This window comes from Phaethon aethereus, assembly GCF_964289735.1.
Source record: "Phaethon aethereus genome assembly, chromosome: Z".
NCBI classification, from domain to species: Eukaryota; Metazoa; Chordata; class Aves; order Phaethontiformes; family Phaethontidae; genus Phaethon; species Phaethon aethereus.
In genome coordinates, this window is record NC_138577.1 from 16,010,478 (window position 1) to 16,154,656 (window position 144,179).

At 42.7% G+C, this 144,179-nt stretch overlaps 2 protein-coding genes across 4 annotated transcripts; one reads left to right on the top strand and one right to left on the bottom strand.

Annotated features, from left to right (window-relative positions):
• Window positions 1–19,551: 19,551 nt before the first annotated feature.
• EGFLAM (EGF like, fibronectin type III and laminin G domains) lies at window positions 19,552–92,520 on the top strand (the record flags this gene model as incomplete). Of its 3 annotated transcripts, none has more annotated exons than XM_082012982.1 (24): window positions 19,552–19,666; window positions 38,205–38,317; window positions 40,269–40,352; window positions 41,978–42,004; window positions 46,419–46,536; window positions 46,790–46,937; window positions 53,155–53,321; window positions 61,601–61,716; window positions 61,961–62,297; window positions 64,829–64,929; window positions 66,167–66,267; window positions 67,366–67,510; window positions 69,244–69,433; window positions 71,548–71,673; window positions 72,413–72,656; window positions 77,044–77,155; window positions 78,673–78,789; window positions 83,142–83,322; window positions 85,617–85,640; window positions 87,756–87,834; window positions 88,711–88,854; window positions 90,436–90,519; window positions 91,605–91,708; window positions 92,366–92,520. In XM_082012982.1, the coding sequence occupies 24 exons, from the start codon at window positions 19,552–19,554 to the stop codon at window positions 92,518–92,520; spliced, it is 3,132 nt and encodes a 1,043-aa protein (XP_081869108.1). The 3 variants fall into 3 exon arrangements, with proteins under 3 accessions (XP_081869108.1, XP_081869109.1, XP_081869110.1); XM_082012983.1 differs by having other exon boundaries at window positions 38,208–38,317; XM_082012984.1 differs by lacking the exon at window positions 85,617–85,640 and having other exon boundaries at window positions 38,208–38,317.
• A 13,411-nt stretch (window positions 92,521–105,931) lies between these two features.
• Window positions 105,932–133,708, bottom strand: LIFR (LIF receptor subunit alpha; the record flags this gene model as incomplete). The annotated part of the gene is made up of 19 exons (XM_082013528.1): window positions 105,932–106,570; window positions 107,234–107,312; window positions 107,854–107,947; window positions 108,994–109,155; window positions 109,805–109,972; window positions 111,585–111,686; window positions 113,283–113,462; window positions 116,313–116,526; window positions 116,950–117,020; window positions 117,162–117,327; window positions 120,992–121,137; window positions 122,588–122,751; window positions 124,556–124,685; window positions 126,733–127,002; window positions 127,283–127,457; window positions 128,262–128,425; window positions 130,175–130,326; window positions 132,791–132,911; window positions 133,627–133,708. The coding sequence occupies 19 exons, from the start codon at window positions 133,706–133,708 to the stop codon at window positions 105,932–105,934; spliced, it is 3,279 nt and encodes a 1,092-aa protein (XP_081869654.1).
• Between the last annotated feature and the right edge of the window lie 10,471 nt (window positions 133,709–144,179).

The following is a 144,179-nucleotide window of genomic DNA, read 5'->3' on the forward strand; positions in this document are numbered from 1 at the left end:
CTTCACTGTCCGCTACAGCCAAGAAGCCAGTACTGGATCTCTGGTGCAAAGGAGAGCCCAGATTTCCCCTGGGATCAGGTGCCTCTTCCCTTCAGGTGCTAGCTTGTAAGCTTTGTGCTGTCACAGCACGAAATCACAAGTCTGGACCTTATTTTGATTTTTTATTAGCAGCTGGTTGATGCTGATAACCAAGTAGAAAATAAGACTGTTATCCTGGAATACCAGGGAAAGCAAATGGAATTGACAATTGCTGCAGATAACCCGAGTTAGCTTCTAATTTTTTCAGGGAATAGGAGAAGGTTCATTTTTCAGCACTTTGCTGTCATCTTGCCCTGTGAGCAAAAGCAGAGTGACTGCAGCCATGTCCAGCTGTACAGGTAGCAGACAGAGCACTCCAGCTTGCTGGGCTTCCTTGCACGAGCTCAGTACAGCACTTGGACACCCTCCTATTTCATTCTCTTTCTCTTTCAGTGATTTTGTGATAGTGCAGACATCTCCTTGTGAAGCTGCAAGGCCTCCTGACTTGCTGGTAAGCATTGAATTGTACTGGATAAGGGAGAACCCAATACTTGCACAACTCCTCACTTACACCCCGCAGGGTTTAAAGGTGTATGTATGTGTGGTTTCTATTATGGTACCCCCTCTCCTCACGCTGAAAACGTGGGGTAACCTCAGAAATACAAGTTCATACATGGATGTCATGTTCAAAGAGGGGATTTTTTTTAGTAGGCCCTGTTCCGACAGGACAAGAGGTAGTGGTTTTAAACTAAAATAGAGTATTTTTAGACTAGATGTAACGAAGAAATGTTTCACAGTGAGGGTGGTGAAGCACTGGCCCAGGTTGCCCAGTGAGGTGGTAGATGCTCCATCCCTGGAAACAATCCAGGTGAGGTTGGACGGGGCTCTGAGCAACCTGTTCTAGCTGGGGATGTCCCTGCTGATTACAGCGGGGGGTTGGACTAGATGGCCTTTAAAGGTCTCTTCCAACCCAAACTTTTCTATGATTCTGTGATTCTATGATTTTTACCAAGTTAATTCCTTTAAAATACATATTTTCTGCTTCCATTGTAAACACCATAACACTTATCTTTGTAACATCAGGCAAGACTGCAGCCATCACTAGGCTGTGAGAGGGTATAAATAGGACTGGAGAGGTTTCTACTGACTCTCCTGAATGTCTGTCCTAAAAGGGGGACTGGGGAGGCAAGGGGACTATAAATGTTCAGAAATAATATTGTTGGCTTGACAAATGTGTAAAAAGTACTGAGAAGAATCAGTTTGCCCCCCAGTGATTGCCTTTTGCTGTTGGATTCCTTAGGATTTGTGCAGAACACTTTTTTCTCTTGTTTAAACTACAGAAAATGTGCTTTTAAGATTAAATCCTTAATTCTTCACATGATTGTGTAACTCCAGGAGCTGAAGCTTTAGAATGCACATTAACAATATAGGTGAGCTGACAAACACACAAGGTGTACTTCATTAAAAAACAGGAAAATCCCTTCCTTCCTCCCCAGGCCAGGCAGCAGCAGAGCTGGGACTGAACTCTGGGTAATGAGTTGGTCTCCAATTTGTTCCTGGAGCAGCACAGCTGCCTCGTGCTTCCTACCGAGGAAAGAGGGGTAGTAAAGGAGTAGCTCAGAAAATGATGGATTAAGAATGCTGTTATTAGGTCAAGGCATGAGGAATGCTAGAAAAGGCTCCCACAAAGATTCTCTTGCCTCTCTACCTGAGTACCACAGTGTAGACTGGCACTGAGCCTTTCAGTGTACCAAAGTGGCTCTCCCTTGGGTAGTTAACGCCCACCTTCCTGTCCCAAACATGCTTCTCTCTCTTCCCATCCAGACTGATCTCAGGTCAACCACTGGATGCTGCTCTCAGCAAGCAGAAAATAATTACTTCAAACAAAATCTTTCACAGAAAGTGAGGGAAATATTCATTCACTGCACTGCATGTATCCTTTTTCTTTGCTGAAATATGTATTAAGTCCACACCTTAAATGACTTTGATACCCAGGATTTATGGTCATCCCAAATGTTTCCTTTAAAAATTGAGGGATCCAGAGCTCCTATTGCTTTTCAAGAGAACTGTAGTTCTGAGCTGGTTCCTTTGCCTTTGTCTTTGACTTCCTATCTTTAGCACTCTCCCTAGTCTTGTTACATGTCCTCTGACATTACAACCCTGCACGCATACAGACTTGGCTCTAGTTTTTCTCTGTGGAGTTTGCTCTTCGCTGGTTCTGCTCCATCTGGCACTCACTTCCTCTGTCTATCAAGATGCATCCTCTTTTTGAATGTTCTTCTCAAATCTTCCTGTTTGCAGTTATGCTAAACCCATCTGAGGACTGTGTCCATGTACTTTCATCTTTGCTTTGCAAACAAAGTGGATTTTATCTTTGTTAGTTCCTTTTCTCTTTTCTTTTATCCTCTGTATTTGTACAGTTTCTCTGTTTCTAGGCAAGGGTGCATTAAACTCTCTTGCGCTCGTCTCTGACCAAGCATTTTCTGACTCTCTGGGTGATAAAGCCATGATATTATCTTGTGAATGCTAGTACCATGTTCTTGCATGCAACCCTCACTAACTTTTTTTTTTGTTCTTTCCTCCTAGGGATTCATGTTGGGTATGCAATTACCTTGATTATGCATCGACCATGCACATGGTTAATTAAGCATATTGCATACACCATTTTGACAACTGCACAATATTAATCTCTGTTTGAAATTATGGCTTTCACTATTTAATAGATTAACTCATTCAGTCACTAGAAGTTACCCATTTCACGTTTCCGCCAACTGGAAATATGTCAGTTTTTACCAAACAGTAGTTACTGAGCTACACAGACTTCCAAGGGAAGAAATAGAGAGCTGGGTCATCTGGGTGAGGTCAAGGACATCTCATAGACGTAATACCCTACAAGCATGGCAAAATTTACACGAATCTGTGTCTAGTCTAGGTCATGACTCTCCCTTGTTCTGGGGAGAGAGGAGCAATACAGCCACTGCTGGTATAGAGGCCTTTCTCCTTAGCACTTCTTCAGTTCAAAGGGGAAAAGTTTAGCTGTGGTATCCCATTTCTGCCCATCCTTTCTCTGCCCAGTTGCAAGGCAGGAGCAACAACCATCACAGGGAGTAGTTTTGTATCTCGGGCTGGACTGCAGCACTCCAGGGTGGAGGTCAGGAAGGACAGTATCAGTTATACCTACCAGATAGTGCCAGGCCATGAGGGAGAGGGAGTCTTCCTTTGGTTTATTTACACAGATAGGAGTGAGTGGAAGGTTTCAGTCCCTTTGTTTAGGAGAACTTCTCTCTAAAAGGTGAATGTCCCAGTTGCCTGCAGCTGTCCTTCAATTTTGCAGATTATCCACATGCATTTTCCCTCTCTGTGCTAGTCATTTTCTGGGGGTTATTTCCTCTGAGTTTTCCAGACTTTTGTGGACTTGAAAACCTTCCAAGGTAGAGCCTAAGTGAACCATCAAATCTAAGAAAAGAGAGCAGTCCCTTAGGGCTGTATTGTGAATCTCCAATCTAAACTGAGCTGAACAGGAAGAGCAGCATCACCTCAGGTGGAGATGAAAGTGTAGACTTTAGCCTTATCTCCTACCCCCTCCCTTGTTCTGGGAAACCTCATACTCTAGCGTACATAAATCCCTCGCCCTGAGTTTGCCATCAGCCCCTGACAGTGGCTGCCTTCTGCAGGAATGGGAGGAACTTGTTTATCTCCACCCTACTGCTGCCCGTTTCCTTATGTAAGTAAAGCACTTTCCTTCTTGTGGTATGGGGAGAATAAAATTCTTTTTATTTCCTTCGCTCGCTGAGTTGGAGCAGTGTCAATTTAGTTCTCAGACAGTGTGTCACACCAGCAAATAAATAAATAAGCCCCAATGATCCCCTACAGCTTTCACAGGACTCCACTTTAGCATTGGTTTCTGAGGCTCCAGCTGTAGCTAATGGAAAAGGTCTGTTTACATTTTGGTTTTAAGTGCTTTGCATGACATACAAACTACATGGTGTACATACAGCATGGGTGGGGAATTTAAATGCTTATAACATGGCTAGGTATTCATAAGTGTTTAAAGAGAAATAGAGTCCCTGAGCCCAAGTCCCCAGTGCATGGTTGCATTTCTCAGTCCCATTTTGTGCTTGAAATCCTTCTCGTTCATAAGAAGACAATCAGACAATTTTTTTACCCCCTAAAACAATTTTGCTTTTTGTTTTTCTAGAGTTCATGAACAATGGGTTTGCAAATAGCAAGAGAAGTGGTTACAGCATGTGATTAAAACCAGCAGCTGAGGATGTCTGGAAGGATTGTCACAGCCATAGTGACACCAAGTCTTTCGCACTCGAAGGTGACAGATCTGCCAATAGGGTTCAGATGTCCATGTTGTAACACTGGCTTCAAAGTTAGGGGCCTGGCTGCAGTACAGTTTACTATCATGTGGGTGTGTTTGCATGCAAGCTGTGGATTTTCTGGTGTGGGTTCTGGGCCCTGGCAGCGAGCAGTGCTGCAGTGCGGCTGTGAGCCACAGCCTGAAAGCCAGAGCATCCCGGGGAGATCAGAGGAGGCAGGGCACTGCAGACACCCTCTTCCTGCTGTGGGTTTTTGGCTGTGCTGGACAGAGAAAATAGTAGTTATTTAAGAATTAAAGTCTGCTTCAAGTCAGTATCAGTTTAATAATGAGAGGAAAGGTTATAGTATTGCTTTTCAGCAGCAAATATTGATGTAACACCTCTCAAAAAAGATGAAATAATTTTAGGCTCTTAATTATGTGCCACATGGGCATCACACAATAGATTTGATTAATCAAGATCTTGATGGAGGAGGGAAACATATACAGTGGGCAGAGAGATTAAAACAGTGACCCTGGAATAACAGATTTTATTGCATGTGAAGAAGACAGCATTAGATGGATCCAAGTAGCTCTCAACAGAAAACAGCATGGCTTACATCTGGGATTGGTACAGGAATAGAAATAAATCCAAGAAAAATTATTCCCAGAAAGCTACAGAACAGTATTCTTGAGGAAAGTGACCTAAATATAACACCAGCAAAACAGGTTTCAATAGATTTTAAATTGGCTTAATCCAAGAAGCAGCATGATGTCTCACAGATACGATCCAACGGGTGTGAGCTTCTATTATTTCTGTCACCCAAGTGCATCTGGAGGCCTGTAAGGATCTGACGAGTTGTTATGGGCTTAAGTTTGTCCTGTACTACTTCTGAAAAAAATTTTTTTCTTCTGAAAGTAGTCAAAGGGAATGAACACACATACACACACACAGAGTGGTATTCCATGGGAAGCTTCCATGGAGGATAAAGGAGCTAGCGAGTGCTGGGAGTTTTTCAAGAACACTCTCCTGGAAGCACAAAACCAGTTCATCCGTTCTAAAGATAAGGAAAGTAGGTGGAGCAAGAGACCCCGCTGGCTTAACTGCTAGCTTCCGAGTCTGCTCAAAACCAAAAGAGAAGTGTACCAAAGAAGTAAAAGCAGACTAATACCCACTGAGAACTACAAGGGCATTGCCAGGGTGTGCAGCGATGCAGTTAAAAAAGCAAAAGCTCAGCTCAAATTGAAATTGGCCCGAGGTGTCAAAAACTACAAGACAGGGTTCTTCAGGTATGTAACAACAAGCAGAAACAGAAGTGAAAAAATATTGGCTCGCTGTTAAACAGGAGATATGAATTGGTCACCAACAACGCTGAAAAGGCAGAGATTTTCAACACTTTTTCATCCTCTGTCTTCACCAGCACTGTTGGGCCCCAGGCCCTGGGAACAAAAATGCAGGTTGATGTAAACACAGAGCTACCATCAGTGAAGGAGGGGTTGGTATGTGAACTACTACAGGAGCTTTACCCCTACAAATCAATGGGCCCTGCCATTATCCACCCAAGGGTGTTAAGAGAGCTGGCTAATGTTGTCGTGATATTGCTGTCCATAATCTTTGAGAAGCTGTGGGGATCGGGCATCCCAGAGGAGTAGAAGAAGGCTAATCTCACCCCCATCTACAAGAAGGTCTTAAAGGAGGACCCAGGAAATTACAGGCCCATCAGTCTTGCTTCAGTCCCTGAGAAAGTTACAGAATGAATCCTCCTGGGAGCTATCACAAGTCATTTGAAGCATGTGACTGGGAAAAGCCAGCAGAGATTGACTAAGGGCAAATTGTTCTTGACAAACCCGATCACCACCTATGACAAAGTAACCTGCTCAGCTGATGTGGGGCGAGCCATGGACACTGTCTACCTGGATTTCTCCAAGGCTTTTGATATGGTTTCCCACAGTCTCCTCCTAGAAAAACTGATAGGTTACAGCCCATACAAGTGGTCTGTGTGGTGGGTGGGGACCTAGCTGCCAGGCTGCACCCAGAGGGTGCTGGTAAATAGCTCCTTTTCAAACTGGCAACCTGTCACAAGTGGGGTCCCCCAGGGATCGATATTGGGCCCAATGCTGTTTAATATCTTCCTAAGTGATCTGGATGATGGGATCAAGGGTACCCTGGTGAAGTTTGCTGATGACACCAAACTGAGTAGGGAAGTGGACACATTGGAATGGAGAGCCACCCTGCAGGATGACCTGGATAGGCTGGAAGAGTGGGCTAACAAGAACCTTATGAAGTTCAACAAGGACAAGTGGAAGGTCTTGCACCTGGGAGAATATAATCCAGGAGTGCAGCACAGGCTGGGATCCACCCAGCTGGGGAGCAGTTCTGTGGAAAGGGACCTGGGCGTCTCAGTGGACAACAAGCTCAATATGAATGAACAGTGTGGTGCTGTGGCAAAGAAAGCCAACAGCATGCTGGGCTGCATCAACAAGGGCATCACCAGCACAGATAAAGAAGTCATTATCCCACTCTACTCAGTGCTTGTCAGGCCACACCTGGAATGATGTGTTCAGTTTTGGTCCCCACTATGTGAAAAAAGATGTGGACAGGCTGGAGAAGGTCCAGAGAAGGGCCACAGATGTGATCAAAGGACTGGGAAGCCTGCTGTATGAGGAAAGGCTGAGAACACTGCGTTTGCTCAGCCTTCAGAAAAGGCAGCTTACGGGAGACCTTATCACCATGTTCCAGTATTTAAAGGGTGGCTACAAAAAAGATGGACATTCCCTTTTTACAAGGAGTCATGTGGAAAATACAAGGGGCAATGTGTACAAGTTACTCCTGGGGAGGTTTTGATTGGACACAAGAGGATATTTTTTCACAATGAGAACAATCAGCCGTTAGAACAATCTCCCCAGGGAGGTGGTGGATTCCCCAACATTGGACACTTTTAAGATTCATCTGGCCATGGTTCTGGGCCATCTTGTCTAGACTGTGCTTTTGTCATGAAAGGCTGGACCAGATGGTCCTTGAGGTCCCTTCCAACCTGGTATGCTATGAATCTGTGAAACACAAGTGTATCTTCTCTGTGTAAAATAAAAAGTCAAAATAGTTTGCAACGTTAAATATCATGTTAGAATACTTTTAGTTAATAGGAAGACTCGATCATCATTGTCTTTCAGCTGGATGAGGTGAAGAAAAAAGCCTTGAAGATTCTGAGGAAGGGTTTGGAAAACACAAGCAACATCAGCGTTGGAATCTTATTTCATGAGTAGGCTGTCGTCCCTATTCCCCATGCTGCTATAGAGTAACGTGCTGGAGCCAGACCCTCAATCACTGTAGGAGGCTGTATTTTTCTGAAGCTGATGCAGTCTCCAGGGAGCTGGCCTGAGTTAAACCGACAGAGGATTTGACCTAGTATATAACAAAAGATAACCATAATATGGTTGATGTAAACAGGGCATACATTTATATCCTTATTGGCCATCTGTCTGTCCAGCAGCAGCGATGTTGACATCAGGAAAGGTGGCTGCAAAACAAAGACGTTGGTGGCATTTGTTTCTGTGGCAGGTTCAGGTGAAACCATGAATTTAGAGTTACATAGCAAAAAATGACTCAGTACCTCCTCTTAATTACATCCTTGGATTTCCTGTACCCAGTGGCTATAAGATTTTACTCTTTTATGTGGAGAATCCTTTCATGAAAAAAAAAAATTTAAAAAAATATAATACTGTCAGTAACTAGAATACTGAAAAATAGCCCAGTTCATTCCACTTATAGTTATTTCAAAGCCCTTTATCACTGCTCTGTCTTGAGCCTGATTCTGAACTGAAAAATGGTGGTATAAATCCAGAACAGCTCCACTGATATAGGTAGAGATGGATAGATTACGCTGAGTATAAGCTGTTGGATTTTAATTTTTCAAGTGTGTAAAGGTCAGTATTTACTTCTTTCTGCAAAGAAGGTAATTTATCTAATTTTTTACAGAACTCATCACTTACTAGAACATAAATGTGAAGTAGGCAGCTATTTGATACAGTTAGAGCAACCATTTGCCTGAGTTGTCTTGTTCTGTCTGGAAATTTGTCTGGACAGAATTTAAGAACTTTTGCACATTTTCTAGGATTTCTGGGTGTCAGCCCTAATGCCGCAACAGGACTGATGATGCTGATTAAGTATCCAGATCACATCTAGTACGCATGCTTTTTATACAAGCAGAGCAGGTGCTACACAATGCACACACAGATGTGTTTCTGAAAGGAAAATCTGGACAAAACACAGCAGTACTAATGAAATTACAATATTACAGAGAACTGTAATCCAAAACAGTTTTAAAAATATATGGCATATTTTAAGGAATTCCCTCAAAATTGTGAAATTCTCAATTCATATAATATAGAATATTTAAAAAAAGAAACTTACTTTTATTTTTCCCTTTAGCTTTTTATTTTCAATATGACAGCTGACTTAGTTCAGCCTTAACATTACCATCCTTGTTGCATCATATCTGTGCAGATATTAAGACTATATAGGAAATGCTACTAACCTGTAGCGTGTGCACCTGAAGAACTAAAGAGAGCAGTCTCTAGGGGGCTGGGTCAATAGCTTTCTCTCTCTCTTGTCTTGGTAAGCCAAAGCATAATTTGTTGCTGCTTAACTTTTTATTAGAAAGTAAATTTGATGGGTTCTTCTTCCAGTGTTCACGTGAGATTTTTGGACTCACTAAGACTACACAGAGTTTTGCTAGTTGCTGTGTTGAGAGCAGTGTAGCTCAGAGACCTTCATACTGTTCAGTAGCTGAATAAAAAGTCCTACATATGTGCCCAGATCAGAATATAGGAAGGGAAATTTCCCAACTGTAGCAGCTGTTTTTTCTGCCTTGATTTCAACTGCAATGGGAACAAAGTGGTTGCAGCTTCATGTAGCCTGAGGCAGAGAGGTGCTATAAATTATGCCTAAACACCTCAACATTCACCTGACAAATGCAAAGTCCACTAAAGTTGCTAAAAGTCTTTCTGTTGACTTTACCAGCTTTGGATTAAGCCCAGTAAGGCAATTGCATTAACAAGATTTGCAGAACTATTTGCCCCAGATTACAAACAATGTCTCTTATTAATTAATTAATAATAACACGTGCTAAGTCAGAAAAAGGAAAAACTCACATTCAAATTACAAGTTGAATATACCTTTCTTTTCACTTTCTCTGGCAGAAAATACAACAGTAGGTCCAATACAACATGGCAAGGGGACAGCTGGCTTATCGTGTCCCCCTTCATATCCTCACTAGGTTAAGAGGCTGCGCTCAGTGGCATCACAGTCTGCTGTGCAGGATGATGGTGGGCAGCAGGTTGATACTGAGAGGAGACTGCATGGTCTTCTCTAGGAATTTCATACATAACTTTGAGTCCAAACCCACTCCCTCACACTGACTTCTCCCCTGCCCTTGGGATGCCATGTTTCTCAGCAGTGGGTAGCAGAGAAGCAAAGGACAAGATGGTCAGCATTGAAACTGGGTGTTAATTTGGGGAAAATGAGGTCAGGATGGATAGGCGGGCAGTGGCACACTATCCTACCCACCACACACCCTACAGTATGATGGGAACATTGAGTAGAAATATAAAGTAAAAAATGATCCTTGGCATTACACAACTGTCCTGGAAAACATCTGGCCTTGAATTTCAAAGTCAAAGGAAATTGAGATGCATACACAGGCCAGAGGGCAGCACAGCCAACCAATACTTGAGGTAGCTTTAAATACACCAGCATGGATATCACACATGATGTGTGCGTACAGCTGTCCTGCACAGAAACCATCAGCCATCTTCACAGTTATGATTAAATTAACAGAATGGTACTCTCATCTTCTGAAACTTCACTACAGACCAGCACCATTTCCCTTGTTGTGTAGCAACCTGCCAGAACAGTTCAGACCTAAAATTTGAATCCACTACATAGTCATTATGAATAACAGTGAAGCTGGGTGATGACTTTTCCTAGTCCATATAATCTGCTACTCTATGACTACTCAAAAGTTGATTTGGTCTTGTGCTCTCTGGGAAACAAAGAGTCTCCCAGCTCACATATATAAAAAATCTAGGCAGTTCGTGTGTCAGGGATTGCCTCCAAACGATCGTGCTTAATAACCACAGATGAACTTGTCCCTCAAGAATTTGGTGGAACCTTGGTATTACATTATGAAGGTGAAGCAAAGGGAAATTGCTATATTGTGTAAAATATACACAATATAGACCAAAGACTAAGAATCACGATTTTATGATAAAATGAGTACCTTGCTAGCCCACTAGTTTCATATTTATGCAAACAGGGGTTTTTGCTGATGACAGGAAAGAAGTAAAATTATGTCAAGTTAGGCTTATGAAATAAATAACACAACTTTCTTGTGTTTTCTTGGCCAAAAATGAAAAAGTTAAAGGTTTCACAATTTCTTCATGTAATCTTTTGTGGTGCTGTCAGTATCTTAATGGTCTATTGATTGGATATTGCTACCTGCTATTTTTAAAGAAGCATTATTAGTCTATTAGGGCAAACATGAAAACTGCTTTTAAAGATCTTTTAAAAGTTTTGTGATTTTTCAAAAGCTTCTTAGAGGCTTATCAAGCTCCAAGACAGCTGAAAATAACTCTACAGTATTCTTTCTGTGTTTCTGATACAGTGAATTAATCTGTGGAAAACGAAGTTTTCAGTGATCTTTGGAAAGAGACAGAGGAGGAACATCTTAGATGAATCAGTGCGCAAAATTAGTTGGAGACCTCTTATCTTTTACATTCATCCAAACTGGGAGACCATGTGATGCCTACAAGTGGGTTTTTTAATGTCATGTACCAGAGGTGAACTGGTATGGGATGCAGTGTGTTGCATCCAGGGTGATCTGTTCAAAAACTGAGACTTCAAGAACATGACTGGGCTCCTACAGCACATGTGATGCTCATTCTGCAGTTTTCTCCTTGATCTTCTGATTTAGAAAGAAAAATTTGACTTCTTAAAACTTTTGCTCTATCCTCCAGTGCTTACATTCCCTATGGAAGGAGCAGAAGAGACTGACTGAGTGAACTAGCAGATCTTGCGGTCTTCCACTTCTCCTTCAATGACCTTCCCAGAAGTGTCATTCGTTCTGCAAATCCATCCTTTACAGCTCTTTCCTGCAAGTAAGAAGGCTGGTGATATTCATGGGGAATCAGGTAATTCGCAATGAATAGATATTAGGGAGTAAAGGAAATGAAGCTGCATACATTCATCCTTCTCCCCGTGACTTGCTTCAGAGGAGTGTCATCAGCATAAGGGGGAAGTCATAAAATTGAGGCAGTATTCTCCCCTTCAGACTGCACTTTTCCTGAGTAGACATGAATGAGAATCACATTTCTTCTGCACACAGAGCACTTCTCTCTAGTGTATGGGTACTCCTTCTAACAGAATGGGAATTAACAGCAAATTTGAAAAAGCCATGAACTGTGATACTTTTCTTGTGTTATTTCTACAGAATTCATGCTCTCTCCCCCTTATTCACTGTTAATAAACTATGCAAGTCCAAAGATACATGGACTTCACTAGAAAATCTGGAAATTTTTTTTGTGATCCATCTCTCCTTTCCTCATTCTGAAATCCTGATCAGGAAAGTGGAGGAAATACCCCAGGAGATTATACCATAAGCAGGAGCTATGTACCAGCCTGGGAGCTTAACAGATGAGAGGATGTGAAGAGCATACATATTACATTAAATAGAAAAACAATGAAAGTCTGTCTTTGAAGTCATATTTTTTTGATTGCAGCAGAAAGACTGAAATAGGAAAATGAATATAAAGATGGTGCCCTGAACTGCTTAAAGCACTGTGGATCATTCATTTTCTACATATCATCATTATAAACTGAAAAGAAAGAAGAAAAGAAGCCTATATTGAGCAGTACATCATTTCCCCAGCACCTCCCACGCTTGCAAATACGGAGTATGGAATATTTGGTGCAAGCAAGTTTTATGAGTGTCTAAAGCAACACTTAGGTTTGTAAAAGAGTTCATTTCTTCCTTCTGCTGCTTTTCATTACATTTGCCATAGGTCTGAAGTCTGGCAAGAATTGACTTATTAACAAGAACAGAAGAACTTCCTCCATTAAATCACCAGGAATAAAACTGGCAAATATTGACCTATCTGAGATGAGATGGTGAGAGGCGAGAGAGAAGTATAACAATATACTTAGATTCTTAGGTGAGAATTTTTTGTCATTTGGGTCTTCATGCTTCTGTTTTTCTTTGTGAACTCAATAAGGAACAATATAAAGAACTCTCTGAGCTCAAAACAATACTTTCTCCACCTTAACCAAAACCTAGCCAAAGAAGATAAAAGGAGAAGGAAAACAAAGTTATTAAAATTGGAACCTATAAATCCACAAACAGCTCTGATGATAGAAAGAATAACTCAACAACTTTCTTATAAACTACGCGTGTAAGGTTTGGCTTGTACAAGCTACTACTTCTGTTGCTTGCCTCATTTCCAAGTGGCTCCTTGTGCTTATGAATCTGCCCATCTTGAGATTAAATTTACTCAGATTGAGTGATCTTTGTACCTTACCTTTTATGCATTTGTAGCATACTGGCATCCTAAACCATGACAAAAGTGCTGTAAAATTATTTGCTATACAAGTAAGAAACAGTACTATTTACAAAAAGAAGCTTGCAGGATAAAACTTCAAGATTTGAACACATAGACTACAACATCTATTTTGGAGTGCTGGCACAAATGAATGATTGTGCTCACTGCTAATCACATTTATTTTATATTTTAAACAAAGTAGTAAAGCTGTCCCACAAGTGGAAGAAAGGAACATTACATGTTAATCCAGTATAATCCTATTGTTTTAACAGTGTAATGCATACTAATTCTTAACTTAAGTATACTGCTGATGCTTGGCAAAATGTCATCCTGTGACTAATAAAAATATATAGCATGTTAGGAAAGAGCACTTTATAACATGATAAATACTAATGTGGCATAAAAAAGTGAAAATGAGCGAGGGCAAAAGAGTGAGACAGCAATGTTTTTATAGTGGCCAGGTGACTACAGGGTTATGACTATTATTTATCTGGTTGCTCATCATCCTCCCATTCCTCCCTTTTGTTCTCAGCATTTATTTGTTGCATGCTTGAAAATTTTGGGCACAACAAGGATTTCTATGTTATCTATTTGTCTCTGTGTGTAGAATTACTAGTCTTGATGGGGGTTTGTAAGTCCTGATACAGTACAAGTAACCAGTGAAATGTAATTAATAAAAATAGCCCGAAATACAGTAGGAAGCAGGGATATTGAGGGACAGAGAAATAACCTGGAATACAGCAGGAAGCAGGGAGATTGGGGTCTGACAGCGTAAAGAAAGAAGACTGGAAAGACTCTCATCTGATGCAGAGCTGGTCAGTGGAGGCCCTCCTTTGTAGCACAGTTATTGCTTGCAGATGTACGGGCTGCTCACATGTATTGACTTTCTGGCTATACCACAGCCAGAGACTGTGGAGAGACAGTCCTTATGAGAGCAATGGAGGAGAGAAAGACTCTGAGTCCTTGGAAAGTGTAATGGTCTTAAACTGTCAGTTTGGTGAATAAGTATATGGCAAGTATTTATTGATGTGACAAGACAGGCAACTGATGCTGCTTTGTTTAGCTTTGTATTTTCAGCTTCTAATATGTGTAAATGTGTAGTGTGTCTCTGATGTCTAGTTGTTTTTTTATTGAAGTATGAGTAAAGGCAGGCAGAGTTTGTTTGGGGTTTTTTTCCCCAGATGAATTAAATTTAGGTTCCATAGACTGTCTGATGGAAAACCAGGAGAGGACAAGAACCTTGAAGGCTGAATTCAGACCCAGATCTAAAATAAGTAGATGGTGACAGAAATTGCGAACCTAGTAGGATAAACTCATCCCTTCCCCATTTCAAGGTCGTTTAAATTTACATCAACCTTTTTGCACTTCCTAATAGTATCCTAACAAAGAAACCCTACCAACTAACTCTGCAGGGAAACTAGAGTTTCCATGACCCTTCCTCCTCAAGTCTGTTGGGCAGCCTGAACTTACTTCCTGACCTGTTCAGGTGTACACTGGCTGTAGGGCCACTTTTTCATGTGGATAAAGCTGCTCCAAGTATGTGTTGTAGACTTCACTGGTGCCCTAGGCACCAAAATTCTCTGAAATACTCTCAATTGCCATCTTCTGTGCAATCAGAAACAGGTCTAGCCAAGACACTCCACTTAGTTAAGCCAGAGGGAAATGGTATGCAGAAGCGTTATGACTTTAGATGGCATATTGTAATATATGCTCCATGCACATCTATGACATTTTGTAAGTGATAAATGAAATAATAAATGTAAACAGCCATTATATTCCAAGGCAATTAATTATTTGTTTTTTTATCAGTTAGACAATTATTTATTATAATGATTAGCAGAAGCAACAAATATGTACATTCATGAAACATTACTGTTTTCTAATTAAATTATAATAAGATACAAATTCCTGTGATTTGTTTTGCTATAAAATGAAACATAAACTGCTAAAATAATGTTTGCTGGGTTTAAGTGACATTTACATTTATGAGGTTTGTATTTGAAAGCTGGTCCTTCTATTTTTCTGTAAATTTATGAAGTTACTAAAGTCAATAAAAAGATCCTTGCTTCTATATGATTCTATATATCACATATATAGATTGGTATAACTCAGAGTCAGTATCTCATGTTGGAATTAATATGAGGATGGTAGAATAGGTAGCATGACCTTGGCATACTAAGAGGACCTTAAAGGGCGAAGAGTTTATGCACTTCTTTCAAGAGGAAACTATGAAAAATTTCTGACAAAAACCTATAGTGGATTATGGATGAATGGGCACAATGCCGCATGTTCAGAATTTGTCTTTTGAAAAGTTTCAGATTATTAAGGAAAAAAAAAGGGAGAACAACTAAATTTTTGAGGCTTTAGGTAGAAAAATCCATTTTTCATAATTATGAAAATGTATAGATTTCTAATTTCCTAAACTGAGCCCTACATCATCATGAAAAGGTGTAAAATATCCCATTTCCTCATAGATGCCTCCATTTTTATACTATCTCAAAAGACTTCTTCACTGGTTTTCTTTTAATCCTATTCTGGACTAAATGTGTCCACCTATAGAGCTACTCTGGAAAATGCTATAAATTTACATGCTCCTTTTATCCCAAATATCTTTCAAGAGAAGACAAGCCCCAAGGCAAAGACATGGCTTTTTTTCCTCCATGAATCACAGTGGAAAAGCCTGATAACCCCACTGGCCAGACTCCTATGCTCTCCAGCCTCTCCATCTGCTCACTGCCCATAGAGAAAGGCTTCCTCACTTTTAGCAAACAGTTTTGGAGCAAACACCCTGCTTTAGCTCCTTCCACAGAAAACTGCTTCCTTGGTGATTTATTGTAAAATCAGGTGTTGAAAATAACTGTAGAAATCTATATTTACTATGAGTAAATGGTCTAGATATCTGCTAAAACCACTTTGCTTCATCATAAGACTTTATGTGCCAACTATGAAATTTACCCTCAAAATGAAGTCATGTTACACTGGACCTCCAAAACGTGAAAGGGAGGCTATGGCCATGTTTGAACATTTGGTGCTCTACATTCATATCTATTTTTATCTTTTAAAAGGAAAAGGGTGGCTCTTGATTTCAGCACTTGCAAATCACACGTGACATACCAGTGTAATGCAGTTGAAAGCTGAATCGAGGCAACCCTTATGGCTGTAGAGCTTTTAGATGGGTCTGGGTACACAGAAGTATGAGAGAGTGTTTCTCCTGCCTGCCCAGAACATCATTCTTTGCATTCCTGTTCCTCATGCACAGAGAGGGGCCATGTGTTCCCTCTTAGAGGATAGATACGAAGGAAAACCTCTGTGCGCTGTGTTGAAGCCCTCTGCTTCTCGGAGTAAGAAACTATGTGGACTAGAGCCTGGTTCCCTCCCACAGCTACAGTACAGGAGGAAGGATGGAATATTTGACCAAAACACAGGCCTAGTATATCCAAATTCATGTGCTGACTTAGTTAGCATGTCCCCCGGTGGAGTACGTTCAGCAGATAATGATGGAAAACTGCCTCCACCACCATTAGAATCCTGGGCTTACGGAAAGATTGTGTCTCAGTCCTTATCAACAACTATATACAACTGCTGGCTAACCAGGCACATGATGGATAGTTTACAGGTCTACATACTCTCAATGGCAAAAAAATCTCATCACTGGTATAGAGATGGCTCTGAGGCTGGATCCAATCACAGACCACTGATTAAAGCTGAATCCAGACAAAAAAAGTTTCAGGTGAGGACAAGGACAAGCAATTGGATGAATATGCAGCCATGGTGTGTCGTCAGTAATAACTGTGCTCCTCTGACACAGCAGAGTCCTCCACAATAAAGGCAATTTTTTCCTCTGTAAGAGGATGATGCTTCTCAGAAGCTGGTCAGAGACCGGCAAATGAATCCCTCCCAAAACTCAGCACTGTTAGAAGTACATGGTACACTTCACTCATCTTGCCTCCTCCCAGATCAATGAACATCAATGCATACATTTATCATTTAACCCTAATCTGAAGTTTTAATTCTAGATACTCCACTAAAATGCTTCTCTTTCTGGAGAGAGGTTGCAATAACAAATATATGCCAGGTGTTATTCATGTTAATCAGTATGCTACTGGAAGACAACCAGGGACTAAGTCAATGAGGAGAGTGTAAGAACCTTACCAGTGAGAAAGGCATCAGATTCTTTCTGTTATTTAAAGGGAATTCAATGGACTTGTGATGGATTACCTTTGTTGGTAGGATTTTGAAGAAGAATACCTGTCCATGCACCCAGAACTGAAAATCCCACTCCATCCTAGCAGAAGGCAAGTTTCCAGCTTGCAGGGCTGCAGAGATAATCTTCCAAAACTGTAATTAAAATTACAAAATCTGTCCGAATCTTACAACTGCCTTACAAACTCAGCAGTATGAACTTTTGTGATCCAATTAGTTTGGCCTCAATATGTCCAACTACTACTTGATCACAGATTACTTTTTGTAGATAGGCATATGTGAGAGAGAAAACGAACTACAGTAGCCAATAGAAGTGCTACCAGCAAAGAAAGTCAGAGGAAAGAAGACACAGAGATAGGGGAGTGAAAGAAGGAAGGAAGGAAGAAAAGCAGAAGTAGTAATGTATTTGAAGACAGCACACTGTACAAACCACAATTGCTTGGACCTATATAAAGGACAGGCATAGCTTTTCTCCATCCTGGCCATGATCTTTCTGCCATCTTTTACTGATAAATGAGCTCTCCCATGTGACTTGTGGGAAAACGTGGAGTCCAGAGTTCATTCTCTGCCTCGTGAACTGCAGTTTCACAACACAATGCAGCCCTTGACCCTGCTGGGAATTCCTGCCATGGGCCCTGCACTTCTCCCACACGTACTGCAATTCCTCCATCTCTGCAAAGGCAAGCTGATAAGGGGTGTGAGAGAGACATCACTGGGGTCTCAAACACGCTAACAAAACCACTCCTCGCCTCTCATTCCTGCCACCTTAAGCATGCTCTCCCGGCAGGGATCACTCTGAAACTCACGTGCTGTCCTTTCTAAGGGGACCAGGTTTCTGTCTCTTTGCCTTATCCCTGAGGGACACAAGGGCTGTCCTCTCTATCATCTCCTATGAGGACTTTGATTTCCCCCTCCAACTCTGAGCAACCTGATCTAGATGTCCCTGCTGATTGCAGGGGGGTTGGACTAGATGACCTTTAAATGTCCCTTTCAAGCCAAACTATTCTATGATTCTATGGTTCTGTGATTCTTCCTGAGGTACTCGCAGTGCTTTTACAGGATATGGGCTCCAACTCCCTTCCTCTGATCTTCTGTCCAAAAGGATTTCATCACCATTTCCTTGTCTCCTCTTGTACCCTGAAAGGTACAGCTTTCCTTATTTTCCTGTCTCAGTATTGTTCCTGCAGGGACAGGTTTTCTTCTGATCTCCTCCTGGTTTTTTCCCCACATGTCATAAAATTACAGCCTGGAACTCATTGAACAGAGTATCAGTGATACGAATTTAATAGAATTCAAAAAGGGAATGTATAAACATGTAATTTATATGGACATCAAACCCACGGAAAGTTATCAAAGTGAACAGGAAAAGAAGAAAATGGAGTTCATTTCCAAAACATAGCCCATGCAAACTGTCAGGACATAGCAACTCTGATGTTTCAGGGTTTAAACTGACCTCTAACTAACCGAGATTAGGATGAGACCTAAAGAAGGGAGCAGATAATCCCACATCTGCCTAATACGGAGCTTCTTGTGCCTTCCTCTGTCTGTTAAATTTCAAAGATGGGTTACTGGACTAAACTGATTTGGGCTTTTGTCCCAACACTATATTGCTCTGAAGGGATGCTCTGGGCTCCTTCTTGCTTGTCCCTTCCTGTTTTTTGGTGGGATCCTCAACCTCCGTGGCTACCCCTTGCTTTCCTCCCCCAGCCCTCCCCACCCCTTCTAATCTCCGCGGGGGTTTCTATATTCGTCTGAGTGGCTGGATAGCTCTCATCCTCTATCTAGGGGGAAGGGATTACACTTAATTTATCCTCTTAACAACAACTTCCTCACTGAATCCTCTCCCAAGCTTTGCCTTCGCCCCAGGTCTTGGCTACCACTTCAGCCCTGTCGCTCCCCGGGAGACCAGGGGACAAAAAGGAAGAAACCGGGAGCCCAAGTGTCCACGCCCGTGCCCCCTGGGGAGCGGCGGAGCCCAGCCGGGGTCCCGCAGGACGGGAAGGCGGCAGAGGACACCCCCTCGGGGCGGGGGTGGGGGGGAGGGGGCTGGGTTGGGCAGGGGGTCCCCGCTGGGGAAGGGGTGACAGACGAGTGTCCCGAGTGTCCGCCTCGCGGGCAGAGCCGGCCTGACGAGAGGGCACGGCCGGCACGGAGATCACCCGGCGGGGGACGTCCCGACCCCTCGGGGCGGGGGAGGTGCCGAACCGTGCCCCGCGCCGCCGGGCCGCCCCACGGGCGGCGGTAATCCCATCACGGGGCTGGACCAGCCTCCTCCCCCGCATCCCTCCCTTTCCCTCCCCGTCCCTGCCCGGCGCGGGTGCCAGCCCCGCCGCTCCGCTCCGCGCCGCCCCAGCCCCGCTCCCCGCCCGCAGGGCATCCGCTGCCCCCGGCCGCCTCCTCCCCCGCTCGGGCGGCGGCGGGGGAACGCAGCGCACATGGAGGGGCCGGGCCGCTGCCTCCGCCGCTGCCGCCGCCTGGCCTCGCTGCTGCTCCTGGCTTCGTGCATCGGGTGCGCGGCCGCGCCGCGGAGGAGCATCCCCCGCCGGCAAGGTAGGGCGGCCGGCGGCGGGGCGAGGGGACGCCCGTCCGGGGCCGCGCCTGCACCCGGCGAAGTTTCGCGTCCCCTGCGCGCTACGGGCGCTGCCGCGGGCCGGGGCATGGGAGGCCGTCGGGGTCGGGCCGGAGCTCCGCCGGGACAGTGCCGGCCGGTTCTCGGGCGGCCGCGGGGCGGGGGCAGGGTCGCGGCGCTGTGCTGCGGGGTGGACGCGTCCGTGAGCTGCGGACGGGCGCTGCCCGCCGCCCCCCGCCGTCCCCCGCCAGCATCGGCCCAGTCCTCCCACCCGCGGGTGGGAGAGGGTGCCCGGGCAGTGGCAGGGAGCGGCCGTGGGAAGCGTTGAAGTTGCGGAGTCGGCGGTAGGCGCCGTTTTACACCCCGTGCCCGTGGGCTCGCTCAAGTTGCAGACCAGGACCCGCCTGCTGCTACTGTGGAAGGAATTGGCAAAAATGTCATCCCTTTTTCCCTGGACCCCGCAAGCTGTGGTGCTGCGTGAGCGGAGTTTGGAGCCAGGCGAACCTCTGAGGCAGCCCGAGGTTCCCTGCCGGCAAGGCTGTGCTTTGGCTGGGACACTTAGCATCTGTGATAGCGAATAACCTAAGCCACCGAGTAGAAAATGGTAAAGAAAAATAGCTAGGGATGCAATAATTTTATATAAAAAAAATAGTTATTTTGTGCCAAGCACGATGCGGTGTGCTTCAAGGTCCTGCTTCTGGCTGAGCGGTACCTGTGACCTGCGGGAGGGTTCCCACAGCTGTCGCAGGGTTTTGCACGTTGGTCAAGGTGGTGGTATGAGGTCCTTAGTGGTTGGAAGCCAAAAACTTGGATCTCTGAGCAGCTTTTACAGCCCCTGCAGTCTGCAGCCTATGAAACAGTAAGGTAAAATGTAAGCAGTGAGATGGGATGCAGTGCATGGTGAAGTTTGACATTCTGCATACTTAAAAAGTTGTGGTGCTTGGAGAAAATATTGACACCCAGGACAGTTTCAAACACTGAAACTCTCACAGAATCATTGAGATCAACATCAATTTTTACCACAAACTTCATTGGTGTCAGATCAATGGAAAATAGAAGTAGTTTATTAAATTCTGCCTCATCTCACAGAGTGTTTGCAGGATCAGACCCTTTTTGTAGATATTCCACAGTGTTAAAAGATTTGTATTGCTGTTTTTTAGAATCGGTATTGTGCATTCTCTTGCTCTTGTGAGAAAAAAATAAAAGCCTGTACATTTGGAAACTTAATACTTAAATACAGCCTAGGCTTAAAGCCCTTACTGGACAGATGGCTAATTTTACTGGTCTGACCTTGTCTCTTAGGGATCTAGTCCCATGATCCTTCATTATCATAATAGCTACCACTAAGTACTTGAGGAAATTAGGTAAACAGTAGTTGTGAATGAGATGATTAGTAGCTTGTGTTAAAATACTAGACATGTGAAGTTGGGATGGAAATGTGTGAATGTTTTTAAAGATTCCTCTACTGTACTGGCGTGCTTGTTTTCCCTAATCATGGCAGAATGTCAGACCTAGTGGAATGTATTCCTATGGATGGAATTAAAACAGTTTAAATCTTGGAAACAAATTATTTGTAGTACTGTGGAGGAGATAATTAATTTGATAACATTGTGTGTACATTAGTTTTGTTAGTTTTTTTGTAACTTATGTTCTTTGAGGTTCACTGAATGATTCAATCATTCATTTTCTACTTTTTTGCTGTATAAGAAGTAGCCAATTTTATATGCGAACTGTTTTTTCAAAATCAGTGCAAACCTTTGAAAATCCACTTGTAGCAGGATTTGAAGAGAGAAATCCCCCAGACAGTTTGTGAGCAGTAGGAAATTTAAATCCCATCTGCATTCTGCCAAGGGCTATTGGAATTGCAGGCTTCCAAGAATCCCGCGGCTGGGTCCCTACCATGGAATGTGGCTGTCAAAACACTGAAAACAGGTATAGTTCCGGGTAGCTCACATCTTTGCCTTGTTCTGCAGTGTATCACGTGCTGGGTGGTTAAGAGTGAAAGGGAACTGTCATTTACTTGCACATCCAAAAGCAGTGGGTGAAGAAGAGATAAGATAGTAAAAACTTAAGTTTGTTTTTTCACTTTGTCCTTTTAATAGCAATAGAAGTGAGACTTCTTTTTATTGTACAAAGAATTGTAATTTAGGTGGAAGCAAAAGGTTGTATTGAGAGAGAAGTGATAAAATCAGTTCATCTTCAATAACAGGCTGACTGGGAGGTCATGTGGGTCAAAAGAAAAAAAGAGAGTCAAATGCATCTCCATTTTTCCAAGATTTTCTCACTTTGCTCACTTTACAAGGATCAATTATGTAATCCCCAGAAAGCAGCAGAGTGAGAAATCAGTCTGTGAAGTTAGAAATAAAGTACATCGTAAACTGGCCACAAATGCAGCTTCTTAAATTAAACTTTAAGGAAAAAAGCTGTCGTGCTCAAGTTTGAAACATCCTGATGACTGCTAAACTCGTTTGAATGTTTATTTACAGTTACATGATACATTTGCTGGAGACAGGGAAATGGGATGACAGACACTTTGGGAAGGGCTTAAAACAAATCCTTAGACACCATGTGGTAAATAGCGTAGTTGGGAACAGATTAGGCTGGGATTCTCTAAACCTTGTACCTCCAGAAGTTGCACTTGTGCTGCTGCTTTCAAACTGTTTTCTTGCTTTTGCCTTCTGAAAAAAACACAGATTTTTGCTGCTTCTGTTTCAAGTTTCAGTCAACTGGTTGAAGGCTGGAAAGCCTAAACCTAGCCTCCAATGTGTAATCTACTACTAATATAAACACATTAACATTGAATTTTAATGGTGCTATGATTTTAGAGTATTGTAGGGGAAAGAGACGACCACTTAGCTGATTTCCCATGGATGTTCATGGCATGAACTTGTTGCATTATATTGCATTGTTACTTTTTTAGTATGAGAGTGTAAAGTTCCAATGCCCTGTAAAATATTAAAACTGTTGAGCTGGTCTGCACGGAGAAAATAAAAAATTTGTATCTGATGCTTAGGAAGCCTTTTTTTTTTTTACTTTTTATATTATGCTTGCCAACTAATATAAACAAAAGATTGGGCTTGTGTTGTATCTATTTCCCAGATGTCCATAATGGTAGACGTCACTGGCTTTGTGTGTAAATGCTGGAGGAATCAGATCCGTTAAAGCCTCAAGACTTTACAAGAGTGTAACACTCAATACCAGGGCCAGATTTTCAAAAAAGCCCACAGCTCCCTGGTCGGCACTGCAGTAAATTACTTTTTTTTCCAAAGAACTTGGCACTGTGGTACTTGAATTCTTTAGAAAATCGGGCTATAATAAGAGCTGCTCAATATGGAACACTTTTGAAATTCTAGCCCGATTTATGTATCAAAATAGGTCAAACTACCTTGAAAATCAGGTTTACAGATAGGGAAAATGTAGCAGTGTCTGAGAAGGAAGGTGCTTATTTGACTTTTTAAATATTACAGGGTTTTTTTTTAACAATAATAGAATGAGTTGTAATTCACTGCCGTAATAAGTTCTGCTCGTAAAGCGTGCAAGACCGAGGTTGACCTGCTGCTGAATGGGAAGTGTCTGAGAAAAGGAGTAAGTCTGAATCTGAATGATTCCTAACACGAGGGCTACAGAGCTGGCAGCAATGGTGCGTATCTTTGAGCTAAAACTAATAAAGAAGATGTGAATAATTTATGTGGGGGAAGATTGAATAATTCTTTTATTGTTTCAGACATAGGCCAAAGCGCGTGCTATCAGATCGCACTGTTCAACGTCTTCAACAGCAAAAAAAAGAGCCAAGCACTGGTTATATATGCATGTTATTTATCACATTTGGATGTAAGTTGTGTCACAATGTTGTTTGACGTTTTCATTTCGATTGGACTTGCTCTCATACCTTTGGTGCCCATCTCCTGGTAAGTGCTGGTAGCACTGATCAATCCCATCACCACCTTGCACAGGTACAAGCATTTCCCTAATATCCTCTGGGGCAGCAATAGGAATGCACTTAATTATTTCACTTGAACATGTTACTTGGTAGACCAGTGCTAACAACTCTTTTGGAAGTACGTTTTCTCATTTTAGGTAGTCTTATCACAGCAAAACATGTTCTATCCTTTCCATGCTGAAATCACTATCTTCCTCTATTTTTCTTGGGCACCACTGTTGTGGTTTTTGCCAATGCTCCCTCTAAAACTACTATACAGGCTTCCACCAGCGTTCAGAAAGGTAAAATTAGCCAAGAAATTTTTAAAAATTGGTGGAATTATACCTAATACCAGATATTGGCATTCTCAGTGATGCTTTGGAGAAGAGGGGTTGTTTTGGAGTTACGGCACTAGAGTGGGCCTTGGGAAATCCTTCTGTCCTGAGGCTGTCACAGACTTGCGTTGAGGGTTTGCCAGTCCTTCCCAGGCCAGATTTTCAGTTTTCAAAATGGGGTTAGAGTAGTTTTGTGCTTTTATGCTTTTCCAACCATGCCACATTAGACACTAATAGGATGTCTGTAGGGTGCTCAGCACAGCTTTACCCCAATCTTAGGCAAGGCTGCTAGGCATTACCTTAGTAATAATCTGCAGGTGAAGGCCTCCATATCTTACAGTGTCCCTTGCAGAAAAAAACCACCTCTCTTTCTCTGGCAGATACACAGTGACACCGGATTAGATAGGGCACAGCATTGTGTACTGTGTATACCTTGTTAGCAGTGAGCACGTTTGACGATCAGATTCCCTTCTTAGACTTAATGGCAAGGATTCTAAGTGTCAGTCACCCAAAAGACATCCCAAGGAGCAGGAGAGTACTCTGTTGTCTTAAAAAGGAAAATTTCAGTGGATGAGTTCTCTTCAGGGCCCCACAAACTCAACAGTTTGCTGAGAGTATACTTGGAAGTTTCCTATTTCTCAGATCATGCTTATGTTGGAACTCAACCTTATGCCTGATTCCGCTTATATCCCTTTAATGTGGTCTTATTTAAAATAAAAATAAAACCCATGTGACTGACATTGTTGCTTCATGATGGAACATGACTGGAACAAAACAGGACTGGTAGGACCTGGGTCGAGGCAACCGGTATCAGTCCAGGCTGGGAGATAAAAGGATCAAGAGCAGCCTTGCCCAGAAGGACTTGGGGGTACTGGTGGATGAAAAGCTGGACATGAGCCGGCAATGTGCGCTTGCAGCCCAAAAGGCCAACCGCATCCTGGGCTGCATCCAAAGCAGCGTGGCCAGCAGGTCGAGGGAGGTGATTCTGCCCCTCTACTCCACTCTGGTGAGACCCCACCTGGATTCCTGCATCCAGCTCTGGAGCCCTCAGCACAGGAAAGACATGGACCTGTTAGAGGGAGTCCAGAGGAGGCCACAACAATGATCAGAAGGATGAAAGACCTCTGCTGTGAGGACAGGCTGAGAGAGTTGGGGTTCTTCAGCCTGAAGAAGAGAAAGCTCTGGGGAGACATTCTTGCAGCCTTCTGATCCTTAAAGGGGGCTTAGAAGAAAGATGGGGACAGACTTTTTAGCAGGGCCTATTGCGATAGGACAAGGAGTGTTTTAAAGTAAAAGAGGGCAGATTCAGACGAGATCTAAGGAAGAAATCTTTCACACTGAGGGTGGTGAAACACTGGCACAGGTTGCCCAGAGAGGTGGTAGATGCCCCATCCCTGGAAACGTTCCAGGTCAGGTTGGATGGGGCTCTGAGCAACCTGATCTAGTTGGGCATGTCTTTGCTGATTGCAGGGGGGTTGGACTAGATGACCTTTAAATGTCCCTCTGACCCAAAGATTCTACGATTCTATGACCTTTTCACAGCTTTTCCACCGCAGTGGAGTGAAAGACTAAAATAAATAGTTATTGACAGTTTTTATCATATTAAAAATTATTTAGGTTGTATCAAAGATGCCTGTAATTTGAGTAAATTACCATGAAGAGGTCTTTGCAGACCTTATTATTTCATATATTAAAGAGTGTACAATTTGGTGCCATATTTATCTGTGAAGGTGCAACAGTGGTCTGTGATCAGGTAATAAAAGACTTTCTAAACCACAGGCACACAGGAGACTATGTTAACTATATGACCTTGAATAAAATTTCCTAATGGTTTTCTGTGCAAACAAATGATGTATCTAAAAAAACCCCACAAATGAAAAAAAAAAAGCAAAACCTGTTCTTCATAATTAATTCCAACTGAAAGGAAATACTTTTGGGAAAGATTTGATATCCTTTTATTTTTTATTTTTAGTGAAGATGCTTACACATGAAATCCAAATTAGTTATTCATCTAAGGTGAACATCCAAGCCACAGCAAAATATGAACATTCTTTTTTCAGACTTTTCAGAGTTGCTGAGCTGAGAACAAGCACTGCCGAATTAATCTTTGAAAGTAACTACTTCAGGAGAGCATAAGCCACTGGAAATTGGAGGCTTAGGGGGAAAGCTCCATGACAACCGTGTAACTAACTGAAACCTAGGTGATGATACGGTGTGTGATAATCCATAAAACTCTCCACGTGAGAGCTGTATAGTGTGAAACACACCAGGTTCACACCAGTTCTTCTACCAAGAACGGTGTAACTACACCCAGGAGTAAGGACTCCTCATGAGGAAAGGACCTCAGGATATTGTCCATCAATGAAAGAGAAATCCACACAATATTGACCCAGGGGGCCTTTTATTTCAAAAGGAAGAGGACAGCTATGGGCCTGTGGAAGAAACCCTTTCTTCCGTTAGTGACATGCTGGCCCATGTAATCGGATGGTCAAAGTATACCAGCTTTGTTTTCTTAAAAAGATCTTTCATTCAAGCATTGCAAAATGTTATCCTGGATAATTTTTAGACCTAGAAGAGATAAACCATGTGCAGGTGCTAACATATTCTGCACCTGGCTTTCTCAGTGTATCACCAAGTGGTGATGCGGTGTCTTTCCACCTTATAGTTAATAAACACTTTTTAAATAACAGTGCAGAGAGCAGTCATGTTAAGAGTAGTCGTTCTGAAAAGGGGACACCAGGTGGGTCTGGGTTTCCCCATGTCCTCAGGGACAGTCAGACTCAGTCAGACTGGTGTAACTCACACAGAAGCATCTTCGAGGCTGGAAGAATCCTGAGCCAAATTATTTTTCACACTTCCCTCGATTTTTAAAGTAATTTAAAATTGCTGGCACCTGCGAAAATGATGGTACGGTCAAGTATCAACACCTGTGTACATTTGGAACTTCCAGTTTGAATCGTCTTTCTAAAATGAGGGGAAATGAGCATCTTGTGGATGTTGAGCGTACTGCTTTCAAATAGAGAAATCACTCCAATTCTTCTGATGTGTCAAAGCCATTATTGTACATATAAAGTTTTAAACCAAGAATCGCTTTGTGTTGCTGAGCTAAAAAATCTTCTGAAATAAATCCTAAGGGCAAAGATTATGGAGAATTTCACTCAAGTTACTTTCTTTGATGCATGAGAATTTTCAACTAGAAGACCATTTTAGGAAAAAAACATGAACAAAACCTGTAAAACTGCAAATGATGGAAAGTAAGTGTCTAGGACCAGAATTTTTGTGGTTTAATTAGACATAGCAGAAGCCAGAATTTGTTACTTGTACAGAAATGTTTCAGCTGTTTCATGTTCTGCTTTCTAGATAATCGCAGAAGACAACATGTTTCTAAAAATAAGCAGCTTTTTAACGAAGATGACTATTTACAGAGATGGCGGCATTTTAGCTGGTACTCCATCCACAAACACAGGGACCAACATCCTGCTGGCTCTTTTAGTTCCCGCTCCTGTTTCACAATGTTCCCATTCCCACATGAACCCGTTGCACGTGGGTTGCTACTGTTTTCACCTTAATTGAACAGTTATGACGGCAACACTATGATATGGTGAGCTATACAGTCAAGAACCACAGCTCTCTCAATGTATGTGCTAATGGCCTTAGTAGGCTGAGATGAGAGCGTCCAAGCCATTCATGTCCATAGAGACGTAAGATGTAGTGATCATGGGGAGGATGGAAGAAGAAACCTGCAGAATATAAGGGGAAGAAAGTCACTGCAGGACAAAGGACTAGACAGCATCTACAATGGGCAGAAATGGGAAAAGAAAGAGACGTTTAACCACCCCCAAGAGAAGGGCATGGCTTGCACGGTAAGGCAGCCCTGGTAAGGGTTTGGGCCAAAGGGTTAGACTCTGCAAGCTGCGGTGGAGCAAGGAATGCTTTGAGAGGATTAGGGAGTATTAGATGCTAGCTTTGTGGATATCTGTGCCTGGGTCATTTGCTGTTTGCTCCCCTATGTATTTGGTCTTTATTTATGCTGAGATATATCTCCATGTCTCATTGTCTCTTGCAGCGAAGAAGATTTAATCCCTCCCAGTCATTCTCCCAGCTTTCACATCCCACTGCTTGTTACTGGTTCTTTGAATACACAGCCGTGTCCCACGCTACATTAGTAAAGGGATTCAGGTTTAAAAAAACACATCTATTTCTGTCACTTATTAGAGACAAAGAATTTCCTTTGTGGTTTTTACTGATACTGCTGGTGAATGGAGAGACTTGCTGACTGCAGAAGGTAGTGAAATTATCCTGTTTCTTATGGAGGAACTGAATCAGAGAAGAATTTCCTGCTCCTTGAGAAGATGCCAGATTTCCTCCCTGACCTGGCCTTCAGCAGCCTTTAATAAAATGACAGTTGCAGCTGCTCTGGCTTCTCCAGTTAGGCTAGGATCACTGTGCAGTGGCAAACCCGGTGGATGTGTCCTTGCAGCAAAATGGCCAGCAGCATCCCAGGCTGCATTAGGAGGATTGTTACCACCAGGTCAAGGGAGGTGATCCTTCCTCTCTGCTGAGCACTGGTGAGACACATCTGGAGGATTTGGTTCAGTTCTGGACTGCTCGGTACAACAGAGACATGGACATACTGGAGCAAGTACAGCAAAGGGCCACAAAGGTTATTAAAGGACTGGAGCATCTCAGGGGCAAGGAGAGGCTGAGAGGAAGTTCTCTCCAGTTCAGCCTGGAGAGTAAAAGACTTGGGGGGATCTTAACAATGTATATAAATATCTGACAGGGAGGGTAATGAAGATGGAGCCAGGCTTTTCTCAGTGCTGCCCTGTGACAGGACTGGAGGTAATGGGCACAAACTGAAACACAGGAAATTTCATTTAAACATAAGAAAAAACTTTTTTACAGTGAGGGTGACTGAGCACTTGCCCAGAGAGATTCTGGAGTCTCCATCCTTAAAGATATTCAAAACCCAACTAAACAAACTCTTGAGCATCCTGCTGTAGTTGAGCCTACTCTGAGCAGGAGTTTGGACTAGGAAATCTCCAGAGGTGCCTTCCAACCTTATCCTCTCTGTGATTTTGCAAAGTGTCACAAGTATCTTTTGAAACTCTGTATTTCAGCTCTTGCATCTAGCTTCCTTTGAGCTGTCCTGCATCCTGTCATGACCTGAAAACACCAGCTGGACCAACTGCTCTACTTTCTACAGAGAAAATGTGTGTTTGCCTTAGTTGTGATCAGTACAAAGATGTTTAGTGGACGATCACTACCAATTCAGGTGGTGTAGCTGTATGAGGCCTGAGCTGAAACCTTGGGGATAACCAACCCGCACACTTATTTGTGTGGTACTCTCTGGGGCATGACCAGATCGTTTGTGTTCACCGATAATGAGCTTCAAAACAATGAAGCAGGACTTGTAGGGATTGTGGGAACCCAAGATGCTGCGTGTCCTGTCCTCGCCCTGCACATTTGTTGCTTGTCACATGGTCAGCGTTGTCCTCTTTATACTTCAGCCTTTTTGTATGTGTCTGTCCATAATACATTTATGATCATCAGGTTTTTCTACCCGACCACTTTTCCAGAAGGTCCCCTTGAATGCTGTTTCTTATACCAAGTAAGCTATTTCTTCAAGAGCACAGGTTTGTATTCCATATCAGTGAGACAGAAATCTGTAGTAGGTGAAGCAAAGAGATTAAGAGACATCAAGGAGAATATTTTTCGAGTAGTGTGAACAATTTTGCCATGGTTTCCATTGAAGGTAATAAGGTAATAAGATGTTGGATAGAGAACACCTGGAAGATATACCCTTAAATTATATTGATTGATGGGCAAAGAAATTTTCAAGTTATTTATCTGGGTTTTTTATAGCTTAACTACCCTTTATATACATATATACACATATATATAGTGTATATAATGAATCTGTATTTTTTTATAATAAATACAAAGTCTTTCATATGTCGTTCACTTATGTATTTTACTCATGTTATAGATTCTCAGATAACGCAGCAGGCTGACTTTTATCCTTATTTTTATCATTTCATTTCAGAACAGTACCACCCTTCTTAGTAGAGTTTATTTTCACCAACAATGCCTGAGACTCAGTGAGGAACTGGAAGCACTGTGTGATCAACTTTATTTATGTTTTCCTGTTTCTGCTTCCAGCAGTGTTTGGAGCGGCGTGTTTTCTGGAACTCCTCCAATGTTTGGGCTTCCCAACACATCAGATGCGTAACCCACAAGAGGAAGGAGAACAGTGTTGGGTTTTTTTCTGGTGGAAGTGGGTTGAATTCTCTTAAGATGACACTCGAGTCGGTGCAAAACGGGAGGGAGGAGCCCTGGGGTAGGAAGGTGGAGGTAAATGCCTGGAGGGAGAGGGGTGGAGGAGTGGGAAGGCGGCAGGGCAGGCGAAGGCGTGAGACCTTGCCCTTGCTGCAGGGCAGGCGAAGGCGTGAGACCTTGCCCTTGCTGCTGGCTTTTGCTCCGGGGCAGGGTGAGACTGCACCGCTGGGCGACGTGGTTTTCCCTGGGTGCAGGGTGTCCTCTCTGGCTCACCAGGTCTTTCTCAGCCGTGCAGCACGTGCGACCCCGCTGGGGTGCTGGCTGGAGCGCTGCCCCTCAGCCGAGCGGCTTTTTACCCCATCGCTGTTCCCAGTGTAGTCCCAGTACAGAAAACCGTGGAGGGGACGGGGTCAGAAGATATGCCGGGGATGTGCTCGGCGTGCTGGTTCTCACCCAGCCCGCCCTGCGGATTATTGAAGTCTGTTGCACGGACACGCTGACATGCTGTTGCTTGTTTTCAGCCACTTTCTCACAGTAACATTAAACCTCACAGAGACTTTTTTTTTTAAAGTGATTTGAAAACCGGTGCAGTAGCTGGTGAGAAGGCAGGCAGCAGCAGGCAGGGCCGTGGCAGCGGGCAGGGCGAGCTGCAGCCCGCCAGCCGATGGTCACGTCCACAGGGACAAGGCAGGTCTGAGCCCAGCCAGAAAATCCCAAACCAAGAAAAATGTTGACCTTTGCATTCAAGCAGGCTGGATGCTGGAGCAGGAGTAGGTGAGCCTCAGTGCTTCCCCTTCTGCAGGAATAGGGACCTGGCTACTCTTTTCCTCTGCCAGGCCAAGATGCTGCGGAGATGTCAGGAATTAGGGTGGCCATGCCCCAGCACTGGGGCTTCGACAGCTGCAGTGCAAGCCTCAGTTTAGGGGCATGAGCGCTAGATTTTGACTCGGTCTTCCAGGAACGCACCTGAGGTTAAGCAAGTGGAGTGTCTTGGTAGGGATTTTTACAGGTGTCTATACTACATTTATACTGGAAGTGGAAAGAGCTTCCATTAGGAGAAATATTTCACCAAGTTGTCTCAGATGCAGGTACAGTGTATGCACTTGTGTTAGTCAGACTGGCCTCCGGTCAGTAATTATCAAAACCAGAAGCCTGTAAGAGTTATCCAGAGATTGCCCTGTCTGTTCCTCTTGACAGGCAGGACAGGGATAAACGAGATCTTTGCTCAGAGATAATGGTGTCCGTGCTTACAATTAACCTTCATCACCAGGAATTCCCCAAAAGTGGTTCCAGTGTGTAACCATCCACAGCTAGAAGTTTTTTTGCTCTATCTAGCTCTTAAAAAAATTATTTAAAAAATCGGTTTCTGCTTTATCTTCTCACACCAGGAAGTCACTGTGCATTGTGCAGAGCAACATTCTCCCTTGCTTCTCTGCACAGTCGGAGCCTTCCCGGGAGCAAAGCCTGGCTCTGTGGATGAGTGCAGGGAACGGGGCTTCCCACCTCTGCCCTTCTCTTCTGCGATCTGCAGGGCCAAGGCAAAGCAGGAAAAGCTGCGACAAAGTCGCTGCTGACATTATGCCTGTTTGTTTTTAATAGGATTCTCTGTGTTCGGCTGTAGTTTACCTTCTGAGCTTTGCCTTCTTCATTCCTCTTCCTTGGGCTATAAATACACCGATGACCATCACCTCAGATGCACCTGGGGCAGATAACTGCATCGGGAAAACATCACGTGGGTCCAAGCCTGCTATTATTATAATGTTGAGGGTTTTTTTTTCATTGTGTATTTTACAGTATTTTTAAAGGACTAACCAAGATTGGGTTAGTCTCTCCAAAGGTTTGTTCACCACAGTCCGGGTCAAAAACCGTGATGCCTCTACAGGGCCATACTACTGGCAGCCTCTGCACTGGTACTCACTGTGGCAGCATGCAGGTGATCCAGTGGATCTCCTCTTGTTGGGTTCTAGTGCACTAGTAGTATGCGACTTGTTGAGAGCAACGACTAACAAGATTTCTCCATTGTTTGATGTTTTCCATATTGATGCTGCTACTCAGGGTGCAGGACCAGGAGAGACCGGCTGAGATTTTCCAGTTTCAAGTCATCGTCCTTTGTAGTTGTTGTGGCTGGGAGATTCTTGCTCTCTTACGTACCGCTGCTGGGCAGTGGGAGCTGGAAAACACTTCAAAGAGATTAAAAAATGGCACATTTTTTTTATTTAGGATTTCCTGACCTTTTTCAGTTCATCATGCTGTCTTCGTTCCACCATGGTGTTTGCATAACCTCATTCAGTCTGTGAAAAGAAAGGAAACAAGAAAAGACCCAATTGTTGATTATTGTTTTACAAATGAGAATTCCACTGATATTTCAGTGAGACTGTGAATGGGCCGTTCATTTGTTTCACTTCTAGGAGTGGACAGACTTTTCTCTTGAAAATGGCTTTTTCAATGATAAAATGCTACTTCAATAAAACTTTTTAATGAATTAGTGAACTGAATTAAATAATGTTTGAAAAAAATAGAAATCCAAAGGAATTTCTCTTTCTGAAAATGTTTTGTTCTGAAAACTTCTATTTATAATTAGTTTGAATTGTCTTTCATGAGGTTTTTTATTCCTTTTTTAATTTCCTTATATTGTGACATGTTAGTAGTGACAGCTGGAAATTCATCAACAAATATTTCTCTTGTTTCATGGGACACAAATAGGAGACACATCAACCTGGAAAATAAGGAGTACCTCTTAGCTGTTACCCACAGAGATTTAAAAGTAAAATAATGAAATGGTTATCTCTTTTTGTTGGCCTATGCCCTATCATTAATAGTAGTACTGAATATGTAGTGTAAAGATTTTAATTTTCCAAACCACAAACTAGCAAAGATGAAATGAACTATCTGTTTTACCTTAAATGAATTACCACATTATTTCATGTGGATTGTATCAGTAAATTATTTGTGTATTATTTCAGGACCTGTAAGTACCTGGGACTACCTGCATGCCTTGAAACAGCATAAACATCTAAAAAAGAAAGAGAAGATGAAATGCAAAATATAATTAAAAGTCTAAAAGAAAATTTTCCAATCCCAATCCTTTCAGATATTCCATTCATGAATATTTTAAAAACTATTGTTTCCAGTCAGTATTATTTTCATCTAATTTAACATTTAAATAAATTTTGAAATTTTCTCTAATTTTTTTTTCTCACAGTGCCAACTGTGAGAAGCTTTATCCAACTCATCCAAAGCCCTTCAGATGTGAATCTTGTGAACATAAGAAATGTATTTGTTTCAAAGTTGTTTTTTTTTCTCATAACTGTTCATCACTGTAGTAAGATTTTGGGGTCGCTTCATGACTAGAAGGAAGAAGGAACTTGCCTGTGTATGCACGAGCAGTTCTCTTGCAGTAGCTGGAGGAATGCATTAAGCTGAAGTGGTTGCTCCTGAGCTCCACATGAGGCCAGCGTGGTTAGGCTGGGAGCAGTGGGTAGATTAATTTGAAGTGTTCCCATTAGACACCCAAGCTAACTCTGCTTAACATCACAAGGGTAGGCATGGATGTGACATCTCTGCTGGTGGATTCAGTGATGGTCAGGAGCATCTCGAGACACTGGTGCACCATTGACTGGCCCAGGCTGGGGACCGTTCCCAGGCGGCACTTTGCCTGTGGCCATCCTGATGGTAGCCTATGGTGTTTAATTTATGGGCAAAGGCTGTTGTATGCAGCAGTGGGAACCTCAATGGAAGTGACGTTTGTATCGATGGGATAAGCTTTTTTACCATTTTTAATTTCAGTTGCTTTTATGAAACAAAAGTTTAAATAATGGTATTTATTTAAAAATGGTAAAATTAACTCCATCTTAGGAAGTGGGCTCATGTATTCTTCAGCTCACTTGGAGACCTTCTTTGGTGACTTCTTCACTGGTTTAGCAGTTTCTGCATATTTTTAGAAGCCCAAAATCAGAGATCTGTAAACAAGGAACAAAATAGCTCTAAGCAGAAAAATAAATACAACATTGTCAGCACAACACTGTTTATCTACAGCCGAATCCTCATTCACTTCTTGTATTTGGTATACTTGCACAGTGTATAGTCATAGTATGTGTAAGAGTGCTCTCCCTTGATTAATGGCTTCTTTGCATGGGACCAAAGTCATTGCTTCCATTACCAGTTTCATCAAAGCATTTTTGGACCATATTGAACTTTGTGTGCCTGGTGGGCCAGAAAGGAGAATGACTGTGTTTGTAGAAAATGTATTTAATTCTATTTTTGTATCAATTGCTTCCTTGTCCTTTATGATCAGAGCTAATCTCTGTGCCTTCTTAGGTATTCACTGCATCCAGCTGCAGAGGACGTTTGCAGGTGGAATCATCACTGAGGCAGATCTTCAGAGTATGTACAAGCAGCAGAGAGATTGCACCTCCCTTGTCTGCAGGTTCCCACCCAGCAGGCTGCAGAGGGGAGTAGGCTCCTTTGTGGTTTTGCACTGTGCATGGTGCTACCAGATTAACAGAGATCTTGTGCTGAATCTTGAGAAGAGAGGTATTTCTGACCTGAATTGTAGGACAAACTACAGATACCCAGAGAGTTTTACCCTTGAAAACTATTTTTACTTTGTATAGTCTAAACATGACCTTTGACATAAAGACAGAAATGTTGAGACCAGTTTTAGTGTCCATTTTTAGTGTGGTTAATACATGATGTTCTGTAAAATCTTGCAAAATCCCTCAAGTGCACATTTATCTCAAAATAATTTGTTAGTAAAACAGCAATATGTATTGCAACAGTTGTGATCAGCTGACAAACCGCTTTGATATAGTACTGCAGCATGACTGTTGCAAAGCCATGAGTTCTCCTGTGTCTCAGTGGCATAAACATTGCTTGTGTCAGATCGTGCAGTCACTTTGTCATGGTCGCGAAAGGAAAGCCCAGTCCAAAAATGGACATTTTTTACTTTCTGCTGGCTTGTGTGAAGTTTGGACTCCAGCAACCAGTAGTGACTCTGAACCCCAAGATGCACATCAATCAGCTGTGAGGCCAGGAGCGGTGACAGGAGGGTACTATGGGGACCGCCACACTGCGTGTGAGAGGTGCTCCTCTCTGCCTCGTCCTCTGTCCCCCCAAGAAATAGCTCTGTGCATGGCCAGGCTTGGCCCAGCTTCTCCTTTTCCCTGTGGCTCCCCATTTACCCAGAGGCAGCGTGGTCCCCGGCAGTGTGAGTGCTGCCAGCTACTCATCGCATGGTTTTGTCATGGGGAGGGCAGGGTCCTGCACACTCCCCAAACCAGCGTTTGGCTGCTGAGCATCATCTGAGGCTGCTCGCAAAGACAGCGCTAGGTGCCGGTGGTGCTCGCACGTGGTTCCCAGGCATGCTTCCTGCCGCCGTCGTTGTTGCGTTAGGGGAGTTCCCTGGCTTCTAGGGAGAATTAGACCGGAAGGATTGAAGTACAGACCTCTCTGGCTTCTTGCTCTCATTTTCCCTGGCTTAAGTTTGTATTTACTCCTCCAGTGACAATTTATAGGCCAGTGTAACTGAGGTCAGTGTTTGGCTCTCTGTGTCTCTTTCATCACCTGCAAACTGGAGATAGTAGTGTTTAGTAGGGCTGGGTGAATAATTCATGGCGTGGCTCCTTCTTAAACAGATGTTGCCTCTCTGTTTACAGATAGTCTGCAAACTATGAGCAGTGGGCTATTATCTTTTGCAGATAGTCTGCAAACAGATTGCATTTTTTAAAAATTTATTTGTTGTTCTGAATTATTCACCAAATACTTTCTGTAAATAATTCTATTGGCCTGTAGTGCATCTAGAATATGAATTTGAAGCCTACCTTATATGAGTATTTGTCATTGCTCGTTAAATTTTATTATTTCAGCAACGGTGCCTCCCAGAAAACTTGTCTCATAGAGCCTCCCCAGAAAATAATACAAGGATGGCACGAACATATTAATAGTGAATGTTTAGGGAGTATTCCTTTTCCTTTACTACTGATGCAGTGTTAATACTAATTTGCCTCACTGGGTGTGGTGAAGGTGTTTTTTGAATGTGAAATGCTGCTTAAGTAGACAGCGATACCCCAGCCCTGGCTGCTCTTCCCTGCCTCTCCTTTTGGTAGCAGGTGGTTGGTACGTGGTGGTGTACGGTCCAGCCACTGCGGAATGCAGGGCAGGAGGCAAGCGTGAGAGGTGATACCCTGCTGGGCTCGGAGCCCCTGAACCAAGCCGGGATCCGCGCGACTAAGTCTCTGCTAACAAAGAAAACATGTGACGGCCAAGAGAGCAAGTAGCATGGCATGGTTTGAGCAACCTGACTGAGTTGAAGATGACCCGCTCATTGCAGGGGGTTTGGTCTAGATGAGTTTTAAAGGTCCCTTCCAACCCAAACTATTCCATAGTTCTGTTATGTGGTTCTATTCTACGATTCTACTGAGACCTAATGGTGAAAGAAGGTAGGGTCTCTTAAACCTCATTTATGTATTTATCCTTTCATGATCGCACCTAGCACTTTCCAGGATTTCTTTTAATGTTGAAGAGAAATAAATAGATAAAAGGGCCAGGAAAACAAAGAGTCATTGGTGTTAAGCAAGAGGTGTGGACCCTGACTGGCCCTACTTGCTCACTCAACTTAAGAAACATAAATAAAAAAGCTTCCTAGTGGTGGGAAAATGATGGGTCAGTTTGCAAAGGACCAGAATATCAGTTCTGCTTTTGTTTTAGCTACTCAGGTGTTGATGCTGATCAATACTGTGCAGAGTTTATAAGCTGTTAAGTTTTGTATTTAACTTCAAATCAAATAGTCAGTGGAAGTGACAAGTGTAAATCTGATGTAGGCTTGCTTCACATCTAAAAATGACCTTTACACTAGCTTGTTTTCACTTGATATTTTGTCAGAGCTAGTGGAAAAAAGGGGAAAAAAAACGGTTTCCTTAGCCTTTCCTTAAAATTTTCGTAGGTAAGGGCATGCAAAAATCTAAGTACAGTACAACTGTCACCTTGAAATAAATGAAGTTGTTGTTAAAGTCCCTGAATCAGTTCTCTATTACAGTTGTTTTTCAGGTGGGTTTGGTTTCAAGAGCACAGACGATGGTGGTTTGGAGAAATTGTGTTAAAAATCTTGCTTGGGTTATAGAGCAGACATGCTCCTCTGCCTGCCTGTTCTCAGACAGAAAATGCAGTTGCTAGCATGTTGCTAGAGTTGTGGTGCTTAGGGTTTCCTTCGTCTCCAGCATTTTTTTTCCCAGTAGTTGAATTAGCAATTGTACTGAAACGCCAGCGTGTGCCATGGGAAGAGAAGGAGATGGATAGGTGCTGTGAGACTGGCACAGCCATATGAAAATGCCCTCCTCTGCAGCTGATGAGAGGTGGGGCTGATTGTGGCAGCACTGCAAGTGTGACGGCAAGAAATCCCATTGCCGTAACCTGTGCCTGGAGAGGGGCAGGTGGGAACTGAGGGGTCCTTTGTGCTGTTCTCTTCAGGGTGAACTTGCTTCTCACTTAAGTCATTGCCCTTCCCATCCATAGGTATCGTGAAGGAACTGAGGTTGCAAAGGCCAGTGGTGATGGGGAGACCTCTTGGTGGCCTGTGAAAGGGGCCTCTTGGCTTGTGCCAAAGCAGCAAAGGGCTGAAGAGGAGGCATGTTTTGGGATTGGTTTGGTTTTCCTCACACCAGGGTGGTGCTGTTGGACATGAAGCCTGGGGGGAGAGGGTGGTGAGGGGTGTCCATGAGGTGTTCTGAGCTGATCAATAGCTCCTTGCCACTGAGAGGGGATGTCCCCTTTCACTCTCTCCCTCTCCTGTTATCCTACCACTGCTTTGGAAGGCAGAGATGGGGAGGGAAAAGGTGCACCTAAGTTAAATCTGAGCAGTGGACTATCATCTTTGACAGTTTGCAATGAGGACAGCACAGGTCTATACTTCTTCACAGCCACACCTGCTGGGTGGCTAAAGGAGAGGTTTTATGTCCTATGGCTTCTTATACAACGTCGTTTTGTTTTGAGCAGATAGGCTGGGGCCTCCTCTTGATATACTGCTGGATTCACTAAACTGCACAGCGTTCAGTGTGCAATGGAGGATGCCAAAGCAGCATGCAAGCACCGTCACGGGGTATACGGTAAGTGGTCCTCTACTCTGCTAGCAGAGGATTGCAATATCCTACGCATGCAGCATTAACAAATAGTACCATTGCCCAGAAGGCGGTCGGGGACAGTGGGCTTGAACAGCCTGAGCTGTAACTTTAAGAAACAAGCAGTTCATGTTTTAGAAGCAAGCTATGATGGGAATTTGGGTTGGATGCCGTGGGCTTGCAGTGGATGTGGATTCTCTGTTGCCGTTTTCATGCAAGGATCCCGGCGCGCTCTGCAGCTGACAAAACAGTAAAGTAGAGCAGAGCAGGTTGTTATTACACTGTGCAAGTGAAGGGAGATGCATGGTGATTTCAGGGCCATTCAGATCCTTCAACTTGTACTTCCAGCCTGAGGATTGCTTTAGCAGGAATGGCTTTTCCAAACTTTTGCCTCTAAACCTTCCCAGACTGGCAGCAGGTAGAGGGGAAGGAGAGTTTTGTGGTGCCTCTTCCCCTGACAGATACTGTACTGCATAGCATCCCTGGGAGCCCAGCCACATCCTTAAATATCAAAAAGGACTTTGTTTTATTCCCTCCTATCGCAGTGGTGAATTTCCTTTAAAAAAATAAAATTATTTTTCCATTTTACGCAGAAATTTTATAGGGGAACCTCCACCACGTTACCTTCTGCCTATTGGGCAAAACAGAATGGCTAGCCTAAACTGGGTACTGTGCTTTGGTGTGCAAGCAGAAAAAGAATGAGTTCTAATCTGCCATACATTCAGTTTTTATTAGGTATTGCTTTAAAAGGTATTCCATGGCAATGAAACTCAGTCCCAAAATGGAAGTTAGTCAGCGAGGAACTAGCACCAAATGTGGCATATCAACTAGAATTTGTTGTTTTTTACTTAAACAAAAAACAAATAGCAGTTGTTTTTTTGAGGATTTTCTGTGGAAGGATTTGAAATTTCCAGAAAAAAAATCCCAAATTCAGTTTTATGTAAAAGGGTGGGAAGCAGAAGACTCCTGACTACATTTTTTATTAACATATGCTAGAAGAGTGAGAAAATTCCCTGGAATAGGTATTTCTGGTACGCTTGCCCCTTCACCCCAGGGTCTTGTAAATGACACTAATGCAGCCTAGGTGTAGGGTTGTTTTTATTGTTATTAAAAGGGATGTATTCTAGGACACTGAAAAGCACTTGCTGTGGCCAGCACCTGCCTCAGCTGGCCTGTGTGTGTAGCTGGGTCCATTCTCCTGTGTGAAAACAGAGGCGCAGTGATTAAGTGGCTTTTCTGTAGGTCGTGGTATTTTTCAAAGAATTGCAATACTTCATAGTCACAAATCATAAATAGTTTTCACTGTTCACACGGTAGATCAAGCATCCAAGCCCCAGTTTATTTTTAAGCATTGAGCTCGTGTGTGGCATGATAAAAAAACCGATGACAAACAGCATTGATAGTGCTGTACCCAAACTATCTTCACTTTGTGTTAGCTTTTGACCCTCTGGCATCTCAGCGTCTCTGTGCACAGACTCTGCCTGGCTCATTAGTCTCCAGTACATGGCAACAGACAGGGAGAGGATTTATGATACAGCAATTTTTTATAATGACATAACCATGTAATGTCAATATCTTCCTTATATGAAGTAAAATGCCTAATTTGTGCAGACCAGCTCCACAAATCTTTAGCTGTCCATGCTGACCGTGGCCAAATGATGCACAATTAAAATTGTCAGTTCAAGTCTGTCCTAAAATCTAGGCTGTGTTTCACGTCAGTTCAGTGTATACACTGTAAGATGGTGTCCTTTGTTCATACTGACAACTTCTAGGAAGTATGAAGGGAATGTTAAAGGACATTGTTTTTTCATGCATTTGAAAATGTAGGGGATCATAGGCTCAAATGCTGTCCTCAATGTGATAACAATGCACTTATTTTTAAGTTATTCTGAAGCATTGAGATATTGCTTTGACTGGCCTACTATACCTTCTTCCCAAGGTCTTTTACTCGGAGGTTGAAGATGACAAAGCAGTTAAACAGCTCTCACACAATGTTCCCCTGAGCTTGGATATGCTTAGCATGGTGAGTATTTGTTTTTATACACAGTTAGAGCACTGGAATGGTGCTTGCAAGTAGGAACTTGCAACTGTCTACTTATTGCTGGTTTGTCAGTTATGCTGAGGATCCAAGCCCCAGATCTGCTCTGGGTATTGAGCAAAAGGAAATCCCTATGGTTTTTTTCTGTAATCCAGTCAGTGTGACACACTTTTGCTACTTGTTGTTTGTCTAATTTATCATGTAAAACTACTGGGACTTGCTTACATCTTCCTGGTACTGGCCTACTAAAATAGAACTTTTCATTTTGAATATGCATTTTCTGTTGCACTTCCACACATGGAAGGGGAATTGCACGACTATGCACAGCTGGAGTTGCAGTATCAGTGTATGTGTATTGCAGTGTCTGACAGAGGTAAGTGTGTGAGTTAAAGAAGACACAGAGTCATCAGGGTATTTTTGTCTCTGTGTAGGACTGTGGCCTCCTGAAATATGGAATTTAAAGTTTAATAGTGCTGCTTTAGTTGCTGCTTTTATCCCTCCTTTTCTTTCTTATTTTGCTTTATTTCACCCTCCCCTTCTCTTTCCTCCTTCCCTTTTTCTGTCCAATTTCCCTTTCCTTTTCCATTGGCAAATGAACACCCCCATCCTCTTCTGCTGCATGGCTGAGCAGTTAGTGCCAAGATGAAAGCAATTCCTATGTGCTTCTGAACGGTTTTACTGCTGTCTGCTTTTATAAGGGTATTCTCGAAACCTGCGGGCGCTTCCTCGGTGCAGAGGAGCTGCTCTTTGAGTTCAGCAAGGCAGACACAGAGGTTTTCCAGCCTCTGCCAGGCCAGAGCGCGAAGGAGAGTTGCCGGCTGGGTGCCGTGAGGGGAGCACTTCCGTACCGTGCTCTGCAAAGGGCAGTCTGTCCACGAGGCAGCACCCTTACCAGCGCAGGGATCAAAGGCTTCCGTGTGCGCACAGAGGAGCGCCGCAGGCTCTCCGGTCTTTATTTGGTGATCCTTCACAATTCATTTTTTCCCTCCTTTCTCTTCTGCTCATCTTCATTCTCCTTTATTTCCTCACCCCTCTGCCTTCAGCCTCCCCACCTGATGTTCGATGAAGTGCATTCACTGATATTTCCTGATCCCTGCTGGGCAGCGCTCAGAAACCTTCCCCGGGAGAAGTGCGAGTGAGGCGGACGCTCAGGTTTCCTTTGGTTTTACATGTCTCTGGTTGTCAGTTCTGACTCCTGCAGGTTTCTGGGATCACGACGAATGAAAAAATGTTGTTGCCATGATATTTTATTTATTTATTTATTTATTTATCTATTTATGCGCTATTTTCTCCCTTCTGGTCTTTATCTCTGTATTCCTGACTTGATTTTTTTTTTTCCCCCCACACAAAAAAATCATTCTTGCTAGTAGTGCCAACAAAGATCAAAGAGCATATTGGATTTTTATTTTAATCCTTACAGCAGTAATTCTTACTCACTGGGAGAACAAAGTCTGTATCCCAGTACTCATACAGATGAATAACAGCCACATAGACTACTATGTGCTGCAGCATTGGCCTTGTTTTAATTCCCTGACCTGTTATTTATGTGGTTTTGTCATCACTTTTTAGTATGTTACTTCATTAACAAGTCCTATTTTGCTTTTTCCCAGGGTCAACTTGAAGGACAAGCAGTTTTTGTAAGTATTGCTCACATGAAACTTGGTCGCAGCTGTGATTTAAAATTAAATTGAACATTGCTGACCTGGTTTTTCCACAGATTCACACACTAAAGTTGATCTCAAATGTTGATTTTACTTAGAACTTATACAGGATCTTTTGTAGTCAAAATGTGGCAAATAGTAGCTAAAGCTCAAAACCCAGAGGTGAAGAAAGTGGGCACATGTACATACAGCAACTTCCTTTTTAGCAATGGGTAGACTTTTCTCTCAGTCATTAAAAATATTTATGGATGTCTTGTTTTGCTGGAGTAAACTAGTGTAAAAAATGAGCTATATTCAGGCAGTGAGGACTTACAGGGGCCAGAGACAGTCGGGCAGTCAGACACACAGTGACAGGGAAGAACAAAGTCTGGCCGTGGGAGAGGAGGTGAAGAGGGAAAACCTGAGCCAGCCCAGCGAGCGCCGAGGAGGAGCAGCAGGGGATGAGGCCAGCCACGCAATGCCCAGGAGGAAGGAGTGGGAGACTAACAACTAGTATAAAACAGGTTTGAAAGAAATAGCGGCCCTCTTAATAGCTTTGCAGCTGGTGAATTATTCAGATTAATTATTTCCAGTCCTGCACTCAGTCTGTCTGCTTCCTATGAGCAGTAAACGGATTGGGTTTATTGTGAGGGGGGAAGCAAGCAGGAGGTGCTTGGGTACGGGTGGGGTAAGGGCAGCGATTTCAGTGTTTGACTGAAATCCCTAACATCAACAACATATTGTAAACTTCTTTTTCTGAGAGCTGTTCTAGGAATGGAGAAATCCCACAAAGATGGTGGATCTTGCACAGCTTTCGTAGTCTGAATTAAGGCATGTTTGGTTTGACTGTAGGAGACTGATGTCCAGATGAGACCTCAGGATGTGCTTGAACCAGGACTATCTGGTTCGATCCCAGCTGAGCTGAGTCTGGATTATGGCATTTCAGAGTTGAGGTTCCATGCTGGGCCCTTTTTTCCTGCTTGATAAAAATAACACTTCTGAGCGGTACTTGCGGAGAAGTATGACTGACTGGGATTAATCAGCTCCCAGCTGTCATTAATCCTCAGGAAGTGGTGTTCTCGCTGAAATGCTTTCTGTTATATTCATACCAAACTCCACAGAAATCTGCAATAGTTTTGTGGTTAAGTCTGCATAGTTCATGTTTCTGTCACTAAGCCTCCTCTCCTGGTGCCGGGTACAACCCCGCTGCTTTCTCAGAGGCTCCTCTGGACCATGTGAGACTGTCGTCGCAAGAGCTGAACTGGGTCGCCTGTTTCTGTGTGTGCATGTGCCTGTGCAAAAGTTAGCAAAGGGGATAATGTCTTATAGCTGTATTGTACCACCTTATAATAGAGAACACGTAAGTGAGAACAGCCAGGAGAAGTGCAGATGCAGTACAATTTAATAAGGCAGTTGTTCTAGTGGGCATAATATTCAGGAAGTTGAGCACAAATATTAAAAAAAAGAAGAAAAGAAGAAAAATTAGTAGACCTTAAAGGTGGGAGTTTTTAGGTCAGGCACAGAGCCATGGAGAGCAATAGTGCTCCCTGTTAAATTACCAATCACACCAGTACAAAACAGGGAGTGACCAGCTGAGCCCGGTAGTGGAGGGAAGGAGTTGTCAGGGCATCAACTGTCGTTAAACCCAGCTCAGTTTCTGCAGCCGTGCCGTAATCAAGGTTGGTTTTCTGTTTGTTTTTTTTTTTTAATTAAAACAAAACAAAACAAAAACCAGCTTTTCTGTGCCAAATAATTTTTAATCCTGGTTCCTGTGAGGTGGCTTGCTGTGCAGCCTCACAAACTGCTTCAACACACTTGGAGGGAGGGCAAGCTGTGTGGCAGGGCAGGGAGGGATATACGGTTTCTAGGTACATCTGGCTCTCTACCACAGAAAAGGCATTGCATTGCTTCCCCCCATTCAAGAATGTGAGATTGTAATGAAATTACCAGTTGTCATTTTGCAGGGTTTTAGCAAGCGTGTTGGATAAGACAAGAAAGTGATGTTCGTGCCTAGTCAAGCCTCATGGGCAATGTGACGCCCAGTTTGGGGTATCATGCTTCACAATATAGAGGCAATGTGAGTGGAGAGAAAGACTACAAAAATGATGGGAAGCTAGTTCTTTCACGTACTACCTAAATTCCTTATCTGTGAGTCCACCCTGTCTCTTCTGGACTGGAGAAAACTTGGGTTTAACACCATTCTGCTAATTGCAAGCAAAAAAAGAGATGAAATATATACTCCCAGGTTCCTGGACAGTGTGGTACAAGAAAATGTGTTTCTTCTCCAGAATCCCATTTGAAAGCATTCTGGTGTGAGGTGGGTATTCCCTGAGATTGCCACGGGTCAGGGTAGTTTGATGATGTCCTGAATCTTTACCTATTCACTAATGTCTTGATCCTAGAAGATTAGAAGATACTTGATCTCAAAGATACCCACTGTATGTCCAACAGCTGTGCTCGTGGGGAAGACATTGCCAGAAGAAAGAGGCAGATAGCCATATGTGTAAGGCAAGGGAGCACCTTGCTGAGGTTTTGAGGGTACACATGTTGAACTTAAATACCTAAGCAGATATTAGGACTTCGATCTTGATTGGTCTTGCAGTCAATGAGATTCGTTCTGCTTAGTTTATTGTAGAGTTGGTTCTGGAGGTAGTAATATGAGGCAAGTACATCAATATCCCACTCTTTGCAGAGGCCAAGTTCCTGAACAGTGTGAAAGCAATAAGATACATAATGAACGATTTTTTCTCATATGAGTGAACGTAATAAAGAGGGATGCTGGCAGGAAAAAATGCACACAGCTTAAATACAGATGGACTGTATGTATGGTATGGAGGATGGGATGGCAGGAGCAGGGACATCAGTATTGTCATTGCGAGGAGGTGCTGGGTTTTCAGCAACTGGCTTTTCAGAAAAGATCTTTTGAAAAGTCTTAGTCACTTCAACTATGAGACTGAAAGCTCAGCTATGAAAGACCCAGATAAATCTTTCAGTGTGAGTGTTCTTGCTGCCTCTCTCTGGGCAGTTATTTTTCCATCATTGTTATCATCTCCCTCAGATGAATCCAAATCATTCAGGCAGATCATGGGTGAACGATGGAAAAACAGGATAATGGTCAGGTGGTCCATGTTAATAGGAAATCAGGGATGGAGCTCCAAAACCCTGGCTAGAGAAATGACAGACAGCAGGGTGTTGCTGAACAATGTTGTAGTAATAACGTAAGTTCCCCAAAGAATAGAGAGGGAGAGTTCGTCCAAAAGACCGTCATGAGGAAATTTAGCAGTTGATAAAATTTGGGAATTGTTTACTATTTTACTGCAACTGGAAATGCAGATTTAAAGCCTGTTCCTGTGTGAAGAGAAAGGGCATCTCTGCATTTTCACATGCAATGTGAATAATGTTTTTAATATCAGAGAATGAAAAACAGAAGAAAATTCTCTGTAAAACAGTTTTTGTAAGTGTTTTTTTCCACACCAAAACAGTCTGTGGTGTAGAACCTGGTATTTCCGTTTATTTGTATATATAAATTCATAAATCTGGGATTTACATCTCTCTACAGATAGGCCGGAGGTAAAGAATACCAAATTTCTACACGCACGTACACATGCTGCATTAAAGACTAGATCTAAATGTCTGAAGCTGATCCATGCTACGTGTACCAGCCATGTAATTTTTTGTTGACATTTGCTGATTTCTGGGAGATTGGAGCAGGCTCCTCTGAACAGTATTCAGCAGCAAAATCTCTTCAGGTGGAGTTTAGCATCGCCTCCCTTGCAGTAGTTGTCTGTGGGTTAATCTTTCTGTATTTATGGCAGAGGGACAAAGAAGGGAAATGCTCATCAAGGCTGATAGCTAGGCTAGGAAAATTGTGAGAGGTGATGGGACTGGTCTTTGCTCCATGAGAAATTAAAGATCATCAGTTCACACTGCCACAACTTGCTTCGTTCTCAGGAGCTTCTGTGGTCTCGAGATTTAAAAGAGAAACAAAGCTAAAAACAAACAAAAAAAAAAAAAAAGAAAAAAAAAGAAAGAAAAAAAAAAGAAAATGCACCAGACTGATACTGAATGCCAGCAATTGGCTCAAGGGAGAGAATAGTATGTGACTTTGACTTCACCAGCAAAAAAGCCGGAGATCGAATGCAAAAAATCTGCAACCTTGTGAGTTATGCTGAGAAATGGGCCCAGGTCATCCCTGAGGATTCCCCCGGGGCGAAGCTGCAACTTGAGAGGAAACACATGGTGCTGTTTGTGTTTGTTGCTTCTGAGCTGGGCTGGGCTGGGGACAATCGTCCTAGGAGGTTACATGGAAAATGCCGTGTAAGAACCCTGAATCACAGCTCACAGCACTGTCTCCAGTTACACAGAAGAGCTTTCACAATGTTCTTGTCTTGTCTTCTCTTGACTCTGGTAGGAAGTTGTTATTGGCGATCTAAGGCCAGGCACTCCACACCGTGTTAGCGTTGGAGCATATGGCTGGGCAGGGAAAGGACGACCCAGCATGCCCAGAGATGTGACAACCTTATCCCAAGGTAACGTCGCTTTCTGTTGCAAAACCGGCAGGGCACACGTCTTTAACACAGCAGGTCACTTGCACCTAAATCTGTCATGTGCCATATCATAATATTTTACTATTATTATTCCACAACTGTGGGGTTTTAGAGGGGCAACAGGTGAGGGGAGAAGCCTGTGAGTTTGATTCCCAAGACTGTGATTTTTGGGATATCGTGTGTATTAGCCCGTCCGCTTCTCTAATGGTATTGCTTTGCATTTCTTCTGACTTAGATAAGTGCATGGCCCCTGGGCCGCCCTACCAGCCCCAGGTCGTGGTAGTTTCTGATTCAGAAGTTGCGTTATCCTGGAAGCCCGGAGTGAGCGAAGGAAGTTCTCCCATCCAGTACTATACGGTGGAGTTCATCAGGCAAGTTTGCCAGTGGAGTCTGAATTTCAGTGTTTGTGCACTACAGTTTTTTTTAACCTAAACTACACTATGAAACTGCATATAGATTCTTCTCATTATTTATTTACTTACTGTGTATACACTTAGTTTTCCTCTTGACATGTGTTGAATTACCTTGAAAATTGAAAGGCAAAATCAGAAATAATCTAATTTGTTATAAAATCACCAATAAGTTGTACCTTCTTACTGCAGAAGATAAGGTCTAATTTGATCTCTTCCCTCTAATAAAGGCCTGGGTGAATGAAGTTTTAAGTTTCTCCTGTCAAACGCTGCCGAACCACGCTGAGAAAAGTCTGTGGCAGAGCAGTGCCCCTGAGCAGGAGTACCCTGGGCTGCTATAGGAAATAATCTGTGGACTGCAATCTCAGTATGTTGGGCAGTTTTACCTGACAAAATTCTTTTGGGTCTCAAGCTTGCAGGACTCAGACTTGCTTTGTTATCCTAATGCTAATTAAGTTCACATGAAATGTTGGACTTTCTGTTTAGATTTTTTGAGGGGAGGTGGGATATTGGTGTGTTTTTTTCGTCGTCTTTTATGTTGAACTCACTAAAATTTGCAATAATAGAACTGAACTGTGAAAAGTTGCCAATCAAGTTACTTTTATAAGATGCATATGAAAGGTCAGGAGGAGGTGGTTATCTGCATGCAAAAACAAGTTTTCATACCTGACTGTTCATATGCTTGTGCAATGCCTACAAAGCTATTTATTTTCATTTTCTTGCGCCTATGTTTACCTTTACAGTGAGTGCAAAATTCAACCTTTGGAAGTTTAACCCTTCGGGTAAACAGCTGATGACAGGTTTTAGTTGAGGTTCCTGGGTAAGAAGAGAGAATTGCTTCTTAACTACTCTGAGCTGTAAAGGTCAAAAAATAGTTCTTCAGAAAAACACATTAATTTTTTAAAAAGAATTGTTGTTGTTAAAACAGACAGAAAAAACTATTGGTTTTCAGTGCCTTAAGTATCGTTACAATTGAGAAGATACTGATATAACGAAAATAATTCCCAGTCTGAAAGCCTGCTTGTGCACTTACATTGCACTTTGTGTTTGAATCAAAATGCCCCATGTTTAGTGGGAAGCCATCCAATGTTCATTGCACTGGGAGGCAGGACATGTGGCCTGAAGATACATTATGGTCATCACTTCAGCATTACCATGAAATTTCTCCAATATCTATTTTTTTAACACAATTGTTATCCGAGCCTTTCTCTCCTCTCCATCTCTTGTCTCTCATTTGCTCAGTGAATGGGAAAAGTATTTTCTTGGGTTCTGATTGACCACACTTCTATCACCTCTGTACTTTTGCCAGAAAGTGGAGCCTGTAGGTTTATGTACACCTCTTCATAGCACTGAGGGCCTGCTAATGGAAGAAGCGGGCACCATCATCTCCATCTGATGCACTGAAAGTGCACCCTTGAATGTTTTTGTTCAGCCAGGGAGTGGAAAGGTGCCTTCCCTGTATAAGTTGAAAGGTGCGAGTAATTGAAATTTCAGGGTTTCGTTGGTTTTAGACTTTGGGAAAGAATTTGCTAACAGCACAATGTTTTGATTACACTGTTTAGTTTGAGGTTTAAAGCTAAGCTGAAAGTATATTTGTTAATTTAGGGATTATGCTCTCTTAGACTGGGAAGCTTGATTATATGTTTGGAGAAAGTTCAATGAGCCATAAGCCCTAATGACTGCTAGAGGTAAAGATTTAACTTTAAGCTTCATTGTCTTTTGCTGCATATAGTTTTAATTACTATAAAATATATTAACATGAGTTAAAACTGTTAAATTAAACCAAACAAAACAGTGTAAGTAAATTCAGAATTAAGTCTTCTTAAAAGAGAACTGTAAAAGAAATACAATATTATCCTGTGCTTTGGCAAAATTAATGACTTTCTCATGCAAATCTGTAATTTTTCTTGGGTGCAGCATAAATGTCTCAAAACACTGACATTGTTTAAATCATTTCAGTCCCCTTAGAACTAACTTTATGACTTTAACCCTAGAAAAACCATGCTAGGAGACTTAGATGAGGAAGAAACTCTCTTTTCATTTGCTCAACTGTGATATTGGGGATTGAAAACTCATGAAAATTCAATACATGAATTGTTTGCACATACCAGAATCTAATAAGAACCAGAGCTAACCTGGAGTTTGTTTCTACTCGGGGTCTAAATTTGGGCCTTTATTTAGGCACTTGCATGGGTTTCCCTGGAGCCTTTTGGTTCACTATAGGCTGGGGAGGCTGCAAGGAGTTTCAGATGTAGGACAAGGTGGTCTAACTCAGGCTCTGATCTGCTGTTGACTATAAGAGGATGCTAAGGAGACCACAATCCCAACTTAGTTAAATGCTGAAAATCAGGAGGGCGAATGTAGGTCTCACTGCTCACTACACAGTTCATAGGGAATGTTTAAAAGAATGTGTTAAACCCAAATTATCTACTGGTATCTATGGAAGCTTGCTGGCTCAATGTATATAGTCTGTTTGTCTATGCTGAGAAATATTTTATGGCAAGTGGCATTCTCATGGAAGTCTCTAAAGTGAGACCCTGAACATAAATCAACTAGTTTGGGTGTTTTTCCTAGAGATACTATAAAAAATTAATTCTCAGAAATGTCTTGGATATTTTCACTTGAATACTCCAAATACTCAAATTTTTAATCTGTTGAATGCCTACCCAATCTTTTAAATTTGGAGACTAGCTTTCCCAATTTTTTGTGATCAACTAGCATCTACAGAACCACAAGTTTTTCTGCAGAATATCCCCTAAAAGGATTAGGTCACACTTAGATGGAGTGAACAGCTTTCAATATTAATCTTGACATATAGGAGAAATTTTTCAATATCTCAGTAGTGACATGAAACTTCTGCTGCAATGAACTAGGCATGTTCTGCTGATAAAATTGGGGAGTTTTATCAGTATACAGATGTTGGAGAACAGATTCGGCATGGTATTTTGGGCACATTTCTTGATTAGTTTCAAGCCTTCCCCCCCCAAAAGAGGTGTGTCCCAGAATCCATTCCGTGTTGAACTATCTGTCCCTGGTGCTTCACTGAACCAGGCAGTCATATTTGCTTTTGTTGGCAAGGAACATGAAACAACAGATCTGACCAGGGAGACACCTCCTAATGCCCAGCAAAAATACCTTCAATACTGTTTTCCTGATTAATGCATGAAACAGATACATCTTCCTCAACATTTACCTCACTGTTTGTGAGGGTTAAATCCTTGAAAAGGTAAGTAAGGAAGAAAGAGGAGTGGAAGATGTAGAAATTAGGGAGGAAGTGCTTAATGTTAGAAAGAGTCAGATGAATAGTACACAAAAAAATGAGGTTAGAAAATTGTCTACTTTTCCTTTCCTCAGAGTTGACCTGGCATATTGGTTGATATATTTTATAGAAGTGTCACACTAAAGCTAAATAATAATAATTACTGAAAATTATATTCCATAATGCGTTATTTCCTACAATGAGTATTTTCCATAGCAGATAAGAATATATTGCCCTTGCCATCATATTTATTATTTGTAAGAATGTTTTTTTTAAAAAAAATGTGTAGAGGTGAATTTGCCACTTGAGATGAGTACAAACACAGAACAAAAGAACAACCAAAAATATTGGATTGCTAGCGGGTGCTTCACTCTGTTAAATCATTTGCACGTGATTTTAAGAGGAAGTTCAAGTGTGTATAAAATCGCTGTTCTCTGCATCAGAAAGATTTCCTTACTTAAGTTGAATCAGTCCCCAGATTACAACACAAAGCAATAACCCAAATGTTTTGGGTACGTTTGGGGCAGAATTCCACCTTTGGTTTATATCCATCCATTCCTATTCACTTTACCCATATGTTTATTATCTCAAAAACACTCTGACTTTGTCACTGGCCAGATTCTTACCGCATGGCATTTCTGTGGTGGAGATGCATAGCTGTAACTTCAAGAGCAGAAGATGCCCACGGAAATTGTCTGATTTCCCTGTGCACAGATGCAACGTCTGGAGCAGCCCTGCAAGGTCTCGGCTGGAGACGGAGACCTGTGCTGGTCCAGGGGATGTAACGCTGCAGAAAGACGGGAAAATTGGCATCAAAATGAGCCCTGCCAGTACAATAATTGACACAAACTGAAGTGTGATGCAAAAAAAGGACCATGGAGACAGTTGTTAAAATGTTCCCAGCTTGGAAAACACGGGAGCTGGCTGGCCCTGGACGCAGTCACCAGCCGAGTTTGTTGTGTTCCTCTCCCCATCTGTTTGCCGTTTCTTCATCTTGTACTGATTTGTTCACACAGGGAGCGTTCTGGAGAAGTAAGAAAGCTCAAGAGATAAATCCCCCTCTTTCCCTCTCCTTCAGCTGCAGATGCTTACACGTTTGCAGGCATTCCCTTTATTACTCACTTCTGCAGAAAGGAGTCTTAGGAGAGACAGCCGGTGAGGTCGAAGGCTCGCCTGCGGTGCAGTACCGCCTTTGGGTCCCTTCATCAGCGGCGTGCGCCTCCGTTGGAGCGCAGACATCCGCAGGGTCTGCTGCGAAGAGGCTGTGAGGCAGCTCTTGAGCTAGCAGGAATTCCTGAGACTGGAATTAGGGCCAAAAAAACAACAGGAAAATTGAAAACACTGCTAAGCGAGTGTGTGGAAGGAAGCGATGCTAACAGCTTTCATTTGGAAAACACTATACATTTTCATTTTGGCCCAGCCATCAAAAACTCTGAGAAGGGAAACAATGAAAGAGTAGCCAAAATAAATGCCCTCCTGTCTACCAGGAAATGGTGGTGGAGTGTGACTTAAGATGGTCTGTTTAGCTGTCATTACATCTTGTGCATTTGTCTGATTTTTTTTTTTTTTATTTTTAGCACAACAATGAAATATTTGCATCCTGTGTGCCATTGTGCACAGGAGCCAGGCAGCTGGGACTTGCTGCTGTGTCACTGCATTTGTCCTGCTGGCACAAAGCAATGAAACCTCAGTGATCAATAAATCTTGTATTGACTGGTAAAAGAAAACATACATTAACTTTGGCATTTCCTTCCATCTGCAAATAAACAAATACAAAGTGCCTGCCTTGTGCTATAATTTTCATTGGAAGACCGTTGGAGACATTTACAGTTAGTCCTCTGTAAACGTTGGTAGATTCAGGGAGCAAATAGAGGTTATTTCCTGTAATAAATATCACAAGGACATCTTAGAAAAGGACACTGGAATAATGTTCTCTGAAAGTAATTTCTGTCCCTATTTTACTTTCATAGGCTTCAGTTTGAATATTTTGGGTGGCCTAGACTTAACATTTACATTTTTATTTTGTTAGTATTTGTTTACCTTGTCATTACGTTCTCTCTCTGATAAGAAGAGACCACTTTCAGAGAGAGTAGAAATCATGTGAAAGCATCAACATACTCTCTCAAAGTATTTGAAGTAGCCCTCCCTATATGAACTTAAACATTTGAGACCAAACTGCCATGTGAATGGTTGTACTCATTTCGGATGGATTATAATGGCACTTAGAGCAAGCATTTATTGGCAGTTGGCTTCCAGTATGAATCAGGAGTTAACCAAGCATTTTCCAAAGGCAGACATGGGAATTTTTTTGCAAAATCAACATACGTAGGCCAGGTTCTTTGCACTACTGCTCTATTTTGGTGGTGGTGGGTTGGTTTTTTTCGGTTGTTTTTTTTTTTTCTGAAGAGAGGACTTTGGATCCAGATTTTCCAATGTGGGTGGATTAACCTGATTGCCTGGGAGATCAAATGTTAAATTCTCATCCTGCTAATGCTTGTATGTGTTTGAAGGGACTTAGCAGTATTAGAGCACAAACTCTTAGAAATAAATCAGGATCTTTTCCTCTGTTGCACAGTATTGCTTTATATAGCCAAATGGGAGATAGGGAAGGGCTAGTAATATACTTCCACTTGAAAACTGTGAACCCAAAATGCATGAAAACAGATAAACAGAACTTGGTTTGTCAAAACCTCCTTGGCTTTATAAGCAAAATCCAAATATTGGTTTTGTATCACTGTATAGTTTTGATATCACAGGCTTCGCAGCTTAGCAATGGTTACAGTCTGGCCCCTTAAGAGCGAAGGATTTCAGTGATGATTTAGCAGGCTTATATCTCATTTATTTTGCATATTTCCCAGGAAAGTTTAAAGGCAATTAATTTATACAGCCAAGCTTAATTATTTATGATCTTGGCTTTTTTTTATCCTGAAGGCCAGACCTTGACAGCAATTGGACGGTAATAAGAGAGCAGATACAGATGGAATCCATGGTTCTCAAGGGACTTCTCCCAAATACCAAGTATCAGTTTGCCATCCGAGCAGCAAACTCCTATGGATCCAGCCCTGCCAGTGCACCGAGCGACATCATCCGAACATTCAGTGAGTAGAACCACCTTTTTGTAATTAAAGTCACATAAATATGAAGTATGTGTGTAAATGAAGTGTATCTGGGGCAGCTTGTGGAGGCCTGCTGTTGGAAGGAGTCGCTTGGCAAGCGCAGGCTGGTGAGCCCTCGGTCCTGTGAATGAAGCTTGCAGCATCCTGTGAAAGTCAAGCCGCAGGCAAAGATTTGAAAAGCTCCAGGCAGAAGTGCTCTCATGCCATTTCTCTGCTCTGGAGGTCATTGGTAGACGTTTTTGGATCACTGCTTACTGACTTGTGCTGACTTCATGCAGAACTGATAAGTGAATATCATGGGGAGAAGTGAGAGAGACAAGTCTTATTGTTATTTTTTTTTCTGTTCTTGAAACTGAACTGTATATATTATATTTCTAATTTAAACAACTCTGAAAGATCAAACCAAATCGATACCGTTTTCTGAGGAGTAAGGCTCAGTCACAATTTTTTAACAATTATATGCACATTTGTGTAACAATATAGGCCAGGCACATTGCAATAAAGGATAGGTCCTGCTCACATCTCCTGATGGCCTTCTTCAGATTATAACCCTCTGTCACTGCTAGTGTCTCTTTGGGCTGGCTTTGAGGTGCTGTTGCTCCTCATCACCCCCAGAGTCACAGCTGCATGTGAGAATCCCAACTAAGCTGACATGGAGCATGTTTGGCATCATAAAAATCACACCTTCTGCACAGTGAAAACCCCAGTGTCACAGAGAGAGTCAATGCATGAAGCAGAGCCAAGGTTGTCAGGGCATGGGGATTAGCTGAGCTATATCCTTAATGTGCCACACTTTTTATTGTGTTTGAAAGGTTTCAGTACTTTTAAGTTCCACTTTTGAAGGCGTTTATAGGGGACAGCATACCATGCACACCACGAAAATACCTGGATATAATTATAGCAGATTAATGAACAAAAAACGAAAGTGACTCTTTTTCTTTTCTCCCCTGCACGCTCAATTGCAAATCATCTTTAATTAGCTGGTAGAAAATGAGAAGGTGATATTCAGGTAGGACCGTGAGCTCTGCAAGAAGTACTTTCGTGCTGCAGAAATGTGGACCACATCCTTAGTGATCCACCAATTCAACCCGCTAAGCATTTCTTTCTAAATTGCCGCCTTATCTTGGAATCCCTTGTTTTCATTGACTCTTATATGGCAGTTTCTATTCTTTTTCCCCCTCTGTCATAAATTCAATCCCTTGAACAGTTTGCATGAAGTTTATTGTGGCTGCTGAACTCTAAGTTTAACTTCCAAAGCAAATGTTTGTGAAAACCATGAAGGTCCAGTATGCTGTGGGGTTCCTTGGACCCTGAATCCTCAGGGGTCAGCTCCTGCTGCCGCAGGCATGCTTGTGTGCTTCTCAGTATCCTGTTTATCTTTGGATGTGAGTGGCTGCATTCTTTGGTCAGAAAAGCCAAAGTGTTTAGCTTTGTTAATAAGGATGGAGTAGTCTTCATGCTGCGCTTCTTACTGCGGTACCCTAGGAAAGGCTCTTTGCCTTTGGAAACCGCCTGTTCTGCAGAGACTTGTCAAGATGGCTCTAGAACATGAATTTTTGTCGTAGAGCTTGGAATCAAATTCATGCCCTGTGTATATAAACACTAGTTTCTGAAGAGGTTCTTAGGGGGCATGGGCTTGACTCTGTGCCTGGATCAGATCTGAAAAGTGAATGTATTACGCATGTTGCACTGCTCTGAATAGGCTCAAAAACTTTGTATTGGTCCATGGTAGGCATGTGGGTGCTGCTGCTGAGCGGTTGGTCTCGCTGCACCAAGGGGCTGCTTGGGGGAGACCCTCATGTGCAGGCAGAACTCCCATAGCCTGGGGCCACATCATATTCATGATGTGCTCCAGCCCTGCACCAGATCACTTGTACTTTGGGCTACTTTAGCAAACTGTGGGTCCTTTGGCAAATGCAAATGTAATTCCTTTGTCAGTCTGCTGGGAAAGTCCTGACAGTCCAGGATGGATTTTGCAAATAGTCTTAAAAATTACATATAGCCATTATCCATGAAAGCCTGTGTTATGTTGTGAATACCTGTCTTCATAACAACCAGCTTTTTGCAGAGCAAGGAGTGGTGTTCAAAGGCAGCAAAGGATGCTTGCCTTTAGGAATAAGTTCTGTGGCTCTCTGAAAGCAGGTGTGTAAGTGAGTTTAGCAGCTCTCACTTGGCTGTAGTGGTGATGTCTGTGTAAGAAACTAGTTTGATGTTAACCAGATACACAAGTACATGGTGCATTAGTAGAAAAGCTAAACTTCTGTTGTGAAAAAAATTCTTGATTAAAGCCATGCGTAGCCTGAACATTTATTTTTCCCCAAAACACTAAAAAACTCTGAAGAGTGATTTAAACCATTGACAAGTTTCATGTAACAAAAAAATGCATGCTAAGCTTAAGGACAACCAAGTAAAACTTACTCGTAATTCACATTATGTATCTGCAGGTACCTTCTCGCTTCTAGTAGCCAGAAAGCCAATGGTTACCTTCTTTGGCCCAGTTAATCATTCACTTCAGATCCTCAGGTGTAGACATTCGGTGCATCTGAGGCCCCCTATGTCCTGTGGTTTTCAGCTGTCACTGTAGGAGGACATGTGCCTCCCATGTGTCTCCCAGACACCTGACAATCCTCTGGGGATGTCTCAGGTACTGTAATACATCTCAGATGGTAATAGATGCCTGAATCTCCCAAGGTGCCAGCAGGTACCTCTTAGTCACCTATGGTTGCTGGAAGGGTGTCCAATTGCCGTGTCTGAGAATGATGCACTTTTGCGCTTCGGGGTGCACATCGTAGGAGTAACTACCTTTGTCATTAAAATGGTACCTCCTCCCATGTAAACAGTAAAACATACCACAGGTATTTGATGCTGTTTTTTGAGAGCCTGTATATTCCTCAGAAATACTTGAAATATCTTGGGAAGCTGGCAGAAGTCCATACAATGTCTGGCTCCTTTGCATTACACTTAGTCCACACAGTGCTGGCACTAAGGATTTTAAAAATTTGTAGCTTTGTGCTTGTATATCCTGGATTTTTATGCTTGTTTTGAAAGAATTAGTGCTTTTCTAATGCTTGTTTTAACTGAAGAAGAAATTCCCAGCATTGCCTCAAATGCAGTGGACCTTCAGGGTCCATGTTGCATTGCACAGAGTCTCTTGCAGTTCTTCTAGGCAAGCTGAGAGAGAGATGAGTCCTGCAGACACTGAGTCCATGCTACCTGGGGATGTTTTCTGCTGGGATTTATCTCATTCTCACATGTAATTCTCTTATTTTTGTTTTAAAAGGTGGCTGGCTTTGCAGTACTCTATTGTTTCAGATGAGCATAGGAAACCATTGTCTGTGTTTGCGAAAATGTTCCTCTGAAGGGTTGCTGATGGGATCACCTAATGTGACAGACCTCCCAAGGTCTGTGCAAGTAGAACATGTGGCCTTGATTATAAGCAGTTACCCCCTTACCTAGTAAAAAATGCATGCTTGGTTTATGTTACAGTGCTCCATTTTCAGGGAGGAAAGAGAGGGCAAGTTTCCCCAAGGGTTCTAATTTATTTGTGATTTGATTTCATTTTTTTCTAGAGGGAAATGATGTAATAAATCAATTTTTGTTGCCTTTCTTAATTACAGATGCAGGTTTCAGGTATTTCACTTAGATGGTGGTTGTTTTTTTGCTATAAGTCTTTCAATGTGTCATGGACAATTTACTTGGAAAAAAAGATTTCACATATGAAGTTTAGTAACAACAAAATAAACTGTCCCAAAGAATCAAACAAAGTGTCATCATCTGCATCACTTCATCTCCTGGGGAAACAGATGGCGTTTGCACTGTGCCTGGAAGGTCACCAGCCTTGGGCTTTGCCAGACCAACAGAGGAAGCATCTTCTGTTAAAAATACCCTCCTGCTTGTCTCTGCAGTGAACATGACAGAAGTGGCTGCTTAATTTGGGTACATTCCTTCCTCTGGTCCTGACCATCACGGCCAGGGTCATACTGAGCAAGGCATTGGCACAGGGGCTTAAGTATACTGCATGGGGCTTGGATGTGTCTGCTGAGGCTCAGGCACAGGAAAAGTGCGGTCCCTGGGGCCCAAACCTTGATGTAAATTATGGTGATGTGTCGTGGAGATAGCAAATGCAGAAGGTTTTCCACGGAACTGTTTCCCACAGATCTCCAGAGGTTTTACAAAGACAGCTTTTGTATTTATACAAACAGGGACAAAAAAGCAAGAGACAGGCCAGGCAATATGCACTGCCTCACTGTGAGTCAGTCACAAGAATAAAACTCAGATTAAAATGTTATTGATATATTTTGGATTTGGACCTGTGATGGGTTCTGCGTGAAGGCGATCAGTCTATTAAGATGTCCATTCAATCTACCTGCATTGCAGTGCCCAGTGGTCTACCACCTATGCTTTCCCATGTCTCCTGATCAGTATTCTGGTGGCCACCTAATTGGCAAAGCAAAAGTTTGTATGGCTTCCTGTTTATTTTGAGAAAGATTTCTTAGATATAACTTAATTCCTGACTGTTTGGAAAGAAGCTGTCCAAAGTTCATGACCCTCCACAGGTTTCCAATTAATTATAAAACAGGATTATAGGACCTGGTAAAGGGTCTTAAATGGGCTTCATCTCCTTGTACACCAAACCACTGATTTAATAAAATATAGCAAGTTTATAATCTCTGTAGTCATTGTTTTGGTATTTGCAGAGTACCAGATTGCTTAATTGTCCTTGATTTGCCACCCATTATGAGATGAGCTCTCCATCAAAGCTATACAGTGCTCTTAAGAGATGGGCTTTTGTGGGAGTTTCTCTATAAAAAGTTGCGTTAGCTTCTCTGCTTTCTGTTATTTTGCAATTTTGTTGCATCACGTCACGTGTGGGTATCCTGTCACATCCAGTGAGCAACCACGAAATGTAAGGCAGAGCAAGGTGACTGAGAAGCCAGTGAACTGTTAGATGGTCTCATCTCATTGATGTGTGCACTTGCCTGTATAAATTCAGGCATAGGTAGAAAAGAGTACATCTCCATGTCTTCATTGCTCCCAAGTGCGTTATGCATTACCAAAACTGCTCGCAGATAAACAGGTAGAGTAACGTAGCATGTGCTGGCTGAAACCCAGATGAAGCCAGGGGTAGTGAAAGCAGAGATCTGGGGCCACATTAGAGACCCATGCATATTAGGACACCTTCTGAAGTTATGCTTTTCCTGGTGATGCCAAACTTACGTCCTGAAGATCTTTGAAGAAGGACCTCAAAGCAGTCTTTTCTGCCAACCACAATAAGCCATACCGTCTTTGCTCTCTCCAGGCTCTAAATCTTGTACGAGCTCAATAAGGTGAAAGGAATAATTGTCTGGTTTAAAATAGTGGGTATGTTTCGTGTCCCAACATCTGCTATTGGAAAACCATGGAATATTGTAGTCTGCTGGATGAAAGAGGTACACCTTCTGCTTGGGGAACTACCCGTCTCTCTTAAGTTACCACGTCTCATTGCATGCTAGTGATGTAGTGTAGTGATACCTCCACTCAAATCAGGAGAGTTACACTTTTGTGAAACTCGCATGGCATTAAAATCATGTCTATACATGTAAGCAAGCGTGCATATCTGAATGTGAATTTGAGACCTAACATTTTCCTACATGTGAATATGAAGATACTTCATTCTCTGTATTGCTTCATTCCTGCCTTCCTTGTTGAACCTAAGTCCCATAAAGCCAATAGAAAGTTTGCTTGAGAAGAGATGTAGGAGAAATTGGACTACAACAGATGTTTATTTTGCAGCTTGTGACCTCTGAATTAGAAAATGGAGTTTGTGTATCACAGCTTGTTTGAATACAGATTTCTCTGACACGATTGTGATTTTTCCTTTCCTTTTCCTAGCTTAGCTTTATGGCTTCTGTTACTCTTAGGTAAATTACAGTTTCATCCGTTAAAAGAACTGAATGAGTTCTGAAATAGTTTCAGATACACAGTATAAAGGCAGTAAGTAATATTACAGACTTGACTTAAAAGCAATAGTATTCCAGTGAGCTGGAAATTGCTGCATCTGCTGGGAACTGAGTTAGTGCTGGGCTCTGCTTCATTCATATAATTTCTGTTAAACTGCAAGTCACATTTATCATGTTTATGTTTAAAGTTTTGCACACTGAAATTCTTTTGTAGAAATGCATGTCTTATAAAATCATTGTTGCCAGAGAAAGAGATTCTGATGCAGTGATGGGTGGAAGAGGTCAGCCTTGCAGTTGGACTAGATGATTGCTGTAAGTCCCTTCCAACTGAACTAGTCTAGTCTAGTCTAGTCTATTCTTCCTACCTAGAGTAAAATTATCCTGTGATGGTGATTAACCTGAGTGGCTATACAAGTAGATACTAGGAGTAAGAGGTTTTGCCCACATTTTGACTATTGTTTTCCATAATGAATGCAGAGCTGGGACCAGTTCATAAATGTGCAGTCCATTTCTCCAGTAGTAATCCTTTGCCTGTGCATTCACAGTCACCAGCAGAAATAATCTGGATGTAGTTTGTCCAGTTGGCCTCATTTCATCAGCTGTGAGTTCTTTGCTTAGCTCAGTTGGTAGAACTTTGTGCTGAATAATTCTGTTTAATATACAGTTAAATTGTATCATTTACAGTTAATTAGGCATACATGTTAGAGTGGAAATGTTTATACACATTCTCTCCCAGCCTAGCATGTTGTTTTGGTTGCAAACGTGTATGCCTCATTACCTCTACTCATTTGCCTCTGATTTTTGTGTGTGCTGATCTAACATGTAAAGCCTGTCGGTAAGTGACTCCCACAGAGTGTATGGTGAGCGGCCAATTAGCCAGGCAGGGCAGACGTTCCTATCTGGTGCACGTATGCTTGATTTCATGACTGTCTGCCAGGTTTTCTGGGTTGCAGTCACAGCAAAGGAGGAGAGAGTACAATAAGGTTTAGACAAGTGCTCTGCTGCCTGAATCAGGTCAGTGAGATATTTTTCCTTTACTTTCCACTGAGGTGGGAGATGGCTGACCCCAGTTAGACTGGCTCAAAAGGCCCAATAGCACAGTGCCCATACTGCTCCCTCTGAAAGTCTGCTGAGCCTCGTTAGCTTTCACTGGCTCCATCGGGTTGTTCACTGGTGGTGGTGAAGCTCCTATTACCATCAGGTGGCATTTTCTGGCTTGTCAGATATCCTTTCCACAGGCAGTCACTGCCCAGCAAGACTTTGTGTCTCTGCAGGTTGCAACGTGAAGGACCTGCGAACTTAGGAGAAAATATGGGCAGCTTCTGGCTGCTAAAATAAACAAGCACACTTGGTCAGCCTGTACAGAGGCTTTGTAAAGCAAGGATTACCTATGCTGGTTTTAAGTGACAGCAAAATATTTTATGGAAAAGGAAATGTATGAAGTATGCTGTTTTATGCTGTTTTAATGTTTATTCTTAACTTTGCTGAAGTGACAAGGAATGACAGCAATGCAGTTACCTGTATTATCTTTCTTGCGGTAAATTAGAAAAACTAAAAAGCATAATCCATTATTTAAGCAGAATTTGCTATGTAAGGTGCAGAAAACCACAGATGTTTTCTGTGAGGACCCTTTTACTCTTTAAACTGGCTGTTCCCAGCATGGAGTCCTTCACAACACAGTTCAACACTCCAGGAAGAGGCAGAAGCAGATTATGCACATGAAAAACACATAATGTTTATGAATGTTTCTTTTTTTGAGGTGCTAAGTTGTATTTTAAAAAATAGGCTTAAAATACACTCAGGATGCTAATTTCAGAAGCACTGGAGCCAGTGGAGGCAGTGTGTGCCAGAAAAGTTCTACCTAGACGCATCTTTTTTGCTGTTCCAGTTATTTGGTTACCAAAAGGGCAGATACAGGACTGTGTATTTACAAAAGGGAAAAGTTTAATCTAAACCCAAGACAGTTATTAAAATGTTGTCGATGCCAAAAATGTTCAGAGCTGTTCTCCTGGAAGAATGATGGATAAAAGTCAGTTTGCAGTGGGAGAACGGAGCTTTGCCTGCCTTGTTTGGGAATCACAGTAAGTGACTATGTAATGTAATGTAAGTAAGTAATGAAGGTCTTCACTTTGTTTTTAAGTTGCATGTGTATCACTTGGACAGTGTCTCCCATCTTCAGGCTGACACTTGCATTGTCTATACAGGATGAACATTAACACCACTTCAGATTTCAGTGAGGAATCAAGGGGTTGTAAGATCCGAGTTGCTCTGTGTAAAGAGAAAAAAATATATGAACTGAATATGCCAGTTGTGTCTTTTTAGGCTCTGAGGAGATAGGAAGTGGAAGCTATGGGCATCGGTACATCACAGACACAGTGACTGGTGATGATGATGGATTTGATATCGATGACTCCGACTACGACATTTACATAGAAGAGGTAAATTTCAAGGTTCCACTTTGGCATTTCTGTTTTCTTTATAGTCTCAGTACTTTAAAGTCTCTGATCTGGTCAGGACATTTAATATCTGATATTATATGCTCAAATATAATAATGTGGTTGTTTCTTTTTCTCCAGTGTGGATGAATTTGTTACCTCAGGTCTGTATCTTGGAAGGTATTCATTTAATTTCCACGTAGCATTTTAGGTTTTACTGAATTTGTGTTTCTTCATTTCCTTTCAGCTCAGACCGCTTCCTGCTATCAAAGGAGGCAGTAGAAAATTTCTGGTCGAAACTAAGGTCACACCAGGATCTAGTTCCAGGCTCCTGTCACAGGTCCTTACAACCACTTCTGAACCTGCTACTTCCACTCCCACCACCACATGGCCTTCAACCACAGTGAGGGTGACTACGGCTCAGGCAGCGAGGAGGGGCAGCACGTCTTCTGCAACACGCCTCTTTGATCTCTCCTGTGATGAGGCCATCTGTTCTGCAGACAGCTTTTGCGTCAATGACTATGACCGGGGTGGCTCGCGCTGCCACTGCAACTTGGGAAAAGGAGGAGAGACATGTGCAGAAGGCAGGTTTCTGTTTTGGCTGGCTTGTCTTTGCCTGGGGCAAGGACCAGCTTCATGATGAACCAACCAAAGCGCGCTTTGGCAATAGCCAGCTGGGCTTAATGGAACCCTAAGGACAGCAGCAGCTTCCCTGAGCCAGTTCAGACATCGGCCCCTTTGCTTCTCTCTCCTCAGCTAGGTGTGAAGCAGCTATTCTTTAACACAGCTGAACGCACACACACCCCGTGTGAAGGTGCGCAGGGGAGGTTAATCCTCCTTCCCCACCTAGGAGTGGGAAGGTGATGGAGCCAGGTATGTTGGTAAGCACCCAGGCCTGACAAGGCCCAGCCATGGCATCTGCAGCTTCCAGCAGGCACCTTCAGCCCCCCTTTGACCCTTGCCTTTTGCCTGCAGCTGAAGCCCTGAACCACCTGCATTTCCAGCACGGTCCATTGGGTGATGTTGATCCTGCAGCAGGGATGTGAGACAGACCCTCCCCGTTGTAAAACCGCCTCCAGAGGAGGCCTTCCCCATGATCTGCAGGGCAGGAGTGCTGGAGTGGTAGCAGTCACGTCAGGCAGGCTGGGGCAAAGGAGGCAAAAAATCCCCTTGCCCTAGTTCAGAAAGCATGACCTGAAGCCTGGGTTTGTGTGAGGAGGTGTGGTTGTCCCAGTCAGGGACAACCTGCGTCCTTGCCACGCGTCCTTTCACCTCTCTGCAGGCTGGCTGAGCCAGGGCAAGATCTTGCTGAGCTGAGGGAGGCCATCATGCTTCTCCTTCCCTCGCCACCTTCTTGTCCTCTCCCTCTGTGGACCTAACCTTGCCCTTTTGCTGGGTCTGATGTTGAGCTGATCACCTGGTGAGCCAGTTCAGCTCACTTACCAGGCCATAAGCCAGTCACTTTTTTTGTCCCCTGGAGTTATTTTTAATTTTCTGGTTTGGTCACCAAGGGGTCAGATGAATGCCAGAGCTTGTGCAAAACAAATGTCCTGTTGCTTGTAGTGGTGTTGGCCCATCAGTTAAGAAAGAGCTGGTCCATCCCTCTGCAAGCTGATCTGGTCTGCCAAGGCCCCGCCACACAGCAGGCACACGTTTCTTTTGTAGGCTCATGTTAGGTATTCGTGGCGCGCAGTGTCGTGCATCAGGGATACCGGCACTGAGGGTGTTTGATCTTCTCCTCCTGGTGCCGGAGCAAAGAGAGCTCATTCTGAAAACAATCTGTTGTGACTCAGCCATACGGAACGGCTGCAGATGTGATTTTTGGCCTTGATCGAGTATGAGTCGAGGATTTATTTGAACTGACATAACTCTATTCAACTTGTAGAGCGGGTTTGTTAACGTCAATCCAAAACCACCATTTTTCACAGGGGAGTGCGTTATTCCTTGGTAAGGAGTAGCATCACGTACCAATACTCCCTCATACTGAATTGCTCCACAGCAGCTGGTATTGTTAAATAGCATATTAATCTGAATGAAGACAGACTTTCCTTTACAATCAACAGCTGCGTGGTGCTGTGGTCCAGTTAGTTCTGCTTGTGATCAGGGCATGAGTTAATTGCTGTCTGCTGTGGTTGCATTCAGGTTTATAGCATCAGTTCTCTGCTCCTCGGCCTGAAATGTAAGTCCTGCAAACAAGAAGCTGAGCGCACTGTATTGAGATCCAAATATCCAAGAAAAACCCACTCAGTATTAGCAAAGAGGAATAGGACTCCTCATCTGTCTTTCCTCATTAGATTTAGATCTAATGGGGAAATAAGAATTCAGGCCTGAAACTGTGTCTGTCCTCAGTGCTTCTTAGGAAAATGAGCTGCAAAGGTAGCAGTAAGACATCTCTCTTATTTTCGTTTTCTGTGCTGAAGCCAGGATGGGCCTCTAACATAAGATGATGAAGGGTGAGGATTGATGACGACAGCCGACAGCAGCAATATGAAGGGCCACTCTTGCAGGCAGGGGTGGAGGGATGCCTGCAGGGACCCTCTTCTCCCCATCACTCCCTTTACTTTCTGCCCTGATCTGACTTCAGGGAAGTGCTGGGAGCTGCTGGGCTCTTATGAGCCATCCAAGGATTCTGCAGATGCTGGACGCAGCAGCTATGGAGCAGCAGTGATTAATGTAGTGTGGAGTCTGGCCACATCCCCTGCATATGTTTTTGTAATCCTACAAAACAGAAAATTACTTTGTTGTCTCTGTGTTAAATTAGTTCTTAAAAGGAGATAAACATAAAGTAGATGGATTCTGTCTTCTGTAACAAGGATGAAAATCTGGAGAAAGTTCCACTGAAGCCAGCGATTAAACTGTTGAGCAGTATTTGGCCCTCAATGTCCTGTTTCTTTCCAAGTTCACCAGGTCCTTGGGAATAAAAGAATTAATTGTGAAAGGTGGTGGGAGGACAAGGCAATAGATTAACTGATTGTTGACTGCTGTTGACTAAAGGTTGTGTCTGCAGGAATTCTGCCTTGCATTTTCACCTGATGTTATCTAGTGCTAAATGTGTATATTGATTTTTGTATGGGAGAAAACTGCTAAATAACATGATTCTGTCTTTCCTTTTCAGATATTATTATCCAGTATCCTCAGTTCTCTGGCTACTCATACATCACCTTTGAACCACTGAAAAACTCCTATCAGACATTTCAAATTACCCTTGAATTCAGGGTAAGTTTAAGCAATTCCAACCTCACATAGGAGCTCTACATTTTATTCGCTTATTCTGATGATGTGGACAATGGAACAATAACCTAGCTTCAGTATAACTTATAGTGTAACTGTGGTGAACCTATACATATTCTTCATCTCTAAAGAACTGGCTTCACCTCCAATGAATGCAAATGAAGCTGTACACTGAGCTAAAATATTTGCATCCATTATTAGTAGGCACTGCGTGAGAGAATTGCTGGGACCAGTAATATGGGCATTGAAGACTAGCAGCAGTATACATTGGCAAGTTTATAGCCATGTGAATGAGCTACAGGCTGAAGTACACCCGGATTTTTTGTGAATTCCAGTTCGGAAGTGGCATGCAGTATCTTTGCGTATCAGAAACTGTGATCTTCACCCGGAGTTCCTTTCCTATCCTGCAGGATTTAAGTAGGCATTATTTTCTACCTCTGAAGTTTGGGACTGATACTACTACTGATACATGCAAGATACTGGGCTACTTAAACTGCAGTTCTGGAGTGTACGTCCCATGCCGGCTTGTGTTGATGCTGTCTGTGTGTTAGGAACAGAGCTGGTAAGGCTGCTTGTGGGGAGGGTGGCCAAGCTCTCGGATGCACCCTGCTCCCCCGTAAGGCAGACTTGCCAGCCTCACAGCCTAGGTCTGGGACTGTCACTGGAGCGGCAGCAGCCTGTTGCCTCATGTGATGATCTGACACTCCTCTGGCAATTTGTCAGCTTAAAATGCAGGAATGGCTGTCAAAAGGTGCTGTGTCAGCTGCTATGCACATACGGAGAAATTCTGCCTGCGCAGGTTGTTCAGTTTGAAAAGTGTCAGGATCACTGAACATGTGAAGCAGGGTGTCTGTATTCGTTTGCAGTAAATCTGATGTGCCACACTTAACAGGCTTGCTAGGACATCGTTACTAGACTTTGTGCTCAGAGGTCTCATATGAACATGTCTGACAGTCTTTAATGCTTCCAGGCTTGTTTTTAGATCTGATGGTATGCTGTAAGTAGAAGAGATGTTCTTAAACCACTTAAGCATTAAGGCAATGTTTTTCTAGGTTCTTCAAATTCAGGATTCGAAATTGACCAACCAGTTTCTGATTCTGCAAGTTAAAAACTCCATCTGAAAAAATGGTCTCCCTTTTCTGGAGAAAAGCCCCCCCAGTGCTACTTGCATTTATCTGTGAGGCTTAGACTTTGATTTTTCATGTTGATGCTGTGATTGCAGGCTGAATCAGAAGATGGTTTGCTGCTATACTGTGGAGAAAATGAACACGGTCGTGGTGATTTTATGTCACTAGCAATCATCCGACGTAGCATCCAGTTCAGGTAAAACCTCCACCCTAAATCTGATGTAAGGAGAAGGGGCCATTGCTGCCTCCTGGGACTCGCTATGTGTGATGAATATCTGTCGTGTCTTTGACTTCTGCCCGACGCAGTGCACAAAATGGGCAGTATTACTTCATTTAACAGTTCTTCAACATTTGTCACTCTCATCCTTCTTTAGGGTGTGGACATGTGCCTTGTTGAACTCTTTTTACTCAGACTTTGGTGTAAAGGCAAAATGATTGGTTTTCTTCAAGGCATTCATCCAAGGCTCATTGCTGTGTTATCAGAAATGATAGTGAGCCACTGCCTTTGCTAAACTTATGCTATATTGAGCTGTGCATAGTCTATGTTTTTGCTTCACACTAAAAAGACCTGTAGGTAACACAGCGAAATAAAGAATTTAATGCCAGCAAGAGGCCTGGAACTTCATCTTATAACCCTTGTTTAGATGGGAGTTGCAGGTTTCTTAAATGAAAGTGGAAGGGGTTTCTGCAGTTCCATAGATATGAAGCATGTCAAAGAGTGTCTTAAGGATCTCCTTACTTGGGAGGCTGAGTCCTCTGAAAGTGGGGAATAACAAAGTGGATGATATGCCTTAGTTGTGTTTCTGTTCACCTGCACTGAACAGTAGTCAGAGAAAATGGCACATTTTGTGTACATTCAGCTCCACAGAGACTCTCCTGGAGGTTTCCTTGTCAATCAGTACTGAGTTACATATTGAATTGCAGAGTTATTAATGTAGCACTGCCGTTCACCAGGGAGCTAGAAAAATTCCCAAGAGAAATTACTGTGATAACAGGAACTCAGATTGTAGTACCTTGCATCTTGAAACAGTTTCAGCTGCTAGCAAGCTTTGCAATGCTCTTGGTACAGCCAGAGGATCCAAAATCTTCTCTGTGGGAGAGAGACAGATGAAGTTTGAAACTTAGAACAGATCATATGTAGACCTGCTGGGTAATTTTCCTGTGATTTGCTAATATGCAATGTGAGACAGAGAGGTTCCCAGGGGCGAAGGGAATATTTGGTGTCTAAAAACGACTTTCAGTTATTTGGTTAATGTAAGATTGTTACCTTGCCCTCTCTGCCTCATGCTCCCAGGTTCAATTGTGGCACTGGAGTTGCAGTCATAACAAGTGAAAACAAAATCAAGTTGGGGAACTGGCACAGTGTCACATTGTTTAGAGATGGGATGAATGGATGGCTCAGGCTGGACAACGACGCTTCAGTGACAGGAAAATCTCAGGTAAGTAATCCTGCACCTGCAGCTCAACCTTGGGCTCTCTCAAGGTTATGATGACATTTTTTCTTGCCAGCAGAAGTCTGATCAGATCTGAAAGGTACATTTTTATTTATCGGTGTTGGGGCATTTAGTGCACCAGGATCAGTGTACAGATTACTATTCCACATACGTGATCTAGAAATGGCATAGATAAATATCCCAGCGCTGAATCCCATCACAGTTTCTCAAGCACACGTCCTCCATGTTTGCTCTGCTGCCCTTCTGCTACACTTGCTAGTCTCAGATACAGGCTGCTGTTAAAAGTTTGCCAAGTTTTACAGCTGCTGTCCCTGATTGCTTTTTTTCCAAAGCCTCAGAGAGCTGCTCTGTTTCCTCAGACAAAAAAATTTAGATGCACGTGTGTCTATATTTATGTATAATATGCATATAGCCACTCAAGGTTTGTATACAGAAATGTAATTACACGTATACCGTGGAGACAGATTTAAGCACAGTAATGGAGACAGACATTCTTCCTGGATTTACATTAACGCCAACAATTTCGTATGAGGCCGCCAGGATAAAATATAATAGAGGAAGGTGTCTTGAGTTGCTCATCTGTTGTCAGGCCACAAAACAGAAGTGAAATTAAGGCACTGACATAAAGACAGTTGCAAATTGTTTTAGGTGTCTTTCCTCTTCCTCTGATAGCCACTATTAGCATGCCATCCCTTACCCTGAAAACAAATGGCATCAGACATCTTATTACTTTACACTTCCATGTGCAGGCACTTAAGGGGAAAAAAATGCTACACTGAGTTCTCATTTGAGTTCTCATCCCCTGGAAAAGACAAAGGAAAGGTTTTCAATGTCTGTCACATGTCACTATGTATTACCAATGCTATGGAGGCCATGCAAAGGACAAATGTTAATCAGGAGAGATATCTCTAGTAAAGTCTAATGCCAGTGTGCAGCACTTTGGTAAGACTGCATCTGGCTATGCATGGCAATGATAACCCATAGCCAAGAAAGATAAAGTCAAAGAAGTAAAAGTGCAATAAAGGGCTAGTAGGAAGGTTATGGTCCATAGAGTCTATCACAAGAAGACTTTGACAGTGGACACATATTTTTCTAGCTGCAACTATACCAGAGTAAAAGTTAGTTGCTCCAGGTGCTGCTCTCCACCAGCACTTGCTGCTCCTGTAGTATTGTTGCTCCAGTGAGTCCTCCTCAGCCCTTCCTAGATAGAATGACCTGGATGAGTCCTAGCAGAGTGGTAGTCTTTTCTGACCTGGTTCATTTTGACTTGAACAGTCTTAGAGAGTACAGAATCACAGAATCATTAAGGTTGGAAAGGACCTTCAGGATCATCAAGTCTAACCATTAATCCAGGGCCACCATGTCCCCTAAACCATGTCTTGAAGCATGTCTTGTTTCAAAGACAAACAATTTTGTCAAAAGTAAAGGAAGAATTTTCAGCAAAAGACAGATCACAACACCTCCTCAGAACATGGTGATTTTTGTTTTGCCTTAGATAGTCGATGTTATCATGATGGATGCGGGTGCAAAAAGTAACATTTAAAGTGATACACTGAGTAGAGGAATGACTAATGGAAAAGAATTACCAATGAGCAAGCTACATATTCCCTGACACAATTCTTTGTGGAGAAAAAAAATTGATTATACATGGTGTGCCTTAATTAGTTATCCTCTGTTATAACTGTTCTCTATCATGTCGTCCTCTGTTTTCCCTTTAGGGCCAATACAGTAAAATTACATTCCGGACTCCTTTCTACGTTGGTGGTGCCCCTAGCGTGTACTGGCTGGTCAGAGCCACAGGCACCAACCGTGGATTTCAGGGATGCGTTCAGTCGCTCAGCATCAATGGAAAGATAATTGATATGAGACCCTGGCCACTAGGGAAAGCTCTCAGTGGGGCTGATGTCGGTAAGTGTAATGGTATGGGGTCTTTAATCAGTGATAAACCAGGGGTTACTTTTTTTGCCTGTTGAAAAAAATTGAGCAATGTTCCAGGTTTGAGAGATGGAAGGTGTGGTCTCTATTTTTGGCATCGTATTTCTCTGTGCCTTTGCACATTGCTTTTTCTGGGTCCTTAGTAGGAGACTTTTATCACATTGTACAAGTAAGCATCACTGTAGTATACCAAAAACCCTTGTGGACGCAGTTATCCAGCACAATAGTAAAATCAGTTCTCTTGGGCAAAGAGGAAACTCAGTGTTGCTGGTAAAATTACATCTGTGCCAGTATTTCTGCCAGCATCTCTCAGGATGCCTCTTTGTGCTCTTGACTGACACCGTCATATCAGCAGAAATCAATAGGATGCACGCTGTGTTTGTATTTAAAACACTATGGACCCAACAAAATGTGTTTTGCCTAAAGGCATCTGTCTAAAGCAATGCAGGGATCTTTCAGACCCACAGCAGTGCTGTGGCCATTGCAAAGAGCTTTTTGGCATGAAATGCTGTTACTGCTCAGGCAAATGGGCTTTCTTGTCAACCATTCATTGTTTTTGTTTCCCCTCTACTTTAAAAATACCATGGAATAAATTCTTTCAATGGCTTTATGAAGTGGTATTATAATACTATCTCCCCTTCACAGATTAAAAGATGGAGGGGAAGTTGATTAACTAGTCCTGTCTTATTTATTCATCTCTATTTTATCCATGTAATGGGCAATTGAAAAAAAGACAGGACAACAAAACCTTGCTTTAATGACCCCTCAGTCTAAACATTTTAAGAGTAAGAGTAAACCTAAGTCAGAAAGCAAGTGGCAAAGGCAGGAAGTAGATCCCATATCACTGAACCCTCCGTGCCATGCTTCAGCCACAAAGTCATCTTTCTTCTCTTCTATAGCTGTGCATTTGGCATCCCAAGAAGGAAGTGATTAATGAGAAACTTCCTAACAATCGCTCTCTATTCTCTAGATAACATGACCAAACTTGTGTGCAATACAGGGCGGGAACAGAGTGGCCCAAGAAACAGATGCTGACAAGAATAAGACTTTGGAAGCACAGAGTAATTTCACAATAGATTGAGAATCTATGGAATTTAGAGAGAGAGAGAGACAGAGAGACAGAGAGACAGAGAGACAGAGAGACAGAGAGACAGATAGATAGATAGATAGATAGACAGACAGACAGACAGACAGACAGACAGATGAAAGCCCTGCTGAAGTTCTCCAAGGCCTAGTTTCATTCCCATCCATGAATGCTCCACATACTACTGCATTAACAGTCAGCATCAATGAAAATAAATGCTGGGTTCTGCCATGTGTGACTCAAAACTGAGTGACAGAGACTTACTGCCCTTACGTGGCTGCACATGCTTATATGAAACTGTACCAGGAGAGAGTTGCAAACAATATGCCATGTAAGTTAAGCTTAAACTAAATAAATTGCAAGTGAACTCTATTAGGGTTTATAGATGGTTTTTGATAGCCAGTCTTTTGTTTCTTTTCTATTGGCATAGTGTCTCATATCAATTATCTTGTTATTTTAGTTGATATACCAGCATAGTAGAAAAGCTTCTTGAAAAACCCATATGCTGGTGATACAGATTCCTGTTAGTGCAGACAAGAGGCCTGACAACGACATTTTAGTTAATAAAATTAGTTGATTATGATTAACACCTCCCCTGTTTACCATGGCATGAATTTATGGTGAACAAAGAAGCACTTAAGGTAATTGAAATTAAACAAGTTGCAGTACTTGTAAACAATCTGGAGAGGTTTCTGGTTTATGAGAAAATAAAGATAGGAACAAGAGCAGAAGAAAAGTAATTCAGGGGATGATTGAAAGCTACAAGTGTCATGATTTGTTAGTAAGGGCTAATTTTTGCTATTTTTAAGGTCTGTTCCTGGTCTGGTACTAAAAAAAGTGCTAAAAATCAAGTTACCTTGTCTAAATTGCACACCATCTGACAAACTGGAAAAGAATCTAGGCAGGACAGCAAATTGTATTGGTTAGTAGCAATGATCAGCAGCCAAATAAATCTTCTGTGACAAACTTCCCTGATAAATCAATGTTCTGGCTCTGTGTTTAGGCGAGTGTAGTAGTGGCATCTGTGATGAGGCTGCCTGCATCAACAGTGGCACCTGTACTGCGAGCAAAGCAGATTCATACATTTGCCTTTGCCCTCTTGGATTTAAAGGTCATCACTGCGAAGAAGGTGAGAGGATGCTGGGCTGCTTATATTTCTTTTTACGTGTTGTTTAGTGTTCAGTGTGTTTTCCACATGGTGACATCCAAGGAGGTCTTACGCTATTACACTGACAGAAGAGAGTACTTGTTACTTCACCTTTTTAAAACCACATGGTGAAACCCAGCTCCTACGTCCAGCTCCTACATAATCAGTGATTCTTAAACCTCTTTGCCTATTTACACTAACTATAATTGAGCATCTCAAACTTACTTTTCAGAAGTCAAAATAATGTCCCACTCCACAGCTGTATGTTAACTCTAAAAAAATACCCACTTTTCTCCTAAAACCAGTGTCAGTTATATATTCTGAAATGTAAAGGATCCAGTACCAATTTCCTGCTGAAATCACAGAGGTGCAAACAAATAGTCAAATACATACAGCACTATTTTCTTTGCTGTAGAACTTTTAATGTCACCACCCATTGTGTGCATGCTTACTACTTTGAAAAACACTATGATGAATCACTAAAGAAAAGGAGCCCAAAGCTTTATAATACAGATACATCCCTGGAAAAGGAAGGCATTAAGGAAGGAAGCAGCATTGGCTAGGACGAAAAAATATTTTTAATTTGGAAGATGAAATTATTAGGTTATTTTTCTTGACATTAGTTTTAAGTACCCAACAAAGAGAACTGACACTGGTTGGTAGGAGTCAATCCCTTACCTCTGAGCCTCAAGTGACTTGCTTGTGTATTCTGGATTTCCAGCACTCACCTTGGCCATACCTCAGTTCAACGAGTCCTTAAGGTCATTTGCTAGCACACCGTGGCCCTTGGAACCACAGAATTACCTTTCCTTCATGGAGTTTGAGATGACATTTCGTCCAGATTTAGAAACCGGTGTCCTTTTGTACAGCTACGACACAGACAGCAAGGACTTCCTCTCCATTAACATGGTGGCTGGTTACGTGGAGTTCAGGTTCGACTGTGGCTCAGGAACGGCTGTTATCAGGTAAACAGTGTTGCTCGTGTTTCCTTTCCAGTAGTGCCATGGTGCTGATCCAGGAGAGGAGTGGGCTGGAAAGAGTAATAGCCTGTAATGAGGTATGGGAGCCCATCAGTCTCTAGTGGCTACTTCTTATAGTGAAGCACAGGAATACTAGGACTGTATTCAAGGGGACAGGGTTTTCTTCCTACATAAGTTTATGTTTCAAAGCTTTTTTATCAGTGTTACCGTGTCATGCCACCATCTTACTGCAGATGTTAATTTTGTTTATGTATGGTATTGCAGAAATTCCTTTCTTGCCTCCATGACGTTGTACCATAGCTAATTAGGGGTTCTATAAATATTTTCTGCTGATACTTACTAGCCACAGGATTGGACAATATTGGCACTTTTGTGAGCATCCTCCTCCCTGGTCTTCAGTTCCAGGCAGTAAGTACCGGGCTGGAGGTATCACAAGAAGGTAACGCCCCTGGGTCCCCTCTTTCCTCCTAATGCTGTTTTTTGGGGGGATCTGAGGCTAACATCCAATTTACATGACTTAAGCAATCTAAAAGACAAATGTATGGTTTAAGCAAGTCAGTCAGGCTCCCAGACAAAAACAGAGCTGCTGCAAATGATTCATCGCATCCTAAAGTGAATGTCCAGGATAGGAGCAATGAAATGCCTCAAAGACGGCTGCTCGCTCTCTCTGTGTAACTGAGTGCCCCATCTCTGGGCAGCTGTTCCCTGGGCTCTTCTGAAAAGGCAGTGTGCCGAACAGAGGCACTCAGTACCTTGGATGTGATCCAGGAGGCTGCCAGTTTGACCAGGCTGACCTAATATTTAGAAATAAGCTATATAAAGCTTGTGCAAAATGTGTACACTGCCTGAAAATCTTGCATACCGTATGTTTCCTGTGGATGGACATCAGGAATGTTGGCTATACTGCAAATAGGAGAAATGCACTGATTTTCCACTGAATGAGGACTCAGGCAAACCAACACATTCAGCCGGCAAAGTGAGAGATGAAATTTCAAGGGAGCAAATGCAAAATAATGCACAACCCTAACAATCCACAGCTGTGGCAACGCAGTTAGTGTTGTCAGACAGAGAAAGGTCTTGGAGTCATCATAGATAGTTCTGTGAAAGCAACAGCTAACTGCTTAGAGACAAATACAGAAATGCAAGTACAATGCAGAGAATTATTAGGAATTGAATAAGGAACAATGCTAGTGAAAAAATCCACAATGCACCCTGTCTTGAAAATGTGCTGCCGTTCTGGTCACTTGACTTCAGAAGAAATTAGCAAAATTAAAAAGGAAGAGTAGTGTTGATATCCAGGGGAGCGAAAAAAACAGCTTCCACAAATACAGCAGGACCCTCCAACCTGGAAAAGAGAGTCTGGTGGAAGTATGATAAAGGTTTTTAAATTGTGAATGACATGGAGATAAATAGGGAATGATTATTCTGTATTTTTTCAATATGGAAGAATTAGACCAGGGAAACTGCAAAGCAAAAAATAGCAATCGAAGTAAGTAAGACTTTCTTTTTTTCAGACAGCACATAACTAAGTTGTGGAAACTAATTGTCACAGCATGTTACAGATGCCAGAACTATAAATAGGTTTAAAAAAAAATTAGATGAATTTGAAGAAAGCTCCATTGAGGGAGATCAAACACAATTGCACGGATGCAGCCTCTGACTCAGGAAATTGCTAAATGAGAAGTTGCCAGAAGCCGGGAGGATATATCAAGGGAAGAATCACTCCATATTTTGAAAAGCAGCAGAAATAGCTAATGTCGGAGACCTTTGCTCCAACCCAGAATGGCCCTTCTTACAACAGCATTCACTCTCTTCCTGATTACAGCCATCTAAGTCTATTACTGGCAACCGTAAGACATTAAAGTAGATGTCATTTTTTTTTCCCCCCAAGAATATTGTATCGTTTAAAAACACCTTGGACTAAAGTTTAACTGAGATGTAGGCTTGTAAAATGTGGCAAGAGCCACAAGCACGTGCCAAGGAGGGGAAACTGCCCCTTTCTATGGGAAAGCAGAAGAGTGAGCGGGACGCCAGCTCGTCACGTGCATTGGGGAAAACAAGTGTGGAGTGATAGCTGGGTAATGAGGGAGGCCCATGAGACTGGCCGGCTTCGTTGAAAGTTGTCAGGATGTCCTGTTCAGCTCCTTTTTCTAGATAACGTGTGTAACTCTCACTTTGTCATCAGCTCTGTCAGTGGTTAAGTGGGTTAAATAGATGCCCTGTTTTTTATGCCTGCCTAGACAGTATCCACTTAAAAGTCTGCCCTGATCTTCATCGTACCGCTTCACGGCTACCCTTTGTCCTGAACGGTGATATTACTCTGGTCATCCTGACTATAATATAATCTGATTATATAATCTATTATATCATCTGATACTATAATATATATTATAATCTAATTATAGTATAGTCAGAACACAATTATAATGTCTTTATGATTAAGGATGAGGAAAGCTCCTTTATGTACGTCAGCAGCAGTAGTACGAAAACTGACGCAGGTGAAGCTTGGGTTTTGCCTGAAGCGTCCCGCATTGGAAGCAGCACAGCGCGCGCAGGGGCTCCAGGAGAAGCAGGGATGCCGAGCAGATGGGTGAATGCAGAACCTGGTCTATTTACCAAGATATCTCAGAGGAGAATTTGTTGTCCCCTGGGATTTCCCTTGGCCAGGCATTTGCAGGATCAAGATCATTATCATTTGGTTTATTTTTTAAGGTTCGGTTTACATGGGGAGAAGTTATCCTTAACCCCACAGCACATGAAGAGCTGAAGTGTTCAAATGCCTGCAGACAGCATTAACAAACACGTGCTGGCTTCAGAAAGCCTGTGAATCCAAGAAATAACTTGCAACTCTGAAGTGATGACTCCACAAGGCTTAATCATCCGTAATTGCAATTAAATCTAGCAGAGCAGGAGGGTTAGCATGATGATGACTTAATCAGCAGAGAAGATAAAATGTATGTATTGTCATTTATTAGGTAGCCAAATTTATCTTATTCCTTTATAAGTATATATTGACTTCTTCAAGGTGATTAAGTTCTGTTACCTAGTGATTTACCCAAAGTAGCTAAACCCTAAATGCTCCTATATAAGAAAAAGGACAAGTGAATGACATTGGTCAATGACACATTTTTACAGAGGTTTTCTGAACCAAGTGTCAAAGTAATATTGCAAACATCATCCAAATAGATGAAAATGCGCTTTGGGAAAATTTGGAGGAGCAGAATAGGTACAACAAAAAGATTTCAAAGCTCATATTGATTGCTCAGGAAAAAAGAAAAAAAAAGAAATTATTATCATTATTTTGACATTTTCAAATTTATATACCTTTTTTAATCAGCATTTGAATCACTATTGACTCACTATTTCAAATCATAATTTTTTCAGTTCTTTAATTTTGAAATGTACCTTTTTTTCATTTTTAAATGTGAGTAGCCTGAAAATACAAAACATCATTTCACCCAAAACAATAATCTATTTTTTCACTGAAAAGCTAGAAAGTCTTCAGGTGTCCCAGATAACACAGTTTCTGATTTTTGCAGGTTGATTAGTGAATCAAAAACAAGTTTTCATTGCTCCTGGAGGAAATGCTGCAAGACACCATTTAGACATAAAATGTTTTAAGCAGTGTAGTAAAATGACATTTGAAAATAAGATACAAAGTTCTGTAGAACTTGTAAAGGGGAAGGTGGTTTTGCCCTTTATACAGGCTGCAATTCATGTTCGGGCTGAACTAATAAAATTGTAAGAACAGTTTTAAAATGCTTCCTTTGAGGCTGGTGAATACTTTGCACAAATGGGGAGTATTGTTCCTAGCAGGATCTCATCACATCATTAAGATCATATTTTAGTTACTTCCCCTTAATGTACAGCAGCCGGGCTCTGTGTGTGTGTGTGACGTCACTATAACAGGCTGCTTAAATAGAGCTGATAAGCCAACACAAAGTAGTTCTGTTTTAAAAGAGGACAAAGAATGCGGGACTAGACTGACCATTAAGTGGGAAGCTTTATCTCCGGGCTTGTGTCATTGTGAAATGAGGATGTAGAGCTGAGACAAAAATTTGTCTTTATAAATGACTGAGCAGAAAAATTAACTCAGAGGCAGATGAAATGCATGCTGATTATAGAAATGTTTCATTTATAAATAAAAGTAGAGTGCTTGTTATTTTCTCTAGGAACATGGTCTTATCCTTTGCTGATGGGGTTCAGAAGTTATGTTACTTCTTTATAAGGAAAGAAACGCAGCAATTTATTTTTATTTTTTATTTAGAAAATCATCCCAGAGGACTTGACTTTTTAACATGACAACATCCTTTGAAAGTATCAGAAAGGGAAAAGCATAAAATACTTGAAAGTTTTCTTCCCCTTAAAACAGGAGTGAAGAACCTGTCACTCTGGGTCAATGGCATGAGTTGCTAGTGTCTCGCACAGCGAAGAATGGTATCCTACAAGTGGACAAACAAAAGCCAGTGGAAGGAATGGCAGAGGTGAGCATAAGGCATGGCTTTCATGAATATGGCTGTTGTTAGACTATAAAATGATTGCATGATAAACTACACAGCTGATCTCAAAGTTCTTATAAGGGCAAAAATGTATACACATTAGGACAATATTTTCTTAAGCCCAAAACTGGAAATTTGCACATGAAGCCTTCCCTTGGAGGACAGGGATCCTTGTAAAGGCAGCTGAAATCACAACCTTACCTGCTCTCACCATGTAACTGGACTCACCTGTTTCTGTGTTTGGTTCATACATGAGGACCTTTTGGTACTTACTGGTTGTGGCTAAGTCTGTTGAACAACATGTGCACTATGAAATGTGTCATCTGGAGAAGGATGATACTGAAAATTATGTGCACAATGTCCTGTTTTTACCTATCTCTGAATATTGTGCTGGAAAGGTAGGCCAGAAGAAAATTGTTTCTTTGTTTTCTCCTGGCAAAAGTAATTTTCAGGACAGAGTAAGGGGCTGGAATACTCAGGCACTTGATGACTCACCAAGAGATCATACTCAAATTTTTAGTAAGGTGAAATTTTGCTTGTACTGAGCAGGCATTCACTCTAAGCACCCAAATGCTTAAACATACACTTTTTTTATCCCCAGAACCTGAGCCTAGAACTGCTTCGAAAATGACTTTTATTCTTTCCTAGTGGAAAGTCTGGCCAGAGAACGAGACTCTAGATCCTGTTAGCAGAATAATCTGCATTTTTTTCAGCAAACTGGGAAACTACTTAAAGCTTAGACTTTTCTTGAAAACTGTAAATAAATTGAAATTCCAATTGTCTGTAAAGAAACATTAAAACAGGGCAGTCAAGACTTCTTTAGATAGATGGGTCAAGATGAAGACTCCTCTTTTTTTTTCTCTAAGTGCTGCTGCGCAGCTGCAGAAGAAGGTTGACTGGGAGCTGCCAATAAAGAGCTTCTGCAGAACTGGAATTACACAGTTATCCTGTCTTTAGATGTTAAACATTTTTCAGTTCATTCTGGGACCCTGCTTAGTCCCATCAAATAGTCTGAGCAACTGCTTCTCGTTAACTAATGCAAACTCAATGTTGCTTTCATTTAGGTCCATAACTTGCTATGGATTAGCTTTTCAGATGTTGGAAACATTAAACGAGTCTCTGTTGAATGGACTTTGCTCTGATTTTTACTTTATGATGAACTTCATTCTGGTTCTAGATTGACATCAATGTACCTCAAGTCATTGCAAGTAGAGCTAGATGTGGAGTCAGATGTGCAGAAATGACAAGTCAGTCTCCTTTCTTTCTTCCTTCAGTATTCCGATTTTGACATAGTCGAGATTTTTCAGCTAGTTCTGATTAGAATAAAGCACAGGCAGTAGAGTGTGTCCTACAGTGGCTTTTTGAGACAACTCTACAAAGAAATACAATAACAGTAGTAAAGAGGCTTTAAATTAAGCTATAACATCTAATGTAAACTAATCTGAAGATACAAGCATGGTTCCAGCTACTGTAATAAAATGTTATTCTTATGTTTCTTGCAGGGGGCTTTCACACAGATTAAGTGCAGCTCTGAAATATTTATTGGTGGAGTCCCTAGTTATGATGCTGTGAAGAAGAACTCTGGGATCCTCAGACCTTTCAGTGGGAGCATCCAGAAGGTATGTGCCCAGAAAAACACACTGGAGACATTTATTTCCATCTCATCCACTGCACTCTTTAGGTGGCAACCTGCCCTTCTACCACTGGCAATATTCAAAGTAATCCAAGATTTCACCTCAGGGGCCCACCACAAAGTGCTTAAACATATATTTTGCAATAAAAAGTTTAATAATTTAATAACTTTAATAGCCAGTAAGTATTACTGCTGCCAGTCTCCCTGTTAATTTCCACACTGTACCAATAAGTGAACAGAAGCCATATGGGATTGAGTTCAGAATGATGCACAAAACTATGTCAAGATTAGAGTCCTCAGAGTGCCCTGTAGCATCATATATTAATAAATGAACAGAAGAAATGCTCAAGTACTTCAAAGCATGCACAGTGGTGCTGCTAAATGAGTGATAAAGGTGCAGATTAAAATGGATCACAGTCCAACTAACATGTTCTTCTACCACACAGCAGTTGCATGCCTCACTGCCTTCATCTCTTATGCTTTTATATGGCGCATATGAATGGAGGAGATCTATTTCATTGTTGGCAGGCATTAGGGATGATGTTCCAGTGAGGTCAGCTGTGCTTCTCTCTCTCTCTCTCTCTCTCTCTCTCTCCCCCCTCCCCTCCCTGAGAATAAATCTGTCAATTCATAGTAAGTCCTAATATGTAATCAAAAGAAAGTTCAGACTGAACTAACAATTGCTTTCCTTAGGCATGCTTAAAATAATTTCTATAAAGCTGAAAGGTTGGCCCTGAATCTTGAATGATGAGTGAATTATTGCATCAAATTCAATTAGCAAATTAAAAAAACCCTAATAGTGCATCTCAGAACAATTGATCAAAGGCAGAAAGGTAATTGCAATTCAGTGTAAGTGGTTTTATTATGTGGTCCAACACTTTTTACTATCTTTGTCAGCTGTCTAGCAGAAAACATGAAGTTTAAGAAAGCTGGGGCAATGTGCAATAGTGATGGGAACAGGTCAGTCACATGAACATCTTTGGCAAGGTGGGCTTGACTAAGAGCTGTGCATTTTGGAGAGCAAGATAGGAAGCCTTGGAGCAGTGAACATAAGTTACACTTAGAAAGTGAGGGATTGTACCTAGCGTACAGAGGCACTGGTAAGGGCTGGAAAATTATGAGTGTGAGCTCTTACTTCTGTGATGTAGTTAACAAGGTGGATTTGCCTTCTCAGAGTCCTGAATGAGGTGTCAAGGAAGAGTATCACCTGCCTTTTGGGCACTGGGAGACTATTAGTTGACTGCTGTGTTCACACATAGTAGGATTTTGGAGCATTGTATAGGAATAAAGCTACAAACATCACCAAGTACTGGAAAACATGCCATGTACAGAAAGACCTCAATCTATTTAGTATACTAATTTAGTATACTATTTAGTATAGATCTCAATCTATTTAGTATACTCAGGGGTGTGTTAAGGTGTGTTAAGGTTAAGAAGTTAATTTATTCAGGTCTGCTAGTTCCTATATGAGAGTGAGATTTCTTTGAGTATCACAGAATCACAGAATCACAGAATCGTTAATGTTGGAAAGGACCTTCAAGATCATCAAGTCCAACCATTAACCCAATGCCACCATGTCCCTTAAACCATGTCCTGAACCGCCACATCCACACGTTTTTTGAACACTTCCAGAGATGATGATTCCACCACCTCCCTGGGCAGCCTGTTCCAATGCTTGACCACCCTCTCAGTGAAGAAATTTTTCCTAATATCCAATCTAAACCTCCCCTGGTGCAACTTGAGGACATTTCCCCTAGTCCTATCACTAGTTAGTTCGGAGAAGAGACCAACACCCACGTCGCCACAATCCCCTTTCAGGTAGTTGTAGAGAGCGATAAGGGCTCCCCTCAGCCTCCTCTTCTCCAGACTGAACAAGCCCAGTCCCCTCAGCCGCTCCTCATAAGACTTGTGCTCCAGACCCCTCACCAGCTTCGTTGCCCTTCTTTGGACACGCTCCAGCACCTCAACATCCTTCTTGTAGTGAGGGGCCCAAACCTGAACACAAGATTCAAGATGCGGCCTCACCAGTGCTGAGTACAGGGGCACAATCACTTCCCTACTCCTGCTGGCCACACCATTTCTGATACAGGCCAGGATGCTGTTGGCCTTCTTGGCCACCTGGGCACACTGCCGGCTCATATTCAGCCGGCTGTCAGCCAGCACCCCCAGGTCCCTTTCCGCTGAGCAGCTTTCCAGCCACTCTTCCCCAAGCCTGTAGCGTTGCATGGGGTTGTTGTGACTGAAGTGCAGGACCTGGCACTTTGCCTTAGTAAACCTCATACAGTTGACCTCCGCCCGTCGATCCAGCCTGTCCAGATCCCTCTGCAGAGCCCTCCTACCCTCCAGCAGATCAACACTCCCACCCAACTCGGTGTCATCTGCAAACTTACTGAGGGAGCACTCAATCCCCTCATCCAGATCATCAATAAAGATACTGAACAAGACCAGCCCCAGAACCGAGCCCTGGGGAACACCACTTGTGACCGGCCGCCAGCTGGATTTATCGCCATTCACCACGAGTCTCTGGGCTCGGCCATCCAGCCAGTTCCTCACCCAGCGAAGAGTTCACCTGTCTAAGCCACAAGCCGCCAGTTTCTCCAGGAGAATGCTGTGGGAAACGCTGTCAAAGGCTTTACTACAGTCCAAGTAGACAACATCCACAGCCTTTCCTTCATCCACTAGGTGGGTCCCCTGCTCATAGAAGGAGATCAGGTTGGTCAAGCAGGACCTGCCTTTCATGAACCCATGCTGGCTGGGCCTGATCCCTTGGTTGTCCTGCACATGCCCTGTGAGCACTCTCAAGACGAATCGCTCCATTATCTTCCCCGGTACTGAGGTCAGGCTGACAGGCCTGTAGTTCCCAGGATCCTCCTTCCGGCCTTTCTTGTAGATGGGTGTCACATTGGCAAGCCTCCAGTCTTCTGGGACCTCCCCTGTTAACCAGGACTGCTGATAAATGATGGAGAGTGGCTTGGCAAGCTCCTCCACCAGATCCCTCGGTGCTCTCAGGTGGATCCCATCAGGCCCCATAGACTCGTGGGTGTCCAGGTGGCTTAACAGGTCCTTAACTGTTTCCTCCTGATTATGGGGAGTTTATTGTGCTCTCCATCCCCGTCTTCCAGCTCAGGAGGCTGAACACCCTGTGGATACCTGGACTGGCTATTAAAGACTGAGGCAAAGAAGGAATGAAGTACCTCAGCCTTGTCCTCATCCTTGGAGACAGTGTTCCCCGCCATATCCAGTAAGGGAGTACCTGACTCTGATACGATGCAGAAAAAGGCACAATGAGAAACAATGTCTAGAAGCTGAAAATAAATTAAAGCCCAGAAATAAGAGGCACATTTTTAAGAGTGGGAGCTCGTTAACCTCTGTAACAATGTAGCCAGAAGTTAAAAAGAAGATAAAAGGGCAGTGGAGTCATCACTGGTCCATCTTTACGACAGGACTGTATGGTTTTCTGCTGTTTGAGTTGTTTAATGCTATTTATTTCAAACTGAGTATATATGCTTCATGCAACCCCTTCCTCCAATATGTCCCCTCTACGGTGCATCGTCTGAGTTACGCAGGAGCCAGAGTAACTATTGCCATTCTTACTTCTGGCCTTAAAACCTGGTTGTGAAAATGGACTTCTCATTTTGATGTAGCTGAGATCAGAAGCCATACCCACATATAATCTCTCTGCCAAGACACCAGCTGAGATTATAAAAATGTCAGTTTATACAGGAGAATGTATGTTGCTGACACATTGGAAAAATGCCAACATTTAACGATTCTTTTTGGTTTTTATACAAACAGTTCTGTGAAGTCATTAATTACATTTTCCATCATGTAGCTTCTTTCAGGCAAGATGGGATACTAGAAAGCAATAGAAAATGTGGGAAACAAGCTGTTCTGCTTAGTATTTCTGTTGTCAACACTCATCTCCTGGGAGGTATCCTGATCTCAGAAGCACTTTTCCTCAGTAGTGCTCATCTAATTTTACAGTCCTAGCTCACAGCTCCGCTACAAAGTGTTGTGCTGGTGTTCAGATACAGCTGGTAATTCCCACACAGCTTCACCCCATATGGTGTTGCCTAAGGCTATGTCACAAAACACAAAAGAAATTAGTCTCTAACGGGTTAGGGTGAGCAACAGAATGAGCTGGCCCTCCGTGACTGGAAAACACGTCACACTATATTGTCAAGATACAGGTTTTTGGCCAAGTTTTCAAGCATATCTTTGTCTGAAGTCTTTTAGAGAAGTCTTTTGACTAGCATTGCAATAGTAAAAACTTGGAAGGTTTTAGCATGAATTTTTCCTCCCTTTATTTCTTTTTTTTTTTTTTTAAACATTTTAAAGATTATCTTGAATGACCGGACAATCGATGTGAAACATGATTTCACTTTTGGAGTCAACCTAGCGAATGCTGCCCACCCCTGCGTGAGCTCACCATGTGCAAATGGAGGCACCTGCATTCCCAAGAAGGACAGCTATGAATGTGATTGTCCCCTGGGCTTTGATGGGCAACATTGCCAAAAAGGTAATGATGGCTGCATTTTGATCCAGAGATCTGGAGTCAATCTCAAAAATAAGGCAGATGCAGCACCTACAACTGCTGTTTTACACACCTCTTGAAATAGAAACCCTGGAGGCCAGAGCTCCCTTTGCATCCGTGCACATTCCATGTACCCAAGCAAGAATTCATTTTGTTATTTAGGAACATAGTAACTCTTATCCCAGCACAGAGCTATGATCCATAGATAGCAGCCTGGTATCTGGTTGCTTGCGGCGGCCAATGTTGAACACCTCATACATCTTCCTAATTATGCAGTGCTATACAAAGGGGGAATTCCTACCAACATCCTCCAGCCAGTGATTGTGTTATGTCCTGCAGCATGAACATTGATAACCCTTGTAATTTTATCCTCCCTAGCACATACAGAAAGGTCTAGTCCTTTTTTAGGCACTGGCTACTCTGATGTCTAATTTTGCCATCTGCACAAACCCTGCATTGGGAGAGCAATAGAGATCACCAAGGAGGAAAACCTGCCCAGATGCACATTATTCTTCTTTCCTCAGAGCCACTGTAAGGGTTCGAACCTTGGATTCAGGAAAGTGTATTGTGTGAGATGTATTTAAAAAGATGCACTTTGGGTTGTCCCACTAGATGGAGGTGTTTCCCTTCTGTCAGGCTTGATCCTGAAAAATTCCTAAGGGAAGGTTTTGTAATGTAGCAGCAAACTCAGTTCAAAAGTGCTGACTGACATTATTGTCTTCAACCACTGCTCATTTCTCACAGACACAAACTTAAAAATAAAAAGTAGTGGTTTCGGTTAAATCATGATGAATGGATAGTCCTTTTCATCCAAAAATGAGAGTGTCTTAGAAGAAAAACATTTTATTGAAAAACGATGCAAGAAACCCCTTCGCTTACGTTGTCGTGGTCTAACTAATAGCTGGAGCAACGTCATTTATCCCAGCTTCTCTGTGGGGAGGAGGGAAGATTACGGTTTTGGCGTTCTAGGTATGTGCAGGGTGCTGCGCTCCTGACTTCGCAATGGTATCTGCAGCTGTGCAGAGGTCTCCAGGGAGACTCAAGGCAAGTGAATGCTTTGCAGCTTGGGCATGTGACTGCCTGCCCGTTCGGTGAGCTCCTGTGCATTGCTCGGGCCGCAGCCCCTCACCGCTCATCTGCTCCTGGTCTGCGCTAAGCCCCGAGAGCAGCCTGCGAGCTGCCGCCACCGCTCCTGCCTCATGGCACCGGCAGCGCTGCCGCTCGGCTGGCATGTAACCTGATGGGCAGCCAGAGACAGCCTGAAGCGCCTTTGGCTTAGGCCAGAGGCTGGGTGTTGCTTCCTATGTGAATCCAACCTTAATGCATTTTTAAGAGTGTCCAAAAGCATGAGTCGTTTGTCTTCTGTTCCTGCTGCTTGTGGTTGCTGTTCAGGTGCCTCTCAGCCACCCTGCACTTGTGCAGCCACAGCTGCCACCAAAAATCCAAGTTTTTGCCGGTGGATGTGCAGATAGGATGGAGGTCCCTCCTGAACCTCAGTCCAGGACAGCCTTGATGAACCTGGAGCAGACTTCTCAAGATAATCCTTGCCTGTGTCTCTTCAGCAGTGTGTAGACACAGCTAAGGCAGGATGCACGTGTGTGTCCACTCCTCCTTCAGAATGGGGTTTTGGTTAGTGCACTCAGAGCGTGTGAGAGGCTGAAGGTGCCAGTCTCCATCCTACTTGCTGGTGGGCTGCAGTAACCCCACGCCCTGACAAAACAAACTGCTTCTGAGGGACTATGCCTCATTCTCCAAAATTATGCATGCCACTTACAAAACTCAAATTATGCTGCTATGAGGTATATAAGATACTGATTCATGTCGTAGTGGATCATTGGTTGAGGATTCAAGAGAGTTTCTGCTGGCATTGCTGGGTTTTATATCTTCTGTCCAAGCTGTGGGGAGTGTTGAAGTTATTTTTATACTTAATTGGATGGACCAGAATAGGGACTTTCCCCTGGTTAGAGCTGATCCCCACATAAACCATGACAAGTCACTGGGATTTGAAAAGTAGGATTAGCAGAGGGGTTTGGTGCTGGTCCTATCCGTCTGCACCTTTGTGTGTTTTGAGCAGGCAAATATAAATACTTGGGCAAAACACTAATAAAAGAGTGCTGCCTTCATAAGTGGTTATAACTGCCTGTGCAAAAGGGAAGTGGGCATCATGCATTTGCAGAAAGGTGGGAATGAAACTGGACAGTCATTGGAAGGGACGCTTTCGTGTTATAGAAAAATAAAACCAGAATGTTCTTGTTTTGTTTTGTGCTGACTCACTGCAGAATGTGGAAGTTACTGCCTAAACGGTAAGTACTGCAAATGATGTGAAACCTGCTCTGTCATTGTGCGTTTGTGTCTGCTCTAGCAGGCGGGATGCTGGATTTCCATTAAAGCCTGGCAAGCTTCTGTCAATAAGCAAAAATATTTCCTGGGGTTATATAGTACTTCCTTAAGCCTTGCTCTGTTGATATTTTAAACTGCACCCAGAGTAGCCGCCAAGTGCAAAGCAGTGGCTATAGAGCTGGTCCCTGTATTCGGAAAGCAGTGGGGCCAGGCAGCCAGCGAGTGCTTTGTAGGGGTGGGTGCCACTTCAGGCTGCCCCGCAGCTTGGAGCTCACTCCTGCCCATCATGACAGTTTTGGTGCCTCTCTGCTGAATCGTGAGGAGCAGAGAGTGAAGGTGTTTAGTCCTAGATCTCCTTTCTGGCCCTGTTTCCTTTCAGTTGCAGAGATCCTGCATGCATCAAGGGTACTGCTAAAATATACTTGGTTTTCTGTGGTCAAATTCAGTGTAGGAAGCAAAGAGCATACAAAAAAGCAAGCAGAGAGAAATGCCCATCAAGATCTGTAGGGGAAATTGGAGTGCTAAAGCGAGGGCAGGGGCACCTTACCATGCCAAAGGCACGAGCAGCGGCACTCCAGAGCTGGCGTGGGATGAGATGGGGAAGAAGGATTCCTTTTACGCTCTCCTTCCATCTGCCATGATCAGAGACTGTCCAGTGCAGAAAGCATCAGAGCCAGCGAGGAGTGTCTGGCCTAGTGTAACATGTCTTTTGCAATCTTCCAATGATGCTGGCAGGCTGCAGGCTGTGGACTGCCTGTGGTGGTTTCTTTAGACATATTAGGCAGCTTTCCTGATTTCAGTACGGATGAAAACAGGCGTTTGTCACTAGCTAAAATTCTCAGTCTTGGCACTTAAAGCTAAATTACATATTGCTGTTGTTGGCTGACAGACTACACCAATTGTTGCATGTCTGTGTTACAGTGAGCTCTTAAAGCCCAGCCAGCCTCTGCATTGCACAAAGCAAGCAAGCGTCCATGCCCTGAAAAGCTTGAAATTTATATAGACGGGATTAGCTGTGGGTTGAAGGGATTAGTTCTCAGGAAGAAAATAGGATGGAGGTAGCTATTTTAAGGAATTTGTAGAACTGGTTTATATTAATGCAGCAGCCAGTTATGAGACATCAGCAGCAAACTGTAGGGTGTTCACTCAAAATAAAATTTGCTCAGGCCAGTGCTCATAGCCTATGGAAGGCTGTGTACCAGGGATGTTCGGTGACGGTTATCACACATCTGAGCTATTTTGCTGAACCTTTCCCCAGAGGCAGCAGTATGCCAGCGCCAGGTCAGGCTGCAGCGCGGGCGGCCGCCCCAGCGGCCGTACACCACCGCTGTAGCGGGGGCTGTCCCCAGAGAAAGGGGAGGTGCTGAGTGCGGGACGCTGCCGAGCTCCGAGCTCAACACCCCCCGGGGCAGCACTGCAGCAAAGGGGCTTTGCGGGTCCTGTCACGCAGCCTTCAGCGTGGTCTCAGTTGCTTTCAGCAGACCTAAAGTGGTGAGGGGCACCCTGGTTGTCCCCCCCAGAGACAGCCTTCCCCCGCACTGCTTCCCAGGGGTAAGCCCCGCGTGGCGGCAGCCGCTCTGTACCGTCGCATACGCGAAATTAGGAAACGGGGAGCTCACAGGTTGCCTGTGCTCTCCCCCAGCCTCGCTCTGCAGGGTTCAGAGGTCCCAGCACGTGCTCTGCGCACGGCGCCCTCTTCCTTAGGCGAAGAATAAAGGCTGGTTAATGCATAGGCTTTGGCAGGAGAGTAGCTTGAACCGCATGGACAATCAACGAATGTGGAAACAGGGCTAAAAATAAAATTTGCAATGTTTTCCCAATGCTTCTGCACCAACGTTTATGGTGGAGCAATACATGAGGCCCGTGACACGAAGGATGTAAGTAGAGGCACTGTCAGCTGTTTAAACTGCCCTTACATTTAGGTACAAACTGGCTGTGAGTTCAGCTCAGTTCTGTGCCACAGGCAGGTACCTGCCAGTGTGTGAGTAAATCAATAAAATAGTCTTGTCTTTTTTTTCCCCTTCCATTTCTATGTCAGCTAACTGACACTCATCTTTGGTTTTTTATTTACCTTTCAGCCATTACAGAAGCAATTGAAATCCCACAATTTATTGGTCGCAGTTACCTCACATATGATAATCCAGATATCCTGAAAAGGTAACGTATGTCCTGTGAACATAAATGATTGTGTTGTTTGTTTGCCATTATAATGCTAGGAGCCTCATGTGGGAAGGTGTTGATTATTTAAGCGTTTTAAGCTGTATTTGCCGTATTTCCAAATTTCAGGAAAAAAATACATTTTCTGTGGACATGCTTATGGCTCAATTTGTTATAATATCTGTGCATCTTGCAACCTTTACAGAAATGGCATGTACAGCATACATCTAACATGGAGAAGGACTGGTGTGCGCTTTCAGAACAAAGAACACACATACAGAGCCCGTATCTGTAAAGAGACTAAGGATTTTAACTCCTTCTGTACCCTAAAATTTAGGTCCTCTAACTTCTTTTTGGCAGCTCTTTACATTAGAAGATGCCAAAAGTCCAGCAGATTTTGTGTTGTTCTGACAAATTGCTCTGTCTGCCTGTATTTCGGTCAATGGCTCGGGGAGGCTTTGCAAATGCTCTCACCTGCAGCTTGGTACCTCTCACCTACCAGGACTTTCTGATTTGCCCTTGCCTTCCACTGGCCTCTGAGGGGCCAGCCTACTGGATTTTTGCAAAATTTGCTTATTGGACTGGATTTGACACTAGGCTTGGGGGAAAAAAGAGATTTCCTCTTACTTGTGTAGGGTAACCCAGTAGCTATTGCATTTGGGATTCTGGAGGCACAAGTTTAATTTCCCCACTCCAAAATGCTGGAAGTGGGGATGTGAACCAGAGTCCTTCACACATCAGCATGTAGGCAAGTTGCAAGACAGTAACCAGCAAGATCAATGGAGAATAAATACTGCATCATCTTTTAGGTTTGTTTGAAAGAAGACAGTCCCAGTTCAGTATTTTACTATTATTTCCTTCTTCTACATTAAACAGGGTATCGGGATCAAGAACAAATGTGTTCATGAGGTTTAAAACCACAATGAAGGAAGGTCTTTTGATGTGGAGGGGAGACAGTCCCATGCGACCTAACAGTGATTTCATTTCTCTAGGCCTTCAAGAGGGAGCATTAATATTCAGGTAAACTATCACTCCTTTATTTGTGTTGCACGCAGTACACTCAGGGCTTGAAGGAATTGCCACCACACAACCAGTGCACTTGTCCTTCGGTATAGTGTGGGACAATTACATCCTCAAGCTTTTGTTCAGTGATGGGTCCTGTTGTCCTCTGGGAAAGATTGTGAGTTGAAGAGGTAATGTGCTGCAAGCTTGGCATCATTCCCACCCACTCTTTTCCTCCCTCCCAATTCTTAAAACATGAGATATTTAGCATGGTTTTCTAAAAGTCAACCTATGAGGGTATGAGTGCTATCACTAACTCCCCCCGTGCCTCCTGAAGCCCTTGCCATCTCAGTTAAGCAGAGCAGGTGTAGGGTTTGCAGAGAGAGCAGGGGTCAAGGAAAGAAACCCTGCTGATGCCCGTGCTCACTTCAGGCTCACTCTTCATCACCTTGCACCAGAGAGTGCACATGGGAGCGGTACTCCTACCTCTCAAAACCCCAAATATCCAACCCTGTGACACAAAAATCCAGCTGGCACCAGGCATTGCTGCTCTCAACATCCACAGAACTACTTGTTTAAGAAACAAATAGTGTCAAAAAGCTGAAACTGGGGAGTATTAGGAAATGGCCGAACTCATGTTCTTTCACAGAATCACAGAATCGTTAAGGTTGGAAAGGACCTCTAAGATCATCAAGTCCAGTCGTCAGCCCAACACCCCATGCCCACTAAACCATGTCCCAAAGTGCCACAACTACATGGTTTTTTAATATTTCCGGTGATGGTGACTTCACCACCTCCCTGGGCAGCCTGTTCCAATGCTTGACCACTCTCTCAATAAAGAAATTTTTCCTAATATCCAATCTAAACCTCCCCTGGCGCAACTTGAGGCCATTTCCTCTTGTCCTATCACTAGTTACTTGGGAAAGAGACCAACACTCACCTCACCACAACCCCCTTTCAGGTAGTTGTAGAGAGTGATAAGGTCTCCCCTCAGCCTCCTCTTCTCCAGACTGAACAAGCCGAGTTCCCTCAACCGCTCCTCGTAAGACTTGTGCTCCAGACCCCTCACCAACTTCGTTGCCCTTCTCTGGACGTGAGAGATCATAACAGGTCTCAACATCCCCTATAATTCAGATGCTTGTAGATCTGTTATAGATCACTTGCTTATTTGCTCTTGTAATTGTTAATTTATTGCTCTTGTAATAGTTAAATAGAGCGGTGTTTGCAACCTCCCACTGCTCTCTCCCACTAGGCCAAAGGTCTGTAGGTCACTGACATTCACAACCTCCTGTTTCATGGAGGAACTGGCATGTAGAAGCTTCCTCCTTGCTCCCATGGGATAGTAGTGATGGTACCCACTCCAACCTGGGCAGGAGGGAATGTTGCCTGTTCCTCCATGACCCTGACTTTGCAAAATTAGTGCATCGCTGCTGGGCTTCCAAAGGACTCTAGCAGTCCCTCCAAAGTCTGAGCTGTAAGGGTTGCTCTTGGGGCTGAGCAGGTGAATGGGGGCACAGAGTAAGGACATCTGATCAATTTGGTAGGGAGACAGTCTTTGCAAGGGAGGCAATAACATTTTAATTTTTTTCCTATTTGCAGCTACAATTTGGGCAGCGGCATTGCTTCCATCACAGTGAATGGCTCTTTCAGCGATGGCCGGTGGCACAGAGTCAAGGCTGTTCGGTAAGGGGCCATGCTTCATCTGGGAGGGATTCTGGAGCCACCCTGCCTTTAAAGGTGCTGGCTGGTGTGTCTGGATGCTGGTCGGGTGTGAACCACTGCAACTCCACGCTCTCACATCTCTTAGGAGTTGAACTGTTAGCAACTTGGCTGTTTCAGGATGATGTACACAAAGATTATTGTATTAGAGGTGACAGTGCCAACTCTGAAACTCAGCACAGCTCAAGACAGGCTGCCAAAGTCATGCAGGGCTATTCTGGGGCTGTGACAGACATTCTCTTAAACCCATACCATTTGGGTTAAGAGTATTTTTCTTTAATGTCTGCATTTTGAAATTCCCTAGTGAGCATTTTGCGGGCTGGCACAAACACGAGCATGGACAATGTATGCCTACTTTTTCTATTTGGAGGACATACAGACATCTTGCAGTGTATATATAACTCATATTTATAGCTCATTACCTCATGGGAGGGAAGTGTGCCCAGCAGGGAAAGCATGCATCCCACTCTCCATGGGATGTTGGTTCCCTGGAAATCGCAAGCTAACATTAGCACAACTTGTCACCGAATTTAGTGGGAATAGGAGCCCATCAAGTGGCTCTTCTGTCACTGCAGTTACTGATCATATATAAAATGGAAGTGGCCTAAAAGCTCTAGTCTGAAACAAAACTGCTTATAAGTATGTTCTACCTCAGCTTGCCTATTTCTTCCATCCTGTTGAAGCTTCTGCTGTTTACTTTTTATATTACATCTGATTTTTAACAACACGTCAGAACCTGTCCACCTTCCCCTCTGCCCCAGCTGTGCAATTTACTTATTGCCCACTTTTTTCTCTTCCACAAATGTGTTGCCCACCCTTTGCAGGTCTCTAACATCTTAGTCCCTGGAAAAAAAAAACATCCTGAAGGGTCTGGATTGCCGTAGCACACTGCTGTCTGCAGGGCTCCCAGACACTGGTCCCAGGCCTTCGCCATGAACCCTACTGAGCACTGAGTTGCCCTGGTCTCCTGGCGAGGGGGAGATGCTGCTGCTTCTCCTCCTGCCCAGTTGTAGACTGGGTGCATGAGAGTGGTTTGTTTTTCCTTTCAGGGATGGACAGTCTGGCAAAGTAACTGTGGATGATTATGGTGCCAGGACCGGTAAATCCCCTGGAAAGATGAGGCAGTTAAATATCAATGGAGATCTCTATGTAGGTGAGTGCTCACTGCTTGCATTCAGGACCCAGGTGCATTTTTGTGTTTGTGAGGCTGGCTGCAAGGCAGGGCATCCCAGCTCCATCCACCTCAAGGTGAAGGTTTCACATGGCAGCCTCTGGTCCTCCCCAGACTGTTTTTTTGTGGGGAGGCCTCTCTGGGTGGGATGGAGGGGCTGGTATGAGAAGGGACCAGCACTATGGGGTGCACTGTGGTAGTCCCAGAAGGTATGCAGAGAAACAGCGAATGGCAGCTGCAAACCTTGCACCTTAGTGGGAGTCTGGGCACACACTTATTCAGCTCTTACTGATGTTGTAATTTCTGCAATAAATAGTTAGCATCAGAGAATCAGAGAATCAGAATAGTTTGGGTTAGAAGGGATCTTTAAAGGTCACCTAGTCCAACCCCCCTGCAATGAGCAGGGACATCTTCAACAAGATCAGTTGAAGCATCCTAGTCTTATTATCTTCTGCTAATCCCCTATGTACTTTCAAGTGCTTAAAAGCTGTATTTTAAAAAACACAGAGCGACCTGTAAATTAAAATTCACTTCTGAGGTGCACTAGGAAGTCTAATGGCATTGCCAGGCATGCAGTCTGCCAAGCAGGAACAGGCACCCGTGTCGGTGAGGAGTTTCTCATCGCTGCCTTTCTCCCAGGTGGCATGAAGGAAATAGCCCTGCACACGAACAGGCAGTACATGCGGGGCCTGGTGGGCTGCATCTCCCACCTCACGCTTTCAACTGACTACCACATCTCGCTGGTAGAGGATGCCACTGATGGAAAGAACATCAACACGTGTGGGACCAAGTGACAAGAGAGGAATCCCAGTGCCGAGGACCCATCATGTGCTTGCGTGTGTGGCTGAGCACGAGCTGGCTGACACAGCCCTCTCTGGCTGTCCCATGTTCACCATCTGGGAAGGTGACAGAGCCAAAGGGAACTCCCGCCCCCCAAAATAGAACATTTTTCCCTCTCCTTTCCTCTGCTGACCAAACCAAACCAAGTATTTTGTGTAGGAACTGTCCCCTCTACCCATTAAGTGTTTAGTGAACGCTAAAGGTTGTGCATTGGTGCAAACGGCAAAGAGATGTGTGATGTTGTGAGTAGTTCAATGACTGTGTTGTGGTCCTTAGGTTGTCTTTTGTAGTATCAGAGAAAGCAGTCTTGAAACACCTGCATTCATCCCACCCTGCAGTAGTACAATGACTGTGTTGTTCAACAAGTGCAGCACCAGGCAGTGCATCTATGCATTCAAATGTATGTCCTGGAACAAGCAGTTCTCCTTACCACTCTCTGGTTTAGCTAAATTATGTTTCATCCTGTGTAAATAACAGCTACAGTGACTGGTTTCAAAACGCTGTTGTTTGTTGAGGAGGAAAGTTCTTAAGGTCTACTTTTTATTACAAGCAACAAAATCAATGAACCAATTTTGTAGAAGTAATTTTATACTTGTATATTTTTTATAGCAGCAGCAGCAGACCTGCTTATACAGTGTAACTTTTAACATTTAAGTGTACTATACAATTAGCTTTTTGCACACTTTCCTAAAAATAGCAAAGTGACCTGTGGTTTAAATTTGTAATACGAGAGGCTTACTGTCTGTATTCTGCAGTTTCAGTGGGGATATTTACTGTCTGTATTATACAGTTTCAGTGGGGATATTTGTGAGTTACAACCCGTTTTAAATCTGACTGGTTTTGTTTTGTAAATTTTGACAGCTTAAAGTTGTACATTATGAAGCTTTCCTGGCTTAAACAGATTAAAAGATTAGGAAAAAAAAGAGCAAATTCTTGCTACTGTGGTACTATAAATCACTAATAAATCACCATTTTTTTTTGCTTAAAAATGAGAAGAGGTGTGCAAGAGACTTTGGTGGGTCACAGTCCTCTTAAAAAAAAATATTTTCTAGGCACTGGACCAACACTTATGCAACCTTGATTGCCAAACCATAATTTAAGCAGGCGAACGGAGTACTGTTGAGACACTAAGGAAACGGTCCAGAATTTCATAGTTTGGAGATTTTTCTTACTTAACTCTTTGTTCAAAGTGGATCGGTGAGCCATCGGGGGGGAGAAGAGAGACCAACCATGCAGCGGGGTACCCTACGGCATGCCACGTGCCGGCGGCAGGAGAAGCACAAACCTCCTCAGCGGCGCAGGCTCATCTGAATGCCTGTGAGTTAAAAGCACCTCATGTGACAAAAGTGATGGAAATCAGGAGGTTTCTGCTGCGTTTTTACTGTGCCCAGGGTGCTCCTGGCTCCCTGAGAGCTAAAAAACTTGAGTTCCTGAGGCTCATCCCACCTCCAGGTGACCGTTCGCAGCTGCAAGCTTGGGTGGAAAACATAATAGCTGGTACTAGATAATGGCATGTGCAAAATAACTGCCAGGGAGACCCCAGCCCCTTTTCTGCATGCCGAAAGGGATACCTTGACCACTTATGTGAAGATCTTGTGCTCCTTGTAAGCATGGAAAATAGAAATAGAAAGGAACAGAAAAATACATGGTGGTGCCAGCAGGTAACGTGCACCTGTGCTCTGGCCCCTGTTCAGGTCACACTTCAGAAAAACTGTGGAAGACATGGGCAGCTTGCAGAGGAGCGGGGGACATGCGTGGCTCTCCTTCCAGGAGAAGCGCAGTTTTGTTTGGCGTGGAGAGCCCCGTGGGGAGAGAGAAAACTCTGCACTGTTGGGAAAAAGCAGGATTAAGTACGTGATCAAGATGTGGCTTTAAATGAAAGTAAATGGACTTTGATGCCGTGGGATGTCAAGGGAAAATGTGCAGAGTTTGAAAAAGGGTAAAAACGAAGACCTCTGGAGGGCAGAAGGTCTTGCTGGCTGCTCACTGCAGCAGCCCTGCGGCAGTGGCCAAACACAGCCTGCGCTCAGGTCGCGTCTCAGCCGCTGGCTGCTGGAGGGGAAAGAGTCGCGTTTTATGTGCTCGGGGGGGTCCTCAGTGGTAGTGACCTGGCCTGGCCTGGCGCAGGGTAGGGAGATCTGGCTGGCTGTACCCCGAGTCCCGGGGACCTGCTGTGCTGCCGGTGATGGGGGACAACGCTGGTCCAGAAATGGCATCAGCCTCTGCTCTGTCCCATGTGCCTCGCCTTTCCCATCCTCTCCTTTCTGCGGCAGGGTTTGGCAAGCGGCTCCAAGACAAACATCTGGCAGGAGAGGGTTCTATTTTAAGATAATTTACTGCAGAATAGCAGGCATTTTGGTACAAGGTGATACTTCTCCAGAACAAAAGCTGCTCTTTGAAATGCAGGGTATGGGCAGGGGGGGGGAGTGGGGGTGTTGGTGTGGATAGGAAATACCTCCGTCATTGTTGTGGAAAAGGAAGAGCAACAAACGGCAGTTCCCCAAATGCCTGTTTCCAACTGTGCATATCACCATGTGGGAATTCGAGCTGGCGGCATCACCTCGCTGCGGCACGAGCCGCACAGCTGCATGGTGCCAGTCAGGCGGGGAGGAACAGCAAAGATGCTGCAGGGTTTGAATCTTTTACATTAAAAAAAAAAAAAAAAAGTCCCTTCTGCATCCTTTTAAATATAGTCTGAGACACTTTGGAAGAGGGAAGCATCCCGCATCCACATCTCCAGTCTCCCTGGTGAAGCTTGAGGCTGGGTGAGGGGCAGGGGTTTCCACTCAAGGGGCTGAGCAGGAAATAGGTGCCAGAAACTCAGGAACATCTGACCAGATGCTGAGGCTCGGCTCCCCCCCACCCCCCAATGCTGGGCCAGGGAAGGAGAGGGGAAAGGAGGATGGTGCATGGCAGAATGCTTAGTCATGTTCCCAGGAACTGGCCAGGGATGTGCTGCTCACTGCCTCCAAGGCTGTTTATTAATCACGTTATTTATTGCTGGGGCTGTATCAGAACCTCGGCGTGACCCTGGTGCTGCTGCAGGATGAGCTCTTGCCCACTGACACAGCTGTGTTGTTTTTGCTGCAGGTACCCGTGCAAACCAGCAGCGAAGCCAGCACTTGTGCCTCTCTTTGCAATTTAATCCCTTTCCTAAAGTTGCAGTTCTTAGCTTTCTTCCTCACTTTCCACATTGATGGCAAAAGGCATCCCCCTCCACCTTCTAGGGTTAAACACCCCCACTGGTGCCAGCCTTGGAGGAGCCAAGTTGGGCTTTGTGCTGGGCACGGGCTGTCGGGCAGAGCTGCTCCCTGCCTGCCCCCCGCCCTGCCCAGGGCACAGCGTGTCTCGCTACTCTTCACCACTCCTCCACCTCCCTGGGGACCAGCTGCTTGGGAATCAGCAGTTAGGTTTACTCAGGTCATCCTAAAGCAAAATAAGGAGCGGGGTGAAGGCAAGCAAAAAGAGATGTAGAGACGTAGCAATGGCCCCTATGGTAGGAAAATTCTTGCTGCACTGGTGTGTCCTGGGTGGTCAAAGGTGAGGGGCCAGGAGCTCTTTTCCATCCCAGTCCTACCAGCCTGGCCCTGGGGAGCAAAGAGGCGAAGAAGAGGAGGGGCTGCCAGGGTTAGGAAGCTGCCCATTCCCCACCGGTGCATTAGCCTGCCACAGATGCCGGTTAAAAGTCACTGTTTTGTTGGACAGGCTTTGCTTTTGAGAAAAGGTTTTCATTCTGTTGATAAAGCAAAATAAGCCGGGTGGGAACTGGATCGTCCCAGCCCTGCATGTGCAGCTCCCTCCATGGTGGCATCGCCCCTCAAGGGGCAAACCTCCTCACTTGAAAGGACTAGTTGAAATGCAGCCATGGTTTACTCACGGAGAGCAGCAGCTACATCCCCTCAGCCAAATGCATCTTTTTATCAGTATTTTATTTCTTGGTGTGTGTGTGTGTGTGCACACAGCGGAGTCTTTCCTTCTCCAAGCACCACCTTGCTCGGATGTCCGAGTCAGGGCATCGCTCCAGTGAGCACATCCCTCCCTCCCCCTCTCTTTTCCCGGTTTGAGTCACCGCGGGCACCCCTAGTCCCCTCCTTGGGCGATGACGCGTCCCCACCCCTGCGCTTGGGCGTCTCACACATGAGTAACAGCCCCGCGCCGGCACCTGCGGCCGCGGCGGCTCTGGGGGTCCTGGCTTTGTGCCCCTGTGGCCCGGACCCGACTCGTCTGTGCATGCCCTCTTCCCAAACCCGCTGCGACAGAGGCTGCCTGGCAGCGCGGCGACCGACGGCCCTTACTTCTCTCGAATATCCCTTCACTGTCAGAGCGTTTTTCTGTGTTTATTGTGCACAGGACAAAGACGATGTTGTTCCTCTCCCCGATACTTCTTTTCTAAGCTTTTCTCAGTCTTTCTGTCTAGGAAAACAGCGGTGCCGGTTCTTTCAACACCCGTCCCTACAGGTCGTGTTTTCCAGCACCGTATGTTACCGTGACGTATGGGGACAGTGTGGAAGAAATGGGGCGGCTAAGCACGCATACCCCACGTTCAGGCTCACAAACAGCAGCTTTCCAACTATTTTTTTTTTGTTTTGCCAACCCTAAAATAGTTTCTAGTGGCAGCATATGTGGTCATTTTTTGTGGACGCGGTAGAATTTTTCTCAATTTTCCTGTCTTTTGAAGACTCCAGAGGGGCAATATTTAGTATTTTCTTTACAATTGGTCTTGCTTCCATATTTTTTTCCTCGCTACAGCTTTTAATGTTGGTGCCAGCAAAGTGGAATTCAAAAATGAAATCACCAATTTATCATCATGTTTAGGCAGTTTTCATTTGAACTGATTGCTCTTACCAAAACACAGATTTTTTTTTTTTTCCAACTCTAAAAAATGCCTCATACACAGGGACTCTGTAACCTTTATTTATGTGTTGAGAGTAACTTTTTGCAGTTGCAAATGCAGGGAAATGCTGGATGCTAGTGCTACATCTGGTGCCACGTTAGGAGCAGCCAGTGTTGACAGCACAGGGATAATCAGGCAGAAGATAAGGATGTGCGCTGGAACAGGGCCGGGAAACACAGGCAGTTCGGGTCTCTCTCCCCAGCCTCGTCCCGATAGTGAAAAGTGGGGCAGTCCGTGTGCTCCGTCATTACCCAACCTTCGAACTCAGTTGCTGTGATTTTCTAGTACAACTTACTTTGAATGGCCACGACACTACATGAAACTCAGACTCCGTGATTTTAATTACTTTGTAGAAGTGCCTGTATTTGTAGTTGCTGAGTACTTGAGATAGCCACCTAAAATTAAAGGCTCCAGCTCACAACTGGTGTGGGGTGTGTCACCTACAGTGGCTGTGCAGGATTAATCTGGTTTTGCCAAGGTTTGAACGAGATACAGCTGAACAACTGGCAATTATCTTCAGAAGATACTGCAAAACCATCATCCTGTTACTTCTTTTAGACCTGAGACCCAGATGATGGAGTGAGACATGTGTTGAACTCATCCCTGGTGTTCCTGTGCTGGCCAAAGCAGTCGCAGGGCTTGAGAGCGCAGCTGTGGGATTTCACCTTCAGAACAGTCAAAGCCTCTCATTTCCACAGCTCTACACGTTTCAGTCTTTTCAGAGCAGTACTCTTCAGTCCTGCTTAAAGGATTGAGTACCCTTGATCCCGCACCTCCCCTGTGCCCAGTGGAGCTCACACAACTTGCCTAGTTGTGTCATACTGATAGACTGCACCAATCTGCTATTGAAAGACAAGGAATGGCCCCTCCGACTTTGGAGACAGACTCCGAAGAGATGGTGAGAGCACGGTGCCACCATGGAGTGACGGCTTCATGCGACATGCCCGTGGGTCACTCCTTAGTTCAGACGCCATGGTCAGGTGAGCCACAACATTTCTTGGCTGTCACTAGGACAAGTGTGTGCTGACATAAATGGCCGCAAACATAAGGCCCCTGCTACAGTCAGCGTAGCTGCTGATCTCCATTCCGCTAAAACACACTGAGAAAGTGTCCTTTCATCTCACCCAAACCAACACCCCCCATGCACAGCCTAGGCCCCTTGTTCCAGCTGCTACATCCTTCATCCTGGAACAGGGATGTCCACCACACAGACCTGTCCACCATGGAGGCCCTCTGGCTACTCATCTCTGCAAGCCCTCAGCCCAAGCCTTCAGGGAAATCACATCCCAAAACCCCAGCTGTGTTAGAGCCGTAAGCCAAGGAAGACAGGGGTAAGTCAACTGGCCGCCTTCCCATCATCACAACGCATGGCAAGAACAGGAGGGCTTCAGTGAAACATGTATGTATGCACTACGGCACGCTCTGCTTAGGAGAAGCTGCTCAGAGAGTATTTGCGTTACTACCTGTTCTGCCAATCAAGAAGCCAAGGCTCTGCTTGCCAGATCCTGTGGTTATTCACTCTGGCAGAAAATTAAAATAACTGTTTGTACTGCAGCATGAGCAGAATTTAACTCTTACTTAAAAATAAACATGCAAGCAAGGAACATGGAAACATGTAAGAGTGTAAGAAAATATATTTATTAAATTCCATGGCAATACTATGGTAAAACTGTTAAACACATGCGTAATTTTAGACACCCAAGCAATACAACAGGAGTTACAACAGCCAAGCAAACTAGGTTTAAAACGTACGTAATGTTGGTATCTTAGTGTTAGGTTAGTCTTAAATGTCATCTGCCACACTGGAATATTATTTCCCCAACATGATCCCACGCTTCCTTTTTCAAGCATGCACTTATTTAACTGCTTAGCTAATAAATTTTCATGTTGATACACTCTGTTGAATCAGTATTTTATTTGGTATGCTACAACTTTATTAAAGTGCCTTGTGGTTATTTTGCTTAAATTGTGAAATAAATGTTTTTTCAATAGTGGATTTGGATGCTGGAAAACTTCAGTATCATTCAGCAACAGAAATATGTTAAATGACTGATTAGATTTAGTGTGTTAGGAAGACTTTTTTCAGCTTGATTTATTAATTTACTCTCAGCATTAACTTCTGTAGATACCTATTCAAAATTGGCAAACAACACTTTTACCAGTATTAAACAAAAGTCCATTAAAACCTTTGTAAAAACAGAACACAAAAACATCTCTAAACAAATTATTTACGCTGTAAAAAATATGGTATAAAAAGACCTAAAAAAACATTGAACCTGTTCACAGTATATATTTTAAAAGTTACAGCATTATAGTACAATGGTTTGGGTTTTTTTCAGGTGACCTGTATGACTCCACCAGCTCCACTGTTTTGTGTGCCACGACAGGATCAAAGTTCAAATTACTGTTAGCTTAGAGTACGATTTCAGACATGAGTCGATTCAGGTTTTGTGGTTTTTTGTTTTTTTTTTTTTGCGCTATCCCCTGCTTTACAAACTTCTCTGACATGCTATGAAGCATAAAATGTTGTCCATCCCCAGCCACTCTGGAATCACATTAAGGAAACACTGACCAAGTGATGTTCAAGGGTTCTTTTTTCATTGTATTACTACTAAAAAGTGTGAGACCTTGCCAGTTTCTATTTTACTTTGCCCTGCTTGAGCTATTTGTTTCTGGAATTTTTCTCAGCCCAAATAATGAAAATGAGAACATTCCATTTTATGCTTTGTCCTTAGCTAAGCTTTACATGCTACATTTTGCACGATGTGAGACCAGAAGAGTTGCACAGGTATTGAACCTTCTCGTGGAAGTTGTGCATACACTTCCACCAGAGCTTGCTTTCATGTAACAACAGCCGACGCGCAGGTTTGGGACCGTCCAAAAACCTACCTAGAGACTCTGTTGTGTACCCCATTAAGAAATAAGGATGCCATCTGCTCCGCTGCAGCACGGAGGCAGCTGGGCAGCGCTGGCACAGGGGAGGGCGAGGCTGGAGGGGGATTAGCTCCGTCCTTTCATGCAGCACCCCGCTGTCAGACCAGCTCACCTGCACTGCTGAGCCCCCGCCCTCCCAAATCCAAAACTTCTCTGGAGACTTTTTTTGTTGGAAAAGAAGGAGGAATTAATAGTTGTTTTAGCAGGGGGAAAGTATTGTCAATGCACCCTGGGACAACTTGTAAAGTTACAGAAACCCCTGCCAATATCATCTGAGGTTTGTTTGCATAACATGCAAAAAGGAAACAAACACTGGCTATCTTAGAAACACTGGGGAAAATCCAGAGTTATATAAATGGGGGAGGAGAAGAAAGAATTGTTGTGAAAAAAACTGTTCTCCAGCTTCTAAGGAGATGATACTTAAAATTTTAAGACAGGCCTAAGCATGAGGAAATTAGTTTTTAAACACTCCAACATTTCTGAATCTGCGTCTGGCATTTGGGGGCTGGGACTCTGTTTCCAGGCTCGCTAAGGACAAGGCAAAGAAAAAGCCAACAACAAATCTTGCGAACTGCCGACAGCCTGTCTGAGCATCTGCCACACAGGGCACTGCTCAATGCACAGCAGCACAAACTCCATGTTTGTGGAGCGCAGGTGGCAGCCGACAAAACTGCTTCTCAGAAGGCATATACTCAAGTTCGGGGCTCCAAAAAAATCACTTTGGGAATTGCAAGCCAACTTCCTCTGCAATATGCACCTAGGTACATAATGATGTAGGGATGTATGTGCGTAAGGGGTAAGGACTCTTCTTAGTGTTAAAATGATTAATGCCATATGAACTGAAAGTCTTCACCTAAATTTGTGGCGGGACAGAATATGCTATTTACATGGGAAGCTCTTGATAGATTTATGGTAGACAGAGCCTTAGTAGCAATCTGATTCTTTAAATGTTACATTTTTCCTATGTATTTCAAATTCTTTACTATATTTCTACTTGTAGGTATACAAATATTCTATTTACAAAGCAGTATTTGTCTAAAAATAGAGCACACAATTTCTCATTGCCTTTTCAGAGTGATGTCTTAAACACCTTCTCCCTCCAATGCATCCAATTGCCTTCATTTTTGCTACTATTCATGTTCAAGTGAGTGTTCCTGGAGAACAAGATCGCAGAAGACGCCACAGCCCTAAGCTCTATCCAGCTGAACGTATTTAAAAAAAAAAAAAAAAGAAAAGGTGAGCAGCCTAAAACTCAAGGTCAGCAGGAGCCTTCTGCTGCCGTGTTCCCAGCAGAGGAAAGCTCTGGTCCCCCCCACACATAAACATGGCGCATTTGCCAATTGTGCCGTGACGGACAACACGGCTACTTGTTCCCTTTGGAAATGGATTACCCATGAAAGCAGCAACTATAGATTAAAAAAAAAAAAAGAAGACAGTTACCACAGCAAATGTCAGTCATTGGGTCCTCAGTCTGCCTACGCAGCCACTGCATAGCAGGGAAGGTAATTCGCTGCTTGCCTATAATATTAGCTTACTATTTTGTTGATATATTCACTAGTAGTTCTGTGAGGTATATCACATGCAGATCTACCATCCCAAAATTTAACACACAAAACCAAGATCCCAGATCCCCCCTCATGTCAGAAAAACAAAAATAATGAATGTGTCAAATAGGAGAGTGCACGATGTTACAACAAACGTGACTGATGTTCCACACATACAGTGAAGAGTATAAAAACCCATTACAAACCCCAAATTGTCACATATGACAGGCATGGCTCAAAAATAAAAAGCAGCACTGATGATTTGCTTCAGAAAGAAATTGCTTGGCATTAACACCCTACATCTCTGAACACTGATCCAGCTGGAGGATTGAAGCACTGAGTTGGGAGTAACAGTGTTTTGGACGCAATCCCTTCTGGTCATATCCCTTCTGGAATTTTTTTTTGTTTTGTTTTGTTTTGTTTAAAAAGCAGAACTTCCTATTCTTCTATTAAAAAAAGCAAAAAGCCAAAATAACTAAACCAAAATAGATGTTCAATAAATGAATAAGATCTTTCAGAAAATTATGGTTAGGAAATGCAGTACTTTGTTTCTGAAATACACCTTAGGAAACTTAATTTCACTGCAGAGGCTCACCGGGAAGCCCGAAGGCACTAGTACAAGGAGTCTGGTCCCCTCTGAAGCCTGAAGTTTTACTCTTGCAATTGTTACCAATGCATTTAGAGGCTAAACAGCACCATGCTTCGAAAGTTAATTTGGTACAAAGACATTCCTAAAGATGCTTCACTGGTTTAACGTGGCACTTAGGCTCAGAAAGCAAGTCCGTTCCCTGACAGTCCTTGTTACTCATTCTTACTGCTCCATGCACCAAGGGGTGGCCTTCACACGATCACTGAATTAGCACACACACCCTCCCTCTACCCATCTGGTATTTGGATTCGCTGCTGAAGACTGAAGATAGGCACTTGAAAGGAGTCCTCACCGGCAGCACTGAATAGGCTGAAAGGAAACCACAGAGGTGAAGCAGCTGAACTTTCAAGTGCTGGAATGACAACTGCTTACTGGTTCCTAACCATTAAGCAACAGAAAACAGTGCTACACAAGCCTGTGACTCCCCCATGTGCCCCACTCGTGTGCTACTGATACAAGACGATGTGTAAAGTAAGCCACTGCTACTAACAGGACTCTTCTGCCCCACATCCTGGAAGCCAGAACGCCAGTCAAATACAATACATATCCAAGTTGTTGTTTTTTTTAAATTAGGTGAGAGTGCTTTGATGACATCGAGGCAGACCCTGTATTTGTGGACCTGATCACTAAGAAATGAAGCGATTTAAAATGCTGTTGCCTTTAAGGAATAGGAGGAGCAGTAGCAAGGAAACCCTGAGCATGCGATGGTCGTGTTTAAGAGATTCACCATAGAGCACTGCGAAGGGTGTTCGGCTGCTCCCCGTGAGCTCCGTGCGTTCTCTGCAGCTGCCCTAGCTTCCAGTCTGCCGTGTTAAAAATTGCCAGTAGCCTCAAACTTCAGTTTGGTTTTGCTTCTTGCGATAGACAGCCATAGGAAAGCACAGTTATTCTTCATGATCTGCTGTTTCGCTGCAGAGGGGTTTTTTTTGTTTGGATCACCATACAATACTGATCGCTCCTCCGCACTGAGAAACTGCTCCATATAAAAATCAGACCACTACCCATACACTCTGTCTGTGACGTCTTCTGCTTTCAATTAAAAGTATGTGGCAGCACAATCTAAAGTTCATCTTAGAAGAAGATGAAGATTAAGCACATTAAGCCAAATCTGCACTAGTGAAAAGAAATCCGCTCTAAAAAGAGAGACTGTGACAAAGGGTTGTTACTATTAGGATTTAGCCACCTCCCAGCCACCAAGCACAAAGGGCAGAACTGCCTTCTTTTCTGTATTAGTGTTCTGAACAATAGGCAGCAATAGATCAGGCATGAAACTTTCTCTTGCAGTGATGTCTGGTGAGGGATGGACACCAGCTCTTTGCACTGCCTCTCTGCCTTTTCACTCGCAGCTCTGCTAATTCCAAGATTCAACCTCAAAAGTGAATCCCATTGGCACTTTCTGTTCTTTCAGACACACCTTGCACTCTGTCAGGTCTGCAGATGGATTTATTTTTACAGTCTTCACATTTCACTCTTCCAGGCGGCACACAGAGGCAATTGTTACTGACGATGATTTGGATGCTATTTAGTGTTTTGCCTTTTTTTCAGTTTTGAAATCCCTCTGTGTTTTCATTCTACAGAGATGGCGAGACATACCAACATCTGAAACTGCACCATCCATTGCTGCAATTAGGTTTAACCCTTATTATGATGGCCAGATCATGTGGCTTAGAGACCAAATGTCTACCAAGCTATCCAAGAGCTAGCTGCTATCACACATTTACAACTAGCAGCTTAACCAATTCAGCCTCCTCATCTGTTTTGGCATCTTGTTTAGAAACACCCCCCCCCCCCCCATCTTATTTATTCAAAAAAACACAAAGTAGCTAAGGAAATTGAAATCTGAAAAAAAAAAAAATTCAGTTAGGACTTTATGGAGACCCTTTTTGATCGAGCTCTTTAAAATCTGACTTCTCACCACTGTATTTTACAGTAAGAAACAGGCAAGTTCGAAAGCACTTTCTCCTGTAAGCTAGTGAAATTCATGTGTGCCACAGTCTGAAGTTTACACAGTGAAATGTTACAATTACAGCTGCCTAGAGATGCATATGTGAAAACAAGCATTTTCAAAGATGATTGTTCTGGACACTCCTTTAAGCACACAAATGTACATCATTTAAGCTTTCTTTGCATCACATGTCTGGTAAAGGAGAGGTAGAATTAGCGGCACCAAAACCTCTTTGGGTTTTTCCCTGCCACCAGAAAAATCCCACTTTATACTCCCAGGTAGGGTTTGTAGAGAAGGTCCTGCTGAGTAGACACTGGAGAAGAGCCAGGCAGCAGGTGGCAAAGCTAATACAATAAAGACCATCCAAAGAGCAATTTGTTCTCAAGGAGCTAGCACTACTACCTCTAATTTAGCATGCCAAACTGCTTGGACAGCTAATGTTAATAGACAGAGATTTCCCCATGCCTTACGTTACTGTATAGTGCAAAGCCTGCCGAATGCTGGGGGTGAATGGAGTACTGTACCACTTTGAAGCAGGAGATCTGGCGCTGAAGCTATGAAATACAAAATGCATTAGTGCAATACATTAGGAAAGATTAACTCCTTAACCAAAGGATAGAAAAAATGTAGAGCATTCTAAATTTATAAAAAAAAAGTTTAAAACTTTATGCTGTTCTTTTTGAGGTTTAAATCAGTGTTACACTTTTTTTCCCCAAGTTTGTACCCCTGAGTCAAACATTGAATAAACATTGTACAGTAGGTACAGAAACTAGTGTCTAGTTAAAAAGCAACAGATTTGAATGGCCATTGCTTCAGAAATGTTAAACAGTGACAATACCCTTCCGAATGGGAGAAGGAAAAAAAAATAGCACTCTTATTTGTTCATAGTTTATAACTATGTAAAAGATCTCAGAGTTTCCAACCACATCGTTTCCATGTGTGAGGTTGAGGTTTGTGATAAATGAAACCTTCAGCAAGGCAACCTTGTTGGGGCTGCATCATCTGAGTATGCACAGTTGAGAACAACTACAACAAAGCAAAGCAATCTTTCCAAGTTATAAGTTGCATGAGACCATATTAATCTTGGAGCACTATGTGAAGGTAGGCAGGGTTCTTTGACTATGATTATCAGGAGCTCTAAACTCAATACCCCTTATATCCAATATATTTTAGTAGAGTAATAACTAAATTGCTATAACTTTGGCCTCTTGACCTCTATTAAAATGCAATATTAACACTTTCAGTAACTTAAACATGGTAACATTCAGCTCACTAGAACCTCTGCTGACTGTCTCCAAGAATAATTCATGCCTTTTGCACTTTTCTTCTTCCTTTCTTTACAACATCAGGAATAAGAGCTTATTTAGAAGGCAGGTTCAGGTGCTACAAGGACTCACTGTTAATCATTTGGTTTGTTCTGAAAAAAATGTGTAAAGGACCACCCTGTGTTACTGGGTTTGGGAGAGTCTTCATCATCTTTTGGGGGAAGCAGAAACTGTCGTGAATTAATGGAGCAAGGGCTCCCAAAAGATGCATTTTCATTGTTGCTTTCAACTGATCCAGGAGAGTCTGGAGTGTCCACGTTCCAGGCATTTGTGTTTGCTTGAGGTCTGTAACCTGCAGTTTTATCCAATTCTTCCTCTGCAGGTGAGCGACTCTCTATTTTCAGAGCACTGATAGGCAGCTGCATTTGTGGCTTATAGCCTGCTGTAGTCACTAAGTCTATTTCTGGCTCCTCCTCTGGTTTGATTTGAGGCTGATACATTGACTGGATGTCAATGTAAACCACCTGAGATGGCCCCACAGGTTCATCCATAGGGGGATTTGAGATCTCCTCTTCAATGATAGGGGGGCAGTAGGACACCACCACATGGTTCTCTGTTTCTGAGTCAGAGCCATCTTCAGGCACCGTGGTGTCTGCTGCTGGGGACATCATCTCTGTGTCTTCCATCTTGGGAGCTGCAGACCGTGTTTCCACCACTTCAACGCTATTGGGTGTGCAGGGGTTCATTTCCAGTGTTTTAAGCGTCTTATTCCCCTGAAGCAAGAAGAAGTAGAAGGGGAAGAGACTAAGAGAAAAGACCTGGAAATCCTGAAAGCAACAACTTGACCAAATTAAACCAGTATGCTGGCTTGTGGTTTGCACTTATTTTATATTATACTAATGGCAGTGGGATAAGTGGTTTAGTTCTCATTTTCTGGTTCATCATATACTCCTGTTAACGTTAAAAGTATTTTAGCCAACTTAAAGAGACTCCAGATCTTGCAGTAAGCGTTTGAGAACTCTCTCCCCAAATCTTGGCTTTGTATAACCAATTCCAGAAGGTTATTTAGATGTTACGCCCAGTTCCAGCTATATCTACCAGGAGGTTAGGGATACGGCATTTACACTTCTCCACACTTCCTACTTCTCCTAGCACTATGACAAGGACAGGTACATTACTCCTGTGTTGTTATCATGTACTGACACTTCTCCTTAGTGTGGGAGGAGAGAAATGCAGCAGTCCTTTCCTCGTTCAAACTCTGCAAGTAAATACATTAACAACAAGAAAGCTCTGGATAGCACCTGACAAACATTACTCAGTCATTTGTCCTCTGCCACAGAGTTTTTTCTATAACTGGAGCAGAAAGTTTGCAAAAGACTTCTTTAGTCACGATACCTTTAAGAAGTTTAAAATACTAGATTTAAAACAAGAGTTACCTCACAGATGTTCTTCTGAAACTGCAGTGCCTTACTGTTCTCAGGATTGGGGATCTCTGGATAAAACGTTTCTTTAATCCTTTAAAGAGGAAAGAACAAACTTAAACATTACCAAGACCTGAAACAGCATGAATACACAAAAGGAGTCAGGACATTTCCCTTTAATTCAGAATACTGAAGACATCTGGCACAAAGATTTAGTGTTACACTTTCGCTGAGCATTTAATGGAAAAAACAGCAAAGCTTTTTTTTTAATTTTTAAACTTGGGAACTTGATATGCCACTTTTATGAAAAGTTGAAGATGAAATGTCTACCTGAGTGTTTGTGGATGACTCACAAATTATAGTATGTCAATAGCTTATTTCCATGTGGGAACTATTTACAAACGGTGCTCACTGGGAGACAGGCTCCTGCAAACCTTTTTGCATTCCTCACTCTGAGCTCTCTCTCTCCCCTTCTACAACATGAGGTTGTAAAACCCAAAAATGGGGTTTTGCCACCCATTTTTAAACAAAGCCCATTGATGTTTTGTGGTGCTTGGAGAAAACAACGAGTAAATAAAATCACGGAAAACTCTAGCGCTGAAGCAAACACATCAGAACTGATTACAGGCATTTACCATTCCCTCTTTCGGTAGCAGAAGATGCTGGCCACCACTCCAAGCAGCACAACCACTGCCACAGGGATGAGAATTGCAATTATTAATCCTACAGCTGGGAGGTGAAAAAAGAAAAGACAGTAAATATATACCCAAAGTTACCAGCCAGTTTTATGCCTTTTCTAACATTCTTACAGGTTAGAGACTATTTCATCAAACTCATCTAACAGTGGTCTACCAACAGTGACAGCGAAGGGTACATACACCATACACTTCCCCATTGTCAGAAGGGCAAAAGTCCATCCATTAACAGAGCTGATTCAGTGATAACTACAGGAATCAGCAGATACTTCTCTCAGATTGCTTAATTGCGAAAGGCTTCATGTGCAACACAAGACCGATTGCTGCTGTAATTTCTATTCTCAGTAAGCACTGGAATTCCACTTTCAGGTTACTGGAGCTGGCCAAATCTGTGGTAATGGCTCTTCTAGGCCAACAACTCATTGCACAAACTGCACTGCCTTTTATATGGTTTACAATGCTTCTAATCCCCAGGGTTTAGCTCCGATACACCACCACTGCCTTCTTCCATTGATGTTAAGTGCCTCAAGTTTGATTTTTCGTGTATTTTAGTTGCACCCCAGTGTTTAGTCTTTCATATGAAGTACTTCCCCCCCCACCATTCCCTAAAGTCAATCTCTTTTTTTCTAACTGCCTTTCTGGGCTTGTTTCTGTCAGGGGATCGATAAAACTGAATTCAAAGCAGAGGCGCATCTGTTTATAATTCTGAAACTGGGAAATATTTTCACAATGTCTTTCTTCCCACCATGTATTAGCAGATACTCATGATGGGAAACTTGACAAAAACAACTAGCTGCTTGAGAAGACTAAGTTCAGAATCCACCATATTTAGTGGTAGTTTAGAAGTTATTTTTCTTGCATAAATTACCATGAACTACAAGGTAGCTGTTACAGGAAAGGATCTCCTCACCCTGAATTTTGTATTGAAAAATAACCAACTAAGTAAATTAACAATTAGGCAGTAGGCCCAAACTACCTAAGGAGACCAGAAAAAAAACCCCAACAAAATAAGCTCAGCTTTATACACATCGTACAGCCCCTATGCGGAAGACTATTAATGAACAGGGATATTCAACTTACAGTCCTCCTTCGTCACCACATAGAGGCTGTTTGGGGGGCTCAACCCACCAGCAGTGTAGGCTTGTAGGTCCAGTTGGTAACTTGTTTTGCCTTGAAGATCAAGTATTTTCAAAGACTTCTTTGTTAAGTCAGTGATATTCTTAACTTTAAGTTCTGGGTTCCCTGTTTGTTTGGAAGCAGTAAGAAAAACATAACCTTGTAAGAAAGGATTCACAAAGACAACCTCAGCTTTAGCAAGACTTTCTTGAAGTCACCATATGAAACCTGAACAATAGTCTGTGTAAAGGAAAACCGAAATGAAGAGTCCTAGCAATGCTGCTTGCTCACATGGCACCAGACAGCACAGGAGTGTGTTGGTGCTGCAGATTTGCTTCAGTTTCTTACACTCCTACTTGTCCTCTTATGTTAATGTGTGTCAGGCTTCAGTTCTGTACACAGATGTCTTTAGAAGATGGGTACTGGAAGAATATACCCAATTAAATATAGCCACGTAACCTCGCCCGTGTCTCATCTACCCGGGGTATCTGTACACAGGGCAGTGTGTCACATTGCCACTTAGTCACTGCATAGCCTTGTGGCCTCAGTGAGCCAGGGTTTTCTCTGACTTTTGCCTTACATTAAAAAACAACTGTGCTGACTGCACAAGGAGCTGATTATTTCAAATGCCTTTGTCACATATCAGGGGCCAGTTACGCCAGTGAGTAATGCAACTGAATTATGATAAAAGCATCTTTTTTTAAAGTGAAATTAAATTATTTAAAAGAAAAAAAAAAAGATTAAGCAAGGAACTTGCAATCTAGATTTCATTTACCTGATTCCGAAAGCCTAGGCTTTAAAGCATCTTTTTCACCTTTTGCAAAGGAAAGCCGATATCCCTCTAAAAACCCCTGACAGTCTTCAATAGGAATGTCGTCCCACTTTACCAATATAGAATCTGAAGAAGTTTCTTCTACAGTAAAATTTGGTGCACGTTTTGGAGCTGTAGGGAGAATTAGGAAGCAGAAAGCTTGTAAGAAACCATGCTATCATTAAATTCTGAAACCATGTAAGTGTTTCATCAGTTTTATTTCAGGGCTAGCGTTTTCAACTTTTTGCTGGATGCTTTTCCCTCACTGTCAGGAACACGTGAAAAGACTTAGCAGGTGATACTACAAAGATATGAGTATGTTGGTCTCATTGTTATTAATTACTGTAGTATTATCTACAAACAGAAGCTGAAGAAAAATCTCTCCTTGGGCAGCCTTCTTACAAACCCATACATGTAAACACCATTCTTCCTGCAACAAACCCTGAAAGATTGCACAAACATCCAGAGCACGCAAATTACTTAGCTTTTAAAGGCTTTAACTCTGTGACTTCATAGCCTGTCTTCAAATTAAACAAACTCCACATTCCTATCAAGGAAATCTATCTAAGCTTAAAAGAACTACTCATAGCAGGCATCACAAGTCCTTATTCTAATACTTGAAAGTATTACAGCAGATACTGTGTAAAGTCATGCACATCCAGACTTAGTCTGACAGTTGGCATTGATCTACCAGTGTTGAACTAATGTTTAAGAATGCATCTACTTCTGTCTTGATCATTATCTGTCCAAAGGCAAATTTGAAGTTTTAGAATGAATCTACGCTCTTGTGCGATGTGAATACATTTCTCAGTTCCTAATAAGTTTCTTCTGCATGTTCAATGCATTTTAGTCGCCCAAAGTCTTTATCCTTTTACCTTGAAAGCTTCCAATCTGTTGAGAACACCTATGGAAAAACCTTCTGGGAAACTGTTCAGGATTTTCACAGAGATACAAATGACTGAAAGTTGAGTTTCTGGTAAAATTGCCTTAACCTCACCTTCAACCTTAGCAATGAAATAAACAATGGCATTTCCAAGGGCTCAAGATTATGTCAGCAGCTCAATTTTCCAAGCGAACTATTTTGGATGAAAACACATTAAACTTCAAAGCGAAATGGGTGCCGAAGTTACAACAGAGCTGTGATGTTAAAGGGTAAAGCCACATTCAGATTTTCAGATTCCTGGAAACAGAAAGCATTCAGACACTACTGCATCTCCAGGCAAGCAAAGAGCCCTAGATCAAATCGCAGTTACCTAAACGGGGTTTGGGGGGAATACAAGTGCAATTCTCACAATGGCTTGTCCTCTAGAATCTAGTTCTAGTCTCAGAAGTGCTTTTAAAACACAAACGTTGTGGACGCTTTTTATATTTGCTGAGCTGCACTAAATGTGCTCAGAAGTCTACTTTGAGCTGACAAATCAAAAAAAGTTGCCTCTTCTCCTGCAGAAGTAACCCCATGCCTGTGGTTCAGATTATGCCTGTGCCTTCAACTCTGACAACCACTGTCTTCACAGCAAACTTCTGTGACACCTTGTGCCATCACACAAGCTGGAGAATACAGGGTTATTGCATGCTGGCAACTGGAACTGGCTGGAGAAATGTATTACCATTATATACAGAGAACGAGCAGAAGTCAGTAGTACTGTATGGGGATTCTGGTCCCAATCTTCTGCCAACACTGAGATAAAAATAGACACAGTCTAAATTCACTTTGTAAAGATCCTGAACAATAAAGTACACTTACGCAGCTCTTTCATATACCCAGTTATGTTTTTCAATAACTGATATCCACTGGATTTGCAGCCATATAGTGAAAAGTTGTATCTCACGCCAGGTCTAAACAGAGCTGCAAGAGAAAACTCCTGTAAGAATATTTCACTTATGAAGAGTCATGCTTTTACCTTTCACATGATGCAGAGTTCTACAAATACATAACAAAGAATTACAAAGTCTTAGACCACAGTGTTAGGTATAAACACTATACTTACTTATAATTCCTATAAAAACTATGCCATCAGATGTAGTTTAGAAGCAGTAAGCAAATCTAGCTCCCGGAGAAACTTTGGTTCTAAACAAATAGGATTCAAAACAAGCTACTCAAATTGCATAAATTGCTCTTTCCATGGGGAAACACAAACTGAAGTTACCAGAAACAATCCTCTTCCCTTCCTCCCACAGCAGCCGTGTAGATCCTGCCTCCTCCTCAGAAATACAAATGCATTTTGAAATACCCAGGCTTATTACAGCAACGGGACAAAAGAAATTCAAGGAACTCTCAAAAGTGATAGCGAAGCACTTTAGCAATGAACTCCAGGCCTGAACTGACTCTCCAAAACACAGACAGTAATCAAATTTCCGCTTCACATGTCTTTGGTAGAGTCGTAAGTGCTTGATACTGCAATGTGTAAATCATTTACCACTTCCTGGTATTTCCTCAACTCAGGGGTGTACACTACTTTCAAGATTTTGTCTAAACAAGATGGCAGTGTGAAACTCTACAGAAGTCAAGTGGGTTTTGCAAGAGTCCAGGTCCAGCCTGACAGATCCTCCTGGCAGGACTAGGCACAGAGGTGGATTTGCCAGCTTGAGCAGCATGGTAACTCCCACAACATGCTGCAAGAAGCATCCCAGGAAAGCACTCAAGAGTGGAGCAGTGCCTTGTAGGGCAGGCACGGTATTGTCTGCTTAGAAAAAGCAAGCACAAACGAAAACAACATGGACACAGTGTTGTAATTACAGGCAGGAAAACACACTGCCGCCCCTCCCAGGTCCCACTCCCCCCCAACTTTCCTATGTGCACAGCACCAAATTGTTTTCTCTAATGGACACTTCAAACTCTTCTAAAAAGAAAATAATCTATACCCTTTTGGACAGCAGAGAAAAATCATACATCTTTCTTGGATCCTCTCTTTCCTCTCTGCTCCTACTAGTCCCACCACAGCTGAGTTTCATTTCCCTGATCTGCCCACCAGCATCTAGAGACCTGGAATGTGCCCTGTTCCAGGAAATTTCAATTGCTGACAGCAAGCCAACACATGGAGGTCACACTTAAAAAAATCTGCCTCATGTAAAAACAACGAATTAGTCTTCCCCCCATCCTGAGCAGCACTGTTTACGTTTAGAATACAAATAAAACCCCAAACCCTAGATTAACCATTATGCATTAGGCTGAGTTATGAAGTTTTTTTGTGTAGCTAGAAGAGGTAATTTCAAAACAGTTGATAAACATAGGATGATAACAGTTAAGTCAAGACTGATACTTGGATTTGGCAAAGCCGTCTAAGAAATTAAAATAAACACAGTACCAAGAACTGGTTCATTCATTTACACAACCACACAGCAATGCAGCAATTTTCAACCTATAGCATTTGTGCTGTTCTCATTCCAGTCGCTGCTCAGGCTCTCAACCAGAAAGATTCACAAAAAATGATTTCTGACTTACCAGACTTTATCACTGCATCTGTTGTATTTGAAGGAAATTTCTGCCAGTCCACACTACAGGGTTCAGACCCAGATGAATGACACCATTTTACTATGTAGCCACAGGTCATGTTGGGGTAAGAATTCCAAGAAATATAAATTCCATTCCCCATTGCCACAGCCCGATCTGTTTTGACATTGTCTGCAACAAAGATGACACAAAAATCCATCAGAAAGCAGACACTTATCTGTAGTCCAAGCTGAAAGAAAGCCTTCCAGCTACAGCACAAGGGTTTTATAAACTGCAGTCATTCCTAAGAGTGAGTGCCACACTCCTGGTACTGTGAAATTTGAAGCAATGCATTCAGCTATGCTTTCTAAAGTGGGGGAAATCAGACCTAGCCTGCAGCAAATCCCTCAGCCAGCCTTAAGTATGATGACAAGAAGTGTTGCAGCTCAGGGCTGGCTTAAAAAGCAGTTTTTCAAGGTAAGGATTTACAGCATATGTCAGGTTCAAATCTGACTTGACACCAATTTGGCAGGAGCCTCCAGCTATAAATTCCTGCTGTCATTTCATCAGTTTGTGTTTCTTTGAAAGTGTCTTGCTGTCCCTCGCCCAGCCACAGACAACCATTTTTCATCAAGACTCAACAGCAAAAGTCAAGCCCCTGCTAAACTTTATGGAGGCTCCAGGCTACCAAGGGTAAATGAAAGAAAAAGAAAAAAAAAAAGCTTTTCCTTTAGTGTATTTTTCTTGTTTCTGATTATCAAAGGTTTAGCTGCCCTTGAAGTGATCAGATCTGGGAATGACTTCTGATTCCTGCAGATTCACTCCACAGCTGTCCATCAGATGGGACCCCGCCGAGCTAAGGGATGTTTTCCAAAGGCCACCACAACAGCTGTGGCCCCACGACAGATCTGCAAAAACAATCTCAGGGTTTCAGTTTTTCCTTTTTCAGTGTTCTCATTTATGCTCCCTATTGAGTCTATTATTTCATGTTATTAAAGCCATAAACTATGGAAGGCTGAAGGGCAAGGGCAGTTTTTAAGAAGCAGTGCTGTGAAAACTTTACTCTCACAGACATGCTGTGAATGTCGAAGGACTGTCTATTTCTAAATAATCTATTTCTAAATAAGCTAAGTGTACAATCCTGTTCTAGCTTGCTCGTGGCAAGAAAAGCACACGATTAAAAAAAGACAAGTCAACTCCAGAAGTCTTTCAATACTTTTCCCTAACAACCTGCTATGCATCCAGTGAAACTACACTTCTGTGATGCTGGAAGACAGCATATTTCTAATTAGACTGTTTTAATTTTCCTATTTACAGGAAAGACTTTTTACTGACAGTGAGCGCATACTCTCTAAAAAAAAAATGCTTAAATACACCACACTCAGTTTTCTTTCCTGAGCCAGATTCACCCAGGGCAGTGCTGCTCATTTTGGTGTATTTATAGCTGCAACCTAGACTAGTAGAAATAGCTACTAGCACTACAGTACCGCTGTGGTAAGGGAGCCTGTAACGGACAGATTATACGCCCCAACTCTCCGCAGAGCACTTTTCAGAGACAGTGACAAATTAATTAAGACAGAGTACCCTTTGTTTGTTTTTTCAGTTTTCACAAAAAGTCAGCAGATCTCAAGCTTCAGAGCCACTGCTCTCTTACGGACATTAAAAGCACTTACAGACTGTACACAGGAAGCAGCCAGAAAAGATGTTTGGGCAGAAATGTCATCCAGTTCAGTGAATGAGTCATCTTTCATGACTCCAGTCGGTGACTCAGATAATTCCTACACCAACCTGGGAGCAAACCTTCAACGAATGCAAGTGGGGTAACACCAAAGGGATCCTCAGACATCCGAGAGACAGCTATAAATGAACACAAAGCTCCAGCTGCCATCAGCTGTCCCAAAAACCTACTACAGAGACCTCCCCGACTCCCAGAGTCTCGTTCTTTCACTGCTGCAGGAGAGCTACAAAAGCCGTTTCATTCATTCAGCCGTCCCATGCCACTGCTTTTCCCTCCAAGCAGCAGACTAAGAACATACTTTTAGGTATTCGTGTTTTGGAGAAGCACAAGAAACATGAAGAGCAGCGGTGTTTCTTCACACAGAAACAAACTCGTATTTCTCTTGCTGCGAGTGTCAGTCAAAGCATGTTTCTTCCTGCAAGACGGGGCACTCTCTTACCAGAACCTGAGCTGCAAGGCGGGCAACGGCCATACCTGTTCCGGGGGTGGGGAGGGGAAGCAGCACCATACCCGTGCCCGGCAGGCAAGCAGAGGGGCCTCGCGGTGCTCCCTGCAGAGCCTCGGGCAGACCTGGAGCTGAACCTTTGGGTTTGGGGAGATGACGCGCTTCCCGGTGCGCAGGGAAGCACGGACTCTCAACAGCCACATGCAATATTATTTCCGCCCCAAGCTCAGTGCTAGGAGCAGAAAATCATCATCTGGCTCAGCTATTTCCCTTGACAAAAAACCACAGCAAGGGTGGCAGTGTTTTAATTGGGAAGCGAAAGCCTACCTCCCTTTCAAACCCCAGCTCCTAGCACAAGGGTGCCAACATTTTACCAGCCAGCCCATTTAATATTCTCCTGCAGAGCTCACAGGCATCGAACTGACCGTTTTCTCCTTAAAAAGCCACATAACACCCCCAAAGCTTTATTCTGATTCTCTTTAGCATGTAACACTTTTTGGCGTCTCAACAAGAACACACAGAAATAAACTGAGCTCCCTAAACATCAGAGATTGACACCAATGCTTTGAAGCCTCATCCTTGTTATTCCTGGGAGGTCTCCAGAAAGGTGCAAAACTGCAGCAACTGCACGCTATCACGCTCGTTTTATGCAAAGAGCACAATTAATTGGTGAGATGCTACCCTAAAGGCAAAGCATCAACTTTTTTTCTTCCCCAGCCAGTAGATTTGGGTGGGGAAATAAACCAGAAACCAAACACAAACAAACAAAGCAAGTAGCATCTTATTTTTCCACTGAACAAACTTGCCCAGGTATTCCCCAAGTTTTGAAGGTGTTTAGCTGTCTGCTGGGAGCACTCACCACTTGGAAGCTCCACACTCGTTATCCTTGAAGGAGGAGATGAGCCTGCGCGGTTTTTGGCTACAACGGTAATTACACAGTCGTTTTTTCCAAGTTTTATCTCAGTACTGTTTGACGGTTCAGTGACTTCTTTATACTCCAGTGGTGTCTCTAGCAGGTAACAGGACACTTCATGAGACACTATTTTTCCATTGGCTTCAGAACGGGATAAAGGCTATGAACAGGCAAAGAATGCATTAAACCCAAAACGGAATAAACAAAAGACAACACAGGATAATATTAATATCCTGATCTAGTCTGATGACTGCATAGGACTACAAGGCAGAAAAAAACCCCAAACTTACTCAAGCGTGACTTTGAGAATCAACACATAAATTCGTTTTTAATTTTCATCTGGGCTGTATTAGAAATTTAATTCTCCGTGTGAAATGCTTCTCAATGCAATGTTTAAATTATAAAACTTTAATAATATTCTCATTTGGTGAAAAATATTTGTCTCAATTAATAGTTCTATAAAAAGTTAAGAAAAGCAGTCCAATTTATTGACTACAAACTTCACTCATTTATAAACGTGTAAGGAAGTAGTTTTTCATAGTTACATTACATAATATTTTAAAACTTTAAGCGTCCTGTTTACCTTCCAGAAGATTTTTAGACTTTTTCCAGAAGGACTTCTCTCTCTCCAGATATCTGGTCCTCTTGCAGGAGCTAAGGGAAAAAAAAAAAGAAAAAAAACTTTTTTTTTTCTCCCCAAGTTGCCCAGACAATTTACCATCTATCAAAAAGGTAGCTTTTTAGATGGTTTCGTAAGTTCAACATTTTGAACTTCAACTAATTAAACAAACTTACGAGCTTCCAGTGTTGTGTGCTCCTCTATCCTGCTCCAGTCACTCCACCTCCAGAAGTGGTCAGCAGCCGAACAGCGCACCCTGAACTGGTATTTGGTATACGGGTGCAGTGTGTTCAGCTGAGCTGTGTAAGTTGAGAATTTTCCACCAGGCATGGAGACATTGTGCTGTTAAAAATTTACAGAAATTGACATGTTACATATATAAGTTTTGCTCCTAGATTATGCTGAAAGTTAACCTGAAAAGGTGGTATTTTTCCCCAAGAATACCAACTGTGAAAAAAAGCTGAAGTCACATCCTACAAAGAAAATAATGCAAAAGAAAAATACTTCCTATGCAGTCATCCTAAACAAAGGAAAAATTTTCAGACATCTGCCAAATAAGAGTCAACTATACCACAGAAGTTGAAATATGACAGTAGGTAGCACCTTTGAGATGTAAAGCATGAAAAGGAGAGAGAACACTAACAAGCCTTCAATGGGATGAGCTCTGCACACAGCAGCAGGCTGCTGTTTCCCATCCGTCCCATCCACTCCTGCTCTCCCATATGCAGCAAATTCCGATCCCACGAGGCAGGGCAGGATTTCAGCTCTGGTATTCAGAGTGCGCACATGAAGCGGTGCGGACAAAGGCCTTTTTCCCCAAGATGCATACACAGAAACATAATAAAGACAGCAAGATGCTTATCATACAGTCTTCTTCCTAGCTGGTCCTTTTCTATTCAAAAGATGGTATCCAAGTCCTACCCAGGTATCCTGGTTTTGGCTGGAATAGAGTTAATTCTCCTCCTAGTAGCTGATAGGGCAGTATGAGAAGCTAAAAAGTCCTTGACTTACTGTAAACACTGCTTAGCAACAGCTAAAACATCAGTGTGTCATCAATATTATTCCCATCCCATATCCAAAACACAGCACTACACCAGCTACTAGGAAGACAATTAGCTCTATGCCAGCTGAAACCAGGACCGCAGGTGATCTCTGTTCACAGCTCTTATGACAGGACTAGTGTCTCCTATGCGACTCTAGGGAGTATTTCAGTTTCATGACTACTTAAAGAAAGTCTAAGCATGGGAATATTTTTCACTGAATCTAATTATAACACATGTGCATCACAGCTGCTGAAAACTGGACTTAAGTGATTTTAAGCTGCAACTAATTGTGCATTTCTAAAGCCAAATGACAACTTGAAAAATATAAAAAAAAGCCAACAATCTCTCATACGGATGGAAAAGCTTCTGAAAACATCCTCAAAATGCCATGTAAAACCCTATAACAATTTCACAGCTACTTTTTTTTTTATTACAGGGAACCCTTGGAGGTTTTTTATTAAGCAAGTAGAAAAAAACCTATCAAGGCTGTAAAAGCTTCTACCAACCTGTTTGCTGTTTTTCAAAATATCTGTAGCTTAGGGGTCTGATACAGGTGCAGTGAAACAAAGTCCTTTGTTGGCATAAGACCTTAACATCTCCCACTGCCCCAGGTGACTGAGCTGGTAGCAGAGTTCACAAGTGAGTGTGTGCCCCAGGCTTAAAGCAGCGTAACTGTGGCTAGACAGAACTGTGCAAACCTACTTTTTTAGCAGTTTAAGCTAACTGAGCTGGGGGCAGGTGACACTCGGGTGTTTGTTCCCTCTGCTGACTGCTCCAGAGGCAGTTGGGAGCAGAGAATCCAGCAATGGTCATCTGTCAGAGCTGTTACATACATCTAAAACCCAGATCCTTCTGTTGTTAGTTCCAAAGATATCTGTGATTTTCTTTGCAGTACCTAATCTCAGGGTTCTACTTGACCAACCTGATCTCCTTCTATGACCAGGTGATCCACCTAGTGGATGAGGGAAAGGCTGTGGATGTTGTCTACCTGGACTTTAGTAAAGCCTTTGACAGTATCTCCCACAGCATCCTCCTGGAGAAACTGGCGGCTCATGGCTTAGACAGGTTTACTCTTTGCTGGGTAAAGAACTGGCTGGGTGGCCGAGCCCAGAGACTCATGGTGAATGGCGTTAAATCCAGCTGGCGGCTGGTCACAAGTGGTGTTCCCCAGGGCTCGGTTCTGGGGCCGGTCTTGTTCAGTATCTTTACTGATGATCTGGATGAGGGGATTGAGTGCTCCCTCAGTAAGTTTGCAGATGACACCAAGTTGGGTGGGAGTGTTGATCTGCTGGAGGGTAGGAGGGCTCTGCAGAGGGATCTGGACAGGCTGGATTGATGGGCAGAGGTCACCTGTATGAGGTTTAAACAAGGCCAAGTGCAGGGTCCTGCACTTCGGCCATAACAACCCCATGCAACGCTACAGGCTTGGGGAGGAGTGGCTGAGAGCTGCCCGGCGGAAAAGGACCTGGAGGTGCTGGCTGACAGCCAGCTGACCATGAGCCAGCAGTGTGCCCAGGTGGCCAAGAAGGCCAAGAGCATCCTGGCCTGTATCAGAAATAGTGTGGCCAGCAGGAGTAGGGAAGTGATTGTGCCCCTGTACTCGGCACTGGTGAGGTCGCACCTTGAATCCTGTGTTCAGTGTTGGGCCCCTCACTACAAGAAGGACGTTGAGGTGCTGGAGCGTGTCCAGAGAAGGGCAACGAAGCTGGTGAGGGGTCTGGAGCACAAGTCTTATGAGGAGCGGCTGAGGGGACTGGGCTTGTTCAGTCTGGAGAAGAGGAGGCTGAGGGGAGACCTTATCGCTCTCTACAACTACCTGAAAGGGGGTTGTGGTGATGAGGGTGTTGGTCTCTTCTCCCAAGTTACTAGTGATAGGACGAGAGGAAATGTCCTCAAGTTGCACCAGGGGAGGTTTAGATTGGATATTAGGAAAAATGTCTTTACAGAGAGAGTGGTCAAATATTGGAACTGGCTGCCCAGGGAGGTGGTGGAGTCACCGACTCTCGAAGTGTTCAAAAAACATGGAGATGTGGTACTTTGAGACATGGTTTAGGGGGCATGGTGGCATTGGGTTAATGGTTGGACTTGATGATCTTGAAGGTCCTTTCCAACCTTAGTGATTCTGTGATACTTACTACATGTCATTATAGAGAAAATATAAAAGCTTAAGGCTTCCACTCTCATTAAGTGCTCTAAAAGTATTTAAAAAATACTGTAACAGACAATGCATTAACTACTACCCTTTTATTTTAGAAGCAATGTATATAATGATTATCTCCAGTCTTACATCACTTCAGCAGCTGGAAGCCTGAACTCTGGAAAATTTCAACACCAACCAGAAACACCATCTTCTCCCCAGTTGCAGAGGTCTTCACTGGGGAGAATCCTTCCCTGTCCTGTCTCTACACCACTGATGTACAAGCAGGTTTAACAGCTCCTTATTACAGCCACATGCATGTCAACTGCTGACAGCAAGCAAATGAACTGTTCTCCGGGTGGGGAGGAAGAAAAAAAAAAAGAAAATTCAACTGGACTGCAAGAGGCAATCTGAAACAACCACTGTGGAAGTCTGCAGGGCAGAAGCACATCCTGGAACAAGCGTGTTAATACAGTTTGTAGGAGGAAGGACATAAGCAAAAGAACTGTTACATAAAGGATCAGCATAAAGCACTATGCACCTTCTTTAAGTACTGAATAACATAGCAGGTAATTTGACTTTCCTCTAAATTGTTTAAAACCAACAGGGGAAAAAAAAAAAAAAAAAGAAAGAGCAGGCAACAACAGAGATCAGCAGAACTTTTTCTGATTTTAGTAGATAACTTCCAGTCATTACTATGTTAATCATTTAATAAGATGGTCAGAATGAAGCTCTTGGAGAGAAAAGAATTGAAATATGCTTAGTTCAGTGAAAAAGATAAACATTTGAGCTAAAAAGAAGTAAATCCATTAAAAGCAACACTTACCAGTTTTCGCTCAGAGTGATGACTGCTAATTTCAATTTGACACAGAAGCCTGATCTCAGCAAAGCTGCCGTTTATAAACCAACGCAGATGAATGCTTGTAGAGCTGTTCCCAGAAACAGTTAACTTTTCTGGAGTTTTTGGGTGAACTTAAAAAATAAAGAAATAAACCTCAGTTCTAAGAAAAAAACCATCCACTTTAGTTCAGAAAAATCTGATTTTAAAAGACCAAAGAAAATGAGCGGATAAATCAGTGATCCGATCAGCAACCAGGACAGCTGGTGCTGGGAAGGCACACGCAAGCACTCTCATTCCTGATGCTCTTCTCAGCTATCAAACATGGAAACAGATTTACTCTTTCCATGAGCGTAGGCATGTGTGATAAAGAGTTGGAGACAGAGAAAAGCATTCCCCCTTCTACTGACTTTATCAAAAAAGTGAAACATGGGACATTTCAGAGGACCACAGTGACAGATGAAAATCACGTAACTGTGTTCACCTTCTGGGAACTTTGTAAGTTAGAACCTAAAATCTGCAGACTATGACAGGGTAGGACTCCTGAATGACCTCTCCCTCCCCAAAACCCCTTTCTGGAATTTTCAAGAATATTCAGTACTACTATTCATAGCTATCAGAGAAAAAAGTATCTACTGTTGGAATTGGTCCAGTTACCCATAAGGAAATATGTACTCTATGTTGGGAATTAAGTGGACAGTGAGGGAAAGAAAGGAAACAAATAGGAAATAGCAGTTTTATCAACTGGGTGCAAAACAGCGCACTTTATAATTAACAGAAACAAATTATGTTTTTCTAGGACTTGCAAATTTACTCTGACAATTCTAATCTCAGGTTAGTTGAACTCGGACATGGACAAAAAAAATCCACACCATCTTCAATTTCAAATGCAGTTTTTCAGAGGGAAGGGCAGAATGCTATAACCATTGGGAACCCCTGAATCCTCAGCTGTGGCTGTGGAGGCAGATTGTAAAGAATGGGTAAGACAGCACTGGAAAGGTGGTTGTCTTCTCCCTCTCCTTATTTAAACTGAAGGTCTAATGAAACAAGTTATTTCTTCCTACAAACCATGACAGCAGATGATCATGGCTCTTGCCGACAGTAGGTAATACTCCAGCTATTATCTTTTAGTGCTACTTTTTTTTATGGTCCAAATCCTACTGTTGTAAACCTGCATTATATTTTGCCCTACAAGCAGACATTGAAATACAGGGTCACTCACAGTTCATAAAGTTACATCTAAATTTTAATTATTGATGTGTAATAGAATATGAAGTAAGACATAAACATAAAACATAATCTAATTATTAGATTACAAGTAGCATTTATCCACACAGCAGTGTATCCAATCTGGTAGTATTGCTGTGGAGAACTGATATCTCCCTGTGCACCTAATCGTTGCCTCAGGACATGTCCTATGCTATTTTCTTTTCGAGTTCAAATTATCGAATACAACAAAACACTCGTGACAATAAAGCAAAATAACGACAAGTGTACCAGGTCAGAGTTACTCAAACCCAAAACAAACAAATGATTAGCACACAGTAAACACATCTTTTTGCCTTTATAATTTTTAAGTCTTACCTCTTTGAGTTAAATCAACCAAAAGCGATGACTCTGTTTGCCCAACAGGATTAGAGACGCCTAATGTGAAATCGTAGGTTTTTTGATCAGCCAGTACTGGAAAGCCACAGACACGCTCTCTGTTCATTTCATTTACTTCACATGAAACATTTTTACTAGATATTCTACAAAGTATAAAGGGAGGAACAACTTAATTTTTGAATAAGATAATTTCTAGCAACATTCAGAAGTCTAGACTGAAAACACCGTGAAGAACGGTGGGTTCACTGATACATGGCTTACAGGATGCTTTGATTGCAGAGGCATATCTAACACCACAATGCAGGTTAAAGAGGCATCAGTCATGACTTGCCCTGTTCTCACGTGAAACTCTCCTCTTCCACTAGCATAACATTTTCATCCTCTCACTTCTCAAAAGCCTGGAAAACAGGTAGGTCCTGCAAAACTGCCTCACAAGTCACAACTAGGATTCCGATTTAAAGTATCTTTGTTGAGATCAGCATACATTTGCATTTAAAGAATGTTCTTAATTGCTTTCTGAACTAGGGAGATGTGACACCTATATGCGTCTTTCTATCAGCACTGCCAAATCTAAACTAAGGTTTGTTACCCGGGATATATCCACTAGTCCTAGCCGTTTTTAAATCAAAAGCAGAGGAGACAGTCTGGTAACAGCCAAGACCAGGGTTACATCTTTAGGGGTAAAATCTAAAGTGTGTATCTGTATGTATGTACATATAAAGAAGTTGTTTTAATCAAATCTGTGTAAACCTCTCATTCAGTAGCACAAGTTTAATTTCTTCCTTCCAGCATTTTTATGGTGTTCTAGCTGAGGTCTGAGCTCTATCCACACCATATTATCTATTTCAATAGCTCAGTCTGGGCTGAGAACAAGGGTGAGAATATTTAGCCTGAAATTCATCACATTCATCTCCTCACAGCTTTGGGATGAGCAAAACGAGTCTGAACTACATCCTCATTTATGAGCTGAGCATGGGCAGTCAAGCCACTGGAGCCCCTTTCCTTTGACTACATGCTCTGGTTCGTCCACCTCTTTGCATCCTACCCAATGACTTTTTAGCACTAGCATCCTGGACAACATCTGTGACTAACTCAATCCTCATGGCTTCTGACTTGCTTCAAAGCCACCATGAGACTCCATTTCCCATCAGTTTGTGTGACTCAGGCCTCTTTTGGCTTCTTTCCCTGACTGCTCCTTTGGCATTATGGGGAGAGCCTCCTTGCCATGGGAATTTTGTTAACTCCTCACTAACTTCTAATCACAGCACCCAAGGAATGCTATTTGCAAGAGCTATTCCAAAACAACAGTTCTTCACTTTGAAGGCCTCACATGGCCTACGATGTAGGACACCAGTCCTCACTTCTTTCAGTGGATGATGCCAGTGTTATTTCAATGTTTTCCAGGCAATATGCACTTTGCCTGCTCTGCGCTATATAGTTCTTAATGCTTGGAGGAGAATGGGTGTAGGCTTATTGCTATTTTCCCTAGTAACATTTGGGAAATGCCCCATGGCCTGTCTTACAATTGTTCCTCAGTGAGTTTCTGTCATCCTGCATAGCAGAAGCTCAGTAAATGTCTGATAGATGATCCAATGCAGGCTACATATAAAAAAATTAACACTTAGTGAATGACTCCCACTACCTCCCCATATTTTCATATTGGTCTTATCTACATGTTGGCCATGGCCTGACACACTAAGCACTTTATTTTCTCATGAGTTCATAATGGCATAAGTCTTTGGAAAAAGTCATCCTTAGTTTCCATTGCAATTCTGCAGAGCTAGACAAGGGTATTTCAAGTTTAGTTTAGTTTCAACTTCCACAAACTCTTGAAAAGTATTTTAGGTGCTAGACAATGGCGACTATCTCATTTAAGCAGGCATAGTGCAGTAAGTCACAGACAGCAAATGGATACTTCTTACTCTTTTTAGTGCTGAACCGTTTTACCTTTCAAATAAACTGTACTTTGTTCTTCGTTTTCCATATAGTCCACTGGGTCTTCCTGGTTTCCAGGTGCATTTTATTATCAGGAAGTTGGATGTTTCACAGCTGAGGTTTTCAGGAATATCAGGGGCATCTGTAGCATGAAAAGAAACCAAAACAGTTAGCTGATGTTTTGCCATCCTAGTGTGACAGTTGGGACGCTAGCTTCCTGAAAGTGTTACCATTTGTTTTTGCTGGGTCTAGATTGTGTGCCTCACAAATACATGGTAATAGTTATGCTCTAACCATATAAACAATAGGCTTTAAAAAAATCCCAATAAAGCAGATGGGTAATTATCAAGTCCATCTGACTAACACTTGACTCTAGGCTTCTAAGTGGGTGGATAATCTGGTAAATCACATGCAGATATGTTCACAAGCTCCAGGCTCTGACCTGGAAGTGTTTTACTGAAACTCTGCCAAGACTTCCAAAATTCTGAGCATCAGTTTAGCCACTGAGCAATGCAGGAATGCTGTCAGCTGTGCGTCACATTTTCTTACATGCCAGCCCCACCACTGCTTTGAAACCTCCAAGCAAGTCATGTCAAAAGAGATGTTGCCTTTCGCAGGAATTCCACACTGAATTTGAAAGTTAAAGTAAGCCCCAAATTGTTTGTCCTCTTCACTGTTGCTTTGGAAGTGCCCATCTTTTTCTTTTAAACCTTATTCTTTGCTCCCATACTAGAGCAGTATTGAGTGCCTTCCTGGAGAAGATGGGCAGTTCTCCCAATAGAGAGGGCAACCATGCCAACATGAGGCTAAGCGGAGCACTTTTTTCAAGTCTCATACACTTTTCTCCAAAAGATAGCACAATAATATCTACGTAGTGGCCCTAGAGAAGGGGGCACTAACACAAGAGGCAACAGTGTCAGGTTTATTTCAGATTATAAGTAGCAGGCCAAAAAGAACACTTATTTTGCCAGACCTAGGCTTAACCAAGATGGTGCACATATACATTTACTTCCTCTAACTTTTCTTCCCTAAATGTGTCTCATCAGCAAGAGTCTCCTTCACACTAAATAGGCAGGAAACAGACTTCACCACATTCCAGCTCTTCCCACTGTATGGGAAAAATCTTGTGGGATTATCACAGCCTTTGTTCACGAACCACTGACTTATCTACCTGGAAGATTCTTCCACAAAAGCAAATACTGCACAAATAATGTAAAAATGACATCTCACTGAGAAGTCATAAAAAGTTGGATTCTGTTTTGCATTTGCTACCACACATTTAATACACAAAGTCAATGACAGGAAGCACAGGCTGGAGTTGGGAACATACTTTCAAAGTTAGTCCAGTCTCTTCTCTCCTTTCTCTCAACCCCAAGAACCCTAAATTCAAAGGCAGGCATTTGTAACAGGGAACAAGATTCTAATGGGCAGCTATTGGAAGATGGTAAGTCTCAAAACCCCTGTGGGGAAAACACATAAAGCTCTGAAGTGACCAATTATGGGAATAGAAGGACTAAGTACTTTCAGTAGTTTCTTTAAGAGATACCTATATCTGGAAGAGATTTCTGGAGCTGGCATGGTTAGACAGAGAAGATACACAGTGATTCAGTATCTTTAAAGAAAATACTAAAAGAATGTTTAGATTTTCCAAGAAAAAGAAACTGACAGACGGATTCCTTTGCTGTAATTAGCTCCCAGGTAGCTACTGCCCTGGATGAGCATCTGTTGTTGTTGCAAGTCTTCACTGTTGTTACACCATCTTCATTTGACTGGTTGGCAAATTAATATTTTCACTTATAATTCTTGCTCTTACTCTCGCCTTGTCATGGACCAAACTAGAACAGACGTAAAACTAAAGCAATAAAGACTAAGGATGAATCTTCATAGAGCAATAAATTAAGTATTCCATATCATGAAGATAGTCTTAGAAAAAGAGATCAAGGAGAGAAGAACTGGGCTACGTTCTAAGAGAAGAGGGCTTACGTGGGTACCTACTCATCCTCTCAGCTTTGCTGTCTTCTCCATGGGCTGAAGCTTCCACAGGGAAATCAAACAAGTACAATCTCAGTTTATCCTCAGAAACCAAAGGCCATGGGGAAAAAAGCCACAATAGTACGTGTTTCCTACCAGAACCCTAAGAGTCTCACGAAGACTTTGATTTTCCTAGGGTTAGTAAAAATGATACGTACATCCTACAAACAAGACAGTTCCATCCATGTCGTCTTCAGACAGTATGCACACTACATTTGTCCCACTGGTATCTGAAGCACTGGCATTTAGCACTCTGATTGCACTGCTCCGCCTGCTCAGATGTATCATTGGGTATATTTCTGATCCATAAGTCATCCTTTGTATCTTCTGTCCTTCTTCATGGACACAACAAATTGTCACATCTGAACCTACTGCCACCACAGAGTCCTGAGGAAACACCCCACTTCCATTGGGCTCGGTATCTTTTCCTATCAGAGAAGGAAGAACAGAAAACAAAAACAAACAAACAACCTCACATGAACAACTTGCTATAAACATGGTGCTGATCAGCTAAAATGTGACTTAGGAGCACTCCAATGCATACATATCAATGCCTACTAGGTTTCATTAACTAATGTTTGCATTATTTCTCTCATCAAAACACCCCCAAAAGCAAAAGCCCATCACTGCCTAACGCTTTTCCTCTGATTTTGGCTTAGTTTTCATAGAGCAATCAAAGTCCATGTGGTGGCAAGGGAACAAACATACCAGGGACCTCTTCTACTGGGCTCCAGTCACTCCAGTCCTTGGGGCCAATAAACTGTGTTATATTAATATAACAACGAATCTTCACATAATGCGATGTACACTCCAAAGGCATATCTGATGTCCAGTTCCATGAAATAATGATGTCTTCATGAGTCAGTTTTGAATAGTAGGTTACCTACAAAGTTTTCCCCCAAAAAACAGAAACCAAGAGAGTTTATGAACCCCTGTTAGCAACAACCTACAATCTCCCAGGTATCAACAGAGTGGCAAATTAAGTGAAGTAAATCAGAAAATCCTGATGGATGGTTGGAATGTCCCACCTAATTTTCAGTTATGTTGTGAATATACTTGGACAAAAGCCTAAGATGCTGAACAGCCCACCAACAGGTAGACTGCCAGTCAGAAATACCAGAGGGCAGACATTTGAGGGAGAGCAGGAAGCTCGCCAAGCACTTCAAAAGGTATATATTGCATCCCAGTATCCTGGGCCTCTCCCAGGCAGGGAAATGTTCCAACTTTTCCAAAATGAAACTCTGCTAACATTACTCTTAGGCTGCACATTTTATTTTTCTCCATTCCTAACAATTATAGAACAGAGCTAGAAATAGGCTGAAATAACTGTGGTTGCAAAAAGAAAGCAAACTGAACATTCAAAGTTCACCAAGACTTGAGACACTGTTGCAGAAGTAAAGCAGAGATAAAGGTGTAAAAAATCTGCCAAATTCATAAGCAAATTCTAATAAAACTGTACTAGATTAAAAAAAAAAAAGAAGAAAGCTGTGACTGTCAATAAGTACTGACAGTATAGTAGCCAGTGTCCTCATAACTTTGAAACTTCATACCAGAAGTATGACTACACTCAGGTTCTGCAAAGCTCTACCATCTTCATTGTTGTCAGCTTTCTTCAAATGAAGTCCCAGAATACTACCAAGGGCAAAAATTGTATATATCTTTTTCGTAAAGGAAGTAAAGAACTTACTTGTGTGACTTTTTCCATTGCTTCTTTACGGAGTATCTGAATCTGCCAAAAGGCATCCAGTCCATATGGGAAGACTGATCCCTTATCACTCCACTTCAGATTTAATGTGGAAGTTGAAAAGTCAGGTGTTAAACTAAGAATGTGTGGAGTGAGAGGAACAAATGCTTGAAAAAGAAAGAGGGAAAAAAAGCCATATTCAAGTCATTAGTTAGCAACACCAGCCCTATAGGAGCTTAACAGCGACATCTCTCTGCTCTCAACTAACTAGTAGCCGTACAAACATGTAACTCAACCTCTGTAATTAGAAAAAGACAGCCTCTTGTCGTTACTTGAGCAAGAAAGTTCCCAGAAAAGCACAGGTGCTGATGAGTCACCAGGTAGCATTTTCTTCTAACATCTCAATATGCAGATGTGCGAGTAACTGATCATAAATATGACTCTTCGTAATGTTTAGTAAGGAAGATACCATGTCTTTCGCAACCTTCATTCAATGCCACAGAGATAAAGGAAACATCGCAACAGTCTTTGAAGTATACATGAGAACACACCTAGGGAGGATGATGGACAATCCCCCAAAGGAAGAAGCGGGTTTTGGAGACCAGCAGGGAAGAGAAGACTTGCAACAAATGCTAGAGTAGGGAGAAAGGAGACCAGAAGCACAGGGTGGAAGAAGCTCACATGAGGCTTTTAAGAGGATCATGGTGAATGTGATTTTAAGCTACAGGAAATATTAAAGGCATGACATGGTGATGGGGACAGGACAGGGAGATTAAACAGAAGCATCTCTTCTATGAATGGGACGTGGTAAAGCAAGAGGCTGAGAAGCAGGCAAGGGTTATGGCCGTTCAAGTGTTATGGCAGTTCATTGAGCCTGGTGCAGGATAAATTCACGTTTAAAATGTGTGATTTATCCAACTTCAGTCCTGGCCAAGGCTATGAGAGCATGCAAAGTGTTCAGTACAGTCAACACACTGCCCAGGATAACCTGTGATGAATCTGAGAGACCGATCCTGCCTGGAGTGAGCAAGATGCTGGAGAACCCAGTGTGTTGCCCACATATTTTTGAGTTGTGTTTTGTTCAAGTTCTTGAGCTGCCCTCAGCTGCAGAGAAAACTGAGCCATGTATAAGAAGTGCTACTAATTTTAGATTTTGACTACACTAAAGGAATAAGCAGGCAAACCAAAACTAAAGACTAAATTATGAGCAAGCATGGCAGATGGCATCAATGCCATCTTCAGTTAACAACTTTTTCCTTTGGAAGCAAGGAAGTGGGAAAAGGTCTAATTTTTCTATGACTCCAGCATGACACAGCCTATCGCCCATGCATAAATGTATTTGCTCAGTTTCGTATACATTTGAACAGAATGGGTAAGTTGGGCTCATATTTAGAAAAATATGATCCTGTCAAGAGTGACATATGATATAACTGCCCTTAAAATGTTGTGAAATTGCAGGAATTAATGACCTAATTCTGTAGCAGTTCAGCATTTAAAATGGGAGAACAGGCATTCTCCCTTTCCCAAGTCAAGCCCGAGCAAATGCACTTTATGCCCCATGCAGGTACTTCAGTATGTAGATTAGGAACTTGTTTACAAATCCTTTCTAATTTTCAATTAGGAAAAAAAAAAGGCAAAAAGTGATTAGCGGGATGTAACACTGTTGTACTTTGTTTTCCTCCTTACATTCTGCCCTTAATTTCTCTGCTATGATCATGATCTATGGATAACAGAGGGTTTCTTTCCCCTGAAAGGGGACTGAAAACAACCTGTTATGTATGGTAGATTCATATGGACTCAGCACATCAACATTTTACAATGCCAAAGAAAACTGCAAGCATAAACACTTCTGGAGCATTGTTAATGGTAGTATAAATGCCTTTTGTACCTATACACACATAAAACTTGATACTTACAGATGTCTGTCTTGTGAATTTCAAATTCTTTGGTAGCAAAAGCAGTTCCAGAAATGCTGTTTGTGGTTATTGTCACTGTGGTGGAGCTCTCTGGGACTGGAATCTCAACCCTTTTCTCCTCTGTTTTAAAACACACTGGAGGGGGGAGGTCACTGAAAAGACAGAGAGGATTAAGCAGGTATTTCAGCTGACAGGAAGCTAAGGCAAGTTCACAGAATCACTAAGGTTGGAAAGAACCTTCAGGATCATCAAGTCCAACCATTAATCCAGCGCCACCATGTCCCCTAAACCATGTCCCGAAGCGCCACATCCACACGTTTTTTGAACACTTCAGAGATGGTGACTCCACCACCTCCCTGGGCAGCCTGTTCCAATGCTTGACCACCCTCTCGGTGAAGAAATTTTTCGTAATATTCAATCTAAACCTCCCCTGGTGCAACTTGAGGCCATTTCCTCTCGTCCTATCGCTGGTTACTTGGGAGAAGAGACCAACACCCACCTCACCACAACCCTCTTTCAGGTAGTTGTAGAGAGTGATAAGGTCTCCCCTCAGCCTCCTCTTCTCCAGACTGAACAACCCCAGTTCCCTCAGCCGCTCCTCATAAGACTTGTTCTCCAGACCCCTCACCAGCTTCGTTGCCCTTCTTTGGACACGCTCCAGCACAAGTTAAGTCCTATTCCTAGGACACTTAGAAAACATAAATTCTCTGTAATATAATGGAGAGCTCCATATCAAGTCTGTGAAGGAGTAAGACTTGCATGGGCTTTGGTTAGTATCAGATTAAGAGGTATCCCTTGTGCACTAGTTGTATAATGCAGCTATCTAGCTGTTAAAAGAACACCTCAAAGTGAAAAACTGACTTTTTAATCAAAAGACACATTTCTGAAACCTACAGTCACCATGAATCAATATTTCAAAATAAGCAACATGAAATCCCCCCAAACCCATCAGTACCTTCCCCTCCCTTTCCTGACTCCCTTTCCCTCCATTTCTTCCCAAAATGATGCCATATGGGTGCAAAAAGCAGGTTCACCCATCTCAGAACAAGTATTTTAGCTCCCTTCTGCTGCTCAGCTCATAGGGAAAGAGCAGAGGGAAAGGGAGAGAACTGCTAAAATACCAGATGGAAAAACAGTCTGCGCATAACGTTTGTGCAGTGCTCAGCACAATGTGATCTGGCCTTTGGAGGTTGTAGATACATACAGGAAACAATAATGGATGGGTCAAGTCCCTTTGCTCGTTATCACTGATATGCAACCAGAAAGGCAAAAAGGTTGGAAAAATCCAGACCTTCCTCTTGGGGGAATGATGGGAGGAAGGAGAGCACAGAGAACAATGCCAGACTTCCTGCTGAGGGACTGTTACTCACTTACGAGCTGCAACAGGACCCTGGAGCTCCCATCGCCTGGAGTCAACAGCTTGGGTTAAACTTTTAAGAATCATGCAAGACCCTGGGCTAGTGAAGGCCAACTGCGACTTGAGTGCTCAGAAAGGCTATTCCTCTTCTGTACTGAGATATTATTAGAGGATGTTTGGGCAACTGAAAAACAAAATCTCTTTCCCTCAGGGAGGTCTGTACTAAACTCAGCCCTCAGCCTCTCTGCTCCAGGCACTCAAGCCTGTTCCGCTTTGCTAAGGAGAAACAGCAGCAGCTACATGACTGGTCCTGTTTAGAGGGCAATACCTCATGAACTCTACGCTCCTGGACTCCGGCCGCAGTGTCACATCTATGTGACACTTTTTTATATAGAATATGATAGCTGGCAATGCAGGAGGAATAACTAGACACAGAAAATGAAACATGTAGGTGGAAGAAGTGCAGCCAAGCCCTGGGACCCCAAGGACAAGTCTGGGCTGCCTGCAGAATTTACAGGAAGAAAAGACAGTACAAATATCTGGATTGGGGGCAGGATCAAGATGCAAAAAGGATTTGAACTCATCCCTAGCACATGATAAGTATTTGGCAGACCCATAGCATGGGGAATTGCACATGTAGTTCTCATTAGTGAAAAACACACAGAAGATCTGAAAATTTTGAGAAATGATAAAAGAACTTCACTCGCACTCACTTCGGAAAAGCTATTGTAATTGTGGAATAATTTTTATGTTTCCTCTAATACAATGCTCTCCAGGCAGCTTAAATTTTATAAAGGTTATAAGACAGACACCAAGAGATTTTTCATGTTTTTCCACATGTCAGTCTAAACACTTATGTCATATATTCTACCACTTTGGCCCTTAACATCAGGATTCGCTTCTTCCAAGTATCATTTCCTTTTGGACTGAACCTGGTATGAAGATGTCCCTCATGAAAACTCTGAGCAAGGGCTAGGCAGACACACAGAGAAGTCTGAGTAAACAAGAGCATCTTCCAGTCCTTTGAAGAGAGCAAGCAGGAGATTTTGGCAGGCAGGAGCATTGTTAGCATGAAACAAGACTTTGCCAGAAACCCCACCACTGCCTGTGTTAGTGCCTGTAGGGATCACCACCCAAGGAAAACTGATGGGGAGATGCTGGGAAAAAACAGCATCACAAATTCCATGGGCAGTGACTGAGGAATAACTAGACTTCCATCCCAGGTTGGTAGTTTTCAACCAGGTATACAGGGGACTTACTTGGTAGTGTAGCAAAAGTCAGTTTGTCCATGTCTTCCTTTAGAGGGGACATCCCAAGTACAGATCATTTTACGTAAATCGTGCGTTACGCATTTTAAATTCTGGGGGTCCCCAAGAGAACCTGAAATCATGTAAGAAACACAGTCACAAACTGCAGGTCAAAAATGACCAACTAAAACAACTGCTATTGTTCACCTCTATAACCACTTTTTTTTACATTTTTATTGCATGCATGTCTAGCCAGTATTTTAAAACTGTTGAATGACTTGTGTGCCTGATTACAGACAGCCACAGACTGCCAGATTTCTACAAGTACCCAAAGTATGGGTTTATACTTGTGTGCAATGACACAGGCAGCCGTTTCTTTCTATAACACCCATTCTTAGCCTAGCCTAATAAGCAGGCTTTGGGCCAATGGCAAAACCGCAAGCTTTGATGATAAGCTTAATGAGTATTTTGCTCTCCTCCGTTGTCCCACATGGAGGGCAATTAATGACAGAAGGGCAATTAATAATAATGTGTGAAATTGTTGCAGACAGCGGACATATGCAGCAAGAAGGTCTCAATGTGGACATTTACACCAACTGCATATGCAGACTACCACAGTTGCATTATGATGAATTTGACATCCAATTTTGCACTGGTTTACAGGATGCCACTGACTACTGGAAAGCAGAGCCCAGGCCTGGTAGTACCTCCACCCCTAGGACGGTGTGGGACCACAGTGGTGATGGTTTTTGAACATTCGTATAACAGGAAAGCAACATTATTACATGGTGTCCGTACAGCCGCTACAAAGAAAAAGTAATTAGTGAATTACATTGCAGTAAACTTACCTGTCTCTTGGCTATATATTAAGCTCCTTAAACACAAAATAGCTAGTGTTAAAAGGAAACGGAGGCTTGAATTCTTCCACATTCTTCTACTGTTTGCTTTCAGAACAGTAGCTTCAAGAAGGAATAAATGTCATCGTCCAACAAGCTGGTCAGTTCTAAAATTAAAAACAAAACTACTTTGAAATTCCAGAGCTGGTACTCCACAAATACCACTTTTTGTTCCATCTACTTTTCTTCTTCAGTGCTGCTCCAAGGCATAGCAACTCCCTTCTCTTCGTTGCCTGGCAAGCAAACCTTTTTGCTGTTCCAACCACTCCTTGATGCATACGTTTTCAGCAAGGCATTTCAAACATAATCTCAAGAATCACAGACACGTAAAACTCAGCTGTCTACAGGGCTCCTTCAGGACTATCTGAGGCCAGAACAGAATACACATGGCAGGGTATTCCCCTAGAACAGGTCTCTTCAGCTTAGATGAAACGTCACGTTCACAACGGGTCTTGTACACCATGAATGGAAATGTCCTCTGCTTTGGATATGGGTTTAAGGGGACAGAAGAAACCATCTATTTTCCTCTCCCCTCTGCTCACTTTTCACATTACTACTACTCAAAGCTATGGGATACCTGAGACACTGCAGAACCAGCTCTGATCACCCAGGATCACTGTTTCAATCCAGTGTTAAGTAATAATGCCTGGAGGAAAAGGGGGGGGGGGGGGGAAAAGAGAGCCATGTCTCTAGCAAAAGATACTTCTTGTGACAAATACTGACGTTAAGGTAAAAATTATCTAGAATTTTACGTTTAATGATTAATGGGGCTGCATGTTTTCCAAAGAGAAGTTCAACTGTTCAGCAGGATCTGGGGAACACATTCTTCCACCCACACATCGCCACCATCAGTTTTTGTTCTCTAAAGAAAACTGCAGGAAAGCTTATCCTAAAGCCCACCCAATCCCCGATTCATTGCTTCACTGCCACCTGAAAGCTCTGAAGACTTGAGCACCCTTCCAGAGATCATAACTCCTGGGTAGCAAGGGGCCTTCCCTCAGTGACCAGCAGCAGGAGTTGGGACATTTTCACATAACATAGCTGAGCCAGCCTCTCCTACAGAGCAGTTTTCTAAAACTCATATTGTGTCCAGGTGACTTTTTTTAAGTCTCAAGAGGAAAGGCTCCTGACCTTGATCTAGCTTTGGAAGAGACTTCTACATGTACATCACTGTCAGAATAACAGACTTTGTCTAAAAGCCTCTGTAATTTTAAAAGAAACCTCTCTTCACTGAAGTCCTCTGTGTCAGTAGAAGTATGCTCCTTCATCCCTGCAATTCAACCATATATTTTTTTTATTACCTTTTTTTTTTTTTTTTAAGGAATTCTCCCTCATGGGACATATGGGAATACCCAAAACGCTCTTCTGTCCCTCATCAATCTGCACTGCGCGAGAAGAAACATATCAGCATTATGTCAAATAATCCAGAGCTGTTCATAAGGGGCCACTTCTTTCTCTTGGTCTGCAATAACCAGACTGAGGGAAAGGCCCAGGCAGCACAGGAGCTGAGAGAAATGCTATGCTAAAGGCCAGTGTTACATCTGGAGGGAATAAACAAACTTAACAATTATTTTATTTTCATTCTCAAACCACCTGAAAACCTTAATAAAAACATACTAATTTAAGCTATACTAAGCCCAGACACATTCAGTTCTTTTTATATATTCCTAAACTGTAATATCCATACTGTGTTAAAGGTCAAATCAAGAATGAAGTTTGACAAATCCATGTTCAGGTAAAGATGAATCACAACCCACCAGCCCATAAGACATAATAATCTCTGTGCCAGACACTGCATTTTTTTGTCTCTCAAGGGCTTCATATCATAGCTGTCCATGTTACTAATGAAAATATGGGATATTAACTTCAGGTTTAAACTTTGCTCACAAACCTTTCACTTCAGCAAAAACATGAAGACCACTAAGACAGACCTGGGAACTACTTGAATAAAATGACTGATTTCTATTTGCCATGTGCATGTAAATTATATTTGTTTGTGAGTACTTCTTCAAAGGCCATTTCTGGTTTGCAGAAAAGCCCCTCCCCAAAAATTTCAAGCTTTACACAAAAATCAGTTGACAGTTCCCTACCAGCTAGCAGAAGCCAAGGAATTAAATAAATAAATAAATAAATAAAGAGGAAAGCACTGATGTCACTTGAAAGAGAGAAAACTGTGTTGTGAAGTTAATTAAATTCCAAGCATTATCTGTACGGGATTGTGCAGAACCTGTTTGGTCATGCCAGGTTTATGAGGCAGGTTCAGCATCCACATGTTACACGTGTGTGTGGTTCAAGAAAATCTTATTTTCTGCACACTCTTTCAATACATAGCTTACTGAACAGTTCCTCTACTGCAGAAGTTTTAAGAGTAACATCATAGCAGTGAATTACAAGAAATTTGAGTCATACCAAATTCTCCTAACTCAAGCACAGTTTTAATTTCTGTTTCAGAGTCAGGCACTGAAGGGAACCTATGTACTTTCATGCAGAGCACGATGAGTGTCTTGCAAACCACAATCTTTCGTAAGAAGCGTAGACTCCCTGGCTCTTGTCTTCTCACACACGTTTTATAGCTTGCTGAAAAGTTGGCAATTTGAAGCGACATGTCACATAATTAAATGCCATTACTCAGGAGAAAAGATCGCCATTTATAGTCTTGTTTTAATTATACAGTTACAAAATAATTGAAGTAATTTAAAAATAGGAAGTTCACTTTCTTTGGACGAAAGCTGCCTTCCATCAATTCAAGACTAATTCAAACAAGGCATAGAAGTTTTTCCTTACCCTGGAGAGATATGAATAGCATGTTATCCTCTAGGCAGATGTACTCCTAAGATGGGTAGGGCAATATAAGATTCAGAGTTATTTATTTAGGACAAGAGAGCACAATGCTGTCAGAGGAAGGCAAAACCTTGACCAAGGCTGGCTGGAGTGCAACTGGAGCAGTGGCTACTACATGTAAATGTCTTTACATTATAAAACTTTATTTTTAGAAAATGAGATGAAGGTGGTCAGCCCATTCTCTCCGCCAGAAAGAGCAACTGCAACTAAACCATTTTCAACAGACCTCCATCTTAAAAAACATCACCAATAGCACATCCCATAACAATCTCATTTCCTGGGGCAATCTATTTGTGTCATGTCACTGGCACTATCATTAGCGCTCCCAACGTGCAACAAACAATCTCCTGCTCCATTTTAAGCACATTATTTTGTCCTATCTCCAGCAGGCAAAGAACAGTTTATCCTCTGCTTTGCAGCAACCTCTTACATAGAAGCAGACAGATATCAAGTCTTTACTAGCTCCTCCCTTAAAAACTCAGGTTTTTTCACCATTTCCCAGTCTCAGTTTCTAGATTTCTGATCACTCCTGGAAGAAATATCTGTTCGTGGACCAATGTGCTGTATCCTCAGATTTGAAATATTTCTGCCCCCTGAGGCCTGAGCATTACCAAGCACAGCGAAGGAACTTTTTTAAGGCAAACCTATGCATAGTATGTGTTTACACAGCCCATGCCATATTTGCTTTTCTCTCAACATTCAGACCTTGTTGACTCAATTACAGCGTGTGATCCAGCCCCGGATACTACTGTATAAAGCTGCCACGTAGCTGTTTATCTAGTGCTTCAGGCTCCGATCTCATCCTCAAATGGGCCGCATACCTCCTGACTTAGCATGAGTATATTTGCACAGCAAATTCATCTCAAAGGCCATGCCTGAAAAGGCCTTTCACTTTTGAAATTTTAAAACAAGAAAAAAGCCTCCCATAAATCTGTGGTAAGGAACAACATCGTGTGTGTATCCAAAAAGCATTCACATGCAAATTCAGGCCATGGTAGGCTTCAGTAGATAACTGCACATATTTAAGAGCAGATGCTAAACCCAGGATTCCACAGTAACTGTTGGAAGCTACAGTACATGGAGATGTCCCGAACTCTGCTGAGGGCTTTATGTTGTGCAGAGGAACTACGCTTGTACCTGTGGTCACAAAGAAGTATTTCAATTGTTTTTTATACAGATAAGCTAAAAAAGGAACAATTAGATTCAGATTCTTAATCACTGAAGCCAACGGATGGTGGCCCTTATTTAAAACAGCCCAATATGAACTGTGGACTTTCAGATGACTTTTGAAGACTTTTTGATGCGTACAGTGTACCTACTGGTGATCAGAGAGGTAAGAGAGGGGAAGTACTCCAAGTCAATAATGAGCGCCTGGGAAAATACCTGTGGACAGCTTTCCTTCAAAACCTCGTCAGCTGTGAAGAAGGTCAAAGCTGAGAAAACAAGGGCAGCACCAGCTGTTTGACAGTGGCGTGCTAAGACATTACCAGCCTCTTTGGACTTAACCTCGCAAAGGGAAAAACAGAAGATAACGGGTATCTCTCCTGCTGACTGTGTAGTTATGTATTGTTCTGTACCTTTTTTGTCCTGACTAAATGGCATCTGATTACGTGACACAATGCTTCAATAATACATAACATAAAATATAGTATTATATATTTCTTGGCTTAACTGGTTCTGTGTATCTTTTTTTAAAGCACAGCTGACCAAATGCTCAATTCTCTTTAAAGGAGGGGGGGAAAAAAAAAAAAGTATTTTCTTAGTCAGTTGTAACAGCTCAGTTCTCTAAGCACAGAATTTCTCCAAAGCTCTGTTCTACTTTTGAGTTTTCTGGTGTCCAAATGTATTTCATTGTCAAGTGCTTGGAAACCACTTTCAAAACAAACAAACAAACAAACCAGATAAAAAAATTTTAAAAAAAACCTTTCTGGCCTGCTTTCTGCCTGCAGTCTGATCTGCCAGTCACAACCCTCCAGATTTGGTTTGAAAAAAAAAAAAAAAAGAAAGAAAAAAAAAAAAATCTATGAATTGAGGATGCGGCCACACTTTTTATGGCTATTTTTGTGCTTCACAAGCAGATACGTAAAAAGAAATGGTTAAAGTGTCAGCTTATACAAAAGGTTTAGGCAAACTGTAAGTGGAGGATACTAGATGAAACCACGAAACCAGTAAAAACATATGTATTAAATATAATATAGGAAATAAATTATAACTAAATAATAATTTATTGTCATTTATAAATAAAATACACTGTGTTTGTCAATAAATTTTCTCAAGCTACAATTTATTTGTTTTTTCTCCACAGTTAATGGTATCATCATAATAATTTACCACCAAACGGGATGTTGAAAGGCCTCAAGGAAAATTGTTATATAGCACACAACCAAAAATTGTAGAGACTGATGGCAAGCTGTATTTTTGGTAATACTGAACAGCTATCATCCCAAACACATCCAGGCAGAAATGCAGGTGCTAAGTATGTGCCTAGATCAAAACCTTATTGCTAGAAGAAAAATTATTCTGCCTAGCAGGTGGAGAACGCTCATTTTACTTGTCTTTGCCCGAGGATACTAAAGTAACCTTCAAAGTGAAAGAAAACACGCCTATATCCAGATTAAAATGCATATATCAAATTACACATCCTACTATTGCCAACAGAAAGCTTCCAAAAAAATTCCCCTATCTGAAAGACCATGCCAGAAGTACACATTTCTGGGAAACCAAGCAAACTGCCAATACAGCTGACAGTAAAGACAATGAACACAGGAACAGAAGATGAACAGGCTTTCTTTAGAACAGCTTTGCTGATCCCACAGCCTTCAGTCTTTGACTTTAAAGCTAGCTGAGTAATAAAAAAAATGGAAGTAGAACTAATAAGATTTATTTGAGGGGATTTGGCTGTCTTTCAATAGAGTACATTGTTTCACCTCCTTAAAAAAATTCCCAAAGTTGAGACAAAAATCTCTTTAGCAATCTAAACGCAGGCTTTCCCTCTGTTTTATAACATGGCAGCATTCCACATTATAGAAGATTTGCAGGACATGAATCACTAAAATTCGTTTATAAATGAAGGCTGAATCCCACTTGGGAATTTGGCTTTCCCCAGTTCTAAGGAATTAAGAATCTGCTATTTCTCCTTCTGAAAGCTGATAAAATAATTCAAGTTGCCTATCTGTACCAAATGCTCTCTCCTAATCTGCCAGGGAGGAAAAAGAAACAAAGAGAGGGTGTTAAGATACTACACAGTGAATGTGCAGGAGTGCACAAGGCCAAATTTACAGCCCTTTGAGACAAACTTTTCTTTTGTTGTTTTTGTTGGGTTTTTTTCCTGTCAAGCACGAGGAGAAAAATTCCCTCCTCGCTGCTTCCTCTAGCTGCCGAACAGCAGCATCGCCTCCGAGGCGCTGGGAAGCCACCCCGGGCTCTGCAAGGTCAAGTGAGATGTCAGGATACAACACCCAAGCTCAACACACAGATCGGCACCGTCACAAATTCGTTTCCAAAGCTCCTGGTCCACAAGCACCACCTGCAAAGGCAAGCGTTTTGGCAAGCAACGTTACCAGCACGAGCAAAGGTGCACCCCTGCTGCCGTAAGTATTCCACCTGGCTCAGAGTCTAAGGCCAAGGTTGCAGCTGCTTTCCAGTACCTCCAGTTCTTCCTTTCTTCCAGTCCCAGGGCCATTAAACACCATGGAAACACAAATAATCAAGCTGCAGGCTGGGAGAGCTGGTGGGTACTTCCAGGCAGCAATGGGCACGAGCTAATGGCAAGGAGATGAGAGAAAACCCTTGGCATGGGATTTCCTGCCTTGGGGAGGGTGATGCGTGAAGACGACATACAGGACCGGGATCAGAGAGGTTTGAAGTAATTTGCTTAAGAAATCCATGAACAAGCACCACAATTCAAGGGTGATTTTACAAAAGCGCTTTAGCACCGGTTGGACAGCACACCACAGGCACACCAACATGGAGACCCTTTGGAAAGAAAGGAAAATACACAGGAGAAGCAGATGTCAAAGAGTTTAATCGTAGCGATGGATGCAATTTTTAGAAGGGTTTGGAAAGTATAGTGGAAGACTCCTTCAGGTTACTCATGTCAATCAAAAAAACCCCATCGACCAAGAAGCAGCCAGGTGGCTTATAAAGAGAATTGGGAAGAATATCGCTGCTGGGACAGCTGGGCTGCTGGGAAGAAGCAGCGCAGTGATACTGACGAGGCAGAGCAGTCAGGCCGGGCAGCGGGCTGAAAGGGCAGAACAGAGCTGGAGGAATTGATGACTTCTTTTTACAATTAAAACTGAACTTATTAGATGACTTCTTTTTTTTCCCCAAGCTAAATATACATTTTGCACACTTTGCCTTTTGTTCTCACTGAATTATGCCTGTTTTCAATTAAACCACATGCTAATTTGGAAACTGTTAGTCCTGCTGGAGTTGCTTGCCATGCATTGCCCAGTGTACCCCATGCAACAGTGTAGTCCAAGCCAGACATTGCAATTCATGTTCCTAGCGTGAGATTTTCAGAAGAATAAAGACGTTTTCAGAAGAAAATTTGGGTGTCTAACTCCTGAGTTTAGAAGTCTTTGCCCATATCAATTAGCCACAGAACACATGGTTAAATACAAGCACATCCATGACTACACAGCACTGCTCTCCAGATGGTAACAACAGAAAACAAACACTTCTGAGAAACACAGTGAATCCTCAAACTACCAAAAATGGATTAAATATGTTTTGGGATATCTGCAAGTCTCTTCACAATTTATTGTCATTTCATATCAGGCAAATGTTATTATAGATTGCCCCCTAAGCCTTACTAGACATCAGAGAAGGCACACTAGAGAGGCCTGGCTTGCAGTCCAGTAAAGGTTGACTTCAGTCTGCAGCTACTTCCTCAGTAGCGTCTCTCCGTCCAGCATTTCATCACGCTTGTAAGGACATCGTATGGTGAGACCTCACCTCCTTGTTCTGAGTGAACTGAACCTGGGCAGCATGTTCAAAGGTTATTGCAAGGGTAAGAGGACAGACAAAGCATTATCAGATAAGCCCGACTTCCTTAGGAAGTCAGCTCAAATTAACAAGCACAGATTCTTCTCCCGTAGAGGTGCAGATGGAAAACACCTAATCATCTGAACAAAGAACAAAGCCAACGGGTGAAAGCTAAGGGACACTACAGGCCAAAAGAGAAATTTTTATCTTCTAGGCTATTGTGCTGTGCAGGAGAAGGAAACATCTCCGAGTCACTTACACACTCATGTTTTAACCCACTGAAAATTTTTCTTGATACTTACTACAACTGGCAAGTTAATCCTGCAATAAGGTGAAGGATTCAACTTATGTAGTTGTGTAAATCTGATACAGCTACACACATTTCCTGATATGCTTGAATTTGGTGACCTCATGGTTGACACACTTCCTTGCATTCTTGTCCTTTGCAACACAGCATGGAACAAGCACGCTGAGCAAAGGCGCACAAGTCCAATTACTTTGCATATATAAAAAACACCTCTTACGATGAATTCTATGGCTACCCACTGTGCCTCTTCAATACTTAATACAGGTACAAAGCGTAGAAACAAATGCACCCACATTATTTGCAGTGCATAAACCTGGAATCAAACGAAAATACGCAGAGAAGGATTCCTACTTCTCCATTGCTGGCTACATTTTACTGATACATAACTGAAATAGAATACAAACCAAATATTCCAAAACACATTTCATTTTTTGGGGGTACTGTTAGTTTCTTTTGTAATTCTCAACTCAGCATATCTTCAGAGGAAAAAGTCATTTGCCCACATTGTCAATTGTGCTTTACTCAATGTGAGGTTCAAGGGCCAGACCACATCACACAGACTTTACGAAGAGGGCTGCAGAAAAAAATTGCTGTTCCTCAGAAGAGTCATATTATCTACTTAATTCTGTCCCTGCCAGTTCTCTTCAGCTCATACGTCCTTATGAACTAATAAACATTAAAGAAGTTGACCTTATTAATGAAAGAGTTTATTTTCCTTAATCGGGCCATGTCCAAAAACTTATTTTGAACTATATGACCTTTAATCTTCTTTCCATCACAGGAAAAGCCTATTTAGTTTTATAAGAGAACACTGATAATTACTGAAGCAATTCCAAGTGTGTTTTTTTTAAACAACCGGCAATGACCTGAGGGTTGGAATCCTTCATTGTTTACAAAGAAACCTGTGGTATTCGAATTATTTTTAAGGTACGATGAACCAAATCCAAAGAAAGTCTGCCTTCATGTGTACAAACAGCATATAAATAGATCAAATACTGAAATGCGGCTTTCACATTAAATAATATATTGAGAATAACGAGCAACAGTTATGCAATATCCTTTTAGAGTGAATGTAAGGAATGAGAGTCACTTACGAGAAATAAATTGATTTTTTTTTAGTAATTGAGGGAATAGGAAATTCCTGAAACTATAGATCTATATTTTCTGATAAATTGCTATTGTATTAATCTTTCTTGAGACTTTAAAAGCTGTCATGCCCTGATGTATTTTCCACTCTTAGTAAGTACCAGACGTGTCACATGAAGACATACTGCAGCATGTTATTCATGTGTAGGCTGCCCTTCCACCAGGGTGAGCAAATACTTTCCTCCCTGCTCTGCTCCCAAGTGGGCACTCAAATGCTGCCATTCCCCTTCCAACCTCTTCAAAGAGGGAAGGTCTACAATATCCTATGACATTATCAGAACAAGTCTGTCCATGCGTAATGACATAGCAGCTGGCATTCATTTCTGTCGCATACTGTTTTAGTTGTAGCTTATTCCCATCCAGCTTTCCATTTATGCATATACATGCATATCCTCTTTTTAAGGCAGCAAAGTGTAGGAATTAATCTGAAGTACTCATAAATACAAATACTGACTTCTACAGTTGATACGCATCAGAGCTGGTCTCTTTCGTAATTAACTTTAATTGACCCAAGAGAGACCATTGCCAGGCTATAAAGAATAAATATTAACTCTTGCACTTCTGCACGTATGTACGTGGACACAGCTACTGGAAACAGAGACTCACTCTCTCCCACACACATGCCTGATCGTGGTACTGGTACCGTCTCATTCTCTTGCTGTTCACAGCCTTCATTGGAGCCATGGACTCAAAAGACATGCAGGCACACCTAATCCAGCTTTCTGAAGCTAAGACTGCTCTTCCTTGTCCGCTCTGCTCCTCTCACAAAGGTCTGCAAGTCCCCGCGAGGGACTTACAGTCCACTTGTGGATCAGTTCTCATAGCAGCACAGCTAGCAACCCAGTGCCTCAACATAAACAGATTCATTCACGTTATCCTTTCTACACCTCTAATAGACTTTGGCACCTCCAAAACAGAGACGGCCTCAGCTCAGTTTTAGCGTACTCCTCCATGTTATCACCAGCTCTACAAACATGTGGCACTTTCTTAGCTGTATTGCCCCAACTGAAATAAAACAGTTACTGCAATGCCAAAGGCACAAGATGTAGTTGTTTTACAAATAAACTAACACCTGATTTTCCATTTCAAATAGTTCAGGCTGAATATTCCGGTAAATTACTTCAAATCCGATTCACACATAGACAGAGATCTCTCAGTCCACAAGAGTGAAAAAGATGCTAAAAATTCCTAAGTTTATTCCGAATACTCCAAATGAGAAGCT